This window comes from Oxyura jamaicensis, chromosome 2 (genome assembly GCF_011077185.1).
Source record: "Oxyura jamaicensis isolate SHBP4307 breed ruddy duck chromosome 2, BPBGC_Ojam_1.0, whole genome shotgun sequence".
Classification (NCBI taxonomy): domain Eukaryota; kingdom Metazoa; phylum Chordata; class Aves; order Anseriformes; family Anatidae; genus Oxyura; species Oxyura jamaicensis.
Window position 1 is genome coordinate 134,543,692 of NC_048894.1, and position 143,151 is coordinate 134,686,842.

At 41.2% G+C, this 143,151-nt stretch overlaps 5 protein-coding genes across 10 annotated transcripts; 2 read left to right on the forward strand and 3 right to left on the reverse strand.

Moving 5' to 3' along the window:
- Positions 1 to 8,249: 8,249 nt before the first annotated feature.
- On the reverse strand, positions 8,250 to 70,743 carry RAD54B (RAD54 homolog B). Of its 3 annotated transcripts, none has more exons than XM_035316436.1 (15): positions 70,573 to 70,743; positions 67,625 to 67,778; positions 66,764 to 66,938; positions 31,618 to 31,818; positions 28,724 to 29,011; positions 25,550 to 25,712; positions 24,830 to 25,055; positions 19,409 to 19,616; positions 18,732 to 18,871; positions 17,846 to 18,136; positions 16,292 to 16,467; positions 13,846 to 14,107; positions 12,492 to 12,558; positions 11,980 to 12,180; positions 8,250 to 9,464 (listed from the first exon to the last, which is right to left on the reverse strand). In XM_035316436.1, the coding sequence occupies exons 1-15, from the start codon at positions 70,659 to 70,661 to the stop codon at positions 9,244 to 9,246; spliced, it is 2,862 nt and encodes a 953-aa protein (XP_035172327.1). In that variant the 5' UTR covers positions 70,662 to 70,743; the 3' UTR covers positions 8,250 to 9,243. The 3 variants fall into 3 exon arrangements, with proteins under 3 accessions (XP_035172327.1, XP_035172328.1, XP_035172329.1); XM_035316437.1 differs by lacking the exon at positions 70,573 to 70,743 and adding an exon at positions 69,985 to 70,080; XM_035316438.1 differs by lacking the exons at positions 31,618 to 31,818; positions 66,764 to 66,938; positions 67,625 to 67,778; positions 70,573 to 70,743 and adding an exon at positions 31,232 to 31,369.
- On the reverse strand, positions 47,470 to 53,400 carry FSBP (fibrinogen silencer binding protein). Its single transcript, XM_035316439.1, has 2 exons — positions 52,606 to 53,400; positions 47,470 to 48,304 (listed from the first exon to the last, which is right to left on the reverse strand). The coding sequence occupies exons 1-2, from the start codon at positions 52,974 to 52,976 to the stop codon at positions 47,779 to 47,781; spliced, it is 897 nt and encodes a 298-aa protein (XP_035172330.1). The 5' UTR covers positions 52,977 to 53,400; the 3' UTR covers positions 47,470 to 47,778.
- On the forward strand, positions 70,741 to 81,386 carry LOC118161276 (RING finger protein 151-like). Of its 3 annotated transcripts, none has more exons than XM_035316441.1 (8): positions 70,741 to 70,813; positions 72,383 to 72,484; positions 74,241 to 74,355; positions 75,054 to 75,279; positions 76,125 to 76,264; positions 77,956 to 78,118; positions 79,462 to 79,582; positions 80,569 to 81,386. In XM_035316441.1, the coding sequence occupies exons 4-8, from the start codon at positions 75,074 to 75,076 to the stop codon at positions 80,803 to 80,805; spliced, it is 867 nt and encodes a 288-aa protein (XP_035172332.1). In that variant the 5' UTR covers positions 70,741 to 70,813; positions 72,383 to 72,484; positions 74,241 to 74,355; positions 75,054 to 75,073; the 3' UTR covers positions 80,806 to 81,386. The 3 variants fall into 3 exon arrangements, with proteins under 3 accessions (XP_035172332.1, XP_035172331.1, XP_035172333.1); XM_035316440.1 differs by having other exon boundaries at positions 72,383 to 72,479; XM_035316442.1 differs by lacking the exons at positions 70,741 to 70,813; positions 72,383 to 72,484; positions 74,241 to 74,355 and having other exon boundaries at positions 75,030 to 75,279.
- Positions 81,387 to 88,760: 7,374 nt separating this feature from the next.
- VIRMA (vir like m6A methyltransferase associated) lies at positions 88,761 to 112,349 on the reverse strand. Its single transcript, XM_035316435.1, has 24 exons — positions 112,197 to 112,349; positions 109,839 to 109,954; positions 109,512 to 109,598; positions 109,083 to 109,131; positions 108,262 to 108,430; positions 107,198 to 107,320; positions 106,428 to 106,712; positions 104,556 to 105,708; positions 103,102 to 103,593; positions 102,202 to 102,356; positions 100,704 to 100,786; positions 99,667 to 99,760; positions 98,985 to 99,529; positions 98,156 to 98,391; positions 97,159 to 97,411; positions 95,743 to 95,960; positions 94,054 to 94,186; positions 93,081 to 93,233; positions 92,553 to 92,713; positions 92,202 to 92,298; positions 91,246 to 91,412; positions 90,757 to 91,088; positions 89,727 to 89,870; positions 88,761 to 89,276 (listed from the first exon to the last, which is right to left on the reverse strand). The coding sequence occupies exons 1-24, from the start codon at positions 112,257 to 112,259 to the stop codon at positions 89,119 to 89,121; spliced, it is 5,466 nt and encodes a 1,821-aa protein (XP_035172326.1). The 5' UTR covers positions 112,260 to 112,349; the 3' UTR covers positions 88,761 to 89,118.
- A 4,041-nt stretch (positions 112,350 to 116,390) lies between these two features.
- ESRP1 (epithelial splicing regulatory protein 1) lies at positions 116,391 to 139,315 on the forward strand. 2 transcript variants are annotated; one of them, XM_035319350.1, is made up of 13 exons: positions 116,391 to 116,557; positions 116,785 to 116,913; positions 117,745 to 117,858; positions 120,389 to 120,503; positions 127,843 to 127,941; positions 128,042 to 128,096; positions 129,869 to 129,979; positions 130,068 to 130,200; positions 130,289 to 130,331; positions 131,639 to 131,940; positions 133,439 to 133,657; positions 135,459 to 135,657; positions 137,494 to 139,315. In XM_035319350.1, exons 1-13 carry the CDS (start codon positions 116,426 to 116,428, stop codon positions 137,664 to 137,666), a joined length of 1,824 nt encoding a protein of 607 aa, XP_035175241.1. In that variant the 5' UTR covers positions 116,391 to 116,425; the 3' UTR covers positions 137,667 to 139,315. The 2 variants fall into 2 exon arrangements, with proteins under 2 accessions (XP_035175241.1, XP_035175242.1); XM_035319351.1 differs by having other exon boundaries at positions 135,459 to 135,645.
- The last annotated feature ends 3,836 nt before the right edge of the window (positions 139,316 to 143,151 follow it).

The following is a 143,151-nucleotide window of genomic DNA, read 5'->3' on the forward strand; positions in this document are numbered from 1 at the left end:
GCTGGCCCTGGAAATTAAAAGAACAGAGCAGTTTTATGCAGTCATTTCTGCTTTTCCCTCTTGGCTCATGACCAGGCCTTGGCAGAGGGCGCCAGCATCAGCTGGGTTTGCAGACACAGGTGCTTTGAGACTCAGCAGTGCAGCATCCAGCTTTAGGGTGCCTTGCCTGCATTCAGTGTCCACATCCCTGAGTTAGGTGCACACCTGGGAAGAGCTGGATACCTAAAAGAGGTTCCACAGGTACCTAGAGCACTAGAAGAAAGACATGAGGGCTCTCCCTGCATGGTGGCAAGTCTCTGGCAGCAAAGTGCAGACCTGAGATTACCCCCAGGGACGTTAATGGATCATGTAGGTGTTCAGAGACTTGACACATTTTGCAGATCAGCCTGCAGCTGTGGCATGGTTTTAGGACAGCAGGTTTTCGGGTGCTTACAGCAGCACTCGGACAACACTGAGGTAGCAAGCTCCTGCTGACGGAGTTGCAGTGCCCGCACTCGGCTGTCCTGCCTGTGGGCAGCACGACTGTGCCTTTTACATCAGCTCTAAACATGCTCAGTGTGCCCCCTCTGCCAAAAGGTATGACCACATCGTAACTCACTGACGACAGAGCTCGCTGATTTCAGTACAGAATATGGGCAGCGTGCCTCTTTTCTGTCTGGAAGCAGTTCCACAGGGGGTGTCCACAGCAAAGCCTCCCTGCTGGTCACAGGCGCTGCTGATGCAGGACAGGGCAGTGGTCCTCTGTCACCTCACCCCTAAAGACCCCAAAGGAGCCCTCACGAAGGGGTTCGCAGTGTCCTTACCTGCTGCTGGTGGGCAACCAGCGCTGCACGACCCGCACCGACACTACTGCGGGCAGCTGCTGCCACCCTCAGGTCACCCCTCAGAAAAGCTCTGCCCGCCTCTGGTGGATGCTGTCTGAAACAAATCATGAAAAGCAAGCTCAGCAAAGGCACCGGCCGGTATGATTCTCGCACTTGCTTGGCACGACAGAGTTGCTTGCCAAGGCTGGCTCGAGTTTTTTTTTAACCTCAAGGCTCTGCGTAAGAGCAGGGACGGCTCTGACATGGACGGAGCTGACGCAGGATGGTCACGTCGTGTGCCCAAGTTGTTCCCTTGAGTTGTTTCTGGTCCAGGACTGGGACTGTGGCACAGACCCACAGCCAGGAAGAAGCACATATTGCCTCAGCTCTGCGCTACCCAAATGCTTGCGGGCAGGCGCAGGTGGGCAGGAGGCCAGCCAGCTGCACCAGGCGTGCGGGAACACGGGGCTGCAAGCGAGCTGTGCCTCTCCTGGGAATGTGCCGCTGCAAGGGCTGGAACAGCCAGAGGGAGACGGAACCAGAGCCAAAAAATAAATAAAAGGTGGCCTGAAGTCACCTTTAATTTCCCAATCCCAAAGTCCCAGGTAAGTATCTGGGTTTATCCACCCTCCTCTTCCCATTATTAGCAGTGCATCTGCACCCAGACCCACAGCTGTGGCAAAGCCTGGGGAAGGGCACTGTGTCAAGCAATCCTAGTCGTTCTTAATAATAATCCTAATAGTTCAAGTGTGTTGCTTGCATTTGCACCACCACACGCCATGACTACATCAACACATACCAGCTGAGGGGCATAGGTCTCAACACCCTCGGGAAGCGATAGCAATGGAAAAAATTAAATTAAAAGCATTGGGAGGATTGTTGTTGCTCTGAAGGCTCTGCGGTAGGAGGGTTGAGTTCAGATGAGCAAACTTTGCTTCTGCCCAGTCATTTGTAGCCAGGGGGTGGCTTTTATGGCTGTCCTGGAAGCTTCTTTCCAGAGGTTGCCTGCATGCTGAAGAAGAGAGGAAATCCAAATTGTTTTCCAAACAAATTTTGCTCATAAGAGTTTCAGCTCAGCAGGGTCAGTGATATTTTTGTCCCCAGCTTCTTCTTCCCTCCCAATACTGGTCTGTTGGGTTCTAACACCATCATAGCTGCTAGGGAACAAACACTCCAGCAAGGTGTTTTCTGAGCTTGCATTGAGGTCAAGGTTGAGATTTTAGAACTTACAACACTTTAGCAACTTCTTAAAGAAGACACAATGACTAGACAAAGAGTAGAACCATTGCTAAAAGCCACTTGAGGAAAGCTGGTGTTGCAAATTCAAGTGGCTCCAGGTGTAGACAAGCTTCCACTGCTCTCTGCATGCTGAAGAACACTTGGTTAACACTGGCTTCAGGGAGCTGCCGACACGCTGTCAGTAGAAGATCTCACAACCCTTTCCAGGCTGCTTTCATAGTGCCTGGTATTAAGTTTTCCACCAAAAAAAAGATAATGCCTGTATTCTTTTATCATATCAGGTCTTTAAATCTCATAGTTCCTGATCAGATTCTATTGTTTCACACCCATTACAGATTTTAGATCCCAGTGAACAAAGGAAGATGATAGCCAGTGGCTACTTTCCCTCACAGATCTATACTTTCTTCATACTCCTAACAGAATCCAGGAGATCACCGAATGACAGAATAATTTACATTGGAAGGAACATTTGGAGGCCATCTAGTCCATCCCTCTACCCAAAGCAGGGCCAACTTCAAAGTTAGATCAGGTTGCTCAGGCTTTGTTCGTCAAGGTTGGTTTGGGGGTTTGGTTTTATTTATTTATTTATTTTTGGTGGAACATAAAGACACACAAAAAAATGTCAGAGGCATTCATGAATGGGGAATTTCTCATGTGAGATAAATGGTACCAGATTTCCATATGGGTAGAAAGTGAAAATTCTGTGTGTACCACTTGCAGTACTGCTGCCTGTCAGACTGAAAGGTATCAGAAGACAAGAAAATGTTAAGTAGCAATTTTCTTACCTAACTTTGGCTTAAGAGACTTGCCCAGAGGTATAGACAGGAAGAAATGCCAGCCCAACTGGTCTGCAGTTAACTGCCTCACCCTGTCACCCTTTTTCCTCTTTTTGCAGCTCCTTCCTTTGTTCATCACATACTTACAAGCTGTAGCAATGACCATTTTATGATAATTTTGTTTATTACAAAAATTCAATTTATTCACAGATCACTGTCCTTCCTCTTAGCTGCATGAGTCAAGGAAACGGAATACCTGCTCATGCAAGATGCTTTTGTGCTGCCTATGTAAAAAAGGCAGCTAAAAGTCCACCAGGCAAGTTTAATCCTGAACACCTGCAGCTTCCAAAACGCTATCAGTATTCTTTGAGCGTTTGTACTGCTGTAAAGGTTGCAAACATTTCCATCTGGATCATACTTTCAGATTTGCAGTGATTCACAAATCAATAGCGAAGAGAATTCAATGGCTCTGTAAAAGCTTAGAGACATCAGCTGAGAGGAAAAAAACGTTTTTGCCAGTGTCTTGATGGGCTTTTGCCAGGAGCAGGAGAAGGGCGAGACTTGGGAATCCCCGCATCCAGTACAGAATATGGGGGACAGCATTCTCCCTCCTTTGACCAAATGTGATGCGCTTTTTTCTTTTTAGTAGTGATATCTGGGTAGGACAGAGAACAACCAGCAGCAAGAATTACAAGAAGAATCCAGGACAACTCCAGAATCACAGGCAGAACCTATGAGGAAATGCCGCTTGCTCCAACTGGTAACATTTACCACTTCTGAGTCTGGTATAGAAGGAACCAGGAGATAATTTAGCTGCTCAAAACAAATAAGTCTTTACTATGTATATTCCTAGTGCATTCTTCTTGCAAATATTTATAAGTTGGTGCAGAACCTAAGGGAAACAGTGAAAAAGATGCTAATATGGAAGTCAAGCCATGCCATAGTCCTCCCATCCATTCCCATCGCTCTTTTAATTCCTAATTCAAATTACAAAGGCAAGAAAGCATTTCAGCAGAAGGGCTCCCAATTCCAGAATATGGACAAAACAATCTGTTTTCTCCCATTGAGTTTTAGGAGCGCACTAGTCATTTTTGCAGAAGCTTTCAACCCAACGCAAAAATAAATCAGCAGCAGAAAACTGATGGGAGAAATGTTAGAACAGGAAAAGTGAAAAGTGTCAAAGTAAAAAGTGAATGGGAAAAGTGCTCTGTGGCAGGAAACCCCTACAAGCTTTAGTGTTAGTAAAGATTGCTAAAACCTTTTACATTCATAGGATGTATATTAAATATTTCGTTAGCATGCGCAATCCACAAAGGTTCATGTGCTCAGTGCTTTGGGCATCTAACCCAGATCCCAAATCTGGGAGGTTTATGGGTCAGCCTTGACTCGTGCCCAGAACTCTGTTGATCTGATGAGGTTATGCAGACGCATGCATCTACACTAGTTACCGGACAGGACAAAACCCCCACCAGAGTCATCCCGTTGCAGCTGGAGGGAGGAAAATTCCGGCTGCTGCACTTTCATTGTTTAGCAAACTCCATCCATCAGGGTGAACCTTGAAAAGCCAAGGGTCATGAAGGAGCTTACTCACGCTCTAGAAAACTAAAGCCTGGGCCAAGGCAGTCATAATGAAGAGAGGAAAAAGACCTTCAGCTAATTGACAGAAAATACCAAAACACTAGCTTGCAGGGGCACAGGCTTTTGTCAGAGTGACTGACATCTTGCCTATTTGGAAGGAAATTAATTAAAGGAGAATGAGGAGCATATGTTGTCAAGTGGGTGTAAATCAAACTAAGCAAACAAAGGAGCACAGGGAGAACTCGGGCTGGCATCAAGGCTGCAAGAAAAGAGAACAGGCTGGAGGAAGCAAAGGCTGCAGATGTCTTTAGACACATTTCCTTCGCATCAGCTTAGATTTCAACAAGTTGATGAAAAGCTCGGTGAAAGACAGCAGCAATCAACACATCTAAGCTCAGAAATTTCCAGAGAATACTCCCAAGTTGGTTTCAGCGTTCAGTATTACTTCTCTGGGTCCTGATTCGCAGAATCAGTGGTGCTTGTGCAGATGTGTTGGTGCTTATCCCCTCCTGAGTGGACACTGTAGGTCCTGTGGGTGTCTCTGTCTGCACTTCTAGAAGGGCGATCTTGCTTTGGTGCAAAGTAATAGCACACGAGGCTCTGTTAAAAAACAGATTTCAGTTCAGCTTATCCTTCAGTTATGCTGTAAAGCCAAAAGTGGTTTTCCTCATTGTTCTTTATAGCCTTCCCAGATCTTCCAGCCACAAACACATCATTTGTTTAAGCCACACATAAACAAGCATTTTCATTCAATGGAAAGCACATGAAAGGACTACTTTCCTTCTGTGTGTTTCTTGCCTGCAAGGGCTGGAGTCTCTCTTTGCAAATTCCTGGTGCTAACCCCAAGCAGTTGTCAAAGCTTGTTCCATATTTGGCATTTTAAGAAATTCCTTTGAGTTTATTCCATTACAAAATCATTTGGTCACTATTTGGCACCCTTTTGTAGCAGATGACGAGTCAAAGAACTTCAAGATCTCTAAAAAAGGCAAACCCGTAAGTGGACTTGATGTCAGCCTGCTGTCAGAATGCATCACAGCCCTACTGCAGTCGTGATACAAACTTGTTATACATTTCCTTGGCAAGAAGTGAACAGAGTTGCAATTCAGACTGCTAATGAAAAATGATATAGGGTCACCATCTAAACCACACACACAAAAAAGTGAGCCAAGATGGCTAAAAACTGAATCAACAAAACAGTCATATGAAACCAGTTTTAAAAAATGATGCAGTATAAAGCAATAAATAAAACAACATCCTTCTGCTTTTTGAAATCTGGTCCCAACCAAGAACATGCAGTACACTTGTGCCTTTGGCACTGTGCCCTCTACCAGAAGTAACAGAATTTCTCCGAAATCCCCTCCTCCCAGCTAAGGGCTGGCAACAAACATAATATTGATTGCTGAATCTGAGGGTTGGCTGACAGCACTCCCCCCCGGTGTGATTCAGAGCCCCGCAGAAGCCGTTCTAAGGTTAGCAGACCATTCCCTAAGAACACCTGCCTTCGTGACTTGTCCTGCCAGGGTGAGCCCTGCTGTCTGTGCCCACTGGTGCAAACCAGCTCCCATCGGTGTCCGTGAGAGAACCCTATGGCGTGTCGGCTCAGACAGAACAATAACCTGATAGCCCTCAATACCTCACACCCATAGCAGCACCGGGACTTCTGGCAAGCCCTGTGCTTGCCACTGGCTGCCTCACGCGTACCTCTACACACTATGTATTATTCCTAATTCTACTAAAATACAAAGACTAACTGGCAATCTTTGCTTAGTATTGCTGAAAAAAAATAAGCTGCTCCTCTTGTTTTTTGTGTTGCTATCAAGAAGCCACTGTTTGAGACCTATTCTAGGCAGACCTGCCTTAGTCTTTGGAGTGGATCTATGAGAAACACAAGGTGGATGAACGCTTGCATCCTTCAAAAGCTGGAACAGACAGCCAAGGGCATTAATCAGCTCCTTGTGTTTCAAGCATTGCACTGGAACACAGCCATGGCTTCAACTGCCCTTGCCTCTCCCTCTCTGCAGAACAAGTCTAGGGGACTTGTAGGGGACTAGTTCTGCTTGGTGGGACCATGCCACAAAAACTTAGTGCTATACAGCTGGCATCACTGGCAGTAAATCCAGACACCACATCTGAGACCATCTGCTAGGACCTGCGTATCATCTTTCAGCACCAACCACCTTCCCCATGCTCTAGAAGTTTGTATTTGTTAAGAGAAGGGGCAACATGACCCTGTGGAAACTTGAAATCCTCAATATACCTTACCAGTCAACAATTACATCATGGTAAGCTCATCATGGGGCCTTTTCCTCGTAGACATTTTTCACCTGTGGGTGAAGAAATTCACATGCCCACGTGCTGCACTTTGTATGAAAATACTGATTATGATACAACGGTTATTTGAGTGTTCTTCAGCCATGCCCAGAGGTGTGAGGGGTTAAAGAGGGGCGTCCATCTGGCTGGGTGCATGCTGGAGGAGCCTTGCACTGACCATCACCATGCAGATGCCACTGCCACAGACCTGGCACAGCCTGGGATAGCAGGGCACAGATCATGTTTGTATAGGCTGCTTTGGGCTTCTTAACCTTGAAGCAACATTACTTAGTGCCCACCTGCCAGAAATCCCTCCCAGAGCAGCGATGTGAGCCTGGATCACCTTTACACACAGAGCTGTGCATCCAAGCTTTCGTCACCTCCAGCCTCCTGAGAGCTCCACGGTGCTCCAGCATCAGCTTTTCATTTATTTACTTACAACCTGCCAAAATACAACTCCCCTGCAGGCCAAACAATGAAAGGGCTTCTCTGCCAGACGTGTGTTCTGCCAGCACGCAGCTAGAGTTGTATTGTGTGGAGTGGTGCGTGGTGTGACAGCAAGCAGGACTGTCCGAGGGCAGGGACTCAACACGTGAGGTCAGAAGGCTTGCTGAGATAACCCTGAGGGACTGCCTTCGTCAGAGAAGATGAAACGTGACATGGTGTGGATACTGGAGCAAACTTCCTTCTATTATATACCCAGTTTCCTCAAGCGTTGCCAGCTGATTTGCTCCAAACCAGAGTGCACTCGTGTGTATTCAGTGGAGAGATGACCCAGGTCCACAAACAGCAGTGGAGCCAAACAGGCAACCACTTTTTCAGGGAGATGCACAAAACCACATATGAAACCAGCAAGAGCAGAGAACAGAGATGTTGGCATCCTTCCTACACAGACAGGGGCACAACTTACAAACTTAAGGGCAGCACAGATCTAGTATCATCAGTCTCAGATAACTGTTAATGACAATAATCATTATTGCACAGAATAGCTAAAATCTGTCTTTCTTGAGTTACAAAGCTGCATGCAGATCTTGGCCTTGCTAATTAAAATAAGCTGCGGGAGCCATAAGATATCAGACAGCTTTTGTCTAGCAGACAATGAGCACCAGAACAGCACAGCACCTGGATAAGCATGATCACCACCATGCTCCACCACAGGCAAGGTGAGGAACAGGCTCTTTAACAGGCAGTCTAAAATATTAAAGAACTAAACTCTGTCTACAAACATCATTCTAAGTGTTCCAAGGAAAAAAAATTGTGTGACAAAAAATGTTCATAACTGATGTCTTTCTCCATCATCCCCTCACTTTGTTTTTCATTATTTTCTTGTGACATTCAGCTATCAAACTCAAAAACTCTCTGAAATAAGTGTCTATGATGGAGACAAGTCGGTGCATCTGACTTTCAGTTCCCAAACCGCAGCAAAATGTAAGGAAAATGTTTTTTGATGGGTTAGGATGGACTGTGAAGTCCATGACAATCTAGGGGGAGGGAGAGCACTGTTATAACATGTAGAACAAACCAATCGATTGTTTTCTGAAAGTTGGTTGGGCTTTTTAATGAGCCACTGCTATCATAACAGGTTCCAAATATCAAAAGGTTGTGCAAATGTGGCACAGTGCAGGATTACCACAGTGCCGCCCTATTCTTGCTCGAGGTCTTTCAAATTCTGTAAGTTTGCAGGTTTTCTGAAAATTATCCAGTCTTCTGTTCTTCAGGGCCCTTTGAAGTACTTCACTTAAAAGCTGTAATCTGATTTCTAGCTTTTGTGCCTTCAGAGAAGAAGGAAAATATAGTCATAAGAAAAATATACAGTGAAAATGTGTGCAGTACTCCAGTGTTTGACAAAAGGTGTCCTCAAAGGTAGTTAGCTAGAAATTAGATAAGCCTGTACTCTGCATGCCTGAGAAATGAAGTTTGTTTATTTTTCCAAGTAAAAGCAATAGCTGAATTTCATAACATTTTGACACAAGACATGGCCTCAGACTTTAAGACAGTGGCTATTGCTTCTACTATAATTAAACTGTAAATTCAAGGGAACAAACACCTCCCCTTGTTACAAATACAATTATACAGATACATGACTTTTCGTTGTCAAAACAAAAATCCAGCCAGACTCTTGTAAACAGCACGTGTATGTATATAGCATTGCCTAATCTCACAAAATGTGGCTGATGGGTTGCCAGCTTTACAAGTAATAAATCATTACGATCCAACAAAAACCATATAACAAAGTAGACATACATAAGAATGCATATAAAAATAATCTTACTAATTATGATATCAAAGGAACAGAAGACTTGAAAGCAAAGTTGGATTTAAAAACCTGTATTACAATTATTGCAATTATGATTAACTTAGTAATAACTGTAACTTTTTATAAACCTCAGGAATCGTATAATCACATTTATCCTGAAACCTCATCATAAGCACCCAAAACAGAATTTGGCAAAAAGAACAAAAGGTAACTGTACATTGGTTGTTCTACCATACCTATGAGGAGGAGGATGCAAGTGATAGGGAAAGACACTCAAGGTTTACTGGGTGGGGGAAGTTGGACTCGTGACATTCTGGAAAATGAAAGAAACTTTCTCTTTGATCCTTTCAAGGAAAGGATCAGCTAGAGCCTGATGTTGCCCAGAGAAATGTTTCCAGTGCATCAACTGTGACATAGAGAGTGGTTTCTTTGAATTAGGCTTCCCCTGGTCTTGTCCAAGCTGGCAGCTTCTAGATGCAGAAGGCTTTTCTGAGGAAGGATCTGAAAAAACGATGCAGAAAATTAATCAAAGAAAACTGAGGCAGAATTTCAGTCTGAATCAATAAGCCAGTTGGTAATAATAAATGAGAGAAAATAGAACATCACATAGAAATGTTCTGTGTCAATGAAAACCAAACATATGTATCCACAGTACAAGGGGAAAGGCTCTCTTTCTTGCTTATTGATCAAATTTATCAAAAATGTCATCTGCTAACTCAAAGATGAATCTTCTCACAAATAGAGGGGAAAGGAAATATCTTATCTGGCCGTTTCCTTTCTTTTGTCTTCCTATTTATGTGACATTTGGGTTGCTTTTCTTTAATTCTCAATGTAGAAGTATGTTGCAGCAAAACTCAAGATTATTTCTATTTCCTCCAAAAGGAGTCACTCCAACCAGCTAAAAATAGTTTGACTAGCTGTTTCATTGACTCAGCACACTAGAGGTGGATCTCTAGTGCACTCTGTACATTTTGTGGTGGTTTTACCCAGCTGGGCAGCTGAGCTCCACCACAACTGCTCTTTCATTCCCCCTCCTCAAAGGGAAAGGGAAGAAAATATGATGAGAAGGGACCAAGGGTAGAGATAAGGGCAGGGAGGTTGCTTAACAATTATTATAACAGGGAAAACAGACTCAGAGTACGGAGATTAGCAAAATTTCTTGCCTATTACTAACAAGCTAGAGCAGTGAGAAACTAAAAGTAAGCTATAAACCCCTTACCCCCATTCACCCTCTTCCACCTCCTCCCCGCGAGTGGCACACGGGAACAGGGGATGGTGGCTGCAGTCAGTCCCTAACACTTCATCTCCACACTCTTTCATGGTCCCTCTCTGCCCCTGCTCCCCATGGGGTCCCTCCCACAGATGCCGTCCTTCCCGAACTGAGCCTGCGGGGGCTGCCCACAGGCAGCAGCTTTTCAGGAACTGCTCCCACACAGCTCCATCCCACGGGGTCCATCCCCCAGGAGCAAACTGCTCCAGCACGGGTCCCCCACGGGTGGCAGCTCCCCCCAGACCCCTGCTCCTGCGTGGGCTCCTCTCCACGGGCTGCAGCTCCGGCCCGGGGCCTGCTCTTGCGGGGGCCCTCCATGGGCCGCAGCCTCCTCCAGGCCACATCCACCTGCTCCACTGTGGTTTTGGAGCCGTCTGGAACTGGCTCTGATCTGACATGGGGCAGCTGCTGGACTCTGCTCACAGAGGCCACCCCTGCAGCCCCCCGCTACCAAAACCTCACCACGTAAACCCAATACACATTCACATTATGCCAAGTGGTTCAATACATCTTATATTGTATACTGTATATTACAGTAAGGAAAAGACAATTCCCTGTGAAGCTCAAAGTGAGGAATTCACTATGTTTAAGAACGTCCTTTAGGGTTTCTCTTCATTTACCACCACAAAGGCTCTATTCACTGGGACCAACATACGATTACCCTTGATGGAGACCTGGTTACATTCTCTGCCTTGAGATCTTAGAGACTGATGCTGTGGCTGCATAGACGGAACCAGCGTGTATTCAAAGCATAAGATAAGCAGTGAAGAGTGTTAAGACAATTGCAAAATCCTAAATAAAACTATATGCACCAGTTGTCAGCACAGAAGTAATACAAAATTTCTTTGGATCACTGAACCTGCATCACTGCACACCAGTGGCGAAAAAAAGGGCTAAAATTTAAAACTACAGCTGCCTTTTCTACACAGCTCTAGGAACAGTGCCTAAGTGGAGGCTGGCATAATGTGAACGTCACTTACTCATACAAGAACAGAAGGTCTAATTTTTCAGTCCTTAAGGAAAGATACAAAGACAATGAAATCAACATGTGGAGCAAAAATAAGGAAAAAACTCACATTGTCATGGTTACAGAAGCATTGTGCTTTCACTAACCAAATCCTCCCCGTTTTGGATAGAATGAGTTGAGAAACGAATACAGCTCTAGCCTATTGCACGGAGACTTGAAAACCATCAAGAAAATAATCACATCAGGTCTGTATTACTTAATTCCTTGCTTATGTATGTTGAGAACCTGTGCTTTGGCTATTCCTTTGGCTATTCCTTTGGCTCTTTTTATTGTGATATCTGTTGATACTACATATACATATTTAATACCAAAAGAAAAGCGATGTACGAGGGGAGTAGACTCTCTTTCCTTTAAGAAATTAGAAATTGAAATCATCATTACTGTCCTTGAATATTTAGAAAAAGAAACCACCACATTTGGTGCAATGGCATTTGGTTGTAAGGAATCACTAGTTCAACTGGCCATAGCTAATCCGAGGAATTAAGAGGCATGATATAGGAATTGGTTGTTAGGGTAAGGAATGAATCTTTTCTCCTCTTCATCTCGTCAGGAGCTCCTATGGATCAGAAAAATAAGGCAATATGTGGCAGATCCCATAATGAAATTCATTATTTCAATCCTCTTTTACTGAGCACTGGAATTTCTCCAGTGACAGACTGTATATTCAAAATGGATGTATTTCCTCATCAATGGCCAGAGATAATGGAAAAGAAACTCACTTTGATGGTCTTTGTTTCCCATACAATCGCACTCAAGCAAGTCATGGGTAACACAGTTGGAATCTTCATGAAGTGTGAAGAGATTTTTGAGCTCCTCAACGGAAAAATGGATGTGTTCGGATGTCTTGGAAAGGTCTACAACTGCCCCAGAAAGGTCTTGTTTGCTGATCTGTCTTTGATAAATCTTTTCTTCTATTGAGCCTGGATTGAAAAAACAGTAGATACACTGGGATAATTTTTGACCAGTACTTGCCAAAAAGAAAAGTCAAACCCATTTCTTCACAACAATATTCATAGAAAATGCTGAACCACTATTTTCAACTACTAAAACAAGAGCAAGGAAAATGTAAATAGATGAATCAATGTGATGTCACTATTTTAACTGAATTCAGAACAAATTATGTATATTCTAAAAGAATGAATAATTTCCAAAAACATTCTCTCTCTTTATTCTACTGGCAATATTTCAATAGCTGTCTTAGTCTAGAGTATGTTTGAGCACCATCTCTGACCTGTGGTTAGCAGTCTGTAAATATGTACAGTATGTTTTTGACCATCTCTCCACACTCTGGCCATTGCCTGAAGAAAGGAAAAAGATGAAAAGCATTAACAGCATACGATGCAATAGAATTTCAGCTAAAACTTAGCATCTGCTGATCAAATTACCAGATCTGCTAGTTCATTCAAAAAGATGTTCTCCAAAGAAAGCATTCCTCAATAGCTGTCTTTGGCTATTTTTATAAAATCTTCTGGTATTAACTATAAATTATTTTGAAAATATAATTTTATTTCTTTCTGCTATTTATGCTCCTCTTTGTGTATATTATACCAGGAAAGTGGGGGTTTCATATCCTTCCTGCCAGCAATCCCCTCTTTACATTTTTTTTCTAAGCACTAGCAACAGTTTAATATTTCACGAACACTTGTCATTCTCCCCCATCTCCAATTCTTTTTTTACCATAATACATCTTTATAAATGACTATGCCATTTCTTTTAAGATTGTAGTTTCATGTATAATTCTTAAACAAGCAAACAAAAAAAGGTTTATGGTTACATGTACATATTAGGTACAAGTACTCATAAATGGTTTGCAGTATTTGGCAAGCTGTAGCAATTTTGAGAGATATAACAGTGTTTAAAGCAACAAGACAAGTGACCACATGGGGGTACTAATTCACAGTTGGAACGGGAGCAGGGGCAAGAATTGGAGCTTCTTTCAGGTAGATATTAAGAACTTAGTATTAATCTATAATCCAAAGTCTCTTTCCTATTATAAAAATATTATTTTTTTTAATTGCTATTATTAAGGACTATTTTAAATGACACTGTTATGTGAACTAAATAATCCCTTAGGGCCATGTGCACTGTTACAAGAATAGCATGGTACTAGCTTTGTTTTCTTTCTTTTAACATCATTGCCACATGATTTTCTCATTCTCTTAGCTCTGATCGGGACCTCTCCCTTTTTCTTATGTACAGCAAATCAACAGCAACACTTGCTACACCATCTAATCATAATTTTATTTTCTTTTTAGAAACACGGCAACTTTCCAGTTAAAAAGTGGTCAAAAGACAAAGGGGATACATGACTCACTCATCTAAAGTAACCAGAATCTACTCTTCTCATTTTTTTACTGACAAGGTCCTTCTAATGATGCATATATATATACGTATATATAAATGTATACAGATAGATAAATGTTTCTTCTTTTCTTCTCTGAAAGAATTTTCCTCCAGTATTGTACTTACCCAGATATAATGTGATAGTGAGGTAGCAATAAGACATGTCAAGCCAGACATTTCAAAATCAATCAAGAACTCATTTGATGCCCATCCCAACCTACACATACACAGTTGTATCAGACCTGAATATCTGTAGCTGGATTCCAGTCGATATCATACAGGATCAAATGAGATGCTCCAACCAGATTCAGTCCTACTCCGCCAGCTTTTGAACTGAGCAAGAAGATGAAAGCTGGACTGAATTTACTGTTAAAGCTATCAACTATATGTTGCCTCTGGGAGACAGGAGTATGTCCATCAAGTCTCGTATAAGAGTATCCATAACTTTTGCATGTCTCCTGTAATATGTTCAACGTCTGAGTGTAATTGGATACTAGTACCACTCTGTCAAGCAGAAAAAAAAAAATTATCATCTTAGACCTCGTCAAAGTACAACAACAAATTAATGAAGACAACTAAAAAAATAAAATCACAAGTCAAACAAAAATTAAACATCAACACGAGGTTACTCATATTTCCTAAGAAACTTTTAATATTCTTTGAAGCACATACTAGATTCAGATGCATTACGTCTTATCATCAAGCATTTGAATGTTAAATAATTAATGTTTTCCTTCACAACAGAATTTGGCCCAATTCACAGATTACAGGGATCCAGTATAAACCACACACACACACATATATATAATATAAAATAGCTGCTCTTAAGGCAGCATTTGCAGAAGACGTTGTAGCAACTAATTAAAAATACATATGACTCTACCTATTGAAAAAGCTACCGTGAACTTCTACAGATAGCCTAGAAAAATAATGATAAATAAAATCATGAAGTTCAGTCAGATAAGAAAGCAATGACTCTTGCCTGCACTGGATGACTGAAAAGAAATGGACTGAGGCATGATGAAGATAACAAAAAATATAGTCTGGATTTTTTTAAAAAAAGTAAGTCTCCTGGTTTGTTACACTAATGACTCTTATTATGTCAGTGTTATTTCTCTTACATTTTGAGTAAATAAGTTTCAAAGATCTGAAAATCTTGAATTTCTGTCCTCAAAGGTAGTGAGAATGACACTACTGAGAGGACAAAGAAAGATCTTTTTAATCGAAGCCATACACAATAACCACAGTTAGGGCATTTTCTGATATATCTTGTCTAGAGGTCTAAACTAAATGCACAAAATTCCCTCAAATAACAAATTTTTTGAAATCTTTAGAAAATATTTTTTTACTAACTACAAACAATTTCAGGGAAAACTTTGCAAATTAACATTTAAAAATTGTGTTATACTATTGTTGTTGTTGTTGCTGTTATATAGTTGCCCTTACAATCAAACTATATCCAAGACGTGTTTGTAAAAACTTTGTAAGATAGATTTTTGTCAATCAACCTGAAATTCACACCTTTGTTTTCACTCAAAAGTAGAAATATAAACTTTAAAAGAGGACTGGAATTGAGTCTGTATATTACAAAAAACTATTTAACGCTGATGAGAGCAGATAAACAGAAGAAAAAGAAACATGAATAGCATTGAATTAAAGTAAAACAAGTTTTTGAAGTTGTATAATAATGCCACAAAATGAGCTGTAACTCAGCAACTCCCATAGCACTGACAGGGAAAGGTGTTTTTTCCTCATACCCCTGATTCTTCTGACTTACATGAAAAAAGGCTAGCACATTTAGATATTTAGCTGTCATTGGTGCCATTGGATGCTAGGCATATAAACTCCCATGTCAGGCTCGGATTTCTGATTTGTAAGAAGAGAGCATCAGGAAGAAACAAATTCCGTTGCATCAGTGCCAAGAGATCTGCTGTTACTTCACACTACTGAATTACAGCATGTCCTCTTTAAGCATCAATTAAAAGTTAAAAGCTAAATACTTTTGAAATGGCTGGGCTGTAAGGTATGAGTACATGAAAAAGTTATCACGAGACACGAGGTCACGTTGAGATTTCCATGAATCAGCAATTCCACAGTAACCAACCATGTGCATCCTATTACCCCGTGATAAACAGAGGTTTTCCTACATGTCAGTGACATTTACCATGGGGGAAATACGCAGTTGTTGTGCAAGTTCACCTGTTAAGACTTGTTGCCCTGGACAGAAAAGGCAGCAAGCACTGAGCAGTTTAACATGATTAAAGGGGAAAGAACTCATAATCCAGTCATTAAGAATATTTTAGTGCAATTTCAAATATTTAATACATTAAATAATTGCCTCAAGGAGATACAAAGCATTGGGAAGACTTTGTAGGTAAAGATAATTTGTCATAGCACAGGAGCTGTAGCAAACTCTATCCTAGTTGCTGGAACCCAGTATGAAAAATACAATTATCTTTGCCTGGAAATAATATGAAGAGCAACTTTGAAAATTATGTCAGCTGCAAATTGTAGGTTAGTAATTTAACAAGAAAGAACCAGGAGTAAAATGCATAAATATGCTTGGCACTTCTGCAAACAGTTGCAAAGGTTTTATTTTGAATATTATGTACCTACACATCTGAAAAGTAAAACAATATGCAGAAGCTCACTCTTATTATCTCCCTTTTACCTTTCTTTCACACTTACCTTTCAGAAGAGTTGAGCTCACGGATTGCTGCTAACAACTTCACCAGCACCTGCAATTTTCCTGAATCAGTTTCAGAGAAAGTGTCAGAAGTATAATCTTGTGGAAAGACATCTGTTAGACCTTCGTAGAGACTGGACTCATCATGTTCATCATTCATCGGATCACAGCTTTTTTCCTATTAAAAATAAAAGGATTCAAGTTTCATATACCCACTAAAATATTTTCTGCTTTTTAAAAAACTAGTTTTAAAACTTTGGTATATTTTTCATTACAAAGACAAAAGGAGGCATCAAAAGCTGCCAAAAGTAGTGTATCATGTGAGCATGACAACCTCCCGATACTGGATTGAAAACACAGTTTTAAAATACTGATAGCATTTACTGTGGTTTACACTCTCTAATCCAAGATTTTGCTTACACCTGAGTAGAGAACAAGTGGAAATACTGAAAAGTGAAAAATGCACTCGACTTCTTCTCTACTTCAACAACCAAACAGATAGACAGCCATAACTCAAGCCTGGGAAAAAAATCAATACTCTGATTATTCTTTCTAAATCCCGTAATACCTTATTATGGAACCCACAATCATTGACTTCTGGGGGGAAGATATCGTCATTAGGATTCAGTTATGCAAGGGAAGTGAAGAAAAGCTTACAAGTAATACCAATAAAATAGAAGAAATACAGGTAATATTTTGCTGTAATTTGAAAATCGAGGTTTCACAAGGAGGAAAAAGGCAAACTAATAAAACCTCACAACAGTGATAAATGACTTGCACATACAGTCCTTTTTTCATCCACATAGTTTCTAAAGGGTTACACTTTCACTTACAAAAAATTTCAAATGCTTATAAAATCAATTACAAGCAACAGACTTTACTTGACAGTGTTGTCAGTTATGTCAGGGATGTCTGCTGTGGACATTCCTACAATGTCACAAAGAACCTCTTTTAAGGAACATTTACATTTCCACTCACCTTACTTGGACTTCAACTAGTGTCCAAAGAAGTTACTATTACTAAGCTCTAACTATCACACTATTTACCTATAGGAATGAGAACATTTCTGTAGAAATAATGTGTACAGCGTGACAGGATTCCAGGAGAAGTGAAAATTGAGACATCTAGTACCGAAGACGTGTTGAATCTGCAGTTCCTGGTATCACTGAACTCAAGAATGTACGGGCAGGGAAATTTCAGGGGAACCAGCAGAGTATACAGAATAATCTCTGGCTAAGTGCTCCTTGTAAAATTCACATTTATATCTATATCTACAAATATTCAAAGAAAAAACTAGGAGGGAAAATACATGAAGGCAACAAAGAGCAAGAAAATACCCTAAAGCCACAGGAAGGTGGAGAGATACCTTCCCTGAGTACGTTCACATCTCCTAACGTTTACATCTTTGCAAGCAGATCTCCTAAAGCAAATCAGATGTGAAAAGAGAGCATGGAAATGACCTTACCTAACATGCACATTGACCATAACATATTTTTAGTGACCTTTGTCCACCAAAATGACTAGTTTCAGGCACCCACCCCCATGCAAATAAATACCTTTACAGCTTTAAACAGAAGACATGGATGATTGCAAAGCTTTTTCAAAGCTCCTATACATATTAGGTGAGGACTATTTTCTAGCCTGCCTTGTAAACAGGATCTAATAACTTGAGAACTAAGCAGTTTTCGATACAGTTCAAGTTGCAGTGCTGTTGGTCGGCAGAAGATTATGCTCTCCTTTTTCGGGGGGAGAAATTTGTTTATAACCTCCTGTGTTCTCCTAAGAATAAAGAGTCCAGTGAGGCGTGTGAGTTCTGCTGCTCTTTTTTCCCCTAACTCCTTTTCCTCCTAAAAGAACAAAGCACAAAATTAATGCTCATCTTGCATTCCATCAAAGTAATTTTCTATATGATTTTAAATAGGGAGCTAATGAGCATTTTAAATGGATGATACCACTTTCAGCATGTGAATATAACGAACAGTTCTACAATTACCACTGCATTAGCTTAGTTCTAGGTTTGGTTTCTGAAGGAGAATAATACCTCAAAAGACATCCAAGGCTCAAATTATATTCCAGAATTTCTGTATGCAGTACAGATGAAGTAAAAACATGCAGATATTGCAGTATTGTGGAGAAACTGAGAATTAATAGAGTATAATCATATTAAAATTTACATGGCACTATCATGCATGTGATAATTTACATGCATGATGTTGGAAGAATATATTTTGCCCAATAATGAAAATGCAGCTGAAATGCCATGATCTCAACACACATATTCCACCACCCCCTTTTGAAAAACAATGGAACTTATTCAAATACGAAGCTGAAAATATTTTGCTACCATTAGTAGTCCTGAGCTTCATTTTATTGCATAGAAAGCAAATTTCACATTGCTCTCTATTAATTTCCTTCTGTAACTGCCTTATTTTAATGATATACCTTTGTTGCTGAAGGTTCTCTGGATCTGACAATCGGCTCCTCATATATCTTTCTATATGTGGACAAAGAACCAAGTACTCCTGGATTTACAAACTCTATTAATGCATAAAATTCTTGCAAGTCATTTTGGATTGGAGTACCTGGAAAGAGAGAAAAGTAATTATGCATTTGGTAAGTATTTATTGAAACAGACAGAAGTAAAATTGTTGAATGCAGAATTTAATGTTGAGAGTGCATCACAAGGACAGAAGTTTTGTTTCAACATGAATTACTCAGAGTACTGAATTAATCTAGAACAGTGATTAATAAACTACTGTCTCCCTAACTGAACCGACTGCACATCTAGTTGTTTCGACAAAGGAATTCAAAAAGTCAATTTCTAAATCAGTTCTATTAAATAACTACAAAAGAAAATAAGGAGTGTGTATAATCGGAGTCCTGCTTCCCTTACAGAAGGTCTCAGGCTCCTTGTCTGTCCCTTAAGTTAGACAAATTTTGCATTTATTTAAAAAAAAAAAAAAAAAAAAAAAAAAAAAATTTATTTAATAATTTGTGTGCTTAATACTCATTGCCAAAATTTATATAGTGCTCCTGTCACATTTACAATATCTTTTCCCTTTACCCCAAGCTGGCACTTTTTGCATAGCAAAATATTACAAGTGACTATAAATACTAACCAGTAAGGATTATTCTCCTCTCACAAGACAGACTAGTAAGGGCTGTAGTTGTCTTAATGGAGCTATTTTTCAGACGATGTCCTTCATCGCAGATCAGGAGGTTAAATTCTATTGCCTGAATTTGTTCCAAAGATCGTAGCAGCATCTCATAACTGATTATCATAACTGAATAAAGTGGAGAACTGATGAATTCTTCTACTTTGTGGTCCTACAGGCATAAAGAAAATATATCATACAACTATTTCTTTGGAGATCACTCATCACACATTTTAAACATCTGGTGTCTACAGAAATTTTCCAGCACGACACAAAACATTTACCATCTCCTCCAAGAGCTGGATTATTGATTCCTTCCTAATTTGCAAAGGAAATAAGGGAGCTGATACAGCATTTTTTTTTTACTTTATTTTATCACCTCATTAATAGACAATTTATTATTCTTTTAGACCTTCAGATCCTCTGAGACACATTACCATGAAGGTGAAAAGCCCAGATTCCCTATAACAGCTTCCTGGTCCTGGCATTTAGGTAATGGATGATTAAAACCAAGATAACAAACAGGCATAAGTAGCTGCCTATACATTCACTTTGGGGTCTCAAGCTGCAGTGTCCAATAAGAAGTTACCACGTTCTGCCAACCTAAAATCCCTCCTGTAGTTTTAAATTGAATACGATACTCACTTTGTAAAAAGCCCTTAACACTGATGGGCTGGCCAAATCTAAATGCAGCCTAGGACTCACAGAGTTAAGCCTACAAATAGCCCCAGAAAACATGCCTGTCTATTGGTAAATAAATGCAGCTGATCTCTAAACCCTGCATTAGTGGTCAGGAAGTGTCTTCAACCCCTTTTCCTTCAATGGACATTAAGACTTTTGTTTCTAAACTACAAAATAAAACCACCAGAACAAAGTCTATTTGTTATCAAATGTGACAATGAGGAAACCAACAACAGCTGTCCATGTTAGATCATTCAAGTCTGAACCAGAATCACAGTTGTTCAGTTCTAGACCGTATAGACAGAACTAGCTTGAAAAAGAAACACTGAATTAACAAGCCACTGTAACATGAAAGGGAGCTCCTTCAAAACAAACAAACAAACAAACAAACCTCCTAGAAATAGTTATTGGACTCAATGATCCTTGTGCGTCCCTTCCAACTTGGGATATTCTATGATTCTATGATTCTATGTACTGGAATTTCTTCTTTACAGGACTTTTTGATTCCATGATTCTACGATTATTTATTTACATATTTACAGAACTGTGAATCTACTGGGATTGCTTACCTGTCTTGTAATTACAGATAAAAATGAAAAATTCCTCTGTTGGCACATCCCTTACCTTTCCACTTAGCTCCAGATACTAATTCCTTGCACACTCTTTCCTGTTTCCTAACACTGTTCACTTCCTAAGCAGGCAATGGTGCCAGCTGACAAGCTGAACTATCTCTTTAATTGTGAAGCAAACCAACCTAGAGCCTCAAAAGGCATTTCTATTTCCAAACAAGATCAGTTACCAAAGACAGACAATTAAGTCTGCAGCCAGATGGTGTAATACACTGAAAGAGTAATACCATTTAATTACCACCATCTTTAGAGCTTTCAGGTAGGTGATTCAGGTGAATCCATGGGCCAAATCTGGCAAGTTAATCCCACAAAGTACCTTGTGGTAGGTGAATCCCCACATCTTGCTCACGAAGAGGCCCAGCACATGATGGAGGAAGCAAGGAGCAGTGAAGACTAGGTTAACAAGGGCATGCACCGATTTCACCCAGGTGTCTGAATTGGACCACGGCGTTCCTGTTGCTTCCAAGATTGCAGTTAAGTGCCTGTTTTCTGCCCAGTATTTTTACTGCCACTTTGGAAATAGGAGCAAAAAATTTCCCTTGCCCTCCATTCCCAACACAGGAGCAGAGGAGCCCTGCAGGCAACACCCAGTGCTGCCCCTACCCAGCGTTCAGGCTCCACACTGCAGCCCCGAGGACAGACGCAATGCCCCCTGATCTTTTCTTGAGGTGGTCAAACATCAAAAGATGAGCAGGGTTTGGAAATCATTTTGTTTTCCTGCATTTTCTGAGCAGCTTCCTGCAGCTTCCCTCCCCTGGAGCTTCCCTCATTTGGAGTGCTTGAATCCCTTAAAAAGGAGAGTCCTGACATATTATAACCCCCCTGGAGCCAAATATAATATATTCACCACCGTATATAATAACTTTACAAGTCATTTTCAAACAATTAATTTATCCTCTTAACTAGCTGCAAGATATGTATGTATTACAGCCTCCATTTTCAGTTACCCAGAGTGACTTGACAGGTTTAAGCGAGGTGCCTGGAGCTTCGTATGGAGCAATTGTCAGTCAGTATTAGAGCTCCACAGTGTCCCACACTTACTCTTTGAACAGACCCTGCTTTGCGCTAGTCCAAATCTAACGTAGCCAGTGAAGTGTAAATTAAAAAATGCTGAATCCTGAACCTTGCCTTAATTCATTCTCCAGACTCTTCAACTTAAAACCCAACCCAGCCTCTGTAGAAGTGATACTCTGCAAACAGACCATGGGAGTTATTCTCTGAAACACACCTCAAATGCTGATAATGTGGATTAATGAGACCTAAATGCAATTTTTGTGAGGAAATCTTCATTTTAAAAGCAACGTCCTCTACCTGACATTTGCATTTTAACAGAATTAAACTGTAATCACATTTTAAAAGCAAATAATGTTCTGTTTTTATAAAGATTTTGTTACAGGAGGGTTAGGATCAGTTCTCAGTGCTTCAGTGTGAAAATGAGGAAAACATGCCAAACACATTCTGAAAAGTCTGCTAGTTCTTTGAGTGTATTCCTTGTAGGCAAGAATAGAAAAAAATAAATAAATAAACTTTGAGACAAGCTCTTCCTTTTAAGTTATACTGAAGAAATAACAGTAGGATAATTGCTGTTTTTCTGTAGAAGATAGACAGTAAATTATTTTTAAATACCTCATTATACCCCAGGCAAGTCATATTGCATCTTGCCTTCGCATGACAATCTATTCGTTGCTATTTAGGAACACAATCTCAAAAGCTCATGAGTGTCCTCAATCCAAATGGCTCCAATGAAATGAGTAGGAACATTAAAGTTATTTAAATTAAAAGACAAATAAAAGCTACTGTCAATTTGGGTCATGGTAACTGCCAGCAAAGTCAGATTTTTTTTTCCCAATATTATTTGTAAAAACTGAAAGAAACAATTATTTCTAATTACCTTTGTCAAGCAAAAATATTGCATATTATATTTTGCATTGCATCCACTTCCTTTAGGAACTTCTATATTTCTCAACCCCACAACCTGTATTGCATTACAGTACTTGACAAGTCAGTCTGCTTCATTTCCACATCTTGAAACAAGTTAGTAAGCAAAACAAGTGATGCAAAGAGCGCCTGTTACTGAACCAGACGTGGACTGGCCCCAGTGGAAGACAAGTAAGTTCAGTAATTTCAGGGTGGTGACAGTAATAAGACTGGTATTCAAATAAATAGTTACTTTTACAAAATCTTATACGTTCTATAAAATTTACAAATACTTTTAAAATAGTTTGAAAACTTCCATTTTGTCTGAAATATTTGCTGTTTCATATAGACAGTAAAAATATTACAAGAAACTAAAAGCTGATTATGTAAGAATTAGGTTATCTTTAAAATGAAGTGTTTTTTTTTCCTTCGATGTAATTGTGTGGAACCTACAGATTAAAAAATAACTGTGGAAAATAAATATCTGTATCTTTGATGTAAACATCAAGGTAAACACTACACATTTACCATTTGTGTTTTATATCCTTCTTGTTTAGTACAACCAAAGCTGTCAAGTCAGCTTCTATTCCATTTCATCTGGTGTTTTCCTTGAGAAACAGTCCCAGCTAGCAAACACTATCAGTGCTTGTTTACTTTAAAAAACGGTAAGTTATTTACCTCCTAGTAACTGGAGTTCTCTAAGAGGCATTGTCTGGAACACATTTAACTGCTGGGGTACGCTGCCTCCTGAATGCTTTATTCAGACATGTGAAGTGGCTGTGTCCCCACACTGGTACCTCCCATACTCCTCTAATGTTTTGCAGGCACAGGCCTCCTGTGTCTCCACTTCCTCCCACGGGCACAATTCAAACAGTAAGGACCAAGGAAGAAGTAAGGGTATGGTAAATTGTTGAATGTACGTGTAGAAAACACAGTTCGTGTGTTTGCTCAGTAACTTCCTTTTCTTTCTCTTGTGAATGCCCACTCCAAATGGACATGGGAAGCAGAAGGCTTAGGAAAATAAATAGTGGATGGAAAATTATAAACAACAGAGCTTGAATTTAAAAGCTTTGGAAGTGTTAATAAAGGCATGAGAGAGTCTCCTGTTCACAGCATCACAAATGTCAGTCTGAGGGGGCCAACTCTTTGACTGAGACACTGAGCCATGCTTAAAGGGAAGCATGACAAGAAAGCCTTTCTGAATAACCAGAGCAAGATATGGATCTCCTCCAGAGAAAGCCCTTTCAATGATAATACACCCTCACTCCCTGAACTCCTTTCTCTTTTACTTGTCTTTACCAGGTGCTTTCCTGACTGACGTGGTCAGTAAAGATCACTGAAGCACAGAGCCCACACTAGAACACTGAAGTCTTTGCAGTTAGACATAGAGAGAGATCTGTGGTCCAAAAATGAGGCAAGATCCTAAAGGTGTAACACGGAGATTAAAAGATGAGATACTCCCTCAGCACCTGGGATTCATCTAGTTAATACAGGAACTTGGGACTGTCATTACCAGCAGGAACAGATCCACAATAGGAGGGACAGGGGTCAGCGTCAGCCAGCTTCTTTATTAAGATTTGTACCTGTCTGCTTTCTTCCAGAGAGAAGAGGTATTCACGTTATCTAACACTGAGCCTCTAGACTTCCTGTTAGAAACCTAACTCTTGACAGTGACAGGAAAGGGAATAACCTTCTAAAGTGACCTGAAGCAGACAGCTGAAACGAGGAAAAAGTTTTCAGTGCAGAGCAAGAGGAACTACCAAAGGAACTGAGTACAAGTCAGTCAAGCTAGAAGTGGTGTTATATAAAGCAAGGAAGGTATGCACTTTGATATACAACAGAAAGCTCTTCCTTAAGCCAAAGAGGGACGAGGAAGAGCATGCCACCTTTTACATCCGCAAAGGTGAAGCCTGAGGGAAGATACAACAGACGCAAGCAGGTGAGCTTGAGCTATGACCTGGTTACTGACAGCTAAATGCACATTTGGACAGCTACATGAAGGAGAAATGAAGTGTTCCAAATAAATATTAATAGAGGATTACTAGTTTAGGTCTCTGGTTAAAAATAAAAATTAAAAAAAAAAAAAAAACAAAAAACAACAGAAGTCCTGTATTCTGAGCCAGATATGACCTAATCCCCTTTTGGAAATAAATCTTACCTGATCAACTGTAAAGACTTTGATCCTTTCACTTCCCAACCATTTCTGAAATTCTTTTTTCCAGTTTTTTACCAGACTCCCAGGGGTCACAATTAGTGCTCGCTTTAGTACAGGTTTGCATCCATAAACCCCTTGACGCAGGAGAGTCCAGACAAGTGAAATGCATTGCAAAGTTTTTCCTAAGCCCATTTCATCAGCAAGAATAGCTCCAAATCTGCCACTAACTCTGTAAGATACAATGATAACATTTTAAAATATATATCTGTTATTGTTTACAACTGTTCTAGGGAATTGTTTCTCAAGGTTGTTTTCTGAAGTATAAAGAACCTATTTATACTTATGCTCTGCTGTAGGTTTTCGTTCAGGAAGGACAAGAAGTCCTTAGAGAGAAACTCCCCATTTTCTACATTAATGCACTAGCCTTCCAAAACCAAATAGTTAAATCTTAGTTTAGAATTTAAAATATTATATAATAGGTCATTTCAGCAGAACTGAGAGGCCCTTTGCTGCACTTGTCATATCTGGCAAAGTCACAGCAAGCACAATGCTACATACAGGTGAAAAAAAATGTGCAACCTTTACTAGGAGAAAATTATTGATATTATTAATATTAATTAACTGAACAACTTCTCAAATTTTCCCCTTCCAATTCTTTAATTTCTAACATTGACATGAAAATATTATAGGCATTGAAAACCAAAAGAATAATTATGTTCTTACCTCATTCCCATTACACATTCATATAGAAATACAATTCCTTCTTTCTGATGTGGTCGGAGATTATTTGCAATGTAAGGATCCACAACTACATCCACCACAGGTAAACCAGCCTTATTGAACATCCACTGATGGCTTGCATTTGGTCTTGGCATAACTAGAGAATCTTGAAATACAAAATATATGCAAATGTTGCACTTTTTTTTTAGTCTGTTAGCATAGGGTATTATTTATTTAAATCATCTACAGAAAAAATAGTCCACGATCTGATGGCTGCTAAATACACTATTTAATACATGGACCATTCTCAGTCAGAAAATGCACTTACCAACAAGGCATCTAGATAGCCTTTAAATAAAAATCTCTTTACAGAGGTTTCCAGAATAGCTTGCACTTTTCTCCAATGTAAAAGTGACAAACTGGCAAGTCTGAGGATTGTTTTACGAAGTGAAACTGCCTACCTAATAAATGTTGCATGACAGCTTTGAGTACTTAAATCAGAAGAAGGTCTATAAGGTTTCTAAAAGGAAAGTCTAAGAACACAAACCATGACCCACAGAAAGACTGGACACTACATTTCAAGGGGATATTCTTGTAGATGCTGGGAAAGACTTCTTGAGAAACAGAGGTAAGACAATAATTTGCTAGCAAAGAGAGAAAGAATGAGAGTGAGCTGACAAAGGCTGCCACACTGTGTGAATACAAGAATTTGACAAGTTTGAAGACATGCAGAGGCAAAGAGAGCATGAAGGACTGGGATATGTCCTTTGGCTACATCTGTATAGCGGTTTGGCTTGCCATAATTTGTTTACAAACTCTGATGTCATTATTTTGCTGGACAAAGTCCATACAAGGTTGCTTATATTGATGCTACACAACCTCACTGAAAAGTGGTATTGTCAGAAGACTGAATGAGAAAGCAATTCACAGCTTCTGGTATTTTTATATTGCTAGAATAGATCTATATTGATAATTTATTCATGGAAATAGGTCAGTTGAAGGCTTGTATCACTCACGGATTCTGTTTCCTACTGACAAAGGGCTGAGTTCTGATGGATTACATCAAATTGCATCTGGGTATACATAAAAGGTGGCGGTGACAAAAATACCACTTTTCTAACAAAATATTGCAGTATCAGAGATGGGGAAGAGTGCAGTTTAAATGAGTTTTGGACTAAAAGCTTAGAAATCATATCTGGAAGACAACGGTTTCCATCTTTGTCACTGTGCTGCACACAGCAGCATGCAGTTAAGCACACAGATAAACAACATTCCATTTTGAAAAAGCTGCATTTTAATCAATGATAGTCATAGACCTCAGCATGAAAACCTTTGAATGCTCCAATACCAAGGTCCTAGTCTAGGAAAATATCTCCATTACTTCTGAAAGAAATTATGCAGCACGGCATTAAATAAGTTTTGTGATCCTCCTGAGTTAAACAACACTAACCATAGAATCACAGAATGGCTCAGATTGGAAGGGAAGTTAAAGCCCACCCAGTTCCAGCCCCCTGCCATGGGCAGGGACACCTCCCACCAGACCAGGCTGCCCAAAGCCCCATCCAGCCTGGCCTTGAGCACCTCCAGGGATGGGGCATCCACAGCTTCTCTGGCCAACCCGTGCCAGGGCCTCACCACCCTCTGAGTGAAGAATTTCCTCCTAATGTCTAATCAAAATTGACCCTTTCTTAGTTTAAAGCCATTCCCCCTTGTCCTATCCCTACACCTCCTGACAAAGAGTCCCTCCGCAGCTTTGCTGTAGGTCCTCTTTAGGCACTGGAAGGACTCCATAAGGTCTCCCCGGAGCCTTCTCTTCTCCAGGCTAAACAATCCCAGCTCTGTCTGAGGGAGCACTTGATGCCACTGTCCATGTCACCAACAGAGATGTTAATGAGTGAGAGTCTGACCTACAGATGTGTTGAGGTCTTTCCATATCATGCAATTTGGGGAAGTGTCACAGGATGTGCTCAAATTCACCAGAAGAAAAGTTACTGAAGGCAAAGGACTAGAATAAAAAACTTAGCTTTTTGACAGAGTATTGCTTAAGCAACAAAGAAGTTCATGTGGGCATAGAATATAACAGCTCTTTGCCAGATTTTAGGTTAGAAAGCTAATGCAGAATCATCATGAAAACACGGGAAGCTGCGTTACTACAAACAACATAATCAAGCTGAATTGAGACTAGAAGATGGTGCTAATGAAACTGCTCTTACAAAAGTGCAAATGATATCGTTAATTGCTATATGATGAGGATTTCATTGTTTATGTTTGTTTACATAGCAGTCAAGCAGTAGCTTTGAAAAGCCTTACACTATCAAGATATGAGGTAAGAAGTTGGATGGAGATAAAAGTATAGTAAAAATCTAGAACAACCTTTTTTATTATTATTTTTTTTTTAATAAGGATTGCTCTACTTAATAACATTTATTTAAAATCATTTTTATCTTCCATCTGAAAGACAAAGCCATCAGCAGAATATAGTTCCTAACCAGCAGGCTGTATGACTGGTTTGTTATTGATAGACAGAAGAGCACTTCTTGTTTAGATAAGCAATGCCACTTCCTGCAATATCAAATGTTTACAGGCTCCCTCTTATACAACTGCTTAACCAGTCAGCTTCCATGTCAATTCTCGTGGCTCTTCAGCACAGGGTAGTTCTAGTATTACAAATCAAAACTTTTATCCCCAAATATAACTTGTTGAGTTTTGGTCAGTGAAGTTACACTCACTGGTTGGGAAGAATCAGGCACCATCAGGAACAATCATCTGAATCAGGCTTATCTAATCTATCACTGATCCTTCATAGCAATTACAGTGCTGCCATATTCTGTTAGTGCTTCACTGACCCCAGCAGGAAGCTGGAACTCATCTAGAGCTTCTAGGGCATGTCAGACTGTTTCTCTGATCAACATACACGTTCTTCTTGGCAAACCTCTCAGAAACCACTCTAACCTGTTTCTACAGCCATCTGTAACGACTATGAGAAACTTGAACTGCAGAGCATTTCACTTGTTAGAAACACACGATAAAATCCTAACATGATACTGATAGAAACACGACTACTGTATTTCAGAAATCCTACAGTAATACACAGGGCAACGTGAAGATTTTGGTTACACCCCCAACTTCTTTGAGAGACAGGGGATGCTTAAATAACCTTAAAAATTTGAACCTTACTTGAAGCATTTGGATCATGGCGAGGTTTGCAGCTTTGGGAATTGTTGAGAATATTCTCTTTAGTATTGGGTTGACAGACATTTTTGAACGGTTTACAGAATCGTTTCATAGTAGCTGGAGGTAAAGCAGTTGGGACTGTGTCATGAGTCGCTATTCCAGTCTGAAAACACCTGCCACTGCTGAAGTCATCTGCTGAAATTACACCCATCACTTCAATTTCTTTTCCTCCAATCATCAGTGTTTGACCTTCATCAAGACTGTCTAACTCTTTAGGTTTATATCCAGTACCTAGAAGAATATAAACATTTATGAATTAGGACAACACAGCAAATAATACTTCCTTAACATCAGTACTCATTTGCAGGAAGGAAAAATAAAACTGTCAACAGGAATTGGGTTCTTAAGCATTTGAATTGTTAAATATGTGAACATGTAAAGTCTTTTCCTCCTTAACAGACTTGACATTTCAGTGGTAATGTTCAGAATTAGATACCAGAATACGTGAGCAAACATTCTACCATCCTCATCCATGAGTTCTATTGAATGTCAAGTACTCGTTTAAGGGAAATTTATAAAAATCACAATACCATATCATAAAAAATGGCAGCTTGCCTTAGTTTTAAACCTGTGTAAAACTAATGACCATTCAAGGTCCTTTTCCCTTCTTTTTCTACCCCAGCACGAACATGACTAGCCCCTCTTGCTGTTGATCTAGACAAAATATCCTTCTTCTAAAAGCGTTCTCTAAAGTAGCTTCTCACAATTGGGAATATATGCTCTGATTTTTGCCAGGATTTATACTTTGCTCATATATATTATACATTGCTCATATGTATATTTTATACTCGATACTTTGCTATCAGGAAACCTATCAGGAAGCTGATGCATTTTTCTCTGCCCTCCTAGAGACTCTGCCGGGTGAACATTCCCAGAGCAGCTACCAGTCAGTCTGATTAAAAAGTAAAGATGTAGTTCCACTTCCTTTTAATATAAAGATGTAGGAAAGAGTTGTGGTTCCTTCTTTTAAACAGTATTCTAGTTCTTAAAACTCTCACATAAGAAATGGGAGACTTACCTATAATTTATTATCTTAACTCAGGGAGGTCAAAGACACCACTCTCTTAGAATTAGAAGCAGGACTTTTTTTTTTTTTTTTTTTTTTTTCCCAATTGTTGGATTTGTGCCACTCTAGATAAATGGGCTCAGATTCTAAGTTGGGTCAGAAAAATAAAAAGCATGTTGACCAACAGTTAAAGCACTCCCCTGTAAAAGAGGCAAATCCCCCCAAGGTTCTACACATATTGTGTCCAGCAGATAGTACATACAAAGAATGCTGGGAGCTCTTTGCAAAGCTCAGGTCTCCCATTTCTAGGAATGTGTCCTTCCGAAAAGGTTGGAAGGTGAAGATCTGGATGTGAATTCCTTTAAGAGCAGAAATTTACTGAGCTGTTTCAAAGTCTAAGCAAGTGTTGAAAAATAGTCAAGCCAAAAGGCAAAGGGAGACCTTTTTCTTCCCCTCTAAATGCATGCAAAAATGTATAATACTGCTTGTTTGATTCTTGAAAGAAAAATATCTGCTTTCAGGAAAGAGCTAAAGATGCCAGGACATAAGAGAAGGGATGTGTCTTTCTAGCCGAGGTGCTTGGAGAGGGTAGTTATGACCTATCCTTCACTAATTTATATTTAAAAATTACACTGCTTACATTGGTGCATTTATGATTTTCTTAGAATCCACGAGCATTGGAAACAACTCTAAATGAGCAAGTTAGACCAATGGCATTGGTGTCATTGTGCTCCTCAACACAATCAAACACAGACAAAAAAAAATACCACTGACAATGAGAATACTCAATTCTCTATTGTGTTTTCTGCTAATTCAAGAAGACAGGACTAGAGAAAAAAAGCACAAGAACAACAGGGTGGTGGCTGATGCGTTCCGTGCATTACTCTCTTTCTCTCTGCCTTTTTCAAACCCAAGCAAGTCTGTACACATATTGCTGTGCTATAAATAAATTTGAATTAATTTCTATGTCACAGACTGATCTGCAAATTACAACTGCTTGGTCCTAGAAAGGTTCACAATGTCATGATTGTAACAAAAGAGCTGAGAAGCCACCTCGGCCCCAGTATTAATCAAATTATGTTTTGTAGCAACATTGTCCAATCCTACTTCCTCCTCAAATATTTTTGGCTCAGTTAGCAAAGTTAATTCTTTTATTTTTTTTCACTAAAAAAAATACTGCTCCAAGCTGACTGCAGCCTATAGTTTGCAAGTCTTATTTTTAACTCTGATAACAACCCAAACTGTGTCTTACAGCAGCAGCTGCTGCTAAAACTGCAAGACTAAAAATTGCTACACAGTTGACTTTGGCTTGGCTGGAAACCGTTGCTATTGCTTGTCTTTCTGACAAAGATAATATTTTTAGCTGTTTGGCTGAAAAGTACAGATCCAATCTCAGACATTCCCAGTTACCATACTACTGAATGGAATATCTACAAGAACCTTACCTGTCTAAGTTCCCTGAATTCTCACACCTTCAATGCAGTATATGAGCAACCAAAATCAACTAATTCTTCCTCATTTGGCATCTCAGCTGAGTTATTACTGCCGCTCATTTCCAGATCCTCTCCTTGGACTAGCATTTGGTGTTTTTGTGAATAATGTTATTCAGCCTGATCCAGCCTCCCCCATACATCTGCCTTATACGTAAGAAACATAAAGCCATCTTGCCATCTCCCCCATCATTGCAAAAAAAAGACTACTGTGTTTTCATCCGGTGTTCAACTTTGGTATGGAGAACTGTAAAATACCTAAAGAACCTTGTCTCTGTTATTCAAAGCACATTAATTTTAAGCCAGTTGTTCACTTATGCAAACGTGCACATCTACAGTACCTCTTCCAATGTCTTTGCCTTCCATATCTTTCAATATTACCGACTTTCCTTTTGTAACAAGAACAGCATCGCCTTCCCACTTCTTGTGCTTTTTCTTTGACGCCTTACACCAAACAACACTGAAATATTTTGTAAGGCAGTCAGGTTCTTCCTGCACTGCTTCTTCCTTTGCTGTTCCTGATGTTGGCAAATATGCTGCATCTAAAAGGGAAATAAAATACCAAAGAATATCTCAAGTTCTCTTGATGAAGCGTACAGTCATTTTCATTTCAAACAAATCAAGGACAATCTATGCATTTCATCTTATATAAACAAAGCGGCATATTTCCTCTCCTGGGCTGCTTATGTTAAGTTTGGACTGAGACAGAAAAGCACATAAGGACTCATCCTGAAATAGGAAACATTAAATTGTTTTTGGAAAGTACGTACTTTCAGGAAAAGGGCATTTAGAGAAAAGGGACAAAGTACATTAATCAGAGAACTCCTGACTTAACAGATGAGGAGTGTGTAGAAAGAATAAAAGGAATGGCTGGAGAAAACAGAAGGGAAACAAGCATATGAGAAAATGAGAACTCCTGGTGAGATGGTGCTGGGCAATGTTCTGGAAGCAAGGACGGGAATACAGAACTCCAGGAAGGGAGCAAAGGAGGCCAGTAAAGAGGTCTGAAGCTAAAGTCATTAGTCCTAAATTTGCAAAATAGCTATAGCTGTAATAATGCAAAAGATAACTTCAACTGTTTTCCTCGTGGCCTTTAGAAATAATTATGCAAACATTGAAACAGATCATCTCTTGAGCTTGTAGCCATTCAAATGATGTCACCAGGCTGAGACTGATTTAGATTTGTCAGCAGTTAGCTCATTATAAGTAACACAGATATAAATGCTAATACAAAATGTTTAGGTTAATAAGGTTAAGAAATCATAATAGAACAGACAGCTGTTGATTATAATATCGATTAAGAATAAATGCATGCTTCCCAAAGTTAGCAATCTGACATGAGTCAAGTAATGGCAGATAAGTCCTCAGCATTATCTAAAGGAATATCTGTAGCATTCCTTTTCAGCACATGCACAGCTTCAAAGAGAGAATCAGACTAATTTTCATTAAAATACCCTTGCATGCTGGTTAAAGGCTTAAATCGGTTTGCTCCTTTGATTCCATCTGGGATTCAACACTACACAAATCTGTTACAAAAAAGCGCTTATGCCACAGACAAACCTTTCCAAAATTTCCAAGTGTGCTGGCATTTAAAGGAGAAGCAGCAAGAGTAGAAGGTTGCTTGGTACTGGTGAGGCAACATTATAATAGTATCAGGCAACTTCACAACAAACAAAGCGGCAACTTTATTGCTTGTACATCAAGTCTACATTTTCTTAAAACTGCAAAAGACTAGTAAGTTACATACATACAATGAGTGCAATTTTTCAGACTATCATATATTTTAAATTATTATCTAAGTGAAAAATGATACATTTATTGAGAATAATTTTCTTCCCAAAGCTGTCTGCAAGTTTTAGTGTCTGGATAGGACTTTATGCTAACACAGTGCCTGATGTTGATCTTTTTTCAGGGCACTGGCCGACAACCGTAGTGCCCCCCATCCCCAAGGGGTAACAGAACAGCTACTGAGCACAGGCACACCACACAAGGATCAGCAAACAGACCAGATGACCTCCCTTTGAAATGTAGAGAATTCTACATAGATGAAACCTGGGAAATGAGCCAGAGAGCAAGAATAAATCCTTACAGTTTTGCAAAAAGGTACAAGGGCTCTATTGGATCTTCAGTAATCACAAGTAATAAGATTTGGAGGAGCAAAGGAGAGAGAGAAACCCCCTACGTTGCTAAAAATACAAGACTGATTTGATTCTATTCTGAGTTTTGAAATGCAAAGTGATCTAAAAAAATACATACAAGATTGTTTTATCTTTGCTTTTTCAACTGGTTCTCACATTTTAATCAGCAACTGCTACCTCTTTCTTCATTTTAAGATTTTAAATGAGTTACTGCAAGAATGAGAGATTTTGTTGCAGAACGTTCTCCTTGTCCCCTGAAGGATGCTTGTCCATAAAAAAATGACCACCTCCATTGACCTCCCACATGAGTTTGGTGACCCCTGAGATCTGTTTTATGGTCATTACTCTTTTACCCAGGGAGTCCTGCTTGGTGTTATTTGAATCACCAATAGATTAACTTTCAGGTCAATAACAATTCTTCAAACTCCTCTAATCCCCACTTCAGTTAAAAATAATAAAATAAACAATAATTTAGAAACAATGCTGGAAACTGCAAGCATCATATAACAGTGAATTCTGAAGAGGATTTCTAAAGCAAACTGCCCCCAGTGAGCAGCAAGCTGGCTATCAGTATTCCCCATATAACAGTGTCATGTTCCTATGGGAAAACTAAAAATTAGCAGACTCTGCAATGTTCAGATTTCTTTCCTCAGTTTGTCTTCTGTATTATCATAATTTCTGATTAGAAAAATATCCGTTAGTGATTTGCTTCAATGCTAGAATACATAATAAATAGATAAGAATACAAAATGTATTCTCCCTTTACCTATAACTATCGTAGAGTTTCAGATAAAAGTGTAATTTTTCTTTCTTTAATCATTTTTATATAAAGATAATTAAATGTTTTCAAGTTGATCTTCTACAGAATTCCCTTGAATAAAAATCTAAGCCTGTTCACCAACAACTCTGATCAGGTACTGGTGTTCAACCTTTTTATGATAGGCTCCTCTTGTCGGTTTTGTTTGTACTCAGGATCACACCTCTTCGACATCAAAGATTTATTCCAGTGCTCTAGCAGAATAAACAACCTTTGGCAATACACTGCCAGGATTTTTTTCGTGAATGAAAATGAGACTGGGGTGGTATGCATGGTAGCTAAGTTCAGTATTTGATATACTGGTACGGAGAGCAATGGCTTCTACAGAAAAAACCCTTGCTGCCCTTACACAGAGCTGGTTTTGCCAAGATCCTGAACTGCAGGTGGAGATCCTGGGCTCCGCTGTTAATCAGTTGGGACTGCAAATAATAAGTAACAGGAACTACGTGTGCCCAGAGGAAGAGAAAGATCAGGAAACCATGCCCGCTCATATCTCTCCCAGATGGCCTACTGCCTTGCCTGGGTGCAGTTTCCTTGACCATGAAGAAACTGTGGCAAGTGGCATATCTTTCCTCCCAGAAGGAAGGGCTTGGGAATCTTAAAAACGTGGGCAATGAGGCCTTAAATGCTTCCACAAACAGAAACATACCTGGCTGAGAGAGCAAGGGCTTAAGTTTCAAGATATAAACCATCGCCTGCTTGATGTGAGGAAAGGCTCCAGGAACCTTCCTGGAGGTGATGATTTACAGAAAACGGGACGGGATCCAGGAAAGGGGATGGGGGGAGCGTCCCAATGGCAAACCAGCTTAACCAGTTTCTGCCGAGCGAGGTTCGGAGAAACCACATCGATGAAATATGCTCGGCTACTCCCAACACGGTGAGAAAGCTGTACTAGGGAAGACCACAAAACGTAAAGCGCATGTGCATTTTCAGTAGCCTCTGCAGCGTAACCGTGCACGTTTGTGAGGAGAAGTCAGGCTCCAGCGAGCAGGGCGGCGGGCACCTCGGGCCGAGGTGGGGTTTAATGGATGGCTTAACCCCATCTAACTGCGGGCCGCTGCCAAAACCCGTGAGCTTCCTTCTCCTTCCCGCTCCCCCAGTGCCATTCCTCCGGTGGCTTTAGTGGCTGAGCAGCCGGGGCAAGGCCGATCGATGAATGACATGAGCAACCGAGGGCGATACGAGGAAGGGAAACAAGGAGGCTGTCCCTTTCCTTCCCATGCAGCAGCCGCTGCTGGGTCGGAGGGGGTTGGAAGCCGTGTGTCTGTCAGGTTGCTTAACAGCTCTGTACCTGGACTTCATGTTGTAAGTGGGTGTGGGGTTCCAAATCCCCTCAACAAAAAAAACATTGCCAAAATGCACAAACCGCAGTTTATAGAAAACGACTTTGATTCAAGTTGTGCTCTGTGGTACAAAGGAATAAGAGAGAGAGAGAGAGAAAGGTAGGCTGAGCCAAAAATCTGGACTGAGACAGAGATAAAAAGAGATTTGGACTCCGAGTGAATCACAGCTGAAACTCGGTGGTGCTGTTTTCCTGTAGTCTCTGCAGCCACTTCTGCACACATGTGCCATCTCTCTCCTGCAGAGCCAACGTCGTCCCCGTCTTCCGAGCAGAGGAAACTTTTCATGAAGCTCCCCTTCACAGTCCTCAGAAAATTCCTTAATCAAATCACTTCACGACATTTGGAGAGCTGATGTGTACACAGCAGTTAAGTGTCGTGTTCTGTATGAAATCCCTGTATGTTAAACACTTCCCAGGAACATTTAAAGAAATATGAGACAGAGATATCATCATCATGTGTTTGCAAAGCAATTTCAGTCTAATAATAAATTTAATACTAAGCTAACATGGCAATGTATATTATTGTGCCTTGAAAATGGAAAAATATGTAATAACTCTCCTCACAGCACTTCTGTGGGACTTTTTATGAGGAGTGAAACCATGAAGAGTTGAGCTGACTTGCCCTACAACCATAGGAATCAATGACAGAAGGGACTACATATGAGTTGCTGGATTGCAATCCACTGCTTCGTACCCCTCTTTTAACTACAAAAATGTATAATAAATGTATAATGCACACATCAATACTGCAGCCAAAATGCAACCAGCATTACTAGCAGGGGAGGCCCATAGTCCTATCAGTATTTCAGTTATGGGCATGACCCATAGGGACTTCAAATCCTGACAGAGAGATGCCTAATTTGAACAATTTCATCAGTCTGCACAGGGCATTTTTGTTTAAAGATTAAGTTTTTGTTTTGTTTTGTTTTTATAGCAAAGCAAAGTGGTTTGTTTGTTTTTTCTTTCATTTCATACTAGGTGGATGAGCTTATTGAATGTGCAAGTTAATTAATTTAAAGATTGGTATTTCAAGCAGGATTTTTTTTTAATACATTGTTTTAACACTCAAACTTATTTTTAAACAAAACCACAAATGATCAAATATTGATCATAAACATCTGTTTTATGAGAACAAAAATCATAGATGAATGCAGTTTTAGTCTCAATAAGCTATTAGTCCTTGTAGAAGCTCTAATAACTCAATGCGGTGGAGAAGAATCTAGAAATCTGGGGAGAAGGTAGCGCTTCTTTTTCCTTTTGGCCCGGGTAAAACTTTTTCCATTCCTGAGAGCTAAAAGCTCTTGGAAATAAATGCAGTTTGCACATTCTCTGCAGCTTAATTTCCTGAGGATTACACAGTGGACATGCTCTAACCGAGGCCGAGAATAGCTTTCTCTGTAGTCACAGCTCTCGCTGCTTGGACCGAAGCTGGGTCCCCTCCAAGCATGCCAGCAGGGAATTTTTCTCTTTGTCCCTCTCATTCAGAGACAACATCTCCCCTCCTGATGCCGAACAGGAAAAGATGGCAAAGGGGACACGGAGCAGCTGCATGGAAGAATTCCTTGGGATGAGAAGCCTGAAAAGAGGCTAGATGGGAAAGGCAGGCTGATGTTAATACAGTAAAACAAATGATGACTGGTAAGAGACTACCAGTTGGACATGGAAGCAAAGCACACAGGAAAGGCTAGAAAACAGTAAGGGAATAAAAAGAATACGGAGACAACAGTTTATACTAGAAGGAAGGATGGAGGTGGAGACAGAGGTAGACTGGGACTGGAGTCTCGGGTAAGAGTCAAGCAGCAGAGAGAGAGATGGGGTTTTATGAGCAAGAATGGGAGCAAGAAAAGCTTGCTGCACCTCAACTCTGTCCTTCAAAATTCAAGGTCCAGTAAAAATGTATGGCTTGCTGGAAGCCATCAAGGGAAATCCAGGGAAGACCTGGGAGGAGGAAATGAGAACAGGAGCTGATTAGGCACTGATAGGGAAACTAAAGAGAAAAGCAACAGGGGAGAAAACAGCAAAGGACAATAGGGCATGCAGCATAAAACATGGCACACAGGTGAGTCCAGAACAGAAATGGCTGTACAAAGACATATGGGCACTCAGACCAGTTCACCCCCCCCCCCCCCCAGTAAATAGGGCCCACTCCACTTTCCTCATCCTTCTAGTTTCACTTTTCTCCTAATTCAATTTTTAAGACTACCAAGGTTAAAAATGGCATAAAATTACTATGATTTTTAAGCTCTTCCACTGCACAGACTCAGGTTCAGCAGTTGTTCTCCATGAGGGTAGGGCCAGGGGAGGAGAGCAAGGGGAGGCTTAGGTACAATGTAAGATATGGCAGCAATTAAGCTTTTGAAGTGGATCCATTTGACTATGTAAGACAAATCAATCCTGAGTTTAGGACTGGTGGAGGACCAGAGTCAGGCAAACAATTTGTAATGGACAAGTTGGTGTAGACAAATGAGGAGCTAAAGCTTGGATGACCTTGCTGTTATGCCCCAAGTCCCTTTGGTAATTTCTGCTCTTCAAAATGAAATATTTTCAGTTTTTCAGTTTGTTTGCTGTCAGCAAATGTGCAAAACTCACTGATCAAAACACTGCTTGCCCCTATATTAATGGTCTACACTGAATGCATCAGCCTCCTAGTGCAGTCATTTGGTTTGTTACCTCAAAGGGTAAAGATCAGTTTCAACCTTGTTTGTCTTACACAAATGAAAACATTAAATTATAGGGAATAATTTAGAAATGTTAATTTGCTCTACAAGCCAGAAGAATAATATCTATAAAGTAGTGGTAGCAAGCTACCTTAACCCAACACACTTTGGAAAACCAGCCTATTTTAAGTGAATTAATTTTAAGGTTGTGAAGTTGAGCAAAGTTTGGAAATTGATCTGCTGCACTGGCCATACGCATTAATGGTAAGACTTTACAGAAAACATGCTGCACTGCATTTTCTTGGGACTTTTCTCGCATGTGCACATGGAATTAAACTGCTCTGCAGCTGCAGCAAAAAGAGGCTGCTGTGTACAAGGCCCCTGAGCTGCTCTGATGCAGCTGCTCTGATGGGAGGCCAAGGGTGCAAGGGCAGAAAGTCTACTCTCATGTTTAGAAAAGTGGTGCCTTCAAGAGCTGGATGCTGCTTGCATTTTTCCAAGTGTTCCTTTCTGGTGTAAGGAAAGTCATTTAACCCAAACTTTTCAGCACTAGAGGTTTGTCTGAGTGCCTGATTTGAGAATCAGTCTCATTTGTAATAGTACTGAATGCTTGCAGGTGCAACTGGAAGGTGTAGTCTGAATACATTAACTGTAGAATCACAGAATGGTTTGGGTTGGAAGAGACCTTAAAGCCCACCCAGTTCCAGCCCCCTGCCAGGTCCATGTCCTTCTTGTGCTGGGGGCCCCAGAGCTGAATGCAGGGCTCCAGGTGGGGTCTCACAAGAGCAGAGCAGAGGGGGACAATCACCTCCCTCAACCTGCTGGCCACGCTGCCTGTGATGTAGCCCAGGATATGGTTGGCTTTCTGGGCTGTAAGCACACATTGCTGGCTCATGTTGAGCTTCTCATCAACCAACACCCCAGGTCCTTCTCCTCGGGGCTGCTCTCCATCCACCCATTCCCCGTACAGTATGCTGAAGCACTGAGATAACGCAGTCCTGGTTGATTCAATCTACACCTTCAGTATTAATGGAGCTTACTCTCTCTGTGCCTCAGCTCCCAGTTTCTCTCCTTGAAAGGAGAGATTATACCAACCTGTCACCTCATAAGGATGTTGCGGAATGCAATTATATTTGTGAAGTGCTCAGCTACTACCGTGATGGACATCAGAGAAAAAAAATCAGGAAAGTAATTCAAGACAGTTTGAATACTGAGAAGAAATCAAGGCAGAATTCTGTAGCTGAGCAAAAAGGAGGAAAGGAAATACTGAATAGTTGTTCATTGAGTAGATGCAGTACATTCTGTGAACTGAAACTGGCAAGGAAGCCTACCGAACCAGAACACATGATTGTGCAATTAATGACTATGCCGCAATGCATGAGAGGGCTGGAAACAAGCTGAGTGCGTTTGCAAGATTTTTCAGTACCTGCATTTGTAACCTAATTTTTCTTTTCAAATAGGAGCTTTCTGTATACAATAAAAGAGATGATAGATGCACTTAATTTGAAGAATGAGGAACATTCTCCTCATCACCATTTAATGAAACTTTTAGCTCTTAAGGGTATCAGCTACAGAGGAGGGAGGAAAGCTTTTACTTTTATATCTCCATGGTAGAAAACTATTCTTCTTAAACCTCTCAGCTGTCTAAAAATCCAACTGACTCCAGCTTCCACTTTAAAACTTAATGAACTGAGCTGAAAGCTTCTGTCAAGTCCACAGAAATAGACGTGCAAGTCCTATTATCAAAGGAAAAAGCAGCATCATTGAGGATTCTGAAATGCTGCAGGCATCATATGGTGCAGCAAGCCAGATCAGCGTGATAAAATATTGGAACCATTCAAATGCCATCCGAGTTGACTGTTTACTGCTCCTCTTAGTGTTGCCATCCACGCTGAAAGTTGTTTTGATTCATTTGTCAATTAAAGGCTCTTTTCCTTCAGAAAAATAAATGCAAAAAGTAGTCTCAGAAAGCAACATTTGTACTTGGGCTCTGTAAATATTGAATGTTATTGCAATAAGTGGTAGCCTAAATGGGATAAGTGGAAAAAATCCAAATATTTAATTTACTGAAAAATCCAAATTACTAAGAAGTATGGAAGCAAAGCAGTTATTAGACTGTTAAACAATCACAGGTTAATCAGAGCCATCCCAAAAAGCAGCCAATTTCTGAAGCAGCTCGCAGAGATTTAAATATGCATTCTTTTGTGCTTGAATGTTAATGGAAGCTACACAGCTAAACACATACGTGGGACCTTGAAAATATAGTTTCGCATTTGCTAAACATTTGCTATTGCTTCTACTGATTCTTTTTTAATTAAAAATAAAACTTTGCTATCTACTAAATCTTATTTATAAAATCTGAAGACTTTTAGATTGTAGGAAGCAGCAAGCAGGCAGAAAGGGATGTATGAAGATTATGTATACTTCATATTCACATCTGTTTTAGCACATATCAGAAACTAAAACATTTTAATGTACTGGTTTTGCTTCTTAATTTTTAATTATCTTTAGTTTCTCTGGATTATAATAGAGAGTATTTAAAATAATCAATAGAACTTATGTCCACACAATGTATTTATTTTATTTTAAATTATTTAAACAGGACTGTTTAAAATTTATGCCATTACCCTGGAAAGAGGCACACAAAGGATGAGTCATATTTTTGAGAGTTTTCATGTGTTATGCAGCAATGATTACTTACAGGGTGGCTGACGAAATCTTTGGAAAGGGAAGGAGTAATCTTTCCAAATCAAGTTACATAACATCAATTTACATAAATGTAATCCATTCAATAGGCCAGGCAGAAAAGTAATATTTATGGCCAAGGCATAAAAACCTAGGGCTTTACTTGTAATTCTCACAAGAAAAGCAAAACTAACATGGAAGATGAGAGAGGAGGGAAGAGGAGAAATTTACCCTTGTGCAGTTACGGGGTGCTTACTGTGCTGCCTTCGCTGCTATTTGACAGAAGAAAATTGAACATGGTTTAAACTGCATAGAAATTCCAATGCAAATTAATAACGTTATTCCGTGCAAGGAGCCATAAAGTCAGGATACCTTTGGCAGAGTCTACTTTGTGTCAAGCCTGCCTGGTTTTGCTCCTGAAATGAGTACTTAGGAAACTCTGAAAGCCACGGAGATGTGGCAGCTTTCCTCAACACAGACCAGGTCCTCTTGTTGTTCCCAAGGGACTGCTTTGACCCTCGATGTCACCTGCAAGGTGTCCAACCAGCTTCTGCAGCACGCATGACTTCTTATGCTCTTCTTATCCAACTAGCATTAGTAGATCTCACTGGGTATGTATATGTGTATAGGTACCTGTGCACACTCATCAGGAAAGGATGAGATATGAAAGGAACAAATTTCACCTATCAGAAATAATTATAACAAACAACAACGGCTAAATTCCCTAAGCAAGCTTAAATTCAGCCCTCTTCTGTGTGCACAACGCTCAGCACTCTGAATCACCTAAATACAGACTATATTTTCCAGGTTATTGCTGGTCTTGAACTTCCCACAGAAGAGCTGAGCCACTAGCTGCTCAGCTGCGTAGTTCAATAGCTTTGAAACTGTCCTGAAAGAAGGGCAACTGCTCAAGATCCTTGCTATCACATCATCCTCTCTGGATCTAAACCAAGTGGCTTCCTCACTGAGGCCACCAGGCCTGCCAGTGGCAAACCCAGAGACAAATTTTCTTGCTTTCATTTAAGGAGTGCTCAGTGAAGAAATCACTGGCTCTCAGCAACTCAAGATGCCCACTTTGGACAGATTCTCCTAAAATTCAGTTATTAGGGATGATAACAGAAGTATAACAAACTTACTGCAAACAAACTGCTCATTCTGTGCTTGCCAATGAGTTACCAAGTAGCCAAATGTGAGACAGCTTTTGTAGCAATGACCAAAGGCCATCTCGATGCCAAGCGTCAAGGACTTTTTCAAAAGCCCAGGGAAAGTAGAACAGTACAAAGGAAAGATCATCAAAATTCAATACATACACAACAATACAAGGTATTCTCCCCTCAATCTGGTTCGCACAAAAAAAAAGGCAAGCTGCTTTGAAAAAGCATAAACACAAGAAAGTAACGGCATAAATGCTTTGGCCAAACTGATAGTTGATGCTCCCAGTCTCACGTGGAAATCCATCTTGATACACAACCTGAGCTTATTTACAATGCAAAACAATGCAAACATCACCTGGAAGGAACTTGCAGAGTTTGCAAGTCAAAAAAATATGTATTGTTTTGGCTTACACGTGCAACCCAAAGTCAATGCCATAAGATGATACGCTGTATTTTAATTCTAATATCCAACTTTATTCTGATGTCCATATGGATGTATGGATTCGGGATATATGGCATGCCCAACTTTCATTTTGCATTTCTGACACAGAGCGTCCATAAATGTTCCTTAGCTTCCACACAGAATTGTATTAACAGTAGCAACAACTGGGCTAAGTAAAATTTACCTGCAAACTGCTGCGGAGTTATGATAAATTACTTTCCTTCACATGATACCTTCGGTGATTAATAATAGGTACAGCTTGAGATTACTGCCACAGATCTTATCTATATATAACACGGAGGAAACATAATGTTGCAGTAACTAACTAGAAAAAGTACAAAATCCCTTCTGCCCCATCCCCAAAGCTAGATAAAGGTTTTGTCCTCTTGTTCCGCTCTTAAATTAGGTCTGAAGTATAACTGGCAATTTATAAACCCACTTATTTCAAGAGCACAAAGTTCTGAACTTTATAAGCAGACGTGTTTTGAGACAGCAGTACCAATCCGGACGAGGATCATACAAAGACATGCAAAGTGAGCAAAAGGCAGCTCGCAGAGTACTGTAAACAACATGACTGAAACTGAACCAAACTAGGCCTTGGCATCAACGGCATACGGAGGGGCATCAGGATCCAGATAAATTGTGTTTTTTTTTGGCTGCATTTACGTTAAATTATGTTTGTTATGGTGATTATGCTAACTACAGATGAATATCAGCAAGAAATGGTCAGGAAATAATGAATTAGTTGTTTTAATTCTGCTCACATACTTAAAATATAAAAAATGAAGCATGGTTTTCAAGTCTGCGTTTCTCCTAAAGAGCAAACCGAGATTATAAATAATATGGAACAACTGCTGATTAAGTATGCAAAGAGAATCGTACAATATTTCTCTCGTGTGAGTAATCCAGCCTGACAACGTGCTGTGCTCACTCAAATATTTGGATACATCAACAAATCACTGTGCAATCACTAGGATAAAATGGTATGCAATCCCACGGCACTCGGAAAACACAAGGACACCGGAGAATGTCAGTGCCTGCAGACTGCTGAGTTTCCCAATGGGCTCCCCGTCCCTTATCCATCCCTGCTTATGCACAGATCACAACCGAGGTTTTCAACTACTTTAGTAAACTGTAGGTTTCAGAAGCAAGACTTTTATCTTAAAACTTTTTAAAACAGCGTAATTTAAAGTCTGAATGTCCTGGGCTAAACGTATGGAAAGTTCTCTTAGGTTTAACCTTTCTATAATGCAATTCGGAGCAAAAATAATTTTCAAGAAAAAGGGGGAAAAATAAAAACGAATTATTTTTCCAATCTCTCTCTCTACCCTTGGGCAGTACAATGAACTTCATCAACACAAGATTCAATCGCCTTGTGAAAATGTTTTATATTTGAACTGTGGAAAGACAGCTGCTCCAGCAAACCCGAGCACCAGAATTCACCACTTGTTCCACCCCCTTAGAAGCAATTCCTTTATGATAATAAGCACAGTTACGGCTTTGCCTGTTGGCAATCCATGCGATGCAAAGTGTGTAGGCTCTAGTTTATGCATTTTTATTCCCTGGGGAAAAAAGTCCCAAGCAAGAAAATACGTGAAAACCTAAAGGAAAGAAAGAAATTGAAAGTAGTGAGGTGAAGGATGCTAGGAAAGAGTATGACGAGCAGGATCAGTAATATGTCCTGGTCTTGGAGCAGGTCTCTCTTCCGCCATTTTTGCCTGATAAGAATTCTGACAGAAGGCAAGCACAGCCAACAGGATGATGACAGAGGAGTTGAGAGCTTATGGGGAGAAAAAGGAAAAGATAATTAGGGAGCAGCTGAGAAAAGTGTAGACCAAGAATTAGACAGTTACTCACATAGATGAAGTTATGCGAGATGTTACCACAATGATCACAAAGTTATCAAAGTTATAGTTTTTTTACTCTAAGCCTAAAATGAAAATAATACATTAGAAATTGGGAATTAAATTACTGCTCGAGCCTGTTTATTTCAGTTATCTTAGTAGGAGGACGTGAGCATATGGTAGAAATTTGCCCTTGCCTAAAATTACTCTGCTTGTACACAGTACACGGTAAACATGCAGACAGGGAATGGCAGTGCCAGGTACAGTGAAGAGAACAGGAGGATTAGAATGGGGGTGAAGGAGTGAAGGGCTTCCTGCCGTTGCTTTCACACAAGCTAATGAAATATAAATTGCTGGAACAGTAAAAATTCACAGTACCTGAAGGTCCCAAAAGGACTAGCCACAGCTGTGCGTGCATGGACCCACATTAGGAATACATGAAAAAAAAACCAAGAGCAGGCACCGAGAAGTGAGAAGTCTGATGCAGACAGATAACCTGACACTGAAAAGCAGATGTGGGGTGAGAAAGATCCGCCAGCATGGACAGGCGTAACATAGTCAGCACATGCTGCACTGATGGCACTGAAAGAAGAAACACCTCCGTAGGGAAGGATAAATGTCATGTCGCAAGTAAAGAAACAAGCAAGCTATGCAGGGATTCAAGAGGTTCCCCTCCTCGCCACCAAAAAAAAAACAAACACAAAAACCCACACCAGAGAACAAAGGAAACCAGAAGAGAGATCCCCAAACAAGAGATGCTGCCTGCAATAAGAATGAAAAGCCTTCCACTAACAAATGAGATGGTGCCAGAACAACCAAACGTTCTGATTACAGGGAGACATTTCTGAGCACACCCATGTAGTGCATTATTTCTTACTCACCTGCATCCTTCCCTCTCCAATATCAGGACTGTAACGGGCAGTTTGCTCTAGCCAGAGTCTGAGTTTTGTATCTGCTTTGCATTTCAGCTCAGAAAGGACTACAAGCTTTTGAAGACTGGAAATTCCTCTGGTTCTAGTCCTCGAAATAAAAACGCCGTGCCAACAGAGACCCTGGAGGTCACCTCCTGATGTAGCTCAAGGAGAACAGAGAATTCAACAGAAAATATTCTGAAGTCTCTGCAGAGCCTTTTAGTGGCCAAAATAAGGCTAGCAATAACTTAAAACCACTGCAAGACAAGCCTGTTGGGAATTATTTTCTGGACTAGTAAAAATCCTTTTGCGTAGTATCTAAGGACAGAAACAACAAATTGGAATTCCTTGAAACTGGAAAACAGAATTCTGATTTTCAGCTGAAAGGATAAAATCGGGTATTTCCAAATTATGAGTGCAGGGAATTTCGTGTTGTTACCCAGCTTCTGAGAATCCACCTTTCACACAACAAAGTAGAACAAATAAAATCTGTATTTATTTATTAAAGCCAAGACTTTGACTCTTGTAAACTCAGGGAAGAGTGTATCTCATTGAAGTGTTCCTGGCTATATAAAAAGAGATCAGTGTCCTTGAACTGCAAAAAAGAGGAAGAAAGGCAAGGTCTGAACAGAAACCAAGGCCACTCATTGAGACATCATCATCATCAGCGCACGCAAAAGAACAAGTGCTTGAAAAGCTCTCTTCTCTACAATACCACTGGAAGAAGAAGTGTAGGGGGCGATTCCATATTGCTGACATCTACTTTCATTGACTGTATTTTCCTCAGATTGTAAACCAAAGATTTATTTCCTCCACCCTCCCCACCTGTAACCTGTTAAAGGTGTCCTGGGCACTGACAGTCGAGATGATTTCTCTCTCATCACTGTCATAAAATTTTAACTACAGTGCTTTAGGCTCGACTGGTCCCTCAGCTAAACTTACATACTTCCAGCCTTCAGTTTTTAATAAGCATTTATCCCCGTGGTTACAAAAGTAACCTGATTCACTCAGAAGACTGGCAAGAAGTAGTAAGGCTTACCTCATTTAAAGAGTCTGCTGATGCAGACCAGTGCCCCATTCACACATGCTGAGGTTCTGTGGGGATAGAGAAAGAAGGAAATTTGGAGAAAAATAGTGACAGAAGCGACAGTAACAAGCAAACACAGGAAAAAAAATATATATCCTTCCTATTGCTTTTGTTCTTCCTGTTATTGGGGCCCTCTGAGATAGGAGACCAGGGTGGAATTACACCTCCTTTGTTCTCTCTTTTTTCTTGATTCTGTGCTTCCTTTCCTTTTCCTGTGCTAGAAGTTAGAGAAAGAATGAAGTATTGTTACATGGAATAAGGAGCCAGAGCTCTAAAGCAGGTGTGGATCTATTCATAGCAAGCAGAAGACCAAGAATCATGGAGAAATTGTCTGGGACTTACACTTTCCAGTTGTTGTGGGTTGTTTTTGTTTGTTTTTTTGTTTTCCATTTATTAGCGCTGATCGTAACTGCAGAGGAAAGTGCTGCTACTAGGACAGACAGAAGAATCAATTTCTTTTTCATTTTGGGCTTTTTATTTGAAACTAATCAAAAGACCAGAACAACAGCAGTTATAAAAGGTACGCAGAAAAACAAAGAATCTTCTGTTGACTTCAAGTCACATTACTTACACACAGCAACTATTTCATTTTGGTAGCTTATAGTCATATTGAGATCAATCAAAGGCACCTGCAACTGTCTTGGTTGCACATGCACAGTAGTAATTATGCATGCAAATGAGCAAATTAGACATTTCTGTGGTTGATCACCAGTATAATTACTCTAACTGAATATACGATCATGGTAACTGTACACACAAATTACGCACACATGCAGTTGTAACGATGAAGTATTGCATTCGTTGTCTCTATTTTGATAATTTCCTATGGAAACGCTCATCCACTGAAAACAATAAAAAGTGTTAACTCTTTAAAAGATGGACACTTCTGTCTACTGAACATTAAAAAAATATAACAATCCGGTAATTTTGTTTTCCAGGCTGATATACCAGCAAAATTTCGCCACTGTCATAAGATTTACCAACTTGAAAAGAAGAGCATATGTAAACATCGCCTCTTACTCCTCCTTTTTATGCGTATTTACGAACCTGTAACTTCATTAAGATTATGAAGGATAGGTAATTATTTGAAAAATAATGCATATGATCAAATTTTTAAAAAGAATTGGGCTAAATTGCTGTTAGGTCATCACGTTTCTATTAGAGAGAAGTGGAAATATTTAAGAAGTTGGGATTTTTATCATCCAACCACTTAAATCTACAGGATTTGATTATACTTCAGAAGAGGTGGTACACTCATGCCCATACAAGGCATTTTTATTAAGGTACATATACAACAACATGGAAAATATGCTCTCATCTTTGAAGACCACATTTTGATCCATCCATATTAACATAAGGAACAACTTTGCTAGGGTAAAAGTATTTATTATTATTTCAAGGGATATGACAGAAGTAATAAACTATTTAGATACTGCTGTATTCTGGCAGATCACGGCGTAATCGTATTGCCTTCAGCTTCTCTACTTTGATTTTTGTTCGCAACAGTTCTTCCTCCAGCTGCTGCTTTCTTTTCAAACCATCCCTTTTTTCTTGGACATAAAGCCCAATCTTTCTTTGATTTTCTAATATTATCTGATGCTCTTCTTTCAGCATTTGCAGCATCTGTGGGTCAGACCCACACATTGGTCTAAAGCGTTCTCCAACCTCAAGCCTAAAAAACTCATCTCTTCTTGGTACAGGAGAGGGAGACATCATAACTCTCATGTCAACTGAGGACACCGATGTTGAAGGAGACCTTTCCATAATATGCACCAGCTGGTGTTCTTCCTCTTGTTCTAGGTTCTCACTTTGCTGTGAGTCTATCATCAAAGAAGGAGGAGGTTTGACATCCTCTTCCGGCTGCAACTCCATCATGACCGTCGCGGGATGGTGATCCAACATTGCCTGTGGTGAACTGGTACCAGCAATTGTTTCTTTATCGATACTAGCGCTAGAACACACAAAATCAGATGTAAATCACCCATTAAAAGCTATTTTAAAAAGACACACATGTAAGTAACCAAAGCTTCTTTTGAAATACTACTCTTTGCTAGCTACGCCTGGAACTCTGCTTCATTCCATGAACACCATGTGCATCCCTCCTTCTTTCCAACACATGCATACCGCCTTGTCTTACCCAGATGCTGCTGCTGCTACAAAGGAAGTATAGCTAGAGAACAATCCTGGTTGGCCCTTCCCCTGCAACAGGATAAGCAGGCAATAGGGATAAATGAGAATGAAAACAAAGAAGTAGGAGCTGATGCAAGTGACAGAGGAAATGGTTTGTATAACCTAGAAAGTGATTTTAAAAGGGCATAAACTCAGATTGAGTGGACTATGGCAGAAACGTTTCCATCTCCCAAACTCACTTGTCTCCTCCTGCCCCAGTGTGTTCCCTGTTTCTGACTCACGCACCTAAATGTTTGTTTTGTGTGCCTTTTTCCATGTAAAACAATTGCTGAATAAAATTACACAATGTGCCTGGGGAGAAGAAACCACAGCCCAGATGATGACCCTGCCCGTAGATTAGGGAATCAAGCTAATCCTTGCTCCTTCCCTACGCATCAATGATCTCACTATTTTTCTGAAGCTTCCAGAGAAGACATGGAAACGTTGCCACTAAGAACAGCTCTGCGCTGCATTTTTCCCCCTTTTCTGAAGTACAACACCCACCTGACTCATCTGCCTTTGTGCGAAGCCCTGAGTCAGCAGCACCTCCAGTCACGATCTGACATTACCCTGGCTTTGATGCTAATAACGGCCCCAGCTGTGCCTGCCGACTTCCCCACCACTTGTTTGAAACCCCAGAGCTCTGCACATCACTCCTTTACTCAGGCAATACATTTTTTTAAAAGCCAGATCAGCTTCTTGAACTATTTTACAGTATGGATCTACAAAGACTACCTCCAGCACGACTTGGGAGGCAGTTCAGTTAATATGGGAACGGGAATGTATTAACCTGGCACTGGCAGCAAAGACAGTGCACCATCATGGCCGTGACTCCTTAAAGCAGAGGCTCTAGCTAGTGGTTGCAGATATGAGACAGTCCCCATCCCGTGAATAACTGAGCTGCTGCTAGCAGCTAAAGGCAGCGAGTGGATCCAGGATGAACAGAACATCCACAGATGCTCCCCAGCCCTGGAGGAGCTGAGTTGCTGTCTATTAAAGAGTTAGGGCGTGTGTCTGTGTTTGCACTTTCTTTTTAAAAACTCCTTTTGAGCTCTACAAGCCACAATTTGAGGAACACTATGTGATTATTAAAACACTGCCTGTGAGCAGCAGACGTGGGTTCACATTCCCAGAAGTACAGGAGAAATTTAATTTGTACACCCTACTGTTTATGGAAGTGCACAAACTCCATAGGGAGACACCAAAAGATAGCATTATCTCCTCTGCATCTCCCATGGTCTGCAAAACTCCTGGTTCCATAGAAATAAGCAGCCATGGGTGCAATTTCCAAAGGACCCTGAACTAGCCCACCCTCTACTACGATGCAAGTGCAATTTCTAGAATAAAAGCATGGAAACTTCTAAATACTCAATTATAAGAACAAGCAACAGGGTCAGAGAAATGTATTTCACATAAATTAGTTCTGCCAATCATCCACACTATTTTAAAAAAAGCTTTCAGAAAGAAAAAGTCCATCTGAAGCAGGTTTTTGGAAACAGAACTTTCTTTTATCCCCAAGAAAACATTGGGATAATCTTAATTCTGTCCACTGTCACCTGAGCTGCCTATAAAGTGTCAATTATGTCACCTTACTCCCTTCTCCTCATGCCACAAAGCTTCACGTTCTTCCAGGGACCTCTTTCACACATCCCTTTCCCTCCTTTTCCTTGAGCATCAGGAGTTTTCCCGCATACAAATGTCCTCTGTGCCTCCCCAGGGCTGGCTGTAGTGCTGGGTTTCCCCCTCTCCACCACCTCAGCCTCTAGCACAGCTCGCCTCAGTCGGGTTTGCTGGCTCCTGGCCAGCGTCTCGCCTGCGAATCGTGGAAACAACTAGCAGGAGAAGCAGGTCATTGTGACAAAAGGGAACAGAGAGGGAGAGCAGAAAGAGAAAGTGAGAGAGGTTAGAGAGGGGGAAAAAAAAAAAAAAGATTGGTACGATTTAGGCTAACAGCCTCCAAACAGTGCCAATTTAATCTCTTGCTGTGTATTTCACACGAAACTTGACAATTAGCAAACCTTCAGGTAGCTCAGACGAGGATTTTTCCCCCCCCTTTTGGAGTCAGCCTCCTAAGAGGAAAACAATTAGACAGGGAAGAGAGAAAGAAGGAATTGGGAAACAAAAGGAACGCCTGTATGGTGGTTACTAATGTTGTTTCTGACAACTTGACTGAAAGAAAGACAAACAACAGTTACCACAACTGGGGGATGGTATTTATAACCCTGGAGGCACCCATGATTCACTAGGTTTTGTTTAATCACCGTAAGCTATAAATTGCTTAAAGGTGCAATTAAGAATTTGGATTCATTATAAGTTGTATTTCCTTCCCAAAAAGCTAAGCCATATCCTAGTGAGTTAAAACCCAGCACAGGGTTTTCAAAATCAGGGGAAAATGCAACTCAGAGTTAAAATTAGAACTATCAAATAATGATGTAATTAGGCAGGAAAAAAAAATATTTAAATGATAATCCTTCCCTTCGACACACAGTGCATTGGCTGTTCCTAGAACAACCATTTTGGGTAAGCAGCAATCAAGCCAACGTTCCCAGAGCCATAAAAGCCTGCAAAAAATGCCTAAATTATAGGAGACAAACTATGGAGATCATTAGCTCTTAATCATTCATGAAAAGCGTCACCGCTTTTTATAAGCTGATCTGCAAACCAAAGTTCTCACACTGTTTTTTTTTTTTTCCTTCCTCCTTACAAAAGTTGGTAGCCAAGACACTGCAACCTTTATTAGCGCAATTAAAAGCCTCGTTTTGTTCCAGGGAATTCTTTGGAACTGTTCCTCCAGGGGCATTCACCAGGAGCAGCAGCAGCACAGCCCAGTTGCTTCAGACTTCTTTACGCTGAGGACCCACAACAGCATATTTTTAGAGCATCTGGCATGTTGGGATTTAGACAATTGTTACCATTCAGTTCAACCAGTGGCACCACGAATCAAATTCGCCCTGTGCGCGCATGCCAGCTTTTCTTAGAGCCTTTAGCTGTTGCACCAACTAGCAGAGTGTCTGATTAAAATATGGAAAGTTCACTTCCCATTAATCTGTTTGTGAAAAAGAGGGGAAAAAATCAGAGCTTTCTCAAGATTTCTGAGAGTTATTTGGCTTTTTTTCCCCTCCTCCCTACCTTGCTTTTGGTATCTGGAGGAACCAAAACCTGACCCAGGCATTTTTTGATCCCTCAAGGACCAATACAGAACCAGCAGAGTGTTGCAAGTCAGATATGAGGGGCATTAGCCAGCTGTGTGAGAAAGCCTACATGCTGCCTGCCTGTATTATGTCTGGCTCAAATCTAGACAGTGTGTCTCACTTTACTGAGCAGCACAGAAAAAAAAAAAACTACAAAAAAAAAGAAAACTTCTATAGCTGTACCTCTCAGTTTCTCTCTGTGTGCGTTTCAACTACCTACCGTACGATGCAGAACTGCTTGGAGTTTAGACTGCAATTAGCTTTGCTCCACTTTCAGAAAATCACCGTCAATGCAATAAAAGCAATAAAAGTGTTTAAAGAAACCACTTGCACTCACAAAGACACCGTGGTGCAGGCAGACAATTTTTAAAGGGTTGGGATCAGTTAAAACGTAGTATGCAAACAGCAGAGTAAATGAGAGAAAAAAGCTCTGTGAACAGGGTTCCTTAGCTCCGTGAAGTAACTTTATTAAAAATCTTACATAAACTGCTAATAGTTCCATATGTTGCAAAATGACTGCAGTATTACCTTAAATGGAGGAGAATAGCCATCACTTTGCCAATGTTTGAATAATCTGCCTATTAAAAGGTAGGGGAGGGGTAGAGGTTGGAGCTACTATTTCTCTTTGATTCTCCCTTAACCCTCACTTTCCAGAGTATGACAAAGACTGAAACAGGCTTTGAAAGAGCTGAAAAATAAATGCAGTGCTAAGTCACCATCAAGCTTCCCATAAAACAAAAGCAATATTATTTAGTCATCGTTCCCAATTTGGGGATTTTTCTCTTAAAAACGTTTTCTTTAGGACACTGAACACGAGAAACGCGTCACAGAGCAGATAGGAGGCGCCATAATTTTCATTCAGTAACAAAATGAAAAAAAAGAATTCTCTCACCTTTGTACACCGCTCCTGTCTCTTAAACACACATTGGAAATCTGTGGAATCATCTCCACAACTTTCTTGGTTGGCTCGGAAATGCTGCTTTTACAATCGGAGTGCGTCTCCTTTTGCTGCAATAGCTCCTGTTTGGCATATTCTTTGAGCCTCTTGTACAGCGTGCGCAGGCCCTGTGCGGTACGAGGAGGGCGATCTACTCCGATGGCATTGTAGTTATCAGCTATGATATCCCAGCATTTGTTTTTTTCCACTATGACCGAATGCTTATTGGTGTGTTCTTCGAGAATTTTAACGTACGGCTTCACGAGTTTTAGCAAATCGAGCTTTTCAGATAAGGTGAAATTAGAAGATCTGGCCTTCCCGACCATTGTTAGCTCTGAATTAAGGAAGCCGTTCCTGAAGCCACCATGCAGTCCCTAGCTCTGCTCAGCTCTTTTTCACAAACAGAAAAAGATCAGGCTTAACTAGGCTAGTCTCATTTAGGCCCACGCCTACAAGGGAGGGTTTATTAAAATTCCTTCAGCTTAAGCTGACGCAGGTTCAGGAAATCTGCTTAAGCCAAGCCTGACCTACATAAGGCTTCAGACTGAAGAAGACGAGAAGAAACAAGCAAAATACACTTTTGTATGAAGAGACCAGACATACGCAGGATTTAAAGACATAAAGGTTTAAAGATTAGCACGTTACCCAGCTAAAAATTACCTAATTTAGCCGGAGTAACAAGCTCTGACACATATCCCTAGCTCTCTTGCACATATCGCAAACTGAAACCGCACTCGGGATTTCGCACGCAACGGGCAGCCGAGAAAAAAAAAAAAAGGGAAAAAAAGCAACAATTGTTTTTGGGGGGCGATTTATTGACTGTTACACCGAGCGGGAGGCGAGGCAGAAAGCTCCAGCCAGATAAGCGCGGCGTGTGTAGGGAGCTCCCTCAGAGAGCCCCCGGTCGGCCGCCGCGCTCTCTCCGGCGGCATTTGCATAATGCTAGTCCTGCTGTCAATCAGCTATTGCATATCCTCCAGCTGGTTAGGTTACACTCGGCCTTCCAGCAAAGCTAAGCTTCTCCTGCATTTCGCAGCCTGCTCCTGCTACCTACACAGAGGCTTCTTAAAGAGGCAGCCGCTATTCGCGGCCCGGCGTTTGACGGCGGAGAAAGCGACAAAAAGAAATCCCGGTGATAAAAAAAAAAAAAACACAACACCCAAACGCGGCGGCGTGAGAGCTGAATCGGCTTTTTCTCGTGGCTGCAGCCTGCAGCTGTGCCCTGCTGGAACATGCCTGCCTCTTGGGGCGTGTGGCATCGCCGTGCAGCCCGTGGTGGCTGCGAAATGGCCTGACCTGCCTCTCGGGATGCCTGCAAGAAAGGTTACGGCTCAGTCCCAAATTACTGGGTCTGCCATGGTGAGTGGAAGCTGGGGTTTTCCTGACATCCACCAGGAAACATGCTACTTGTGTGGTAATACTTCCAGGCATTCCGACCGGGTGAAAACCTGACTTTTAGGAGCAAGATGTGCATGTTACGTGGGTGCATCTCCACTGTTTGCTCCCAAATACATCACCTTGAGCCAAGCCTTAACACAAAAACGCAGGCGAGGTTTGAGATTTCTCCGGTCTAAACTCGATTAACAAAGCGGAGGAACCTGCAGATGAAAGGGAAGGTGCTCATAAATACAAAAAGCAACAACTAAGTTTGAAAAATCGCGTACGTCACTGCAAGAGGCCAGAGGGTGGAAACAAACACAATTTGAGATGGTGGCAACAGCTTCTCAGGCTTAACATGTTCAGCCTTGAAAAGAAGGGAGCCTAGACGGGGGGGGGGTGAAGGCAAGAGAAATCTAATTATAGCTTGAAATATCTATCTGCAGGCAATAAAGATCTAGGTATAAACTTGCTTGCTCTAAGGGGAAAAATCCCCAAGCAGACGCAAGCCACAATCAAAACAAAAAGCCTGAAACTAAACGAAAGGAGACTTTCACTGCTAAAAATCAGCCAGCGTTTACAATAACAAGCGTGTTTGGAACAACTTCCTGAGGCTTGGCTTGCTCACGCCACCTAACAAAATTGTGACCAGTCCACTTTGCTGGAATTGCTTTCAAGCCAAGATTAAATAAAGCATTTTATAGTCTGAAGCCCATTTCGGGAGACTTTGAGAAACAAAATACTTCTGTGGTTAGAAGCACCGCGTGAAAACCATTACTTTTAAACACCTAATCCTTCCCTATTTCCCCACACTTTGCTCTTAATATTACTAAAGAGCAGAGTACTAGTGGTTAAAAAAAAAAAAAAAAAAAAAGATTATGCCTCATGTATTTTAGGCTTCTGGGAGTACAGGAATTGAGGAGCCACAGAAAAGCCTTCCTTGTGCCCTCAGATGTTTAAGGAGCTGTGCAGGCCCCAATCTCTTGACTTTTAGTGACAAAACTGAGGGCAAGGCTGCGTGAGTAAAGGCTCCTCTGCACAAACACTGAGCAGATGAACATCACCAGGCAGAGGAGCCCCAATAACCCCAAGGAAAGAAGAGGTGCCCTCAACATGGCTGCTCCATGTCTGCCACAGAAACGCAAGCGGCACCATGGACCAGGAGTGGGACCGTGACAGGAGAGTCGATGGGGGAGGCCCCACAGATCACCCTGCAGCCCACCGGGGTATGGCACTCATTATGAGATGCCAGCAAGAGTATTTTGGGATTGCACAAGGCTTAGGGGTATTTCAAGGAGGGAACAAGGGCAAGAAAAGGAGCGGATGAAAGTGGTTTGGGAAGGAAGAGGCAGAGGAAAATGGGGTGTGAGGAGCCCAGATGCATGTCCAGCCATTCCCTGGCCCTGATCACTGCAGTTTGTCCCACCTTCTTATTAAACTTAATTACTTTCCTAGGTAGGAGCCTTTACTCTGATCACAGGTCAGAGGGACCCGTGTGCCTGGGGTGCCGGCAAGCAGCGGCCGAACCCACGCGTATCGCCTGGGCCTGTACGGCAGGGCACGGTCGCTGCCAAGCAGCAAGGCAGCAGGGCCTGCAGATAAGGGGCTGCCAGCCAAGACATGGAGCCTCCATGAGCCTGGGCCACATTGTGGAGTGACCAGAGGGTCTGTGAAATGGCTGCAGGAGGGGCCAGCACTTCTGGGGGCTGGCTACTCGTTAGGCCAGAAATCCAGACCAGTGCAGGGTTGTGTCCATGTGGGTGAGGCAACTGGGACAGACCAGGGGATTAGGGACCAGCCACTGAGGAGAGTAACTCCCCGAGGAGCTGCAGCAGCCCCCTCTGTGCCGGGCTGCAACAAATCTTAATAAACCTACCTGGACTCGTGGTACTTCACCACCTTCCCGCTTAACAGAGACCCGGTTTCCACACTAATGCAATTACAGCAAAACACCGCTACAATGATTTCTTTTGAGCAAGCGCCTGAAGGAATCAGTCTGAATTACATATTGTTCTGCAGGAGTGTAAAATAACCCTTGTAAAAAATGAAGCTGGCTGCCAAACAAGATTTTTTTTTTTTCATTTCTTTTTTTGTTGTTGTTGTTGTTTTTAAATAGTTCTGCTCATCAGCCTAAGGTCATGTCAGTACTCGGATGAGAAATCACAGAAGGTGAGAAGGCTACGTATTAACATCATATGAAGACTTCTTTGAGCTACAAAACATGTAGCTCCAAGACAGTTAAAAAAAAAAAACAAACTGTTCTCCCCCAGCCCTGTTGTGCCCCTGCCCTGTGCTGATATTAGCACTCACAAAACGTTTTTTTCTCCATTTGCTTGATTCTTTCTTTTCCAGAAGCCAGATGCTTCCCAATTTAATTGTTAGCATCTAAAACCCCAGTTTTCATACAGATGAAATCTTCATATTTGGAAATTCATGAAAAATGGGAGCTGTGAGAGTAGATCAAAATATTTACAGAATGGAAAACCACAATTACTCAGGGACTGAGCAACAGCCCCTTGCTAAGGATGCAGAACTTAAATAGTTGGGAAATGAGACTCAAAACTACTGGTAATAGGTAAGTTCGGGGCTTTGCAGTTGAAAATTCTAGAATAAATACAAAACAAACAAACAAAAAACAAGAGAGCTATGAAAAGATGAATGAATCACAGGTAGAAGACAGGCAGGGATTAAAGTTGCCAAGCTACCATGAGATGAATTGTTGAAAATGTTCGACAGGCCCAAATTTTAGAAGCCAAGTGACACATTTGGATTATGGCCAATCATTGCACCAAGTGGCCCATGTAAATTTTGATATATATGAAAGAACACCCTATAAAGGCTGGTTTCTTAAACTGGGGAGAGAAGAGGGAGAAGAAGGATCCTTTATCAAACACACTGAGGAAGAATATCCCCATGACAAGCCTTTATTTTTGAAGAAAAAAAAAAAAGGGGGTGGAGGACCTCTACAGGGTACACACACACAGATAATTAAGGAGTGTCATGAAAGATGAAGTTTGGAGCAGACTTATTAATGAAGTGAATTACACAGGTCCAGGCTGGGACCTTTCAATGCAAATAATATTAAGTCAATAAAGGGCTGCTGAACTCTGTGAGGGTGCTCTGCCCACAGAGGGGTAGCTTCAGAGTAAGTCTAAAAGAGATCTATTTTTCTTTTATTGAATGTGTAAGCAAACCAGCTCTGGGTAGACCTGGGTTTGGCATTTGCAGTCAGTAGAAGCCTGAGAATCTTAGGAACAAGAGAACGACTGCAAGATCTGATCCAAAATCTGAAGTGAAACCCTGATACCCCTGTGCTTATTAGAATCCGTAAGAGGATTGAGCAGCTACAGCTACGTTACACATCTCTGAATATATTGGGGTATACTGGCAGCAAAAACATTTGGCAAGCACTGAGGCAGTTGCTCACTCGTGCAAATGGATTTGGCAGCTGCAGAAGATGACTTGGGAGGGTCTATAGGTAGCAAGGGCTGCAAAAGTTCCATTAGGTCATCACACAGCCTTCTTCACTGACACACCAGCAAGATGGTGCCAAGTCATTTGATCCGTCTTGAGAGCCGGCTGCGGCAAAGGGTGGGTGAGAAAGTTTTCAGCTCCAAAGGTCTCCCGTAGTGACAGCTGTTTCATGGGTAATCTCCCAAATTAAGGGTTGCAGGCATTATGCATTATGAAGAGGACTGAGGATGGCTAAGAATTGAGAGCCAAAAGTTACACAAAAGCTTCACCTGGAAGCTTAGATAGATTCTCTCCAGACTTTGAGAATTATTTTTAGAACACTTGATTTTTGTTTCAAATAGCTTTATCATTTTGTTCAGTGTTTTTCTTGTTTCACCATCAACTTTACACTTTCTTCTTCCTACCCTTACCATACCTGAACCCCTCAGACCACTCTTTTCCCTTCTCCTGGCCCAAATATTTCTAAACATTTCTAAACCTCTGCCCAGCATTTGGGGTGGGTGGGGGCAGGAAAGGGAAGAACAAAGAGAAGCTTTAACTCTTTCTTCTGCATCTATTTCTGTCATCACCATCTATCAGGTATTAACGCCTAACATGTAACTAACAGTTCTTGCAGCTTCTGGGCACTTGTATCTCAGGACAAGCCCAGAAACCCCAGAAGTTAACACTGTAATTAGTACCTTTGCACTGCTCTCCTGAAAGTAGCCTGAATTACGCACTCCAGAGCTCTCATGTCATCTAAAATTCCAGGCATAAAAGCTAATTATTCATCCATCCCCTCTGCTGATGCTAAGTGTTGTCTCAACATCTAGCCCACTGAAATGGGAAACATTCAAATTAGATAATTACACTGGCCTTCTCCATGCCAAATTTTAAAGGATATATCTTCATCTCGATCTGACATTCCAGCCCACACATTCAGATCTGTAATCATCCTTCAAACAAGTTTGGCTTAAAGCTACAGGGCTCCAAATTATCCTACTAAGTGCCTATAGCACCATAAATAAGCTCTTCGCTTTGTAAGTAAGAAAAGGGAACAGCATCGTTCTTTACAAATTCAGAAGTGCCTCCGGTTCCTAATACACTCTTGCACCTTCTCTGATCCTGTTTTTCAATAAGCTTTTTGACGACTGACCAGAAGCAGCCAAGAAATACGGGAAGATTTCAAAGTATGGTTTTCTCAGGATATTTATATTCTTAAATTCCCATTAGCGAGATAGCCTCTCGGAGAAAAGAAAGAATGTAAGAAAAGCCAAGTTTCTGCAATTCTCCCATCTTTTGGAGATTATTCTTTAATAGTAACCTCAGAATACTTCCCTACCCACTACTCCGTGCATTTGACATTGGAGCAGCTTTCTCCATTCTTCTGATGTGCTCAGAGCAGCTATTTTGAGGACCCTGAGATAACAAACTGTCTTACCACTATCCTGTTGGTTTTAGGAAAGTCATATTGTGACAAAGCTTCTGTTCGGGGGGAAGCCGAAGGCCCAGAGCCAGAAGCTGGGGCTGAACTCTAGTTATGCTGGCATAGCAACAAAGGGGATCCAAACAATGAGCAGAGCTACAGAAAGATTTGGCGACTATCTTTGAAGGGATCCAGGCCAAGTCTGTAACAGTGCTCATTATAGCTCAAAAACCCCTTCCACTTCACTTGAATAAGGCATTTCTTGTCCTTTACCTGGTGCTTACATTCTCTCCCATCTTCCCTTAAATCCAGCTTTGTATCTGTTGGAGATGGGAAGGTGCTGGGGAGGGGGAAGCAAAACCACATCCCACCCCCACGCCTCCAAGACAGGGCTTTTTGAAGGGTGGAAGTGGAAAAGAGCCAAGAAATTTAGAACAGCAGGGAATTTACTCTTCTGTCCATCTTCACTCCTTACACACACACACACACAGCCTGATAATAAATTTTGATAATGAAGGAAAAATTAAGAAGAAATTATATGGACAGTTTCCCTCAGAATGAATGAAGAAACTGAAAGTATCTTTACTGCTAAACCTAAATTGTTAAAAATAGTCTCTAGACAAAGTATCTCCTAAGTTCCTTATTTCAAAATTACAGTGTTAGGTGATTTCATATTCTACATACTGTAGACTATATATCATATATTTGCATGCAATTGCCAAGGAGCTAACTAAATAATGATAAATATATTGGCTTAATCAGCTCATTTTCCAGGCCCACTCCCACCCTGGAAAAGGGAGTTTCCTTTCTATCTGCAGTTTCAACACTAGGTCTCTGTGCCTGCACTAAAAAGAGCATTTAAGTCTTTTTTTTCTTCTTTACAAATTCTAATTTTTCAATAATTTATAATAAAAACAAAGGAATAAAGCATAGAAGATTATTATATTTATGTGCACCATAGCTCTCTTAATAGTGAGTATGACACTACTCAAAAGTACAGAAACGAGCAGTTTGTGTTGTTTCATTGTAAAGAAGCAAATACCATTCAGTTTAATAGGCAAGTTTCTACGGAAAAGCTTCCACATTAATCCTTCCAACTTTTTGGGAAGTGTTGGGTATCTTCCATCTAAAACAGCTCTGATGTGTGTTTCATTTTCTGACCAGGTAATACCCTTCTGATTTCTAGTTTCCTTCCTCTCTCCTTCATTATCTCCATGAGTTCAAATGCACATATCAGAGCACATCTAACTAGGACGCATGAAAAGTATATTTCGCTGCCATTTCACTGCCCTTTTCTCAAACGTGTGAATATCCTGGTTATGTCATCTATCATTACCTAAAGCCTCATTATTCACATGACAGCTATACACGATCATATCGAATTATAGGTTGTGTTGGGCTAGCCGTGGAAATACCGCCTGAGAAAGGCTGGGTTTGTTTTCCAGCAGCCCATTATAGTGCATCGCAGGTGGCTACCCAGCCCAGGACGGCAGCTTTGCACTTGTTGAATGTTATACGATACGTTGCCTTTGGTGGTGGAGCTGGAATAGTTTCCTTTCACCCGCCTCATACTTGCTTGTTTATTCCTATTCCTGGTGCATCTTACTGCTCAAACTGGTGGATAGTCCAAATTCAAGATAAATAACACTCGTTAGAGACGTGAACCTCTTCAGCAGGCCAGTGTATCACAGAAGCACACTTACACTGTTTTCCTTGCTTTCAGTCTGTGGCAATGACTCTGGGTTAAGGGATTACTGCTACAATTCACTAATGGTTTCTCTGCTCCAGACCTTAAAACTGCAGAAGCAGGGAAGTCATGGCTGCTGCATTTGGTGCTTCTGAGCACAGAAATAGAAACCCGTAAGGACAGGGTTCTGTTCTGGCCACTACCGTAAAGCAGGTGAGGAATCTATAGGAAGAGTAAGGAAAAAATAAAGAAATAAATAAATTGAAAAGTCATGAGAACAAGCAATGGCAGACAAAGGTGAAGAATATCTTAATTTTTTTTTTTTTGAACACTAAGATTACAGTAGTAAAGTTACTTTGCTAAAATGCTTTTTCCTGCTTCATTACCATACCATTTCCATGCATAGCTAAAAACAATGCATGACCTCGGCAAGGGGGAAATCTGAGCATATGCAATCAGCCAGGGAAATACCAGAGAAAGTCAGATGCCACAGCAAAGTAAAGGACATCACCTCACATCCCAAGGAAGAGCACCAAGCGAAAGGAATCTTCCTGAGGAGGTGTCAGAGTCCCACAGCTGCAGGCCAGAGAACAATGTAAGCCGTGTAGGAAGGACTACAGGACAGAAGTCTCAGTGAGGAGTCTGCCTGCACCACGTTGACTGCTGGCCAGTGGGGTGCTAGGCCAACAGGTGACAATCTGCAACTATACCTACCGGGGCTGATGGATAAATGAATGCTTCTGGTTCGTTTATCAAATGAACATTACAAAACTGTTTCTGAACAGTGTCAGATCAGAGACACAAACAGTTTGTTTCCAATACATATACTTTAACATCAGTCTAATTTTCTTAACCAATTCCCATCTCCTGAGATGAATTCAAACAGGTACAGGTGACACCAATACAGAATAAAAACGATCTTGAATTTAGCACCAGCTTGTCTGTTCACTATTACTGGCTACTTTGTCCATCACACTGCAGTGAGAAGCAGTTTACTTTAAATCAGAATGAGCTAGCAGTGATATCATGTTGATAAAAGATAACATTTACACACTTTAATTCTAACTTACAAGTAATGCAACAATAAATTACTTGAGCTCAGGCACCAAGTAACAGCTGTACTAAGGCACACTTAGTTGTCATTAAGAGCTACACACGGTTATGCCGTATCTTTTACCCAAAGAGTTAACTGCTTTACCAACTCTTTATGAAAACACGTGAGGGGCCCACTGAACTGCAGCTCCACCACTAACATAGGCAGATGGTAAAAGTACTCAGCGGGAGTATCTTTTCCATTTCAATTTGTAAAGTGCAATAATGGAATGGAATGAAATAATAGAAATTATAATTAATACTTGCAAAGATACTTAAGTATTCTAGCAACAGTACGTTTCCTTATAAGATGTCAGGTCTGAATGTCTTTGGTTGTGTTATCTAGAAACTGAAAATAGGCAGCTAGACTGAAATTGCCCAGTAAGAAAAAATCCCCCTAATAGCATTTTTTTAATCCTCTGATTAACAGTGATAGGCAATTGATGGGTGCTGTCATGATTTACTGAAAAGCAAGTTTTCTCACATAGCATTCATATTAATTAAGAGGGTTTTGTATTCGCATCAAGTGAGAAGAAACCAGGCTAACCTGTAACAACGCTCGAGAAGGAGCCAAACAATCCCATTAGGAAAATAAAAATGACTTAACTGAGGAAAGAGTTTAAACTTTATAGGCCAACAAACTCAGTAAACATTAGCATCCCAGTGAAAATATGGAAAATATATTCACAACGACATGCAAATAATAAATACAGTTAACATCGTAGGCATGAAAAACATTCTGTCATCATAGGGCGAACACTTTAATCCTGTTCTGAAATACAGTTACAATCTGTCTGCACTGCTAGTTCAAAGGTAATCTCTGAGTATGACTTCTGACAAAGTTTCTCTTAGAAGAAGCATTAGCAGATGTTAATGATGGATGAAAGACAAGGTGTTCCTCAACCAAAAACTAAACAGAAGGGGAGATGGAACAAAGTGACAGACTCTGTGTGCAGCTTTTCTGTTCACCTAAAATGGGTTCAAATAATGTCTGTGCCCAACTATGTCCATATGAGCCCAATGCTATGTCTAAGTACACAGGTGAAAGAGCTATTTGTCTCCATGCGTGATCTAGAAAACCCAGAGGAGAAACATGTCAGTGTTCTCCTAGGTTGAAAATACCAACAGAAAGTAAACTGTAAACTCCGATACTAAGCATAAATTACATTTATTACATATGTAATATATTTACATATAAAACGTTAAGTTGAAGAAGGTAGTGCAGGTGAGAACCTCGGTTCTGGTCAATCCCACTTACTAGCACCATATCTGATTCATCATCTTGCAGAGCATAAATCCAAAAATGTAATCCAGACAGAGAACTAAGACACCGAGGAGATATTAACTGTAACTCAGAGATTTGCCTGTCAGCAGATTCTTCAAGCAAACTATTTGTATTTGGTTTGTACTTGGTTATAGGACCTCAGAATGCAATGAGGACAAGTAGAAGCCAAGGAGTTTTAAGAGCTGTGGTAAGAGTTCACACACATAATTTTCAATTTCTGTTAAATATTTCTGGAATGGGAAAGTAACTTTCACTTCTAAAGACATACAGACTTACCCAGTAGAGGCGTATGAGAAAAATAAATTACCTCCCCATACCACACCTGTTGGCAGTGTCAATGAATATTATGTTCTGAATGCGAAAAAAAGGTACCAAAATGATTGCCACACCTTTTTCCTCTTGAAACAAACTAACAAAGAAATCCACGCTGATTTGTAAAGCAGTAATACAGTTTATTTTCCTACAAAGATACGTATTTATGAAGAAGCATCATTTTCCAGTATTCAGCACTCACCATGATCACAATCAGTAACCTGCTTGTTGAACACCATAAACTTGCATCTGAAATAGCTTTGAGCCCAAATGCTGATAGCAATGCCACAGCTTTCTTAAAATTACATCACTAGGTTTCACTCTACAACAGTTGCTACAATCTTACTGAAAGCTCTTTAGAGGTTTTTAGCTCATCTTACAGAATTTCAGGGTCCTTTTCATTTTACTTTTATTACTGAAATTTTAGGGAAAAAAAAGTGTATTTTGAGAAGAAGGCTAGAAAAGCAAGTATTTTTTTAAGCTAGATATGCTGTAATTTTTAGATTGATGGTATCTAATCAAATACTTACTTGACTACTTCTGGAAACGGACACCGTGTGTCAGAGAGCAAGTTTTATTGAAAGAATGCGCAGCATTCTCAGGGCTGGGTTTCAGAAAGATAAGCTCAATGAACAGTGCAGTTGTCCGATTGTCCACAGGTGTTTCATAAGAATTTCAATGGAAGCTGGGGTATTTATTTACACATTCCACTGCTGCACTGGCAACCCAAACACAGCAGCTTTCAGCTTGATATGAAGTTAACAAACAGCCTATCATCCGCATTAAGTGATATTGAGACAATGAAGCAAAATAATGCATGCACACAGACTTTAAAGCTTGAAGTTGTCTTAACACCCCTTTAAAAGAGAAGGTTTTTTTGGTTTAAGAGACCGACAGACAGATATAATTCCATTAGGACAATAATAAATAAAGAAATAAATAGTGACTCTGCTTTTCACAACTGGTTTCCAGTACTTTTGAATTTTATACCAGAAACAGCTTTGACAAACCAGGATGATTCACACTACAAAGCAGGTTCTGGTTCACCCGGTCTATGTAGCCGCTACGACAGCTGTCATGAACGGCAGTAAAAGTAACATAAAGGGCAGAAGCTGTCTTAGAGAATCTAAGTTATTAAGAAATTGCTTAGGATTCGATGAAGCCTCCACACAGGATTGTTTTCACAGTACAGTGCGTGTATCACCAGTGAGCCTGATGACCATAACTAGGACTGACTTTTAAAATTCTTATTTTATACCACATTTTATCAGAGCTTTACAAAGAGTTGCAGGATTAGCCCCGTTCTACAGACACAGGAAGGCTTTGGCACAAATGATTTGGTCAGTCACTCAGCTAGGAGTGCAACATCAACAGAAACAGGTCACCCGTCATACAACTTTTTTTTCCTAAAGTCATCAGAGAGAACCCACACCAGCTGCACCTGGAACACATGACACCAGAAAATATTTAGTATCTTTTCCATTTCACAACATTTTTTGTTGGGAAGGCTGCCTATTTTCCCTGCAGGCCACAGGAAGATTAGTTTGGAAGTAAATCCACTAGTTATCTTTCAAATGCACTGTCAGATAGCACCAGCAGACACAAATTTTCACAGATGTATTGACAGCAGGACCACTCAAATAACTTGTCCCATACACACTGAAAGGTCTCTGCAAGTATGGGCATCACAGGAAGAACTGGGAGTTACAGAATGCTGCAGATAAACACAAAACCCATAAAACCAGGCATAAAAGATGGCTGAACTTTCCCACATTATCCCTGCCAAAGAGAGCACCTGATGGAATTGGTTCTCCTACCACAGGGGACCAATCAACCCCAATGTCTGACAGACAACGAGAAATGTCAACAGGAAAGGCTCTCAAGAGCACCTGATGGAATGAAGGGGGTTGTTGCCTACCTGGGTATGGAACTTAGAAGATGCTGGAAAGAGCATTGGGGATTGCACAAGACTTATAATGAGATTTTTAGAGGAAAAAACAAAGATGGGCAAAAGGGAAGGGTGAAGATGGTTCAGGGAGGAACAAGCCGGAAGGTGGAGCTGGACCACGCACAGGTCAGAGGGCCCCAGGCACCCGAAGTGCCAGCAACTGGAGAGTCCGTGCATACTGCCTGGTTGTGGAGGTCAGTGGGAGATCACCAGCAAACATCGAGCTGGTCTAACTGGCAAGTAGGAAAAGAGGTTTGGGAGCCAGGTTTTGGAGCAGCCATGAATCTGGGCCAGATACTGTAGAGACCAGAGGGTCTGCAAGTTGCTTACTGGAGTCACTGGGAAGTCCAAACGAGTTACTGGAGAGATCGGCACGTCTGGGGCGTTGGCTACTGGTAAGTCTGGCCCAGCTCTAACAGCGAGACATCTTGGTATGCATGCATCTCTTGTGCATAAAGCCTCTGGCAGACCAGGGGAGCCAAGAGTCAGGCTACTAAGTAGACCAAGCATCTAAAGGCTAATTCCCGGGGGGGTCCATACTGTGGTTACCTGTGGGAGTGCAGGAAAACCAGCATCTGAGAACCAGCAAGGAGTTTGGGGCCTACGTGGTTTGTGTGCCCAGGTAGGCTGGGTGCATCAGAGCAGTTACAGCAGGGAGGGAGGGAATGTGGAGAACTATTCTAATTATCAGTGTAATTAATTGTTACGAGAGAACAGTGAATTATCTGTAAGTGAGATGTTAAGATGCTTGAGCTGGCTCCAGGAAGACTGATTTTTATGCTGCAATGTGAGCAACCCAGTTAAAGTACCCGCATCCATACAAGGTGGGATGTCCCTGCACTGCATCTGTGGTCAGGGCACACGAAGAACAGAAAATGAAGACACTCAACCCCACGGAGTCCTTCAGGTCCATCAAAGTGCACTTGCTACCTTGTAGGTGCTTCACTATCTTTGCAGTGCTTCCTGCTTAGCTTTTCTGAGTAATTCATTACTTGGCTAAAAAAATAATGAATAGCACACACGAGTGAGCAGAGCCAGTCCTGCTCTGGTTACACAGGGTTAACAACCCATGCTTGAGCCTCAATACCCACCAGATACACAAAGAAAACTGCTCAGACCTTGCATTGAAGAAAGTCTCAGATAAATGTGAATTCCCTCAGTATGGTTAGCATCCTCTGCATGAGGCCAACAACGTATCCAAATTACAACACTTCTCTATTACTTAGGGTATCCCAACTCTCTCTGTGATGTTACCCTGGGTAACAGCAAGTTGGTTATAAGTACTCTTCTGGAAGACGCACACCTGAAAAGCAGCACTACCAACTGCCTCTGAAAATGTCAACTTTTTTAGTTTGTTTTCCATTTAAGAGAATCATTTAATGTTTGCTCCTGTCACACTCTACCAAGTAGAACGCCAAATAACAGTCCCATTGCACAACATGTTAGTATTTCATAAAAGTTTAGGAAGTACCGTAACACTTATAAGCTTTTAAATTCTCTCACATTACACAGCAGTAAGAAAGAGCATCTTACCGGCTTTGGGCGTACTTAGCATTTTCATTTCCAGCCTGCTGCACTTATTACTGCTGTTACACGCTGTTGTTGTCTTCACTTTTCCAGTTGGCTCCACAGACGGTGTAAAATTTACATTTTGATTCTTGCAGTATGTTTTAGAAAGCCCTGAAGCGCTTCCCTGTTGCTCATTTATCTGCAAAAGAGAAACAAGTTCAGGATAGCATTTTCTTCAACCAGTTGAAGAGAAATGTAAAAAAAAAGAGCAACAAGAATTCTAACAGATGTGTGATTCTCATTGTCAAATTATCTACATAAATATAGACATCCCTACACAAATATACGCATCCCAATGTTCGGGCCTGTAAGTGCAGGAACACAATACCAAACGCCACTTGTGCAAGTAGTTTATGGCTTGATTTAACAGAAGTCTTCTACAGATAAAATAAATAAAACCTGTGGTGTTCTTTTTGGTCAACACCAAAAAGAACAATTCCTTCTGGTTTCAGAAGGAATTTTCTTTTAGCAAAACTGCAACCCAGTGTATTGGCACTTCATTAATAAGTATCTTGTTTTCTGAGCAGCTTTTGTCACAGCATTCCAAACATTTGAATTCAACAAAGTCCAGGCCAACGTGCCTCATCTGCACTCAGAACTGTATTTGGGCTCAATACTAATTACCTTTATTTATTCTAAAGACATTTTTCTACACACATCTCAGAGTGAGAGAAACCTACCCAAAATGCAAGATCAAATCTTGTAAGAGCAAAGGTATCAAAGTCTATTTGAAACAGACTGATTGCCTAAGCTGGAATTGTCTGTGGTGAGCTCAGTGCTACCTTTTAGTAACAACAAAATTTTTAGGGCATTGTTCAGTTTTACCTCCTTTAATGTCATGGCTTGGTCCACCTCCTTAGTTTCAGTCTTGGGACAAAGTGCATTACTTTTTCCTGGTGGTATAAACCTCGGCTTTTTGGCTACATTTCCTAGCACTTGACTTGGAGCTGCCGATCGCCTCATATTTGGTTGTACTGCTCTGGAAAAAATGAAGCAGATAAGACAACTGTAGTCAGAATACACTTTATATAACAAAAATATATCCATAGGGTACAATAAACACACTTTAAAAAACAACAATAAGCAAACAAACAAACTTGCATAGCATAAAAGATTTTCAAATAACAATTTTAATTCATAAACATAAGACAACATATGAAAAATAAATATAATTGCAATGTTTAAGTAATAAGAAAGAAAACTACAGAAATTTCTGCAGTTGAACATCTCCTTTTTCATTTGAAAAGCCAGAAATGCAGTTCTCAAGAGCAAGAAACACTCTGGAGATGAGCGATATAGGGCTTCTTATCAGACTGCCGTATCATCTTTCTTATCATTGACTGAGGTAACAGAACAAACTATTCTAAAAACTTAGAACACAAATTTGAAAAAAGAAAACAGTAAACAATGAACAAGGAAAGGTGAAGTTACATATTTCTGGAAGTAGCATTTTGCATCAGTCAGTCAACTATATAGAACCATAGAATGGTTTGGATTGAAAAGAACTTTAATTTAATTGAAAATTAAACTGCTCTGCAGCTGCAGCAAAAAGAAGCTGTTATGTACAGGGCCCCTGAGCTGCTCTGATGCAAAAGGCAAAAGATGGGTAGCAAAGAGGCCAAGAGTGCAAGGCCAGAAAGTCTACTCTCGTGTTTAGAAAAGTAGTGCCTTCAAGAACTGGATGTTGCTTGCATTTTTTCTAGCGTTCCTTTGTGGTGTAAGGAAAGTCATTTAACCCAAACTTTTCAGCACTAGAGGTTTGTCCAAGTGCCTGATTTGAGAATCAGTCTCATTTGTAGTAATAATGGCAACTCAGAGGTGCTACTGGAAGGTGCAGTCTGAACACATTAACTGTAGAGTGACAGAATGGTTTGGGTTGGAGGGGACTTTAAAGCCCACCCAGTTCCAACCCCCTGCCATGGGCAGGGACACCTCCCACCAGACCAGGTTGCCCAAAGCCCCATCCAGCCTGGCCTCGAGCACCTACAGGGATGGGGCATCCACAGCTTCTCTGGGCAGCCTGTGCCAGGGCCTCGCCACTCTCACAGTAAAGAACTTCTTCCTAATGTATAATCTAAATCTACAATTAGATTTAGATATTGGTCATTCCAATATCTATGAAAAGTTTAGAATTCAGTAAAGAACATTCTCAAAATTACAGCTGAGATTATCACTGAACTACATGCACTTGAACAGTGTAAAGAATGTACTACGTGTTTTCCACTGAAATAGACCATTATTCCCCCAACCAACCTCAGAACAAAACCAAGCATGCACTAAAATTAATATAGCAAAGTATACCTGCAACCATTTGAAAAAAAAAACCAACAATCTTAATACTTAAAACAAGAAAAAAAAAAATCCAGTAAAGTAACCCAGCAGCTCAAATGACAAAGATAAGCATGGCGCAGCAATTTATGAACATACTTTTACCAACTGCAGATATAATCACCTCTACCATCCTGAAGGTATTATTTGCATCCTGTTCCAAGAAGCACTGTGTATTACTGTCCTTTTTTTTTTCTTTTACACTATTCTGCACTCCAGTGGCCTACCATGGCACAACAGCCTGCCTGTCCCAGGTTTGCACAGAACTAGCAAGGGAGCACTACTAAAACACTTTGCAGACATGCAGACACTATGTACCTGCTGACAGTACTGCTGTCTCCGTTACACCTGAATGATTTGAACATGTGTGATGCTGTTTCTAGATTTAAACCTTGATGGCAAAGTGGCCTCCTATAGCCACTATTAATTCTGCTGTGGCTGTGCTGTTAAAAATACGAGGGAAGAAGAGGCCTCTGTCAATAGCTGTGGCAGTTCACACAAATTAGGCCTTCTGAACAGCACCGTTAGCACGTGTGCTTCAGCTACCGGGATATGGGAGTCGCTCTGTCACGGTAACAGGAGGATGATCAAGAAATGGGCCTTCTCCACCCAGCCCTGCAGGTGACGGTGAGACTTGGTCTTTTAGATAGGATGGAAACAGGCGTAGCTAGGTCAAGGAATAGCTCCCCATTCCAACTAATTCAACCAACAACCAAATGTGCCCTTTGTAAGGACAGCCAACAACTGGAGTCATCCCATTCCTTCAAAACGTTGGGTTTGGCTCTGGGGAAACTGCTGGAGGCAATGATAAAAGCACTGCTTTTACTAGCGACCCAGCGAGACCAGAATAAGCGTACCATGAAACCACAGCCTACAACGCCTCCTGTTTGCACAACAATGCACCTGTTTTTGCAAGCAATGTACTCGGTGGTGTTTTCCTCCTTACGCATCTCTTAACATCTGCATTAAAACGAAACACATATGCAGAAAGTACTTCAAAACTGTACACAGTCCGCTCAATGCCATGCAGCACCCCAGTCCAGGCTGGGAGCCATTTTAGCACCAACCTAAGGGGCTGCTCCCTCCAAAGCTGGAGGTTCCTGGCACACCTGAGCAGGCTGAATGCCTTCTGGACGCGGTTAGGAAGATGTAACACGGGACTAAGTTTTACTTAGTTACTAGCGAGCTGTCCCCTTGGGTAACAGGATTACTTGGAGGTGACTCGAAATGAGTAGTAACTGCAAGGCTTTGGGTACAAAAAGCACCACGATTGCTGCTAGCTACCCACACTGCGTGGGTATTTAGCATTTAGCGTAACTAAAACAACTACTCAGGAAAGCTGCCTCCCGCAGGAGGCACGCAGGAGACCCACACCGAGCCCCGTGAGGGCTGGAGCCGCCCGAACAGCCCCGCTCCCTGCTCCCCGCCCGCCGCCCCTGCCGTACCTCAGGCCCGGCCGCTCAATTCGCCCGCCGCCGTCCCCCGCCGGCCGCGCTGCGCATGCGCCGGACATCTTGCCTCGGCGAGCGCGCATGGCTCGGGGGCAGGGAGCCGCCCTGCGCCACACACAAGATGGCGGCCGGGCCGCGCTGGGGCGGGGAGGGCGACGCGCTGCTGTCAAGCGGAGCTGCCGCAAAAGGGCCGTGTTTGCGGCGGGCGGGGCCGTGAGGCGAGCGTCGGCGGCAGGTGGGTGCTCGCTGTGTGCCCTAAATTCTCTGTAATAGGCGTTAGGGAGGCTTTTATGGCAGAAATCAGCCCCCCTCCGCCCCGCGAAGTGGCGATGGTGGCCCCTCAGGTCCCTCTGCCGTGCCCTGGTTCCCCTCACGGCTCTGCTGAGCCGCCTGCGGGCAGAGCAGCGGGTGCTGCTGTGGGGAGGGCCGAGGGAGGGGAGCTGGGGGCACATCGGGGGGCAGCTCGGCTTAGGCTGCTGTGGGAAGCGTGTTGAGGGGAAAACTTGTAGGACTTGTGGCAATTCGCCCTTAAAACCAGGTAGTGCCCCACTGTACGTCAGGTGGCTGTAGAAATAGCGTGTGCTGGCACGGCTGAAGGGATAAGTCTGCTGCTTTGGGCATTAGTGGTGTCTTCAACTGGCTTACGGTGACCATGGCACTGCCATAAGGCACCCTAAAATGTCACTTGTGTGTTGCAGTGTGTCTTTGGGAAAATAGGAGCTGAAGCAGTAGCACGTTAACGTCACCCCAGCGCTGGGCCCTGCACGAGTTGTTTGTCCTTCCATCCAGGACTCTTGTAGATGTGTCTTGGTGATGCACGTCTTTAGTGCCATCGTGATTCTAACAGCCCTTGTTTTGTCACATAAACATTTTTTTTAAATGCAGAAACTACCAATAGAATTAAAAAATGCAGGTCACTAATACATCACGGTCCTGCTTTTACAATGGAATGGCTTTGATGAGTGCTAGGTATTTGGCAAGCTGTTCCATTACATTGCTGGGACATGCCTGCCACCTGTATTTTCCCTCCTTTTATACCCACAAAAAAAAATCCCCAAAGGCAGAGCAGACCATAGCTCAGGGCTGCCTTCCAGTGTGTGTCTGCCTGGCAAACGTGGGCTGGCAGCTACTGAAAAGGGATTTAATATCTGCTGATTGTGGCTGAGATGGAGTTAATTGTCTTCAAGGTAGCCGGTATGGTGCTGCGTGTTGGATTTGTGACGAAAACAGCGTTGACAACATACTGATGTTTTAGCTGGTGCTGAGCAGTGCTGATACACAGTCAAAATCTCTTAATTTCCATGCTGCCCTGCCAGCAATGAGGCTGGGGGTGCGGCAGCAGCTGGGAGGGGACACAGCCCGGCCAGCTGGCCCAAACAGACCAAAGGGATATCCCGTGCCATATGAGGTTGTGCTCAGCAATAAAGCCAGGGGGAAGTTTGCCAGGGCTGCTGTTGCTCAGGGGCTGGCTGGGGATCAGTTTGCTGGTGATGAGCAGTTCCGTTTTATATTGCTTGTTTTCCTTGGGTTTGTTTCTTTTTGTTTGTTTGTTTCCTTATTGTTTTATTTTTTACTTGTTAAATTGTCTCTATCTAAACCCACAGATTTTCTCACTTATACCTTCTGATTCTCTCCCCCATCCTGCTGTGGGGTGAGCGAGCAGCTGCGTGGTGCTTATTTGTCTACTGGGGTTAAGCCACAGCACTGGGGGAGATTGTTGCATGTCATGGGGAAGAAAAAAATAATAATTTAAAGAATGGAAAAGCAAATAGCATGTGATAGCTTGTGGTTTCTTGCCTTCTAGGTTTGGCATCTGCAAATTCCAGATTTCCTCAGGGGCAGCACTGCTGATAATGGCCAGGTGATGGGCAGAGTTCTGGACCGGAGAAGCCAGAGGCGAAGTAAGGTTTGGAACCGTTAATGGAGTGCAGGAAGGCAGTGACACCTGGTGTAGTTTCAAAGTCAAGAAAGGAGAAATTACAGGGAGGGAGCAGAAGTTGAAAATGATGTAGTTCTGTGGTAAAAGCAGCGAGCCAAGTGATCAGTACTGCTAGAGTGTATGGTATCTAGCTGATGCTCTCGCTCCACTTATTTCTTGACTAAGTACATCTCTTGAAGGGAAAGCTGTCTGTGGTCTCTGGCTAAAAATGTGCCCTGACCCGTGGTACAAGCAGCAAGGATTGTTGTGCTGTGTAGGGATGTTGCTGCTCCAGCATCAGTCCTTAAAACATCCTGACCTTCTCATCAGAAACCCCATTGATTGCATTGTTTACCTCAGAGTTCTCATCCAGTCTCCATCTGAACTCTGGGCGTGCTCTCAGCTCTTTTCAGCTGAGGCTTTTTGTATATATAAATGTGTGTGGGTGTGCATATATATGGATTTATGTATATATATTTATATGTACACACATTTGTCGCACTCATTTTTCTGTCAAGCACAAAGGAAGTTTTGGTATCCCGCTCAATAAAAACGCTCTTTCCTGCATTCTGATACCCTTGAAACTTGCTGAAATAAGCTAAACAGTGCCTCGAAGATTTAGAGTTCGGGGATCAACGGGGTGCGTGCAAGCTGTAGCTGACAGCATCTGCAATTCCAATGGAAAAGAAACCCTGGCACAGCAGATGTAGAGAGTTCTGATGATACGTCTTATGTCTCTGTGAAAGCTTTCTAAAAGCTGAATCCTCTGGGATCCGCCAGGCCAAATCAAAATTTTAGGCTTGCACTTCAAATGATAGAATGTCGTGGTCCCTTTAACCCTCCTCCAGCACAAACGTGCTGTATGGTTCAGTGCTTTCATCAGGACTGGGGGCTGGTACTTGACTTCACATTCTGATACTCACAGCTTTGTTCTCCAGTTCTTAAACTTCCCCCTGTGTTCCCTGCTGCTCTTGCAGTGACAGCTCTGTGCAAACATACTGCATGTTTTGTTTACCCTCAGCTAGCAAAGTCCTGAATTTCCTGTCTTTGCAGAAGACCTACATAAACACACAACGCACAAGGAAACAGCAGTATGAAAAGAATTATCCTCTTTATAATACAGTATTTGCTTGAGCAGGCTCTTCTAAAACACAAAATGCCCGTGCTGTCACCACAGGAATAGCATATCCAAGATACCTGTGCGTTTAGGTGGGCTGTATTGTTGATGGCAACATCATCCCAGAGCTAAAAGCAGACTGTGAAATCTGCCAGGGACCTTGTCGGGAGTCTGGAGTGTGCTACATGGTGCTGTGGCTGTGCTGTAAGCATGGCACTAGGAACAAAACACAGCATTGAAACCGTAGCAGATGACTTGTTTTGTTTGGGTAGTGTACATGCTTGCATGCTCTCGTTGCAGATTTTATTAACAATCTTAACAGTTACCCTGTTAACACAAGCTCTCATGTTCAGTGGAGATATGCTTTGTTACTCTGATATATAAGATCTTCCAAATTCCTTTTTTTTTTTTTTTTTTTTTTTGAGAGACGGATGATTTTTTTCCCCTAGTCTAGTCAGATCTCTTGTGTTGAATTACAGGTTTTACAATGCCATACTTTTAAAAGCTTTGTTTTAAAGTTTTCATGCTGTTAGGGCAGCTCCCCATTCAATAGCTGGTTGGTTAGGCATAGGACTCACCAACTTAGGAAACACAACTGAGCCTTTTTCTTTCTAATTTTTCTTACAGACATAATAAAGAAGTGAAGAGAAACTGAAGGAAGGAAGTACTGCATGTGTTAAAGATCAGAAAACTTTCTGAAGTATTTGGGCAAACAAGTGTATGAGTAGTAAAATCTAAAAAGGTAAGACATTTTCCTTTTTGTTTGTTTCTTTTATTTAGAAAATCTCATAACTAATTAACCTGTAAACCCTGAGTGGGTTTACAGAAGTGATTTTGTATGTTAAGGAGGAAGGCAAAATCTAAAACACTTCCTTTTAAGCGAACTCTGAGTTTTGCCAAATTGTAATAGGCTTTTCCTGATAGGATTTTGATGAAGGTAGATTGCCTCTTACTTTTTCTTCACAAAACTTGAAATCAATTTAAAAGGTACTTGGTTTTATTAAATAGATCTTGTAGGAGAAGAAGATAGCTCCTCGTGATTTCAGGGCTATCATGAGGATAAGTTTTGGCTTTCTTTTTTATCATAAGTTTGGGCTTTTTTTTTTCCTCCCAAATATTAAGTAATTCTCTGGGCATGTGGAGATTTCTTGCTCTTCCATCTGGAATGGAAGTCTACAATGAGTAGAGGATCTTAGGTTGTTTTTTTTGTTCCATCCAGTATGAAAGCAACACATAAAGTTGCATGTAGTTCATAAATACAAAGTCTGCTGGCAGATGCTACCCCAGCTATTGGCTGTAAGTGCTTGTGTTTTCACCAGTAAAGTTCTATATTCAGCTAAAGTTTTCTGTATTTCTAGATTTTGCTTCCAGGCCTTTTGTGGATCTAGCCATAGACAAAGAGGACGAAGGCTGCTTTATTTCTCTTCGTTGTTTTAATAGGTTAAAAGTGTGTGGAAAGCATGGGTTATGATATTGAGCGCTTTGTTGGCTATGTTAACGAAGGGCTCTTATGCTCCATCTGCCGTGATGTGTTAGAAGATCCGCTACAGGCTCCTTGTGAACACGCTTTCTGTACTGCTTGTATACACGGGTGGCTCGTTCATCACAGTAACTGCCCTGAAGACAGACAAGTGATTGATGTGTCTGTGCTACGACCTCTGTACAGGTATGCAATGATCTCACTGTAGGTTGAAATTGTAAGGATTTAGGAGTTTTCATCTCCTGTCATTTACTGTCACGCATTTTCTGTCTATGGCAGAAACTGATGACTTGCATGCAAGCATTAGCATTTTGTATTCATTATAACTACCTTTGGAGGAATGAAAGTTTCAAAATGGAAAGAACACTTTTGTTCTCCACCTTTTTATATCGTGAGCGCTGATTATAGATGTTTGGTGTTTAACACTTGTAGTTCCTAATCTTGCTCAGATTAACAGTTACATTTAAAATCTTCAACTGCAGGCATTAAATTAACTCCATTAGTACTCCCATGATTTTTGTCACAGTTTACTGTATTGAAAGTTGAAATACAATGTGGACAGCTCCATTTATACATTGTTCAATTTACACATTGAACAAAAAACACTACATTGTTCAGTTTTGAGTTCAATTTATACATTGTTTAGTCTGTACTCACCGTGGCCAGTCTGCTTTGGCATGTTTATAAACACAAGCTAAAACTTAAATGATGAATGATTAGCCCAAGTGTTTGGTGGTATCTGCTGAACTAATGAAAAGGCACAGTTGAATGCTTTATTTCTGAATTATTATTTTTTATTTGCACATTTGATTGTGGAGACTGAGTTTTCCATTAACATTCCATTGTTTATTTTAAACCTGTTCTTTTCCAATATTGTCACTTGAATGCTTCAAAATAAATAAATATGCAAACTGGTTATTCACAAATTTTTCTAATCAAAATTTGAATCTTAGTTTCTCTTCCTAAAATGGAAAGTTCAGTTTTTTCAATAATGATCGCAGATTTAAGAACAACTATTCCTTTGTACATAGATATATGAAAAATGACTTAAATCGTCTTCAGCTACATTGCAAAAACAGAGAGTATGGCTGTGAAATGGTTTGTTCTCTAGAGTCTATCGACCGGCACGAACGGGAGTGTGAATACAGTCAGATACCGTGCTCCAATGCTGGTGAGTAACATGCAAAATCAAATCCTCTATATTCAGAAAATGTGTATTTGTCATCTTTCTGTCAACAGGATGGCAACAATGGCCACTTATTTCTAAACAGATGTTCAAAACCGTAGCATGACCTACTCTTTGCAGCAGTATTTTTAAAGAAAATTTATTATCCATTGATGGCCATCATGATCATTAGCAACAAATTCTTATCCAAGAACAAACCAAAAGGGATGAGAATGAGATTTAGATGTCTTAAACTCTCAAAATTGAAGAGACAAACTCATACATTCACAGAAAACAAAACAAATGCAATACTATAATAATACTGAGTTTGAAATCCATCGATATAATAGCACCTACAGAAGTCAGATGTGTATAGGTCACAGTGTATTAAGCTAGTTGTCTGGTGCATGTGCAGCCACTCACTGTCTCCTGGATTTAACAAAACTATCTTGGAAATGAGAATTTTTAACTAAATTTTTATTAGAATTGATATGTTTGTGTTAAGGTCTTTAAAACCAACCTGTGCTTCCTGAGGAAGAATCATAGTATGAAAAAGAAATGTACCATTAAATTTTCCCAGCTTACTCTAGTCACAATGTTGCATGCTCTTAGAAAAACTTAATTTCTAATTAGGGATGTTACGGGCGTAGTTAAGTCTGCCACTGTAATTAATTACGAGAGGATTAAGTTGCTAGTGTTGCTCCTTTGGAAGTTATAACTTCGCTCAGCAGTGACTATTGCAGATGCTTCAGATTAAAGACACAGTAACAAAGAGTTACAACATCTTGTCACTGCTATGTGGCATTCAAGGTGTGAGCTCAAGAGTGCATGAGACTATATTTTGAGTACCTCAATTGCAAATCATTACAGTTATTAATACAGCTCTTCTAGAGGGCTCTCTTGCACTTTTCTGGTATGGTTTGTTGGCAAGTTTCAGTTCTGTATATATTTTTATCCCTAAATGAAATGAAAGGAGCTATAACATGCACTATAGCACACCTGCCCCAGAGATTCAAAGCTAAGACCACAGGTTTCAAAATTTAGTGTTAAATGTAGCAAAAACTTAGTGTTTATTTCTCCTTCTCCACACTTTTAATCGCTACCAGTTTGCAAAGTTTGTATCATGCCATTTCTGTGAAAATGTTTCTAGTTTTGCAACATATATTAAATGTTCAAAAATAATTGCTCGGGCTTTATGTGGCCTAGTATGTTATTCATAGGACCAACGGATGGCTAGGAAAACAGTCTCAACCACTGTTTTACTACCTGTCCTAGGACCCTTTTTTGAAAATTTGATACTTAAAAAAAAAAAAAAAAAAAGCATTCTTCTTCAATTCCAAACATTACAAGCTGCTAGTGTCTTAGCTTGCCATCAGTGTTGTCACTGCTGAAGCTGATGTAATACCAGACCAGTGGCAGAAAACTTTACAAAAAAAAAAAAGAAAAACACTTCTTATTCAGTACTTTCAATTAATTGATAAATGTTTTAATAAGCGTTGTTGAGAGTCTGTATTAATTCTACTATGTGTGTTTTTACTATTGAACCTAGTATTCTAAAGAACTTGCTTTTCTTCTGAACAGATTCACAGTTGCTTATCTTGGGTTCCTGCAGCTTACTTACTTGAGTGGTTATGTTATTAATTTTTAAAATGCTTGTGTTGTAAGTGGTTGACTTCATCTTCTTGTTCCCTGTTCAGGCTGTACAGTTCAGGTTGAGCGACGTAACCTTGATGTTCACCTGGCAGTGTGTGAATATCGGAGCCGTGAATGCCCCAACGGCTGTGGTTACACCATTCTCAGCGCAGAAGACACGCAGCATAACTGTGTAGCAGAGCTAAGAACCGAGCTAGAACTACTGCGGTACAAATCTTCTGTTTCTTTGGTGTTTGTGTTAGTCTGGGCCTAAAATCACTGCGTAAAGCGCTTCAAATACTAGCACTGGATTCTGGTATGTGTTAAATAGTCTGTTCATGAGTTGATACTGGTGGGCCAGGGTTATTATTATTTGTCCATACAGACTTTAAATTCTTACTGTTTTGATTTTCTTTTGCTGTTATTTTTTGTCCAAGCTACTACAAATCTCAAAATACCATTGATCGCAGTTGAACACAACAGCGAGCTGACTATATAAAATGACAAAAACCTACCAAGAACTGGACTGAAGTTAGAAACTTTATTTTTCCATTGGCCTGATACAGACCCAAGGTCACATTATTTAATAATTTTGTTTATAAATTTACAAATCTTCCTGAATATAAAAATTTTTGATTATGAGGTTTAATCTACCAGTCCTCACCAACCGAAATAGAGTCTCATTTTCAATTTTGATAAAAATGACGGCATAACATTTGGTAAATGTGCATCTTCTTACCAGCATTTTCTTATTTCCTCTCATATACTATAAGATATACATGCTTTTTTATATGTGTGTGTATGTTTCTGTAGCTTTTCCCTTCCACGGTGTTCCGACTGGGCTGTTCTCTTGGTTTTGTATGTTTGTTTTCCACGTTCTTTCCTGTTTTTTGTCTTTCCACTGTGTCTTGTGTTCTCAAATGTTGTTGTGAAATCTGGCTCAAATCTCTTTTAAATGCCTTGAGGCCCGAGGAATTGAGATATCCTGTTACTGAACTAAACAAGGTTACTGTAGTAACAGCTAGTTTTGGGCTGTGAGTTTGTGTGAGTGATTAGGTTATACTAGTTTATTGCTGTCATTTAGTGTCTTCCGTACAAGTTGACATGTTTAGCAATCCAGTAATATTCACACATTATCCTGACTACGTGTGCTTAGTAACACTAAGCAAGCATATGCTATAGTAAAAGGCAGTAAATCATTTAAAGTCATAAAGACATGATCATAGAATTATTTCAGAAATACGATGCATTTTTTCCCTGTGTAGGCTGTCCAAGGTCACCGCGGTGCCCTCTCAGCAGAATACACTGTTTTTTTTTTATGCTAGTCTTTTCTTCACCAGCACATTCCATCAGGAAAAAGGAATAACACTAAACACTGCGTGATAAGCGGCAAGAATGTGTCACTGGAAAAAATTTATAGATAATACTATCGTGCCTCCAGAGAGGCATCCTCTAGAGCATGATGGGAATCAGATCCGGCTATCTGGCTGCAAGAAGCCTTTGGGGAATTTGAATTTTATTTTTTATTTTTCTGTGTTAACAAGACTTAAAAAGGAGAAATACTTTTTTAGGTCAGAAATGATCTGCAGAGTGGAGGAGGCAAAGCATGAGATGGAGTCAAGGTTAGATTCACAGAGAAGGCATATGGTCCAGAAGGAGAGTATTCTGCAGAATGAAATTGAAGAACTAAAGGTAAATATGACTCCCTCCCTCCTTCCCCCCACTCTTTTCCCCCCAACAGTCTAGGGTTTTGCTCTTCCAGTAGCAGTCTTTTCTTTTGTAAATGCAGAGTCTCAGATAGATGCAAGTCAAATCAAGGATGGGAAGAGCAAAACAGCTGTTAGCATAATGCTTTGCCTGGGCTAATCAGCTCTGTTGAGAGGCAGACTGAATGTTGCTTTCATGCAGTTTATCTACTTCAAATTCGTTTGGAGCTGGCCCGGATACCTTTGTACAAGGACTGCATTGTTCTTTGTGCACAGAAAACGTCAGCAAATCAGTCTGAAACCTATTTTCAGTGTCTAAACACAGAACATACATCAAAAATCAAACGTAATTAAATATCCAGCCCCTTTTTTAGTGCTGTTCAAAGTGACTTAATCCAGCGCTGTGCTGACCCAGAGCCCTACTGCAGGCAGTGGTATTTATACTATCAGCTGTAGTCAAAAGGTTGGAAAGTTGCACTGTAAATTAAATCAAATAACAAGCAAAGCAATGGTATTTTCCTACACATCCAGTTGTTATTATATCATCAGATAACAATTACATTAAAGCAATGGAGATACTTCCAATTATATGCTTTTCTTTTTTAATGGAGTTGAGTTTTACATCCTTGAAGAGTATATCTGAATGAAACCAGTGCCTTACTTTGGTAGGGGTCTTCAAATAGAAAATTGAAACAGCAACTGGCTAAGTCTACTCCCTGTTCAAAATGGGAAACTTTTTGCACTTATAGGAAAACTGGTTTGGAATTTTTGAAAAAAGACCATCTCATAAGGCCAATGCTGGGTTGTGCCTTAAATTGCTTGTATTTCTTCTGCTATCAAAACCAGCAGATTGCATCAGTGTTGCTTTTTCTTTATAATCCATTGCCCTTACACACGTGACCAATTCAGCCTCTTAATGCCATCAGTGGAAGAGAGTTTGTTTATTGCAGTAAGCTGGTACCTGCGTTTCAGAGTCAGATGTCCCGAATGATGTCAGATGTACGCTCCCTGATGGCTGCAGAGAGACAGCATCGTCAGGAGCTGGAGCAAGCAGAGCTGGAAAAACGGGAATTAATGGAGCTGCTGAGGGGGCTGCAGAAGGACTGTCGGTTAAGTACCACAGAGGGAAGCAGAAAGGCAGCAAACTTCCGCCCACTGACACGGCTGGAGAGTGCAAAACGGAAACCCAGGGAAGTTACAGTTATCTAAACAGAAGTAAGCTCAAAAAGCATTTTTTTTCTAATTTCTGTGATCATCTGACAAATTTTTTTACTCTCCATGAATGATTGGTAAATTTCATATAATTTCTGATTTGCTTGCTTTCTTCTTAAACCTGGATTACCACTTTCTGCCCTCTTGGGCCATAAAAACAAATGGGAGAGTTTTCTCTTACAGAACACTGGGTAATTTTCAAAGACACTTGTAGCTCATCTTTTTGTAAAGAGAGGGGAGAAGACTTGATTTCTGTCTCATCAGTGTGTCATTTACAGAACTCTTCATATCATGAAAACTGGAATCTTTTAAAGTCAAGGATGCTAAAAGTTTGTTTTTCTTTCCTGATCCATTAGAGTCTGTTTCAGTCCAGTTTATGCTTATACTTGAAACAGGGAAAAAAATTGTGATTATCTGTAATGACATTTGGGATGTACTTAATTTGGGGAAAGCCAGTAATAGAAACTAATAGATTTTGTTTGTATCATCTGTAGGAGGTAAATGTCAAAGTGAAAGGAAAGCACTTTAAATTCTAGATCTACTGCTATGTAACAGCTTCAAGTGAGCTTGACTTACTTTAGGGCTTCTCTTAACTTCCTGGGCAGACACACGGTTATGAGGTATGTACCAGAGCCCAAGGTCACAGTGTTGCCTAAAACCTGTTACATAGATCTGTGTGCAATTCGGGGTTTGTGGGAGAGGATCTTGCATTTTGTTTAGTAACTTGAGCTTTTCTATGTGAAAGTATTAGCTTTCTACAGGGTCCTTGAAGCCTAAATTCAGTCCATTCAGTACCCAATATTTTTAAAAAAACATATAAATACTTTTGAGTGTGGTGGGTTTAACCTGCTGGGCAGCTGAACTCCACCACAACCACTCTCTCACTCCCCCTCCTCAAAGGAAGAGGGGGAGAAGAAAGTATGAATGAAAGAAAAAGGCTCGCATGTTGAGATAAGGATAATTTAATTAAGGGGAAGGACGGGGGGGGGGGGGGGGGGGGGGAGAAGCGAGGGCCACGTGGGAGCAAAGAGGGGGGAAAAAACACCACAATTATTCCCTACTTCCCATCAATGAGCAATGTTCAGCCACATGCTGGGAAGCAGGGGCTCTGTATGTGGTTGTTTGGGACGTCTTCCTAACGAGAGCCCCACCTCCTGCTTCTTCCCCTTTCCCAGCTTTTTTTTCTGAGTGTGACATCATGTGGCAGGGGATGTCCCTTCCCACCTCTTGCCCTCCTGGTTTGGGGGTGTTGGAGCCTCAGTGCTGTGCCAGCACCTCCCAGCAATAGGCAAAGCAGCAGTGGGGTATCGGGGCTGTTCTCACTGCACGTGCAGAGCCGTGAGTAGCTCTGGTTTTCTTTGGGCATGTCTAAGGCTATTTGAGCATTAATGTCCACAGCAGAGGAATATTTGCACAGTGGCTTGGACTTCGAATATCTTACTATTTGAGTCTGCAGCCATGTCAGAGCTAGGATTTTATAACAGACTGACAAATCCTGAACTGAGGGGGTATATCCCTGTAAGGACTGGAGTATGCCTGAGAAATCTGTACAGCTCAAAGACGTTCCTCTAAACTTCTCACAAAGCCTGTTTGCATTGTTTTCAGAGCTCTAACTAAGCCATATTCTGTCCTCTGGTGCAGCTCTTCAGTGGAATAGCTAGGGGAGAACCTGGCCTCCTGTTTACTGATTGTGCTAAATCAGTTTTGACCTTTCAGGAAAGATGTGTGCGGGTGCAAGTCTTAATAAACCAATTCTCGAGCTTAGAAAGCAAATATGATACTGTGCATGCTTTGCTGTCACTCAGAGCAATGCTTTTATGGCTAACACCATAACCAAAGAGAGAGACAGCAGCCTTCTTTAGCACATACACTACATTAGAAAAACTTGTGGCCAGCGTTCTCTTAATTTCAGGCATTAATAAATCCTTATAACCTGTCCTGCAGTAACACTGAAACAAATGCACACATGTTCAGTTGTTGTATGCTGAAAATCTAACACAAATAACTCTCCTGTAAAACCTCTTTGTTTTTCTCAAAGAAAACATTCACAGGAAGAGCTACGACCAAATATTTATTTGGTTTTCACTTTACACTGTGTATAGTCTAGATTAAACTACACTCACTGACAGCGTTTAGGTCATTCTAGCAGCCTCTTCCAATTCACAACATAACACATCTCAGCAAGCATATGTAACTGCGTGGGACAGTGGAAAGTCGCTATGATTTGGGAGTAATCCCCTTCATTCCCACCAAGCATTCAGTGGTCATTTCACACACATCGGTGTGCACACTAAAGCTGTAGGTAGAAACTTAGAAAGCTTTGATCATGTCGTGTTTTCTGTGAATTTTGTGACCATTTCAGCTTTCACACTGATTTTTGAAGCTTCTTAGCAACACCAGATTTCATGCTAGTAGAATCAGGATGTTTTCAGGATGTTTTTCTGTGTTCTGTAACTGTGTGGTTCTGTGATGTGATTTTAATCTACCTTGCTTAATGTGAAAGAAGAAAATTCCTTCAAAATCCTACGGAACTCAGATGAGCTGGAGCATCCGTCCTGAACTGGAGGGCAGTAATGATCACCGGATCCTTTCCATTCTGATCAGAAAAAAGCAAGTAATTAGCTGTGCTTTTTCTGTAACAGGATCTCTGCTTTTAAGAATTTCACTCACTGATTTTATGACTGAATTCTTTCTAGTGTAGGAAGTAGGGTTTATTTAACATTTGGTCTGCTGTCTGTCCCCTAAGCAATGTGCATGGAGGGAGGAGCTCTGTGAGAAAGCACACCCTAGGTGGTGCCACCTCTGGAGAGTCTCAACTTCCAGTGTTGAAGCGTGGCAGTGCCCTGGGCCCACTTGCTGCTGGAAGGACAGGCCAGCTGTCTTCTTTAGCTGAAAACAAGCTCACACCCATCTCTTAAACGGGGATACACTGGCTGATGGCATCCATTCCTTCCACTTACTTTAAGCATGAGCCCAGTGCTCAGTGACAATTGCTCTGCAATTCAGGTTTTCCCCTACTACTGAACCACTCACAGGGCAGCGTATGCTTAAACATGGTCATCATTTCACCTGTTTCTTAAAATTAACCAGACTGAAATGAAATAGCCCATTAAAATAATACTTTACCTAGTTTTAGCTTTTCCAATTCCATGTATTACACAGCTCTTAATAACAGGTGGCAGAGGCATTTCTTTATTCCTTTCAATTTTTATAAGAAGGATGAACAGGCTAAGGGTCCAAATACTGTAGTAGACTTGGGGTAGGTGAAGGCACTCACTTGAAGTGCTACTTCCCAGTCATCATCAGTTTAGGATTACACGAAAGCCTGCTAAATGTGCATTTCCTAATTTCATTCCGTGCATCCCAGCACTGAATTACTGGCAACAATTATGCTAAACCTTCTTATGCTCTAATGGATTCTGTTTCCTCACAGTTGGACCCTAGTTCCTAAGCTACAGAGAGTGGTTAATCTTGCAGATGGAGCAGGTACTCCCGTGGACCAGGAGCCATGCAAACAGTTGCATTTAGCAGCTAGAGCAGGGAACAATGGACTGCAGAATACCCTTCTACCTGTGCCAGCTGCCTTACCAATACAAACTGCGGGCTTGGGGCATCACAGCATTGGAATTAAAAGGGGAATACATCTTAGTACTCAGTTGTGGACAAAATGTAATAGCACCAAACCTGCAGCATCCTCAAAAACGCTCAGAGCCAGTTGTTAAGTAAAGTACTGGAGATTACGAGGCATTGCAATGAGTTGAGCAAATCCTTATCCTACGTTAAACTGAGTGAAAAATACTAAGGATGTATTTAAAGAAATTAACAGCTTAGAGGAGTAAGTTTGTATTTGAAAGAAAACCAACATTTATGTATTTATTCTGCGGAGGCCAGTTAAAAATACCTTTCAAGTTAGTTCCCTTAAATTGGCTTACCAACTTGAGAGGTCAAATTCAGAATACTGCTCTCTCTGCTTCCTCTAGTATTAAAGCTACGTTCCCTGGTTCCTGCAAACATTTGTCAGAAGCCTCAGCCAGTGTGGACCTGTGCTGCTCAGATTATTTGGAAAGGGAAGGATGAGTTGGAAGTGCTTTCAGTAGGGTTAGCTGAGATTTGACAGCAGACTTAGAACTCAGACCCCTGCATCTGAGTCAGTTGCAAGACAGAATTTCACCATCCTTGCTCCTTAAGATGACAATTTTTAGTTAGTATTAGATTAACAGTCCTGTGTGAGGTTAATTTAGCAGCGCCGAAGGGGTGAGGTTGGCAGGACTAACAAGTTGACCTCAGGAGGCCAGCTGGTCCAACGCCCCTGCCCAAGCAGGGCCCCCAAGAGCAGGTTGCCCAGCACCACGTCCAAGTGGCAAATACGTACACCAGAGTTTTTGTCAGGGCAGGAGGGAATGGAATCACATATTCAAGCAAAAAGCCTCATACAGTGACCTATTTTGACTGGAAAAAAGGTGTTTTTATCTCAAATGTTCTTAAGTGTTTTAAAGACAGTTAATGCATTAATAAACCCTAGTTCCTAAGATACACAGGGCGGTTAGTCTTGCAAATCACATTTTCCAGACGCTGCCCTCTGGGATGTTTCTGGCATGGTGCTTTTCTACAGCTGTTTCACTTAAAAGTGCTGGATGGTATTTAAAAGGAGCAGTACCGGCCTTTCCTTTCTCACGTACTGCTGAGCGGATGAAGTACGGTAGGTCAGGGAGATTTTACCACATTGATAGATGCCTTTACAGAGACCTACAATTCTATGCAACTTTGTCTTAACAAATCACCATTGACTCGTCTTCCAGCATTATGGTTCACTGCCAGCCTAGCTACGTTTTCTACCTTTATATATACATGGATAAAACAGTGCTTAACAGACCTTAATCTGTACAAGAAACAGCATTTGTATCACTTTGAAGTACACTTTGTATAAAAGTTGAACTAATAAAGGATTATACGGTAATTAATGCGATTTGGGTCATTTCTTTCTGTTACAGAAGTTTGAGTAGCCCGGTTGCTTGGCTGAAATAGTCAGCTTCAGGCCTGCTCACTGCAGCGTGCAGGAAGTCCCAAATAAACTACGCTATAGGGTCAGGGCACTAAAGCAGTTGAGGCTGTATTACCAGTTGCACGTCATTTTGCCAAACAGAACAAATGCACAGCACCGAACAAAGCAAGCATTAGATCAAGCAGTACCCCTTCTCATGGGTTTTCTCCTGCCTGACCTCAGAGTTCTTGACTAGGATATGCAGCCGTTCTTGAAGGAGGGAAGATCTAGCAAAAATTAAAAACTAGACTACAAGAATACAATGGTTCAGTCCTGCACAGACAGCATGAAAATAAACGGACACAAAGGGAAAAAAAAAAAATCAATTCACCATTCATCAATTAAAGGGAGCTCATCCTTAATGCCAGTTCATCATACACTCTGTAAGAACATATATGGACAACAAGAATAGGAAAACAGCATGGTACTCTAGAATTTTCACTTCCAAAGGTGTAATCTAGAGATACGTTAATGGTCAGGATACAGGGCACTCCAGAGCATGAATTAATTGCCTACAGTACTCTGCCTTACCCATCTCAAGATTATTCTTTTACCTGATGGGCGGTAATCGGGGGAGGCTGAAAGCTTGCACGTCACAACTGCAGGCAGTAGCATATATCTCTGCAGATAACTTGCTTTGTATTTGGCCTTCAGAGGGTAGAGAATAGAACGTGCAGAAATACTGCATAGCTGCTAGAAAATTTTGGAAATAAAGCATACAGAACTTGTCTCACCATTAGCCCATACAAATGCAGAGTTTCTGTGCTCGACTATGACATTAACTGAGCCAAGGCAATTTCAGCCAGAACAGCTTTTATTGAACATCTTCTTTCCTTACCACACGCTCTCCAGCGCAAGATCTGCGTACTCAGCCCCAGGACAGTAGGAGGAAGAATTATATCGCGTGGTGGAGGGGTTCTACAGCACTTGCTCTTCCCAAGGGTTTGATGTAGGATGTATATGCAGCATTTTGTCACTGGCATTAGCTCCCAGCGTTCTAGCACTCCATTTAGGAAACAGCACTTGAACACTTCATTTGGGGCAGGGTATAAAAAGCAAAATTTAATGCTTAGAATGTTATTTAATTGTGGAAGGATCCCAGTTTTAAGAGTCAAACCAAAGAACTCAGTTTTAAACAGCATTATTTCAAGCTGAATTTATCCAGGAAAGGAACCGCTTTGCGGTGAAGGGCTACAGAACTAAATGCATTAAGACATACACTTCTTTTTCCAGTTGGACTAAATTTACAGATTGCATACATCTTAAACAACTTAAGCAACCCTTTATTTCCTCCTAGTTTGAAAATGATTAGTGTGACATGCCATATATTTTAAACTTTCAAGAACAAATACCACATATTTACATATTTATTCCATGCCTGACACTTTTCATTTCAAATTCCCTGACAGAAAACAAATGATTCATATCCCTGCTAGATTCAAACACAGTAAAGTTTCCAAAAAAATTAAAGAACCTTAAACACATGGTCTAAAGGAGCAAGTCAGCTTGAAAAATATTTATGCAGTGCTCCTTAAAAAAATAGCATTAATACCTGTAATGTCTGAGAGCTCCACCCATTTTAGTCATTACAATTGCATTATTAGTAAAATTACATCTGTGTTATTTTTACCACTTAGAAATTTGATTTTTGTTCATGTCATTTTAAACAGCGTTAAAATACATACCTTGGTGAACTGATACCATTCCCTTTCACTGCACCCAGCCAATCAACAGACGCTTACCCCGTTCACTGGTTATCTCAATTGACTTTGTGCAGAGCTCTCAGACTGGGGGACGTTAAGCCCCTGAGTCTCCTCAGGGACAGGATGCACAGAATGGTTCAAACAGAACACATCCTTATTTAGCCAACCAGCATGAAGCTAAAAAAAATCCAATTTGAAGTATGACCATGTTTTAGAAGCACTTAAAAGAGGTTGTTGAAGTTTATGATTCTAAGCAGACTAGCTGCCCAAAAGTAAGTTAAGATTACTTAAGGACACTAAAACCAGGCTTTATTTAAGCAGAAGATGACCCCTTTATAGCACTTTCATAGTCATGAAACCAAAACATAAGTGAAAAATCAAGCTCAGCTGACAGTGGAGCTTGTAAAAAATCAAAATAAAAGTGGTGTATGGCCATCAGTAAGAACTACCACTCCTCACCTCATCCCAAAATGCAGTAAAAGGTGACTGAGAACTGGTTACTTGTAAGAAATCCCACGGAGCTCAAAGGAACACAAAAGTTTAAAAAGCTTACTCCAGTCGCTGAGTATAACATGAATATAAATTTAGAGGTGGATCTACGGGTAACATCTCTTCATGAATTTCTACTTCTCAGAAGTTTTTCTCTTCGTGATGTATCTCAGTTTAAGAATTACAGAAACCAAAATCCAAACCATCCATTCAAAGGGAAAGTTTAGCTTTACTGCTTCACTACATGGTTGGTCGGTTTTCCATGTCTGTGCCCTCTCCTCAACTACTTCAGTCAGCAGACGGGCAGGCAACCATCATTAACTCCAGACTCTCGATATTTAACCTCAAAGCATCCATAATCTGTTTTCCAACAAAATGACACATGCTCCTAATGCACGAGCTGGAGTTGTAAATACCAGAATATTCTCTTATTCTCACTGAAGTCAATGACAGATTTTCTACAAATTTTAACAGGAGCAAGATCTTACCCAAGTGTCTAATCACGTTACCAAAAGCATACAACAAAACCGAAATAAATTACAATTATGTTTGCGTTCTTTCACAGATTAATTCATTTCAGTCAATCTTCTATCACCTGCTACTTCAACTGCTCTCAGATGTACCTCAACCATTAACAACTGAGACTGGCTAAAAAGAGGGCTAGTGGCTCTAAACCTGAGAGAAAAAAAACTAGAATTGCCTTACATATATATTTTTTAAATTTTCTTGCAGTAATAAGTCACACACAAAACACCTGTACCTTTCTTTTGGCACAATGAATTTTTTAAAAGTCCTTCAAGTCAACTCAACGAGGTTCTTTACTGAATGTTGTCTACTGTCCACAAAAAAAATAAAACATTCTTTCAAAAGGAACAAAAAATATACAATTGTACACAAAAAGTCTTGAATTTTATTGAAATTTCAAGTCTTGTATCAAACAAAAACTTTTCTTCAGACAAAAATATTCTCTTGGTGTCCTCCAGATCCCACCAACTCTGAATTGGTCCTTTAGTGCCTCGGTTTTCTTTGTCATCTCACAGAAGTCCCCGCGGTTGGGCTGTTCCGTTAGGTCTCATTTTACCGCGTGAAGGAACGTACATGACGACCTCTTCCACTGCCTCCACTAACAAACTTTCCTCTTGAGCCACCACTGCTACTACTATTAGCACTTGTCCAAGATGGTCCAATTCCTCCCCGGCCTCTGGAAGCACGATCGCGAGGACTCGGTCGGTAGCCTTAAAGCAAAGAAAAGTATACTCAGTTGGAAAAAAAAAAAGCCTAGGCGTAGCAGGTGCTGTGAAAGCATAAGAAACAAAATCAAGACGAGACACGAACTGGGTCTGTTTTCTCCTTTCAATTTTCACCTTTCTTTTAGGCAAGCATTTTTGTTTTGATTGGCTCTATAACTACTGCGTAGTTACGAAGACAACTGAACTGCAAAAATCTGATTGCAAAATTAAGATTCTGCGCTCAAGCGTTCAATTCAGCAAGTCTTATGGATTGATTACAGGACAGTTCCTAGGAAAGTACGGATTGGACAGTCTCAGTGACAACTGTTCATATATGCTTAAAGCATTTGCTGAATTTCAAGGTGTCTGCAGCATCCTTGCACGGTTTCATTTGTAAAGCAAAAATGAAATTCAAGGAATTTTCTAAAGTTCGATGCCCATATGAATACCATGTACCTGCTGAACTTAATGGTCTCAGTGGTGGCAGTGGACCCCTGTTAAAATTGCTTTGACCACCTCTACTGTCATTGTAGGTTCCTCTGGGCGTGCTCTGGGCGCTCCAACTTGAGCCTCGAGCGCCTTCACGACGACTGTAATTTCCTAGATATGGGGAGAGAAAAAACGCACACTCTTGAACAAATCTCTCATTTTCTTCATTTTAATCTTTCATGATACTCAGGGTGGGTAAACCACATTTACATCACTCAGACAGATAAAACTACTCTGCATCAACATACCCTCAGTATATTATCTCAGTGTCACTTTCCCCAGTACTGTGCACAGTACAATATCCACTTTTCAGACACAAACTAAAGCCTAAAAAAGATCTGCATTATCTAGTGTACTAAGACAGACCCCAATACTTTAGGTCATTAATAATCCCACACTTTACCTTAAAGTACACATAGCACTGCAAAGTAAAGTAAATCCTGGTATTTGTAACTTCTCTAAATTAAAATAATTTGTTTCCACTGTGCAGACCTGTCTTAATTGCCAGATGGAAAGGAAAGGAATGCAACCTCACAGTACATGAAAGAAACTTCACATTCTGTAACTAGAATCTCCAGGTTCAATCAAACTGTGCCTTCCTCTTGTCCAAATTTTCCATCCTTTTATTCAAGCCCCATTTAAATCCAGAGAGGTATTTTGAGGTTTGATTTCAGGAACTACCCCATCAAAAATGTGAGAGAGGGCTTTGTATTTTTCTGACTGCATCTCTGAAACACTCCAACAGTTGCTGTACACAGGACCATGACAGAGAGAAAACAGCTGACTTTTTGTAAGAGAAAAGGGGAGAGAAGAGTTTAGTTCAATTCCACAGCACACGAGAACACCTTTTTAGTGCCAAACAACTTATTTCCTTCCCAGATACACTGGTCAAAAACATCACATGCCACGGATGATGAATCGCTGGAAGATTGGGCTAGCATTACTGAAGCATTTTAAGCATTCACTTACTACAACTCTAATAAAAGAGCAAACGTACCTTTGGAAGCAGGCGGGGTAAAGAACCTGTTCTGACTGTGGAAAGCTCCTCGTCCTCCACGATTCCCTGAGAACCCACCGCGTGAAGAAATCTTCTGGGACACTTTTGGTGGCCTTTTGGCTGGTGGTATCCCATCTGGAGTGACGACTTCTTTGCTCTCCGCAGCAACAAAATCATCCACGTGCATGGAGGGCGGTCTGCTGGTGTTCTGTTTCCTCTGACGGAAGATATCATGTGGTCGAATTCCTTGTCCAAATCCTCCCCTGCCTCTTCCTCTCGGTGGCGGCACAACATGAGCTCTCTTTGCAGGCTCTATGTATTCAGATTTTCCACTGTCGTGACAAACAATGGTTTATTTAGCTAACAGAAAAAAACGTTCTTACTGAAAGTCAAATATTCTTCATATTGGAGATGCCATTTAAAAGGTATTCAACATTTTGAGAATATGCAAAAGAGCGCTAAACACACTAGTCATTAAGCTCATCTTACCTTGAAGTTATGAAGGTCTCATGCTTGTGCTTGCCAAGTTTGAAACCTTTTGTGGTTTTTGTCCGACCAGGGGATGATGGTTCCGACAAAAATGACCTCTCCAATTCCGCTTGCAAGTCAAAGTCACTGCAGCCCTTCTCTGACAGCTCAATTAAGTCAACTTTCACCTGCAGCAATAGAGGGTTGTTTTATCACAACAATCATCACTAGCACCTCTGAAGAAAACATGCTGCACCAGGATGGAGATTCAGCAAGGGTCCCAAACCTACTCTGGAGTTTTTCTGCTAGAACATTCTCTCCCTTTTAATGCAGTACTGCGGCTCAAAAAATAATATTATATATATACATATATGTAAATATATTTATTTAAGTTTGGGGGTTGCTTAAAAAAATAGAAGTGTCTTTGCAAGTAAATACTAAGTAGTAAAACTAAAAAAGAAGGAAGGCAATGAGGTCAACACAAAGCAACTATTTCCCACATAAGAAGCTAAGGCACTAACAACAGCTTAGCTTAAAAAAAAAAATGTATTTGAAAACTTTGTGCATGAAGTTCCTTCCATTTACTACTGTCTTTTTTTCCACTTTTGTCACATCAGAGCAAAGATTTTGAAACAGTATGTATAGCTATCAGGGTGTTTGAATATTGCTCCAAGGACAGAAGATAAACAAGGAAAAGAGAAGATAAATAAAGTTCCTTGTCTACACTGAACACAAGTTACTGAAAAGACCCAGCAGCCACACAAAAGCAGGTTAGGACTGATACGACTGCTCCTCTGAAGGAGACGACTCCCTCCTACATCAGGACACTGTAGAAGGTGCCAATTCTTTGTCCACTTCCATGTGAACTTGGAGGCATTTGATGACAACCTTTAACAAAGGGTGAATCTCTGATGCTACTAGCTCAGGTTAACCCTCATTTTTAAACCAACCTAAATAATGTTAATGCAGCCCCTTACCATATCCAGATCAGTGTCTATTTCTTCAGCCTGAAAGGGTGAGAACCACATGGGCTTCAGCTGGTCGTCCATCACGTCTGCCAACACGTAGGTAGTCCTGCAATAAGGACAGATGTGTAATGCCTATTGGATTATGAACTACCACCAAATGCAAGCCTGTGCAGCACCACAGAACCTAGGAGAAATACTGCTGCCTCATCCTTGACAGTTTTATGAAATTAAATATAGTGGGACTAGTCGGGAGTGGCAACAGCACTTCTGTGAGATCCTGTTTGTAATATATGATGCATAAATTACTGCATGCTATTAAATAAACTACAGGCAGTATGCCCACACATTTGTCCATTTTACCTGTTGTTAAACAAGTTCTGAAGAGAGTCTGGCGCAGAAAGAATAGGCTCCACATCTTGGTCACTCAGGGGACAAGAATCACCCGCCGATTCCAACATTTGCCTGACACCAACTATGTTGTCCAGCAAGGATTCAAGGCCATCGTCTTCCTTAGAACGATCCTAAGTCAGCACATCAAGACAGAATTTGTTCCCCTCCTTAAAAAATATTTGTTATTTATTTAAAAAATACTACACAAAACAGGATTCCTTGTCCTTTATTACATTAACAATCTTCCCAGCAGTAGCCAGTGCTCTCTCATGTGCATTCGCTGCCTTTTATCACACTGTTGTCTATGCTTTTACGGTATGGAAATACTCCCAGCACAAGGGGATCCCAACCCTACCTGAAGCTTCTTAAAATGACAGCAACAGCTATTACCAACTCTGCAAGGTATGCTACAGAAACGTGCATCCTTCTCATCAAGAAGTGATGGTCTATATTGTTCTGAAATTAGTCAGACACCAGATTGCAACATGATCTTTTTACCATGACATGTTTCTCCAGATCAAGCAGTAGGTTTTCTGGAGTTTCCTCTTTGCTCTGCAGTAGATGTTTTAACTCCGCAGTGGTCAGACCCAGCGTTCTGCCTGGGTGAGATCCATCTACTTCCATAAGGCTTCCGTCATCTCCACAGCATCCCTGGAAAACATGTGGGGTGGGAAATAAGTATGGTTAAATATTTATTATATTTCTGGATGACAAACCCCTTAGAACCCCAACATAAATTAGAGAAATTGAAGAAAGTAAGAGTAATTTCTTCTGATTTTTCTGCATATAATGCAAAATATGTTTAATTACGTACAATTCCATAGGCTAGTTCAAATGCTGCATCAAGATGAATCCAATCCTTTCCCATATAAATTGAGGTTTGTAGCAGAGAACTAACAATTATTTTAAACTTCTTTCTATACTACTTGTTAGTAGTTTTTGTATACTACTGCATTATATTTGTCATACTTTCTATGACACATATTAATACAGCTACTCCCTAACACATCCCCATCAAATCAGAACCTGGATACAACAGCACACTTTTCACCTGGGAAAGTCAGTACAACCAATTTACAGTTTCACCAATTACAAAAATATATTTTCTGCACAGAGCTGGCACTTGGAATGCTTGCTAGGGGCTTTTTTTTTTTTTTGTTAATTGCCAGTGTGACTTCTTGAAATATTTCATCCATATCTTGAAAATAAATAACTGCACTTTTCTCCTCAAGAATCAACATGCCATTTTTTCCTACTGAAAGAAAGCTCTTATTTATTAAACATATGTTCTGCCCAGCTTTCACAGATTTCATTACAAAATAAAGATGGCACTAACACTACTGACAGAAAAGCCATACACAGCAATCTAAATAGTCATCTGCTTTCTGAGATCATAGTTCCCAAACGCATCTCACCCTGCAATTTCAGAGAAATGCAGCTGAATTTGAGTATTCAATACATATTCACTCACCAGCGTATCCGAGTTTAGAAGCTGTCGCATGAAATCCAAGAAAGAAGAGGCCAGTTCCCCTGTGTCTTTGCTGAAACTGGTGATTACTCGCTTTAATACAGTGTACAGAGCACTGCTGTGTTTTCTTAGAGAGCTGTTTTATCATAAATAGATAAAAAACACTTTTTTAGTGCACACATTGTGACCACCCCCGTGTAACTTACAAGAAAACAACATCTATTGCAAAATAAATTTGGTACATTTGATCATTATTAAGTTGGGGGTTGATTGCAAAGCAGGTGCTTTGTTGCTTTCTCTCTATCCCACTGTTGTTCTCACCAGGGCTGTGTGCAGGTATTTCAGCCTGCACGAACACAGCTACACACACCACAGCAGTATCTTGAAAACCTGCCTGAAACTGCACTTCCATCTTGTGGGCGAAAAGGCATAGGAGTACAGAAGCTTTGGCTTGCACAAGTGCCTTGTGTATAAAGCAGGACTGTGCTTGCAGTTTCACTGCACCCCATGATGCCTAACTGCAGGAGCAAAACCAGAAACAATCGAAAAACAGCAAGGCCATGCACTGAAGCTGACAGCATCTTTAGCCTTCTTATTTTTCATTTACAGGCTGTGTAGCTTGTTGAAGTCTGAGCAGCACAGTTCTGTAACATCCCTTAGAAGAGTGTTTTGAGCAGCCTTTTATTGGCAAGGCTCCAGGTGCTACCTTTCTCTTTTCAGGAACCCTTCTTGCCTCTTTGCACCTCACTTTTGGTGGGCAGAAATGGGTCCAAATACAGGACAGGGAAAAGTGTCAAAACAACATAGTACTGTCCCCTGTATGTATACATTCTGTTCAAAAGGGAGAAGACTTTAATAGAAGCCAAAAAAAAATCCCTGTTTCAAAAGCCCCAATTGCCTCGTGGTCAAGACGTTCCAGAGAAGGGCAAATTGAATTCCCTTAAAATAGAGGAAAAGATATACAGCTCTTCACTGTTTCAGATGATAGCTGTACCTATGGCTTTACTGAAAAGGAAAGGACGCCAGCACTGTATCTCATTCTAATCCTCCAGCCTTGGGGTGGGGGAAAATGGAAGGCACAAAGCTTTTTTCAATACTTTGCTTCTGAAAAAAAGTGCTCCTGTGTGCTTGTGTTCCAACTACAGAAATGATTCATAGGTGATTCATAATCTCAAGTGAAAGAAAAAAAAAATAAAAACACCTGAAAAAACAGCTGAGTAAAACACTGAAGCCTCAGAAGAGAAATTAAAGTTCGGGTTCCTTGTCTTCAGCATTTCCTGCTAGATATGGTGATCTCCTACTCAATGTGCTACATGCAACAGATTCCACTAAGATATATTTATACGTTTTGTAGGGAAAGTGAAACAAGCTTCAGCACTTTCTTTACAGTGACTAAAGAGTGAACTCAGTGTTTAGAAACTGTTTTATACTGGAAATATGATCACTTGGCTATTAAAAATAAGTGTTCTTCCCAATGCTATTTTTCTGCATTTTTAAACAGTAAAGTCTTAGATTCTCACCAAATGCTGTCATCCTAGCACACTACTATTTTTTATTCTCATATTATATCTGGGACTCTTAAGACAGAGAAGCAAGACATTTAAAAAACTTCTAAATCTTTCTAGACATCTGATTTCACATTGCAGACGTTTTAAATAACTACGTTGTCAGAGACATCTTAAGATACCGTACCTCTTTAAGTGATAGAAGCCATAGTCGTGCTCCGTAAGGAACATCATTGTTCGGATACAGGTCAGCAGACAACTGTAACTGCTCTCAGAATTGGTTAATGTTTCCATTAAGCTGTCACAAATTAACGGCATCAGATCCTTGTTTGGTAAGGAATTGGAAAGCTGCTCTAATTCAGACACAGAGCCTTCTGATGAACTTGGCAAAATGAGGGCAATATCCTACAAAAAGCAATTATTACACACATAGTAAAATACACATAGCTGCGTTTGACATACCAGCAGTAAGCATAAACCATACATTATGTCAGCAACACTAGGTTCTTTCACTACCCCTTGATCAGCTTATTCAAGCATCTGACAGTTATTACTGACAGTAAAACACTAATCCAGTGTATCCTTTTTCATTTGGTTCTGTCAAGGGTTACAAACCATTACTGATTTTTAAAAACATAAAAGCTTCAAAGGGTGAGAAGTGGTGGCACAGACAACTAAATGCCACAGAGTAACTGAATAGCATCTTAGCTTTGCATTCAGTTTCTTGCCTACAGAGTCAAACTGTCCCTTCATCTCAAAACATTCATCCAAATTCAGAGGTTTTAAGCAATACCTAAGAAGTTTAAGATCTACTATCCCCTTCATATTTTATGGGGCATAAACCAAGATCGACTTTCACAATGAACTTGCATAGGCAAAGAGCTATTGTTTATAAGCAAACAGCTAACTGATCTTTACTGACCAACAGTGCTCAAACATCATTTGTATAAATGGACTAAACCAAAAAAATATATGCAAGTAGTAAGACAATTACTGAAATGTAAATATATGCATAAAACTAATGAGAAAACACCTGGGCTTGTCCATGAATCAGTTTTCAGGTAATTTTTCTCACTCTGTTCTAGCAGACCGTGTTTTGTTGTAGTTCTCCTGTGTGATTTGTTTTAACTCTGGTAGCAGCCTATCATCCATACCTTCAGATTTGCAATATGTTTAAGAGGTTTCAGTTAGCCGAGACACAGATACTTATTCAGTTGAGTAAAAGGTGAATAGCACAAGTTTTGCCAGTGGCCCACGTTCTAGAATTTCCCCATGCGGAGAAATAACATCCCTCATCTGAGAGGACAGTCAGTCTGCGTGCCATTCAGCTCTTGGTCTCTAGTGACCTACCAGGATAGCACACACCACGCAGAAGAGATTTCATAAATTAAAAGATTTACGTTCAAGAACAGAAAGACTGGCAGCAAGTCCATCAAAGCAGCCAACCATACACAACTGTTTACTTTTTGTAGTTTAAAAATGTTGATGGATTTTTCCCCTTTAGGTGCCTGGTTTTGTTTGTTTTTTTTTCCTAAGAATAACCTACTTTAACGTTTCCCCCCGGAAGTGTCACCACACATTATGCATTAGATGTATAAAATACCTGATCGCAGAGGGACTGCAGAAGAGAGGTTACATATTCGGCACTCTGTTGATGAGTGACGTTGTCTCCAGCTGACCGCATTAGAGCCAGGAGCTCCTGGAAAACTTCTGCATACTTTTCATCACCTTTAGTAGTTCCATTGATCAGATGCAAGATAGCCAATTTACAAGCTTTGTTTGAAGCCAGGGCATCCAATAAAGCAAGCAATCGAGTGGTTTGTCCAGTGTATTGTTTCTCTTTATCTTCTGTGTTGCTGAAAGGATATCAATGCACGTTGAATACATAGGAAAAGCTGCTCTACTGTGATCTAAAAAACTATAAAAATAATCATTACAGGAGTCATAATTCCACATTTTAAACACCTGATGCATGTAAATTTACACTTTCATGTACTTTCTAAAAGCTGTTTAACTTTCACTAAACATCTTTCTGTTGCATCATAAATTAGCTACGCATTTAACACACTATAGTGCATCTAATTATATGTAGATAAATATGCTTTTACACGGTTATATCATTATATGTGAATAAATAGGATTTTAAATAAACAATACTCATTGCTTCAATGGCCTCTGACGTGGTAGTCTTCAACTTCCTCCAGCTTACAAGTATCTACATGTTTTCCTGTTCCTATTTTATTGGGATTTTATGGCAAATCCCAATAAAATAAGTTTTACCTCTACTGATAGTAAGTCTACTTTTATTATTTCAAACAAGGTGTGTAGAAGTTCACTGAGTAGATAAGGCTTTGCAGGTACAACCTGAGAAAAGCCTTCCTAAAATACTTTCCATGCACATAACGTGGAATACCTGTTGGACATGGTTGGCAACATAAAGCAGTATCAGAACATGGTATATAGAGCTGGACTGAGAATTCATTCTGTTCGTAACAAGTAGTATTTCTGAAAGTGTTTTTCTCTTGCTAACTCTACTGCACAGAACCTGGGCGAATTTAGTAGTCCATTAAAGAAATCTTTGCAATAGAAAGCCAAAATACCTTTGTAGGTCTTCTACAATCAGGTCCAATACAGTCCTCATGATAAGAAGAGCAGTAGGTGAAGCCAAGTCACACAGCTGAACACAAATACGTCTCAACATATGCTGAATAGGCTGGCAAGATGAACCAGAGAACGATCTAACTATCTCTTGTATCAGCTTGGCTTGAACGTGAAGATGCATGCTCCACAGCTTCCTGGTGTTAAGTGCCACTGAAATATCATGGGGCTCAATTACCTGCAGGAACAGAAGAACAGGGGGTTTTTCCCTCTCAACTTTTACCATAAAAAGTGAATTCTACCACAAGTTATAAGCAAATACTAAGCACTAATATTGTCCTCATCAAAAACATGCAATGCCATTTTCATTAATATCACTAAATGACAGGGCACGGTTCCACCAATCGGGTATTCCTAACTCCTTTGGGAGCATGGGTTGTCACATGTCTTCTGCACTTGAAGATCACAAATTCAAGATCCATGCCTTAATAAACAGAGTTTGGCATTCAGGCCTAAATTCAGAGTTTCCTAGACAACTATTTAAGTAATACAACGTAAATCTAGATAATCTGACAAGAGACAGAAGAACAATATATGACTTAACTTTAAAAAAAAAAAAAATCCTCCAAATAAGAATATTTGTGGGTTTTTCCCCCCCCCATGACAAACATATCTCCAAAGAATCTATGTGAATATAAATGCTGTTAAAAAAAAAACTTTAATCCACCCTTTCACGTATCTGTTCTTTCTACAGCTAAGAAAATGGTGAAAAATGGTCTAAAGGTTATGCATAATAAAAATTCTTAAGAAGTAAATAAATCTAAATTATACCTGAGTTGTCTGCATGGGCAGCGGAAGAGGCAACAGTTCTGAAAGCAGTATGAGTCCAGAGAAAAAACCCTCAGGGATTCTCAAAATTGAGGAGAGGACTTCCTTTAGCATTAGAGACCAAGTATTGTTTGCCAAAGTTTCTTCTGAAATGGTAAGTTTTTCATTAACGCCCTGCGTAAAAGTCAGTAAGATGTCAACAATGTCATTCTGAATCTTCTGTTCGTCGCTATCTAAGCGGCCCGAGAGAGGAATAGAACACAGGAGCATGTGTAAAGAAACAAGCGCCGACGGAACGCGCATGTCCTTAAACTCAAAAGATCCGCCCCGCAGGAGTTCTGTTAGCATTGTTTTAAGGAGTGTCAGCGTACAGCGGGCCATGGAAATAGTTGTAACTCTGTGAAGCGTGGTGCCCATATTGACATGGAGTCGCCAAGGCTGAATGAGGATGCTGTTCAGCTTCTGCAGGACCCGAATGAAGGTGTCCATTCCCTCGGAAGAAAAGAGCTGAATAACCGCAAGATTCCATTTAAGGTCTTTCTGTTGACCTGTACAGAAAAACAAGAGACATCTCTGTATGTCTAATACCTCCTGGGAAATCACCGTTACACTTGGGACATTTTTAAGTAAGAAACTCAGACAATTAAGATTTCTATGTTGAATGGTACAAATACATTTACCATACCTTCTACCATAGGTGGTGGACATGCAACATGACACAGAACACGAAGGGCTGTAGGAAGGCCAACTCCATCCGGGGTCATCAAACTGTCAATATTCTTAAAGACAAAATTTTAAAAAAATGAACATGTATTACAAGAAAGGACTTTATGACGAATGTATTAGCGTAATATTCTGACTAGAATGAAAGAATAGCTAGCAGATTGTTAAACAAACTAAGATGCTTAATTACACAGACAAGGAAATTTAACATAATTTCCAGAAGACATATCTTAATGCAATTCCTTCTCCACTTTTTCGAAAAACAGGTCCACTCAAACTAATTCTGATAATCTGCAGCTATACAAGGAGCTCTAAAGAGACTACAGGATCAATGTATCAACAAGTCCACCAGAACAAGCCTTGGAAAATTAGTTACAGACAAAATATAATTAGTGTTTAAAAATTATAAATATATACCTACAAACACACACACACACACTTGTGCCTCTATCATTCACTGACTAATATCAGCCTCTATTGAAGGGAATGGAAGTATTTCAGTGGTATCTACTGAAGCAAAGACGCATCCTCTGGGAGCTATCTTCAGGAGAAAGCAGTTGGAAGCCCCTTTCAGATGTTCTGTTGAAAAAGTATCTTGTATTCGGCCTTGCTAAGTAAATGAAGCAGAAAATGAAGATCTGCTACCTGCTCAATACAGGTGGAAGAGCAACTTGTCTCTGCCCACAGAATTACTCCCCAAGATCTGGCAGCTGAGAACTCAAGCTCCTAGGTTGATCCTTCTTCAGGCTAATAATCTCTTGGCCCTAGGTTCCCAGGGGGTTCCCCCCATGTTTTGTACTCAGTTACCTGCAGTTTTGTTTCAATATATATAATTGAGAGCAAGAACTGGCTTAGATTGTAAGCTTTAATAAAAACATCTATTTTAGATAATATTTTTAAATATGTTACTACTTACGTAATATAAAATATCAAAACTACAAAAAAGCACAAGCTTATAGGGCACAACTAAAAGATAGCATCTATGTGTATTTCACTGACCTGTTTGATATATTCAATGAGATTTGGAATACAATTTATTTCAAATCTAAGATTTTTCAAAGGTTCAAGCCACTTGCTGAGCTCTGCAGGGGAAAAAAAAAGATTACCTATAGTTAATCAAATAACTTGTCAGGACATTTATGAACATAAAACCTTAGGCACTTAATTTACACAAAGGGTACTAAGTCCAAGCATGAAATCCATGAGGCAAACACTGTAGCTGTAGCCAGCTAAAAATCATCGACAAAAGTAGGACTTCAGAACAGTCATTATAGTTCATGTACATGGACAAAATTTTGCTCAAGTCAACTTGAACACTCAATTTTCAGCTTATTATTTGTGTTACCTATAATTAAATGTATTTTCTAAAAGGCAGTAAGGGTCCCACTGTCAGATAAACAAAAAGCCATTAAGAACAAGGACACATTCCCCTTCGGTTATACGTAATAGGTTATTACAAACTGAAAATGAACCTCCTGTTAAATGCCCAAAGGCAGCCAATATCTGCACCAGTAAGACCTATCCTCTCTGGAAGACTTTAGACATCAACAGATTCTCTTAGTCCAGAATAATCTGAACGTTCCAAGCTTTGGGAGAAGAGATTTCACATTTCAAAACCCATTATTTCTGAAAATAGGTAGAATAATCAGAAGGTTCAAAGGTTGAATGGCTATGAATTGACTACTATTCTCAGATTGATTTCATGATTTGTTTTAATAAACTAGTTCCCCTTCTCATGAAATAGTCTGATCAGATGAGATGAAAATAAATAAAAGAATGGCAGAAGGGGAAATTAAACTACATTTCTGAAGAATTCTGATTTCTGTTGGAGCGTTTAAGTTTTGAGAGAAATTGCTGGTACATGAACACACACCAGTTAAGCAGTGCAGAGTACAACCCTGCAGCTTCAGGTGCCAGAATGGTCACCAGCAGGCTCTTTGATCTGCTCCATTCCAAATAATCTGGGTCTGATATGCAAGTCAACACAAACAAAGGAATATCCCAAGGCACAATTTGGAAGTCAAAAGATTTACTAACAGAGACCTGATCATTCCATGCCAGTTGGCCCAGCTGCCAGAAAACAGTCCCAGGAATATTTATTAGTATATACAAACTGTATAAGCCTACATCACCAAGGAAAACAAAAGTAAGAGTGTGCTCGCTAACTAGTTAGCCCATTTTTACTGGAATTTGCTCTGCTAAGTTATTTTCAACACAGAAATAATTTCAAACTTCCTGTAATTATCCAAAATTCACGGTAGTTATTATTACTTGAAAAAATAATTTAACTATCCAGAATTTCCTATTTAACTCTCATTAACAGGGGGGAAAAAAATTACACATCATCTCTGTGACTCAACTAATCAGATGCAGCTGGAAAAGGAATTTCATTATATACATTATCCAAACCAGATGATTGTGAAGTACCAATTACCCACATATAAAAGGTTTCTTCCATACATTCAAACAATTCAGTTGATAATGACACATGCTGTACCTTGCAATTTGGTGTTATTTTCGTCTGCCTTACAAAGCTTCAGCAAAGGCGCTGAGTGCTGTTCCAGCATTTGGACGTCGCTAGAGGACTGAACCACCAGCAAGACAAGGATGCAGGCATAATTGTAAGCAACTGACTTCTTAGACTTTGAGTCTCTGAAACAACGATAAGAACTTTTAGATCTCAGCTAATGCAACTGGGTATTTGTTACATTTTCTTTCTCTGACCCCTAAAAATCTACCTACAGAACTTTTATCTTCAGAAAGGCTTTCCCCATATAATCATTAAAAAAAAAATCTGTGCTTTTTGAAAAGAGAAAAAATGATAAAGTAAATGTAAATGAAAGTTATCATCCACAAAAGAAACCTGAGAGTACTGACTAGAGTGAACTAGCCAACAAATCTTTCTCCCATAACTTTGATTTCATTTTTAAAATCTTGCTTTAAAAGCCCTGCTACTTGAAGTAGTAGGGCTGCCTGTCCAGAAAAAACAACAGCTGTTCTTAACATGTACAAGAATTCTGTAAACTGAGAGATTCCCACCCCTGGAAAGCGTGCAGCATCAAGTTTCCCCAGCCAAATCTTTTGCTCGTTTCAAGGTGAAATTTTATGCTTCAATGAAAAATGCCTACCAACTGATTTTTTTTTTTTTTCATATAAATGAACGTCTGACTTATATCAGAACACTTCTGTGGATGACCACCACAAATTCTGGGCATTCAGTAGTTAGTTGATCACAACCAACAGGCCTGATTTTCAATAACGTTGTCCTACTTAAGATATTTTCAAGAAGATCATGGTCTAAAAGAACACGAGTTTTTAGATACACTATTTTTGATTTTTTTTAAAAAAGGTAGATACTTTTAAATGTAAAAACCTAAAGGATGCAAATATAAATTACCCTAAAGCTTCTTTGGAATAGTACTCCATTAAAGTAATAAGACTTTGGAGGTTTTTCTCCAGACTGAAGACATGAGCCACAGCAGATCTTCCCACGGGGTTAAAGGTGATCAGGTAAAGGTTGTGAAGCGTTCCCAACAGGTCTGAATGGTCGGTTTCCTCGCTGGCTGTGCACCGCTGAAAGTGGCAAAACAATTCCGAGATGCACTGTAATGTCTGTGTCGAATGCAGGAGCCACAGGGCAAAAGTATCCTCGTTTGCACCATCTGACTGGAGACCTTCCTCTTGATCCGGATCGGAAAATTGACAAAGTGCTCTTATCAACAAGTTCGTCGCTTCGTACTCGGAAATAAAGAAGAGGAGACCCTTCTGGGACTGCGCCAGGAAACGCAAGAGGTCTCGTATAGCTTGGAGCACACCTGGATGTACGCCTGTCACTGGAATAGACAGTAGCAAAGTAATGCATTCCAAGAAGTGGTGACTGTGAAGATATCTGGAAAAAGTACAAGGATATCATCAGTAATATTACAATCATCTGCCAGCACAGTACAATAATAGAATACAAAAATAATTCAATGTTTACTGCTCTGCAGACAACGGGAAATGACTAATTACGAAGCAGTACAAAATTTTAAGCATACAACACATAGTTGCTGGAATATTTAGAGGAAATAAATCCCTAAATATAAAGCACTGATTACCAAAACCAAGCATCTGCCCCACAAAAACCACACCTTATCTTTTATTAAATTTTCTGCATTTGAACCATCATTAATAGAGCATTTAAAACATTTAATGCAGTAAGAAACCAATCATTACCGCACAGGTAGGAGGTGATTTGAAGACAGCTTATAGATGCTTCCATTTAGCTGTGACCCCACACTGCTACTGTCAAAGAAAACTGTTAGCATTTAGAGAAATACTTTCTAGCCTGAAACTTGCTAACAGAGAAATAACCCAGGGAACCCTATAAATGGCTGAATGCAGACAGGCCTCAACTTGTCTGCCCACGTTCTCCAACACTGAGCTTGCTGACAGAGCAGCACATTGGCTTGTGTTTTGCCAGCTCAGCACACAGACAGAGGTAATTCCAGACTCCTTTTATCCTTATGCATAGCCACGTTCCTAGACGCCTTCCATCCATAACAATTTTCAAATACTCACTTGTGCAGCACCCAGCACAACCATCCAGGTCTACAAATGCATCTGAGGAGCTAGCACACAACCAACAGCAGCAAGAGGTTAACTTTTTGTTACGCACATGGTAGGCATGACCGAAAGCTAACAATATAGCAGGTATATTAACTATCAAACTCTCTCAAAACAATCCAGAAGTTTCCAATAAATACAAAGTAAAACATCTAGAAAAGAGTCAGTCAACAATGCCACCCCTAAAAATATCTATACCAAGCTGTAGGAAATACATTCTGAGAAGTGAACTTGCAAGAACCATACCTAAAGAGGACTGGGTAAGGATCATCCCTTTCTGGAGGGCCTGTAATGCGTGCCATCGTTGGGAAAGATTTCACGGGTGGCTGAATCATTGTATGAGGAGCAGTTTCCATCAAATGGAAGATTTCTTCAAGAAGGCTAACAAGTTTTTCCACCTCTCCTTCGCTTATATTAGAAGATTCCAAGAGGTGATCCATGTCCATAGGAGCCTCCACATCATTCTCATATTCTTGGTTGGTTCTGTCAAGCCCTGCCAAGTCCTGGTCCTGTTCTGTCTCCGTGTGATTAGGAAGAGGGGGAGTGCTCTCAGCTAGCTGATCAACCACCTTTTTAATATCCGACAGAATCTCATAGAAGTGACATTTCTGGAGAATTGCAGAGCCAGCAGTAACTACTCTCACAGTCTGATCTAACAAAATGAGTTCAAGGAGTTTCTGATAACCACTTTTTTCATGTACGTCTACGCCACCTCTTAGAAACATTTCCATTCCTTCAGTCGTACTGATAACACTATCCAAAGCTTTAAAAGCATTAAGTTTAAGGGAGGAGGATACATGGTCTGCAAACAACAGTTCAAACAATACATTAATAACTCCTGCCTGCAAGAGTGCCATTATTCCTTGAGTCCCACATTCTCCTAATGATGATACCAGTTTTGTCCCAGCTTTGAGTTGCCGGACATTCAAAGCAATGGGCTGCTTGAGCGCTACCTGAAGGTTTAAAGCTTGCAGTGTCCAGTCTACCAGCTGAGTAATATAGTCCTGCTTTGTGTCTTTAACCTGCAGATAGCTCAATCCTTTTACTATTAGACTCGGAATTTCTTCTAACGCAGTCACCCACTTTGCACCCCTTTCCTCTTGATACAATTCCAGCAGTTCAGTTAATTTAACGGAGGCTTCCACTGCCCCTGAATTTTCTTTTTCTGGGTCTTGGTCCTTTAATTTAGCAACTTCATTCTCAAATACAGTCTTGTAAGGGCAGCTGAAGTACAAAAGAGGTCCAAGCTCCCTTTCAAAAGGTTCATATGTCACAGGAGGCACAGATGCCAGATCCTCTGGAGTGTACTCAATATCAAAGCTTGGATACTTAAATGTTTCACGTTCCAGATCAGCGATTCCATCTTCATCACTTGAAATCTGCTCATATCCATCATCTCCTAAAAAGGAAAGGATTCAGTTATGAAATAAAATTAATTATTGATAACTCAATTCATAAATGCTGAGAGGCTGCCCAAAATAATAAAAAAACTATTTAATACAAATATGACTCGTTAGAAAATAATCATACACTACCATACAAAAACCTTTCTCTCCCCAGCTGTAAGTGAAAGCCCCAACCCACAGAATATTTTTTGTGACAGGGGAGACACTTAGAAAAACAAAAACAATGAAATATAAATCAAAACATTACTATAAAAATATTGTCCAATTTTCTTATGATTGTACCAATCATAAAACACGTAGCTTGAGATTTTGCACAGGCACCAGCAGGAACTTTGAACACCAAGACGACAACTACTGACATTATTACATAAATGATTATTTGTTAGCTAAGAAATAATTTGCTTCACAGCTTTATTATTTCTTTAAACAGATCAGATAACAAGATCCAATGTGCATTCTTACCTATAAAATCCGTGTTTTTCTGTTTTTTATAGAAAGCAACAGGAAGATTTACTATAAGGGAATAAATATTCTTCAGCAAAATATTGTTCTCCTCGAGAGATGTCAGAAGTATAAGTAAGGGACACAATGGTCCAGTGAACATTGCAGAATGAGACCCAGGTCTCTACTCTCCTTGTCGTTGTCATAGTACCACCATCAAAATTTTAAGAAGTAAATGATTTTTTCCTCAGCTTTTTGTAACTTCACTTACCTTCACCTTCCTCCTCCTCTTCGCCATCTTCTTCATCTTCGTCTTCATCTTCTTCTTCCTCTTCCTCATCAGGAATGCTCTCTACTGTATGGCCATCGTCTTCTTCCTCATCCTCCTCCTCCTCCACATCCACATCTTCTTCATCATCTCCTTCTTCTGGTTGATCTTCTTCCACTTCTCCCTCATCAGAATACTGGCTTTCTTGATGAATGGATGTTCTATCAGGAGAAATGGGCTCAAAGTAATCCTCCCGGTGGTCCACATCATCTTCTTTTTCCCCAACCACTAAAAAACAATACACAGAGTTTAAGAAATTAGAGTACTTCTGTGAAACGGAATGCTCAGTAACATTTTAGAATTTTGCATGACACATAGTAGAGGTGCAAAATAACATCTTAAAGAAAACCTTCAAGTGTTTTGGCAGAACACTGGCAACAATCACTTGGTTCAGTGAAACTATAAAGAATTATGTAGAGCTCTCAGTGCTTTAGAGATTCCAGAGGACTCAGCAGAAGCTGCAGTGATCTGGGGAAGGACAACAAATAACAGAGGCAACAAAAAATGTTTACTAATTACTGATATTCTTAAACTTACTAACTTTTAAATTGATACAATTTAATGTATCCAACAGATCTTCTTTCAGATCCCTTCCCTAAAATAGAATCTGTCCAGCAAAGTAACAGCAGACAGGAAACAACACGGTGTGCAGAAAAACACAATTCTGACTCCACTGAGCAGTGGCACAGCAGATAAAAACAGTCTGGTTCTACCTGACACTGGCATAGGTTCATCCTCATCATCATCAGGAGGAGGAGGGCCTGGAGGTGTCCTTGGTCCCCTAGGTTGTGGTCGTGGAGGACTGCCGTTGAACTGGTCTTCTTTCTCTCCATCAGCTATGTTTATTATGAAAATAAAAAACTTGCATTTAATAGAATTGCAGGAACAGAAATAGTACATTTTAGGTTTTTAGTTCTACTTTGGATAAAGGACCACCTTTTCCCAGCTGTTATTTAATCTGTACTTTACCTCTGCAGTACACGAGGCTATTTTCTGAAATCACTTTTGATGTAAACAAGAACTACATCAGTAAGCAAGGTTATTAACACTACAGATGGTTTTTTAACATAATAATGATTAAAATTAACATAGTTAATTGTCATATTTTGACTCTAACACTATCTAGCAAGACTATTCCACTACCAATAACAACAGAAGTTAAAAAAAGGGGGGGGGCAGGGAGGGGAGATTATACTTTAATCTACTTCTCTCCTGTAAAATAAAAACTATTCAAGTTTTGCAGCACAATACCTGTACCTTGAAAAATTTTAAATCTAAACCCAAAAGTCAGGTAGAAATCTGTTCATGAATTCCATTCATGGCTTTTCTAATACCAAAATTTTGTGTTTGCAAAGCAAACACTTTTCTGTAGTATGCTGTTACATACAAGCCACAAAATGAAAGCTAATTATGGCTGCAAGTTTCTCTTTTTAAGACTTGAATGCTTTTCTAATCTTATTTTTTGTATTATAATTTTGTATTATATGATTTTATAATCATATAAAATGAGTTCACACAGGTTACTGAATTTTGACGATCCAAATAATTTGCAATAGAACAATTAATCCACTCCCAATAAAGCACTAGAAAAGAATCTACTCAAAATCATTCAGCGTAAATCTAAAAGAAAATATAAAAATATGCTCAAAAACAAAGCTAGAAAAATAAGGCCAATGAAATCTCAAGTGTTAAAGAGCTGTCTTTTCAAATGCCATAATGTAATTTTTTTTTTTTATTATTTTATTTTTTAAGAAATACATCTTCTCACAAGGCTTACCATGTTTTGGGTTTCTTTTCAAACCAGGCTGTTGCTGTGGAGGAGGCGGCGGAGGTGGAGGCGGAGGAGGTGATTCTCTGTCATGACTGATTACTCTGTCAACCGAGCCATATATTGCCAAAGTCAGACAGTTGTACCATCCTCTTAGAACCAATCCATCTGTGTTGACCTGTTCGTTTTTGTTTTTTTTTTTTAAATGAAAGAAAAGGCACTTAAAAACCACACAAGAAAACCTCAAAATATTTTTTATATCATTGTATCAGTATCTGCGTAAAGGCAAGAATGGAGAACTGAATATTGAAGTATCTTTCTAACCTGCATTTTGAAAACTAAGGAAACTTCAATATCCATCATTACAACCAATAATCTTTCTCTACAGAGTATTCAATTACTTGCAATAAGCTGCCTAACTAATACAGCCTCAGTGCTCGTATTATACACACAGTTAATGAAAAAAATGTTACCATGGGTCACAAACATACTGATCTGAATGAAATAAACCTAAACAGAACTGAAGAGGATGTGCTTCGTTGTGGCCTGCAGCCGTAACATTCTGATTTACCTGTGCTCATAAGTAATGGATACTTCTGCTGGCAATCTCAATTAGAATTGTAAAGCAATCAAGTCTTCTACAACTCATGTAATTTATATAGTGTCTATAATGCAGACTCTAACGTAGCATATATCTGAACTACAAGCAGATTTCAGAATAAGAACTTCAACGATAAATGTTTTACTCAGTTCCAACACACCACACATTACCGTGCTTATACACAAATGACAGACACGTAGAAAAGGAAGTTTAAATCACATTGCATTACCTTTGCATTGGGTCTGAAAATAATTGAAGTATTTTCGTCATATTCAAGGCTGTTGAGTAAAATACACAAAATTATTTTCCATTAATATAAAGCATGTTTACAGAAAACTGTAATGATAAAATACTGAACAAATACACGCTCCTAAAAACAAGAGTGCAGAACCACTTATTTTAACGTACGTTTCCTCAATACATTCGGGCTCTGTAAGCCTAAAACTAACAGAGTTGTCTCATCTTTGAAGCATAAACCTCTGTCCTCCCAGACAAACTGGAGCAAAAGGGCAAGGAGAACACAAACTAGCAAAAGGCAGACCAAATGAGAAAAGCACAAGAGATACAAATTTTCTATTGTGCATGTTCTGCACTCAAAACTTCTCAAGAAGGAAAAAAAGGTAGCTAATGAAGTCAAGAAAATTGTGAAAGTACTTACCTCCCCAGCCTATCAAAAACCGGGGCACTTGGCTTGCTGACATTGTTGAAAAACAAGTCCAGTTGAAAAGTATGTGGGGATGTCTCTCTGGAAACAGAACAAAGGCAAAAATTAAACCCATCAAGCTCCTTATCAGAGTAAGTAGGCCTAACAAGGAAAAAGCTTTAAATTTTACTGTTTAAATGGTTCCCCAAAGTAACTACAAGAGCAGCAGGCACACAAATGCATTTCACCTTTTTAGACAGGAAGTTCTATGGAAATATACAAGCAGAAGGAAAACGAATAGGAAGGTGTTCCTGAATCAGACACCCAGAATCTTTCACTTACCCATAAGCCCTACTGTCAGGCAAACTTGTGTGAGCTCTCACTCCTGGAGGAATGACACGTACTTCATTGATGTAAACCACGCATGGAAAACGAACGACATCTATATTGGTACTTTGCTACAAAACAAAAGAAAGAAAACCTATGAAATATAAAATGGAAGCAACGTAACGTACTCGTATATTCTTTATTAACCAAACTAAGGTTGCAATCACAATAATTATAAAATTCAATTCTGTAAAACGTTACACATTGCTTAGCAGAAAAGATTTTTAAATGATCTTCTGGTACCTTTTAAGCTATTTGACACTTTTTATAGACAACATTACAGGCTTATTTACATAATTAGTTATTTATGAGAATCTTTTAAACAGGAACAGTTTTTCTTCAACAGAAGGTAAAAGAAAAACTGAAACAAATTATTAAAAGAAAGACCAAGTACACAGTTCCCTTTTAAATAAACCGTATCAAGTTTATTATGTGAAAAAATAAACTGTGCATTCTAATTTTAAAGATATGGGAATGTTAAATTTCCAACCTAATATCAGTAATAATTGTGATACTATAAATCTGTTTTGCTAGACCTGTATAAAAAAACATGACATTTATATACCAGTTCTGCAATATCTGAAAACCTTGTGCAACTGAGACTTCTATTTACAACACAGAAACAGTAAATGTAAAGACATCTTATGCTTCAACACTCCTAAAAGCCTGAGCAAACTAGGAAGTAATCATAAGGTCACTGTGACCTCCTGACCACCAAACAATTAATGCTGAAAGCCTCCTCTCACTAAATTAATTTTATTAGGTATACAAAGCGTGTGTCCAACCTTAAACATAAAGACCTTCTCAAACAGAAGCTCAGAATCACGCTTCTCAGCTTCCAGCCAGCCAATTGGATTAGCAAAGACTGCACTAACAACACAATAACAACAAAAACCTGTCTACCAACATAAATAAAAAATCAAATTTTAAAAAGTTATCTTCAGTAAAAGGTTACATAACCTTCATCATGATTACAAAGCAAAAGAAACTCCACAGTTATCAGCACAAAGCAAGAAGGTACTAAGATTTTTAGAAAGCTAATAACTGAAGAAATAGTCACAAGTAAAGTTTTAAGAGGAACACTTAAGTGTGTGCTCTATGACACATACTGCTATAATTTGAGGAAAAAAAATCTATGCTTGCATCTTTTACTGCACAAATACAGCATCTCCTCACAGGTGCTCCAGGGGCTGAGGTGTCCGTCCATGCAGCAACCTCATCACTTCACAACTGGATCCAATTTTCTTTTTCTCCAGATAATACATATATATACACATACTTATGTATACATATATAAAATGGTATGGTGGAACTGCCCAACAGACATTAAACTACACAGCTAAGCCAAATAAGTAATTTTATTAGAAAGCTAAGCAGTACTTCTCAAGAAGTGCAAGTTCCAACGCCAGACTTACAATCCATTTAGCTGGAGACTTACTATAACAGGAAGGTGGCTTTTCTGCAATACGTGAACTGCTTTGTTTTTAAATAAAAACTCAGTGTGGTTCTGGTTATGAAAAAGTCATTGGCAAGAAGGAAAGTGCCAGAACATGAAGTAAAGAATTAAAAAAGTGTTCGGTAAGAGCGTGCACTGTGCTGGAGAAGATGAAGAATGCTAGTGTGTCCTACCCACCGCTGTCTTAAATTGCAGAAGTAGACATACATTCGGGGATCCATGAATGGGGCACTAGAAAGGACTCCAGAATAACTTCTGGTTTGTTTTTAACCACAGCATCAGCTCCGAACGCTTTGCTTTCACCCCTTGTACCTGTCCCTGCACGCAGCTTCCTTCAGGTTACGCTATGACTTATATCGCCCACCTTCAAAGCCCTCACCCTCCCTTCTGAAGAGGGCAAAGGACCAGGCCTCGGGCAAACCCGTTTAACACGGCATCATCAAGGATGCTCAGGCTCCCTGTAGCAAACTATTTACTCACTTTGAACGTTAGTTACTGAGCCTCACTCGAAGTTAAGCATTTATTTGTAAAAACTCCCATTGCTGAAGCCAGGTCGAAACGCTCGTTTTGTTCACAACGCATAAAGCTCAGAGGTCCCCAGACACTCCATAAATCCCCGGGGAAGCAGCAGCAGCTCCTCCCAGCAGCTCCTCCCGGCTCCTTCTTTCTCCCCCGCAGCCCCACCACACGGAGCCCCTCGGACCCCATCCCCTTCCCTTCTCCTCCCCGTCCCCCAGCCCCGATCTGCCGGCCAGGAGGAGGCTGAGGAGCCCCCCGCTCGGCGGGGCCCTGCCCCGGGGCCGCTCCTTCCCCCTTTCCCTCTCTGACAGGCGGGCGGCCGGGCCCCGCCGCCTTACCTCGGCGCTCTGGTGCTTGAACGTGTCGAGGAAGAGGAGCTCGGTGGCGGTGTCCACCGCCATCTTAGCTGCGGCGGGCGGGAAGCGCTTCCGGCGGCCGTGCGAGCGCTTCCCAGGGCAGGGGCCGGCGGGGCCGGTACGGCTGCCGGGGCCGTCACGGCCATTACACGGCAGTTGCAGCCCCGCAGGGCTGTGGGGAAAGAGTTGGGGGTCTGAAGATTATCCCCGGCTCCACGGCAGCTGAAGCCCTCTGTGTGTCCCCTCAGAAGTCCCCACCGTTCCCAGAGCTGCCCTCAGCGAGCTGTGCGGGGCTGCATGAGCTTGGCGTTTATCTCCGTAACAGCAAAGATCCGTGGTCTTTTAGAGGGAGTCTAGGAAATGCAGCCTCTCTAAACTGCCACCATGCTTCCCTCCGTGGTGCTAATTATGCCTCATTAGCTCTGCCTTGTGTTTGGAACAGCTTCGTAATGAAATAAGCCTTCTTGTGTGCACACCAGGAACTGATGAGAGGCTTTATTTTAGTAACTAAGCTGGCTGCTCTCTCGGCACCCCACAGTTTCACTTGGCACTGGAAGTTGCAGGCCTCTAGGTCCGACCTCGTACAAAAACATTGCATCAGTTCAAGCAAGGGTGTGGTTCCGTGTCTCCATTCTCCACGCTGAAACTAGTTGAGGAAGGTTGGTCCCCACGCCACGTACTGGGAGCTGGGTCACGGCACGCAGCCCCACAACCAGTTCCATTGGTCCTGCTGAAGACGGGGTTTGGGGCACTGCTGAATCCATTGAAGTCATGCTACTGCCTCCCCATACTGTTTCAACAGATGTGCTTAAAATACTGCAAATCCTTCTGAATCCATCACAGAATTTGAGAATCAAGGGCTCTCATATACAATACTGGCAGAAGGTTGGCCAGCTTTCAATCTCGCCCTGAGCTGGGACCCTCCCTTGCCCTGATGGACAAACAGATATAAACTCCTGAAGTGAAACACAACATTTTTATAGGTGTATAAAAACAAAAACCTGAATTTATATATATTTTGCTGAAGTAATGCAATGCCTCACAGATGCTCATGACGCTTGCCGTGGCTTATTTTGGTGATGTTTATAGGCCCTGTTTAGACTTTTACACATGAACGTGTTTTGTAGGTGTACTCCAAGTGTGGTGCTGTGGTCCACAGTCGGGTGGCTTCTCCAGGATAGCCTGGGACAGTATCACAACTGGGACAGCTAGTGCCAGTAGTTGAGTGAGTGGCGGGGGCATTCCAAGCCTGCATTGTTATCTGCAGTGACTCCCTGCCGCCTGTAACAGCTGCACCTCCGCATGAGAGAATGTGACTGTAATACCGTGCTTTGTGGTATCACATTTCACATCACATTCAGGTGGCTGTGAGTACACTGTCCTTGGCTTTGGGACTTGGCAGAGCTTACAAGCTGGCATTTCTTTGCTGCAAGGTAAAGCAGCAGTGCTTGGATATTACAGCCAGTTGTGCGATTTCAGGGAGCAATGTAGGTATCCACAGACACTGTATTTATTAACTGATGAAAGTGAAGAAAATTATTTGATTAGCAGCAGCAATTAGCTTAGATTAGAAAAATAGTTGGTGGTGACCACTAACATGTTCCAACAAAATGGTACAGCTCTGCTGATTGTCCCATCACAGTTTTAAAAAGTTGATGTTTTGCAAGAAAACCTAAGTGTGATAATAGGAAGCCATGGTGAGAGATCCATCATGGGCCACAGGTCCCCCTGGGGAAGGATACCAGAGTTGCAGGTGGTATTATGAAGACCCTCCTGTTGAGTAATAGAGCAGGGTGGGAGGTGCAGAACTCACAGGGTTGTAGGAAAGCCTTGGAGAAAGTGGGATGTGCAGATTAACGAAAGAAACTAGGAAGAAGGGGATTGATGGGTGAGAGGGGAAGAAGCTTCGGGAACACAAGTAATAAAAAAGTGGGTAGATAGGTAGGTTTCTTGCTGCGGTCAGGGAGGCGGAGTTAAACCCAGCTTCTCAGCAGGAAGGAAGATGTGAGTAGTTTCAGAAATGCCTTGAAACAGAAAGTGGTACAAAGCAACGTGTGGGGAGAAACAGAACTAATGCAGAAAGGGGAAAACAGGGAGATTAGCAAAGGGGCTGAAAGTGAGACAGATGGTGGGAAGGCAGACAACAGAAGGAGAGGAGAGAAATACAGCAGCAAGGTGCTGGGTGGAACCTTAGGAGGTCGTCATGCCCCAAAGCATCCTAGTACATTCCCGTAGGTAATAACACCGATGTGATCTGGAGGATGACACTTCATGCACAGACTATGCTTAACCAGGCCTGGGGATAACGCACCGCCAGGAAGAAGCAGCTGGAATACCAGGAGCCTGGGCAGCAAAACATGGGAACCCGACCGACTGGTGCATGCTGTCAGACCGGATACTGAAGGCATAAAAGAGGCAGGGTGGAATGGGAACCGTGGCTGGGAAACAGGCATTTTAGGGAATGTGTTACCCAAGAAAAAGAAAAAGAAAGGTCAATGCCACTACAGGAGCAATTAGTGGTAAGTGGCTTCAAAAATTAACAAATAAATAAAATACTGATTAATCAAGAACCCAGAGACATAATGGGAATTAAAAATACTTTTAGGGTAAAGCTTAACCTATAAAAAGGTTACTGTATGCAGTGGTAGCCTGCTGAAACAGTAAGGTGAGGAGTCTGAGCTTTCTAGATGGAAAGCTGGAAGACAAATCCACAAATAAAATGGGGGTCCCCAACCCTCCTGCAGCTGGGGCACCATCACCTCATGTCCCTGATGTCAGATTAGCACAGCACATTTCTGCCACCTCTTTTATACACATAGGAATTCATTTCAGTGATTGCCACTACCCAAATCTTACACCAAAAAGGTAAAAAGTGACTCCAGCCAGCTTTCCACCACACAGAGGTTGTTTAGGGAAGCCTATAAACCATGGAGCAGGGCCCTGGTGACTGTCTTTGCAGGAAGCACGCTCCACAGCCCAGTGAAGTGCATCAGGATCAGGCCACCCGACTGCGCTTGAACATCTGGGGGCTACCAGGATCCCAAACCCCAGAGTGTTTCTGAAACGTGGCCTGAGCCCTGCTGCCAAACCAACAAACATGCACAGGGTAGGAGGAGATGGTGCGGGCTGCGGACCTGCACCTCAGCAGGAGCAGCAACGAAGAGAAGTATGAAGTGAGCTATCATGTTGGCAAATATTTTGGGAAGGGCCATCACAGCGAAGCCAGAGACACACAGCTAGGGTGTTAAAGAAGTAGGGATTTCACTGGGTGTTAAAGAAGTAGATGTACTGTAGGGTTTCACTGGGGAAAGTTAGTGTTACTTGTTTACCCTACATTCAGGGACCATGTCATAATGGAACATCACTTTCTGATCAACTCGTGTTTAAAACATAAATTTCACAGTGAAATAAAAAATAAGAAGGAAGAAAGAAAAGAGGAGGTTGTCACAAGGAACAAAACCACCCCTGCCCATGTGTGCTGGAGGGAAGGCTGTGTGAGGGAGCATGACAAACCTGCTCGGGGTTCCCCTGGGGAGCTACTCCTGGCCGTATGTGGTGCCAGAGGGGAGTCGCTGACCGGGAATGGGGTCGTGGGGTTGTGGGGTCGTGCGGCAGGGGGTCCCTCCAGGGGCGAGCAGCCCCTCCACCGCGCCGACAGCGAGGCGCAGCCCGGCGGGCAGCACTCCGACGGCGGCACGAGCAGGACGAGCACCTCACGGCGAACCCGGGGCTGCCGTTTCGGGAGCGGGGGGTGCTCCTCAGGGCCCCCCCGGGGAGAAGCGAGGCCCTGGGCGCCGCGCAGCCCCGCCCGCCATGGGCGCTGCCCGCCCGGCCGCCACGTCCCGGGGCGGGCGGCGCCAGGTGAGCGCTCCCCGTACCTGCGCCACGTGGGGGGCGGGCAGGTAGCGCCGCGGCCCCAAACTTGCAAAAGCCCGCAGCCATTTGCCAGCTTCCCAGGGGTGCAGCCGGCGTGGGAGCGGCAGCCTCCCGCCCCCGGGGAGAAAGCAACAAAAAATTATATATCTAATAAGGATAATAGAGGGGGGAGGGAAGGAAAGGGGTTGCCCGCGCGCCTCCCCCGCGCCAGGGCTGCAGGTGGGGGATCTGCCGCTTGGGTCCTTGTTTGGAAGCGACCTGAAGAGGGAAAGTTTCTGGCCTCTTCTCCTCCCCCTTTCTCTCTTTTTCCCCCTTTCCACTTGCCTGGCGGCACCATGACGGCGTCTCCCGACTACCTGGTGATCCTCTTTGTGACCACGGCGGGCACCAACGGGGCCAGGCTGGGCTCGGATGAGCGGGAGCTGCTCCAGCTCCTGTGGAAAGTGGTCGACCTGAGGACTAAGGAGGTATTTTCCCCCGAGGGAGGAGGAGGAGGAGGAGGAGGAGGAGGGAGCATCCCGAGCTGCTTCTGCTGCTCCCCTTGCCCCTGCTGGGCTGTGGGTGCCCCAGGAGCTGGGCTGGCTGTGGGTGCCCCAGGCTGGAGCAGGTCGTGGTGGAGGGCAGGGCTGTGGGGCTGCAGGTGGGGGAGCTCAAGGCCGGGTGCTGACTCGCCCCTCCTCTGCTTTCCCTGGAGCTGGGGCACCCGCACGACGTGCTGGTCAGGCCCGACCACCCGGAGCTGACTGCCGAGTGCCAGGAGGTCACCAAGGTGGACGTGGAGAGCCTGGCACTGGCTCCGCCGCTGGAGCAGGCGTTGAGACAGGTGACACCCCATAACCAGCAGCTGGGGGCCGCAGTCCCTTGGCGGGAGGTGGAAGACACCTTAGCATCCATTTACCCTCCCTCCCTACCCACTAGTGGGGTAGAAGAGCCTGGCATGGGGCACCACAGTCACATGTGGGTCAGGCAGCCTGGTCCGTGTTGGCCTTTGTGGGATTTTTCTCTCTTGCCTTGTGCTCTTTCACCTCGGGAGGTGGGGTTAAACCCTGAGAGGAAGATGAAGGTTAGGCATTGCCCTGCTCTCATCTCCTGCCTGGCTGGGCTCTGAGTTGCAGCTGTGGCCGGGTCCTCCTCAGTGTAGGAGGAAGAAGCCATGCAGAGGTGTCCCTCAAAAAAGCTGGGTTTATAGTGACTTATCTGTCCTGGAAAGAAGGAGACAGTATCGAAGCTTCTAAATAAACAGGGAGGTGTGTGTGGCTCTCATTGAGGGCAGGGCTGAAAGTCTTTCTCCTTTCCCACATGCCCTGTCTGTGAGGTTTTTCTGCCCAGGTGCTCCCCCAGCTCTCTGCAAACAGCTTTACGTCTCCTTGCAGAGCTCTTGCAAGTGAAAAAAGAATTACTTTTGTGGTGTGGGCTGTATGTGTGGCCACATCGTGGTAGAAGGGGAAAAGGGGCAATTTCCCTATGAAGTTAATTACCATGAGAGTAATCATGTGCTTAGCTAGTAAGAAACAAATATACAAAGGACTTGCTCAAAAAGAAATTCCAGCCCTATGGTCCTGCTGACCAGGATTAATACTGCAAGTTGATGACACTTCCTTCTGCAGCAACTCTGATCTCTCACATGCACGTCTTTTGTTGTTCCTGCTTTCAGTTTAATCAGTCCGTGAGCAATGAGCTGAACATTGGTGTAGGTACTTCCTTCTGTTTCTGTACTGATGGGCAGTTGCACATTAGACAGGTTCTGCATCCTGAAGCTTCCAAAAAGGTATGTAGCAGTTGACTGAAGTTCGACTCTTGGTGTGCTCTGTATATTTTTCTCGTGAAACTGATCAACTTCTCCTTAAAATGCATAGTATGAGGAGACCTCCCCACATCTGTAATTCAATCACTGCTTGTCAGTCAATGGACTTGTCAGACTACGAGCCTGTCCATGTGGATGGCATAGGCAATGTCTAATGCCTGTGCTGCCCTGAGAGAGGCTTTTAGAAGTGAAATCAGAAGAATAATTGTGAATTAAGTGTTTGAGAAAGTAGCAATGCACTGAGCGATTACTCCAAATCAGACACTCGTACCGCTGTGCGAGCTACAATGGGTTTAAAAATGGAAATTTGGAAGTGTTGCCAAATAGTTTATGATTAAGGTGGCTGACTGCCTCTTGAAATTTTGCATTCACCTTTAGCAGCTTTCAGCCTCTGTGCATTCAGTTGACTCTGCAAGGGCGGTGCTTGTATTAGCAAGGAGCTGAGCAGTAGTATGAGGCAGGCTGAGAGCGATGACTAGTCCCATAGTCTAGAGTTTTCTATAACTTCAGAGTTGCCAAATTGCTAACAGTGTTACGAGCTCCTGCCTAATTTTCGTTAGTGATAGGGTTGCAGCAATATGCTGAGTCTTCAGGCCTGAATTAACTGCCTCAATATTAATAAAATCTTGTTTTGTGGCTTGCTGTGAACATGCATTGCTCAGTAGCAGATCTGTTCTGGTATCCCCACCGGCTACTGATCTCTGCACCTATCATTTTGCTGCTTGGCCTTTGAAGGAGCAATGCTGCAAGTCTGTGCTGTTACAAAACTGATATTGGATGTTTGTTTGTTAATACTCGTTGGTGCCATAAGTATTTACACCTTTAAAGCTTGAGCAGAGAAGCCATGTGCATGATTCATAACGAACAGACCTGTGTATGTGTAACTTTGTGTTAGGGTATAACGTGGCTGGGAGAAAAGAGGCTTTTAACAAACTTTGTCACTTAAAATGGGTATTTGTTTTTATACAGTTGTGTTTTTTTTCTGTGCAGCTAAATGATGTAGGTAAAAGAAGGGAGTACCCCTATGCTTATTTAAGTTAATTTGGTGCAGGTGATGGGGATCCTTTTTTTTTTCTCTATATATCTTCAGTCTTAGTGACAGGAATCAAATTGTCATCAAAATCTTCTGATGCTGTTTGGTTACAAATTATTCATTTGAAACTTGCTCAGTGCTGCCTATAGATCAAGTAAATCAGATACTTATGAGACCTGTAGTAGTTTTCTGGTAAATACTGAGTGCTGAGGTTGGTGGCATGTGTTTTGTGGAAATCCAGGTATATTCAAAAGCCTTGTGATTTCTGCCTATGTGCTTATTTTAAGATGCACAGTCTTAATCAACCTAGTAGCTTGTGGTATTCAGACAGTAACTTGGCATCAACTGTTTCAAGTGAAACTCAGTGAAGTACAGAACTCAGTCTCTCATGGAAGCAGGAAAATAGCCGTGCTAAAACTAGAGCAGGAAATCTTGGCAAGCACACCTGCATTTTCATAAGTTTGTCTTTAAAGGGTGTCGTTTGCCTAATGCACCTGTCTATATGCTAAGATAAGCCCTGCTGTTTTCAAAGCAGAACTTGTTACAGAGCCTAAACTTCTTTCTTCTGGCTTTTTAAGCATACAGCCCCATATGCTGTCATTCTGTTCCAATGCCAAGATGCTAACTAGTCGTTCTAGACAGAAAGTAAGGGCTTTCTGTGACTTAGAGGCACTGCAGACCGCAGGCAGCCAAGTAGAACACAAGCACTGAGGCTGTGAGGAAGTCTGGAGGAGAACCGGGGGGGTTGTGTTAGTTGAAATAACTTCCCTGCTTCTTCTCTTCCTCATCCTGAAACAAATGAACAGAATAAAATGTGATAAATGTCATTGTGGGGCAAAAAGGGTTTTATTGGCACTTTCAATGGGCTTACTCCTGGCTTCATGCGCTGCAATTAAAGCAGTTACCAAGCATAGACTGATAACCTCTACACCGTATCAAACCTTCATCTGCTCCATTTATTTTTTTTAAGGGAATGAATATTTGAAGTGTGACTGTTCTCTGAAAACTCAGCGTTGTCTGCAAACCAAGACATCTTCTGCTAGTCTTGCAAAATTTGCTTGGCTCTATAAACTGAACCGAGTGCCCTCTGGCTTTTCACAGTAAAAGCTGGAACCAGAAATTGATGATAAATGTTGCAATAGCACGTGTTTGCTCTCCTACGTATATATTGGATTTGAGGCACTGGCAATAACAGCAAACTCTTCTCTGGCAGTGAAAAAGCACATTTTTCTTTCTTAAATCACAGAGAGGAAGCTGCTTAAGCAAAAAAAAAAAGTGATAAACATACTTTGAGGAGCTACATGAGCTTCTCTGCAGCAAAAATGTTTTGGTTTGGTATTTTGTTGTCTTTTTATTTTTCTCCCCTACCCATTATAACAAAATAGTTGGAAAGTTTAGTATGTAAAGACAAAGTAGAAGATGCTTGCCCCAGCTGACAGTAGTTGCCTTGTCCTTTTACAGAATATCTTGCTGCCTGAATGCTTCTACTCCTTTTTTGACTTGCGGAAAGAGTTCAAGAAGTGTTGCCCTGGCTCACCTGATATTAGCAAGCTTGATGTTGCGGCCATGACAGAATGTATCCTTTTGACAGTGACGGTGCCTGCCACAGTTACGGCTTTGGCTGAATTTTAGGACAAAGATGTGTGAGTAATGCTTGCAACACGTGTTTAGAGGTGGTATAACTTTAATGAGCGACGCGGCGCTGTACAGAGCTTTCTCACAAAGATAAAAACGTATGATGGTGCGTGATGCCACGGGGGAAAATCCTGTTTCTTCTTGATTTGTGTGTTTTCTTTACTACCTTTATAGCTGTTCTTTAAGCTTCACAGCTAAATGTAACTGACGTATTTATTCAAATCGTTGATGTGAATCCTGGTTTTAAAGCTGTGAGCTTGCTCGCTGCATCGGTTAGTTAAATTTTTTGGTGTTTTTTTTAGATAAATGCTGGGAGACCTCTTCATCTGAATTGTTAGGAGGGGGAGTGGTTACTCTTGATGTGAACATGTAATTACTCTTTAATTCAGGAGCGAACCAAAGGCAGGGATGCTGCTGGTGCATGTGGCATCCAGCTTCAGAGCCGTGGAAGTTGTGCATGCTACACCTAGCAACACAAGGCTGTGCTGACAGTGAGATGCACTCTGCATCGTGTTTCTGTTCTCAGTCTAAAACTACATTTGGAGTGATCTGAAGTAATCTGTAACCTAGCCCTGCCTCAGCTCAGCTTTGTTTGTGTGCTGTGTACAATTCCCAGAGCTGAAGCTGGTGCTGTAAGTGAGCTGGCTCTGCCCTTCTCCTTGCTGGCAGCCCCCCTCCTGCTGCAGGCTCCAGTCCTCATCTCAGACTTGCTCTCAGAAATGGAAAACTCTCGACATCCCTGGTGACCTATTGAAATAATGACAACAAAAGCTAGCTGGCAAGAAGAGATAAAGGGTCTTGAGAATTTTAAGTTGCTATTAATAACTTTGGCTAGCTTATTGCATCTGTGGAGTGATTGCCATTAAGAACTGGCGTTTTTCAGACTCAAAACTGTGCGACGTCTGAGTTACATTAGCCTTTCTCTGTAGGACCAGCATCACCAGGGTTTTGTACCTGTAGTGAGAGGGGCATAAGATATCTATGTAAGTGTGTTCTGTTAGTTTGTGGCTTTATTTCTTTGTGCGTGTTTAATTGTAAGGTTGAATGCTGGAGGCTGTCTCCTCTGCTTTGCCATCTGCAAATTAAGATGCATGTCGCCTAGCAAAGGGGCAGAATCACTTTTTTCCCCCCACTCTGAAGCCAAGTGGAATATTTAAGTGGAAGAGCGTGGACTTCTATTTTGCTTTTTCTACATAAGTGTTTGCATGGTCTAGAAACCAGATGATGGAGGCTTCTTAAATTATTGTTAAAAGCTTAATACGTTTCTTGGGGATGCTCTGACAGAAAACATGAGCTGGAGTAGTTAAAGGCAATGAGCTACTTCAGCTGTTTCAGAGAGATGCCTTTACTTTATCCCTCTGTGAGTGTCTGGCGTATGTCCTGCTGCTGTGGAAACACTTGTGTGACCATAGACACCTGTAGGGTCACTAGTCAGTTAAGGTACGATGACTGATTGTGCACATGCTGGGAGAGGGGAGCAGACCTCACTGCCAGCACCATCTGGGTGGTGGTGGCCAACTGCAGGTAGTTTTTCCTCCAAGGCCCTAAAGCTTTGGATGGTCTGAGTGGTCTCAGCTTGAGTCTGAATTCCAGATCCGATATGTTTCTCTTCAGGTGTGCACCTAAGTCTAAATAAGTTTATTCTGTTTTTATCTTTGTGGTGTGTCTTGTTTTGTAAGTGATGATGCATTATTTGTAAACTTGCTCTTGTTTATGCAACGTGGCTGGAATTAACTGTCTCTACCCCACGCTGGGAGTCCTTGCAGGGGCTTAGGAAAAGAAGGGTGTAGAGCCAAAAAAGTAAAGTACTTGTTTTCCTCTTATTGCACAATATGATAATTTTCTTTCCCCTCACCTTGCTGAAATGTACCAATTTACACACCTCCTGACACCGAGGAGATTAACTTAATTGCACTTGGAGAGTCTGTACATGCGTGTAATGCTTGCGATAAAAGTTTTGGTTGAAGCAGGTGATTAAGTCTGAGGATTAGTCCAAACAACTTTGTGCCTAGTGGTTTTTTCCCCTCAAGTGAGACAGCTACCTTCTTTCTAAGACAGTTAGGTAGCAAAGAGAAGGCTGATAGAAAAGTATCACATCCCGAGGTGGGGATGGAGAAAGGGAGATGGATGGATGAACAAAATAAAAGCTGATGGACTAGGTGGAAAGGAAGCTGTGGGTTAGTGCCAGAACCTGACCAATCTCTTGTTACTCTCGCAGGAAACAAGTGCGGCTCTTCCACCCCATGGTTAAAGGGGCTGCACGATGAGATTTGTTTGTAGCCTGCAGACTGCGCTGGGGCAGGTTTGTTAGCATTTGGTTTAGGGGTTGAGCACAGAGCAGAGATGTAGGAGAACTGCATTCACAAATTGGTGGGAGCAGAAGAATGACTTTGGGCAAGTCCCTTCATGTGCTTGTATCTCTGACCCAGGCAGAAGATGGTTGTGATCAATGGGAGGAAACGTGTGAAGAGAAAGAGTTATGGGAAAGCTGGCCATTGGTATGCAGTCACTTAAATCGTTAGTAGGCTTTCAAATGCTTTTATTTTGGTTGGTAGCATTTGATTAAACAACAAATTACAGGCTAGTGGGGAATGTGCTCTCTGGTTCCCAGCAATCAGAGGGAATAATTTCCTGCTGCAGTCATTCAGGAGGCATATTCCAGGGTGTCAAACACTGGGTAGTTGGTGCTTGGCTGAATACTTGGTGCTTGCCTTCTTTGCATGATCTTGAAAAGGAACACAGAGGCATTAAACTGAATAACTGGCTGACTTAGTTTTCCTTTAAAAAGAATTTTGGGGACTTAATCCTTCAGCAAACTACTTGAAATTGCGTATAGCAATGAAACCATTCTCAATCTAAGAGTTCAGGTGAAAACTTTACATTGTGCCACCTGCCCCCAAAGAAAGTATGAATACTTTGTCCAAACAGCCACAGGTTTCTTTTAATGCAAGGTGAGGCAGTCTTTAAAATGTCATCGAATTTGGTGGGCTGAGGAAGAATTGACATGTTTAACTGCTGTCTCTGCTACTACCTCCTAACTTAAGGTCTCCAACAGGTTTTTGGTGCGGGAGACAATCCTGTGGCAGACAGTCTTGCTGCTCTTACACAATAATGACTAAAGCGGGACAATTATGAGAAATTTTGAGTAACAAAAAACTTGGGAGAAATGATCGTGTTCTGGCAAAGGAAAGAACTTGGTTCTGTTGAAATCTCTCTAAGCGTGTGTAAGGATACAAAAGAATCAGGGCTGTTCTTGCACCTTCTGTACCTCCCATACCTGCTGCACTTCTTGATTTGCAAAGCTTGCTGAGCCAGTTTTCACTGCTGTGAGTGCCTCCAGGGTGGAGTGAACAAAGCTTGCATGACTGTTCCTAACTCAGTCTGCAGAAGACTCATCCTTTGCCTCAAGATTGGGCGTGCAGAAGTCATTAAATGGCAAATAACTATTGCTTCCTCCAGTGTAGGGTTTGCTCCACTTGCTTCTGAACTGGGATTGTGAGGATAGCTCCTTACTAGCAGTACCAGCTGGGTGTTGTCAGTAGAAACACAGCAGGGCTTCAGAACAGTCTGCTTAATGCTCTGGATAAGATCTGGGTGCTATAATACTGAAACTTGTTTTTTGACCTGGATGTTTGTGAAAACCACTGTGTAGAGCACAGCTAAAACCAGCAGTACTTAGCCCTGGCTATGAAAAGCCCTTTAATGGGTATCACCTGAGAATCTTGTGCATTGCTATTTGTATATCCTGTGGTAGCACCGAGTAACCAGGTAATATCAGATTACTTTAATCAAAATAGTATTTAAAAAGATTTAAGTCTCCTCAAGAAAATGATTGCAATCAGAATAAAGGGGGAAAAGCATCGGTGCAGAACATAACTGTAACATCTTCATGTCATCTCTGCTAAGTGAGCGTTAGTTTTTCTTTTGCCATGGCTAAGAAAGGAGTTGAGACCCTGGAAGAGACAGCCTGGGGGAAGGCTTGGAGGACACTTGTAGCTGGTGAAGCCGCAGCAGAGTCAGGGAAAATGGTTTAAAATGTCTCCCACGCTGTGAGACAAGCCTGACATAAGATGTGCCACCCCTCCGTGTGCTGGGTGTTACAGAGAGGTGGTACCACAGCTGCAAGGCAAGATTAGGAAAATCTTTGTTCCCTTATCCTGTCTTGTTTTTCTGAGTACATCGTTTTGCCCTTTGCTTCCCTTGGAATGTGTGTACCTGTTATTGTCTATCGTAGCTTTAGACAGCCAAGTCCATTTTTCTAATGCTTTAAATGTGAACTTAGATTTATCCACTGAATTCAAGTGTTTTGTTTTGTTTGCTTGTTTTTGCTAATTGCCTAGGATGGACAAGCTTTAAATATCAGCGTATGCACGTGTGGTCTCGTATACCTTCATAGAACAAGTGCTAGTTCTTTTTTAAAGGCTATTCCACTAACAGCTTTTTTTAAGCATCCTTTATTTCCAGTGCCTCAGATCAGAGGCCCATCTGCCTGTGGGCAGACATGTTTATTAAAATGCGGGTTTTCGCTTAGTTGATGCTGTTAAAAACGTGCTCCTTCACGTGCAGAAAACAATCAATTTTATTCTCCAATCTTGCCTAAAAGCCTTGCTTGTAGCTAATCAGAGGCAGAGGTGTGAGCAATTTCTCTCTCCTCTCACTCCTACTAATGTTGATGAATTTCTCCCTCCCCTCCCACTGTGTTTACGTTAATCTGGAAGGTTTTTTTGCACAACTGTCTCCCTGCTTCTGAACACCCGGCAGCAATTTCTGTAGGCACTGGGGCATTTTTAGGAATCTCCTGTTCAATGTTTTCAGTTAGAAGTTTTCTGAGGAAAACATAAACAGGGAGGGGACATCTGTTGTTTTTTTCCTTGTGTGACAGCCTCACTTCAGTGTCCTCCCCTTCCACACTGCTGCATTCCCATCTGCAGCTGATTGCTGGTAGGGATCTTTGGCTCTGCAAATGGGAAGTATTGAAGTGTCTCCTCATTGTGACAGCGTGGTCTAACAGCCAAGCTATTGCATGTATGCACACGTACACGTCTCTTGTCCCAGTGGCTGTTGAAACTACTGCCTGATTTCTCTTCCTCTCTGACGTTGGAAAAATGCCACAATGCACAATTTCTAGAATAATAATTTTTTTAAAAAAGGTCAGACAAGACCTGATTTCTAATTCCTGCATTTTCAGCAACTTCTCCTTCCCCAGATGGGTGGCAGAGGCTCTGCACAAGCACAGCGCGGGGCTGCCAGGTGCTGCAGGGGGACGGTGTCAGGCAAAGGAGGAGAAACACTCCTCTGTTTTGATGTGTGAGGTGCCCAGAAACATCTGCATGCTGCTGATTAGATGCTGTGAGAGGGATGAAGGCAGTCTGTTTGTGGGTTATTTTCCTCTTCAACACTCCCCACAAGCACCAGCTTTCCCCAGGCAGTTGTGGGGGGAGACAAGCTTGGGTGCATGGCTTAGGAAGAGAGAGTGCAATGAAAATGTTCCTTGTTGCCATAATTACTGGCGATAGTCTCTTACACCATGTTGTGGGGTTGTTTCATGTGGCTTGTTTAGGATTTTCAGCTTGGTTTTAAGAAAGCCATTTAGTGTTTTTACTAGTTTACTCCGAAGATGCTGGGAAGGGAAGGTGATGGCAACGGCTAGCAGACAGTATTCAGTGGAGCAGCTGCAGGACAGATCACTAATTTACTTGTGTTTGTTGTCTTTTTAAATACAGGTCACTTCTTACAAGAACATCTCAAGCTGATTAAGATTTTTTTCTCTTACCTTCCATACTCAGTGCACACTAAAATTTTGAGATTTTGGTGGTTTTCAGTGCTGCATCTTTCCTTTCCCTGCTGCGGAAGAAGAGTTTGATTTAATTGTTCTGAGCATTAACTGATGGCTTGTCCTGAGATGGTGCACTGAATTTGGTGTGCATTGTGTCTTTCTAACAGAAGCTGTTCCTCTGCTGTGTGTCCCTCATGTAGGCATCTGCCAATTCAAAATGGGTTCAACTCTAGATGGGAAAAACCTTTTCTTTGAGGAGCGCTGTCGTCTAGGTGCTCAAAAGTTGTTCTTCAATCCAAAATGCAGCACTTTCTGAGCATCTGCAATGCATCTGGTTTATTTTTGTGGAAATGTGGGTGAATAACTGGTGCGTTTGTCTGTTTTGAATGCCTTGCATTGCTGTATAGCCATGCCGAGATAGGTCTCGTTGTTTAGGAAACATGTACATTTTTTTGCTCTGATATCTTGTTGCACAGCGATAGGGCACAAAAACAAAATTAGTCCTACTTCAAACTACATTGTAGCTGACTTCTTGTTTTGTTTGGTTCTTAAACATTCTCTCTTCAAAGAAGGAGATGTGGATGGAAAAGACCATTGGAAAAGCTAATACAAATTGGCTTTGTAAATGGAGCAGAGTTGAAAGTAATCTTCCTGTTCTGTAGTTTGGTGCTACAGGGAGGGGCAAACACAAGAGAAAAGGGGGGAGGGAGATACCTTAGTGAACTTTTAAAAAGTTATGAAAAAATAATACTTGTAACCGTCTCCCTCAAACACAGATTTGTATCTGATCAGTGTACAGACTGAGACAACATTTTCTGCTCTCTGTTGACAGGAAAGCTTTTCCATGCTATCATCTTCCAACACCCTTCAGATCAGAAAATATGTGGGCTGTGGGACTCTGCTTTGTCTGTTGGATTTTCACAGTGATGAACTCTAAACCTGATTTTCCTAATGCTGCACGAGAGCACAAAGCTCAGGCTGTAACTTCTAACAGGCAAGACTTAGACCAAGTGCTGCTTGTGAATTTTAGCAAAGTGGTAAGATAGCTACTCTACTTTGGGATTTACCTGTTCAGAAAACGTGTGGCATGTCCTCTTATTTTTAGAGTTTGTAGTTGATGGTTTGCTTCTCCTTCCCCAGATCTTCCTCTAGAGATTAAAGATCTTAATTAAAGAGGACAGGACTCCAGTCTCTTCTTCATGCAGGATTGTATCTGTCTTATGCTCATGCATTTTGTATGTCTGAATTAAATATGTATGTCCTTATTATGGGGTCTCATGTCCCCAGACACTTTCTGGAGTGACCTCACACTCCCGCAGGTGGCAGTAGTTAGAGGCTAAGGCAGCAGCTAACCCGGAGCAGCTGATGCATCTCGGCAGGAAAATGGATTAAGTCTTCCCCTGAGAAGCGACTTACCATTAAGGATAACATGAAAGCTTGTTGCTCTAGTAGGAGACCAATTAGAAATCTATCCAGTGATGATTGACTTAACTCCAGCATAAAGATTTAAATCTTGACAAGAGCAGTTCAGCGCTTCCCTATGGAGCCTCTCAAGTTGAAGATATGGGGAATATTATTTTAACACTAATATCTGAACCATACAGTAAGTGACTGTGATGAACTAGTCTTCTGTGTTGCTTGTTTGGTTTTTGTCTGTCTTGTATGCTGAGGAAAAAGGAAATAACTTGTACTGTGTTTCATAGATCACAAGTTTTCAGATCCAGAAAGAGTGAACTACAAATTTGAAAGTGGGCCTTGGTATGTATCATCTCACTCTTCTTTTTTTTTTTTTCTAAAGGCACTGCTTAGATAAGCTGTACTTCTCTGTACTCCTAATCTGCAAATAGATGTTGCCATTATTTTTATTTATCTTGCCACTGCTGTGGAAGTAAATTAGATGTTTTAAGTGGGAAAGGGGGAAGAAAACTGCATCAGATGCAGGACTGAAGCCTAGCAAGGAACTGTAGCCTGCTAGGTGCTGTTAGTTCTGGGTTCTCCTAATAAGTGTACATAATGGGTGTTGAGTGGGCTCTTCTCTGAACAACAAACTTCTGCATTTTTGCAAAAGTAACCCTTTTAGTAGTAACTCAAGCTTTTCCTGCAATTTGCTTCACAGTTGGTGAATATACATCATGACGATTTTTCTCTTGCATAGGGAAGATGCATTTCCATAAAGATACAGTGCCAAACAAAAGACTGCTACCAGTAAATTGCTTGAGCTATGATGGTCTTCTTCCCAAACATGTTTTAAACATAAAGCTTCATCTATGCTTGATGACTTTTTAAAATGTAATCTTGCTTTTCCATGTATGAATACAGATTTTTCCTTGCTTTACTTAGTCCCTTCTTGCACAAGTAATTACTTCCCTCTTCCAGATTAATGAACTCTCATAATGGTAGCGATATTGGCAAAAGATGATTCTGAACAAAAAGTGGCAAGAAGAAAAATGCAACAGTATTGGCAGAAAGTATCCAGTGAGATTAGTTCAGGCAGCTATTTGTTTTAGCATTGTTCTAAGATTTTTCCCATTTCAATAATGAAACGTTGTGTTGAGGTAAAAGATTCCCATCTTATTTGTGATAATAAGTGGAAGCTGATGGGTTTTGTTTCAACTGTTTCAGTAGAGGTATGTCATCAGAAAAGATAACACTGTCTTATTTGTACAAACTCATGCACCAATAGCTTATTTTATTAAGGCAAAGTATTAAAGTACGGGATTGGGAGGAGCAGTTCTGGACAGATTTCTACAGGAAAGGCCACCTGAGAACTGAAAACACAACCAAAACCATGACCCTCCTACAGCACAGCCCTTGTATGAGGGGAGGCAGCTGTTTAATCAATCCCATGGTTTCTGTGCAACAACCTGGCCTTCCTACAGCCATAAAAGCAGCCGTGGGTAGCTGTTGTCAGTGTTTTTGTTCTACATGGCATTTTTAACATGCAAGAGAACAAAAGGGACTGTGGTAATGACCAATTAAATCTGGCTCTTTGTGGCTGAGCTATTCCCATGCTAAGCAGTTGACGTAGCCTGTGGCTATATTAGTCTCCAGTAGCGCAGTAATGGCCTCAACATGAAACATTCAGGCTAAACTCCTTGGGTGAAGTAAAATCTGAAACAAATCTCGTCTTAGCTTGTGAGTAGCCCTTGCATGCTGTCACAGTACAAACACTAACTTGGCTCTAACAGCTCTGCCTCAATTTCTACTTATCCGAGATGAGAAGAGCCAAGTGTTTCATTGCAGTGCACTAACCCTGTTCACACAACAGGGAAGCACAAAACATTGGTATGTCAGGAGGGGAGAGTGAAGTGGGAACGTGCTTAAGAAGGGGAGAGCTCAAGGGGCATGTGTGGTAGGGAGCTGGGAAAGGGGCAGCTCAGCAGAGCTTGCCGTGTGCTGTGATTTTGGTCACAGGTCTCAGGAAGCCCTAACAGTGCCTTCCCTCTTGCCCAGCAGAGGGGGAGCATGGGCAGAACCTTGTCACAGAAGTGTGAGTGATGAGCATTTGTTTCCTCTTTTGGTGCCTGCAGCAGCAAGATGGAACTTGTGGATGACAATGCTGTCATTCGAGCAAGAGGACTACCTTGGCAGTCGTCTGACCAGGACATAGCGAGGTTCTTCAAAGGTTTAAACATTGCCAAGTTAGTAGCAAAGAACTTATCTCTGCCTCTGTAGTGCTTCATCTGCTCCAGTCACGGAGTTTTTATCTCTCTGACTTAAATCTTTCAGGGGAGGTGCTGCACTCTGCCTCAATGCTCAGGGTCGGAGGAATGGGGAGGCTCTCGTGAGGTTTGTAAGTGAAGAGCACAGAGATCTAGCGCTGCAGAGACACAAGCATCACATGGGAAATCGATACATCGAGGTGTGTGACACTGGCTTTGAGGTCCTCCTCTCAACAGGGGTGCAAATTGCATGTCAATCACGTGTTCTCTTTTCTTCCCTTTCATTAGGTATACAAGGCAACAGGTGAAGACTTCCTTAAAATTGCAGGAGGTAACTTTTAGGGGATGAGAAGGGAGGGTTTGTTCCGTCCTTATCTGCAACTAACTTGGGGTTCTAAACGGCTCTTCTTGGATGTGGTCTTTCATTTTTCTTTCCATGATCAAGTAGGTAACTGCTGGGTGATAATTAGATACTCTGCTGACAGTCCAAGCTGTTCCATGACTTCTGTCCACCTTTGTTTCTCCCACACCCTTACCATTTTCAAGCAGCCTATTAAATAAGGATTTGATCAGACAAGGTGATCTCACCTTATGAATTTTGTTCAGAAGGTAATCTTCCTGAATGAGGGGACCTAAATGTTACTGATTGGAAAAATTGCTCAGGTGTTGTTTTTCTGCAAAACAATGCTATTGCTGTTGCTGTGGAGACTTGCGCATAAAAGCAAACAGATATCACAGCGTAAATAACAAGGGATTTATGGAACTGATTTTTCTTCAAATGAAACCTTCGATTCTGACTAAAGGGGAAATTTAGATGAAATACTTCATTTTAAGGGGACTATTCCCAAACCTTGAATTGAAAGACTGCAAAACTTGTTCTACTAATCTCCCCACAGACTACCACCTTCCCTTTATGACTGTAAGCATACAGAATTTGAGTTAAGATCCAATAAGCTGTTATGCACCTACACTACTGGCTTAAAATCCTTCTTGGTTCCTAACATAAATTTGTTCTGGGGGATGTAGATGACTAACAGAATGTCTAAAGTTATGGTTTTGGAGTGTGAGAGACTATTACGTTGTTGAATAGATGGCTAACTGATAGGTTTGGTAATAGTTGCACCATTCAAAGTAAAAACACTGCTTGTTAATGATGGAAAAATTGTATGTCTGACACTACCAGACTTGTTTTGTATATCAGCTTGGCAAAATAAGCTAGCTGTAAGTGAAAGGGCTGTGCTAAGGTGCAAAACTGGTTAGCAGGTAGATCTGGATAGGGTAGTGTAGGCTTGTAACTATGAGCATAATGGTCTTCAAAAGATGCTGGAAGTCGAATTGTTAGACTTTGACAGTTTCCTCAGGATAGGATGAAATTCCTGAGCTGTCTTCAACATGTGCTTCTAGCCATCTGGCTTTCTTTCCAAGCATAATGGTCTGGGAACTTGATTGCTATATATTGTGGCTTCAAAGCATGCTAAAAGTGTAACTTAAAAAGGTGAGGTGTGAAGCAGGACTCACACAGAAGGGATTCTGCTCAGAAATGGTCTTGGGGGGGAGGAGGAGTTAGCTATGCCAGACTTGCTCAGGGTTTTGTGTGGCTGCCTAAATTTGAGTGCTTCTGTACTTCCTTTGCTAAAGGCACTTCCAACGAGGTTGCACAGTTCTTATCGAAAGAAAACCAAGTGATTGTCAGGATGCGAGGCCTTCCTTTCAATGTGACAACAGAAGAAGTGCTGACGTTCTTTGGCCAGCACTGCCCTGTAACAGGAGGGAAGGAGGGAGTCCTATTCGTCACATACCCTGACAGCCGGCCCACGGGGGATGCCTTTGTGTTGTTTGCTTGCGAGGAGTATGCACAGAATGCGCTGAAAAAGCATAAGGACTTGCTGGGAAAAAGGTACATTGAACTCTTCAGGAGCACTGCAGCAGAAGTTCAGCAGGTGGGTGGAAACCTTGCAAACGCGTCCTTCTTGTAGTCCAGGCTCCTGCATTGGCATTAAGTAGTGTCAGCAAGTACTGCGTGGCCATGACTGGAAGTTCTTCCCCTTTTCTCACTCTTGACAACTTGCTGGAAAGAGTAGTGTCCAAACTTCTTGTAAGGTTTTGCTCCCTCTGCATGTAAGATCTTATGGATGTTCTTAATCACATGCACATGCAAAATATACATACATGTGTGTATAAATGAATCCTTGATGTTTTTTTGTCTTCTGATATTCTTGCAAACAGTAGTTCATAGATAATACCAGTATATGTAGTGGAAAGCAGTAGACCCACATAAAATTTCTGTGAATTCCACTGATGGCTTAGCTCTATTCAAGAGGAGTGCTGGCAACAAATCTGATCTAAAAGGCATTCTTAGTCACTGGCACAGAAAACAGAGCCTCTAGTTGGCTTCTTCAGCCAACTATCAGGAGAGCCTTACAAAGTGCCTCTAATGATAGTTGTTGGACATCTTCTGACAGCGCTGGCTACCTAGCAGAGGGTGGCAAAACTTAGCAGACCTGGGCTTGAGAAGTAGCCACTCTTGCATGAGCATGGCTTGATGGAGTGTTGATTGCAGGTACGTTGTCAAGGGAATGAATTAGGACTGAGAGGACTGTGTACCTATGTCTCCAAAGACCTGTAGAGCTTGGGCTGATGACACTAACTTCTACACATGATACTAAAAGGTCCTGTCCATAAGGCAAGTTATGGCCTACAATAGCCATTTCGTTGTAACCAAGCAACAGCACGGCTCTTTCCTTCAAATATGCAGAGATTTTGGTGCCTTATTTGGAGGGTGATAGTAAGTGAGAAAACATATCTGCAACTTGCTACCCTTGTATTTTCATCAAGTGATCCCGTAACTTCTTTGTTTAGCAAAAACATCTGACACCTGTGTAATTGAATATTGATATTGTTCAGAGATGGTTAAAGGAAAGTGGTTAAATAGCTGGTAAACTCTTGACTGGGTGGGGTTTTTACTGTTCAGACTACTAAAATCTCAGAGCATGACTCCCTTATTTTTAATACTATGACTCAGTGACACCACGTGTTACCTGATGTACTATTGCACGTCAAGGCAGTTTGGTAGTGAAGTATGTTTCTAGTTCATAGACTCACCTAATACTTAGAGGAGATATTTTCTTCAGTAGAAATGGCCCCATGACTAAATAGACAGTAGGATATTTTCATGATAAAATGCTGTAGAAATAAAGGTTTCATGTTCTAGATCTGAGAGTTACATTATGGTTCAAGTGGCTCCAACTTATTTTGGAGAGTTTAAAGACTTTCTGCAAAGCGTCTGAATTCTAAGCATTGCTGCTGTGGCTTAAGCCCAGAAACTAGCTCACTTTTTTTTTCTTAAATGCTGCCCAGACTGAAAATGACGTAACACCAATCCTATGAATTGAAGAATAAGTAAGGAAGCTTTCTGTAACCTCTTTCTGTTTTGCACAGGTGCTGAACAGGTACTCGTCCACGCCTCTCATTCCTCTCCCAACGCCTCCTATTCTTCCAGTATTACCTCAGCAATTTGTGCCTCCCACTAACGTCAGAGACTGCATACGTTTGCGTGGCCTTCCCTATGCTGCCACTATTGAGGATATCCTGGAGTTTTTGGGGGAGTTTTCTACAGATATTCGGACCCATGGCGTCCACATGGTACTGAATCACCAGGTTGGTAGGCGCCACATTGCTGGGCACCGTGCTACCTGCATGTGTGTGTTACAGGCTCCTCCAAATGATATCATCACCAGTAGGGAAGCACCTTTGGGACTGACACTAATGACATGAATTGGCCTCCAGCACTCCTCTAAAAATGTACTGATAATAGATGGACTTACTTGAACCATGCTGTAACAGCTGCTGCATCTGCTGTAGAGTGGTTCCTGTCACTGAGACCCACGTGCCTAAAGCTAAGCCACAATCTCTAGAGGTGCTCCTTTAGCACCAGCTGTGATCCTGCACTGCTTGAACTGAAGAGTCCTGCTCAACAGCTTTAGTAATTCCTCTTATGTGAGGCATATCTTCAAAACAAAGTTGTGGTCAACGTTAACTCTCAAAGAAGCATTTTGCCCCTGCTTTGCTGAACAATATGCCTCAGGTGTATTTGAGGCTGTATGACTGCAGCCATTTTGAGATGGAAGGATTTCTTATGGCACAAGTCTAAAACTACAGCTGAAGTTTCAAGTCTCCTCAACTGTGGTGCTACTTTCCTTGAATGGCTATGGCTAAGCATGTGGATTAGTGGCTCACTGACACATGTAGATGGTTTCATCTTTGCCATTGTTTCCTGGAGGTAGTTTCTACCAAAACCTTTTAGACAAAGGCCCATGTTGTGATCTCCTTGTTTATCTGCATAGTTTTGTAACTTTAAAGGGAGGAAAGGGCAGCTCCTCATCCTCTGTGGAGATTGAGTGGCTGTGCTGATTACTGTGGTATAAAAATGTTCTTTTCTAAAACTGTTTTGAGTGATGCTAAGACTATGTTGCAGCTGCAAACTAGTTCCTTTTCCTGCAGTAAAGCTTCTCTGTTTGAGGAGCATGGGAAGAGAGAAGGGACTAGAGTTTCTGCAGCACCTGTCTTAAGATTTTTGTGTTTGTGAGGACTTGACCAAGCCACATCTGAGCCAGAGCTGAAAAATGATGAGGAATGTGCAGTTCTGGAAGAGACAAATAAAAAGATACAGGTGTTAAAGCACAAGTAATGGTTTACGCTAGCATCAGCCCTTGTCAGCAGTAATGAAAGAACCTGGAGGAAGAGTGTGTGTGTGTAGTCCTGAGAGTCCTGCCCAAAGCTGTCACCTTTCTTTTAGGTACTGCTTTGCACAACTATTTGATTTTTATCTTTTTGAATATTCTCACTACCCCCACCATTCCTGTTTCCAACCCTCTAATGATAAACAAGTGTGTAAAGGATGGTGCTATGGTTTTCTTCCCTCAGAAACTAGAAGAACTGGCCCAGAACTTAAGTTAGAGCTGACTTCAGATCTCTACCTCCAGTTTTGGCTACTTCAAGCCAACAGCTTTGTGTGGCTGAAGTGACTCTTCCTAATTGTGTATCCCACCCACTTACAGCTATATACAAGGATCTAATTTTTCTTCCCTGCAAGCTCACACCAAGCCTATCTACATGATTAGCCTTCGGCTAGTGACATTTTAAAATATTCTAGCCCATATTGACATCAACAAAATAAAAAATAAAAAGGCTTTTGACTGTATGTCTTTTCTCAGTTAAGTTAGCACAAGTTGGAAGGATGCCCATAAGATGCAGCAGGCAGACTAGGATTTCACAGCAATAGTGGGGAAACTTCAGGGAGAGTTTAAACATGCTGATAGTTGCAAGAGTCTGTAGGGATGACTGGCTGCACTCTACTTTAGAGATAAATATTTTTATGGCTGTTTTTAACAGCACAGATCATTATTATGCTGCTACTTCATGGGAGCTCCAGAAACACTTCTGTTTGTCTTGTTTGTAGGGACGTCCGTCGGGAGATGCTTTTATTCAGATGAAATCTGCAGACCGAGCTTTTCTGGCTGCGCAGAAGTGTCACAAGAAGACTATGAAGGACAGATATGTTGAAGTCTTTCAATGTTCTGCTGAGGAGATGAACTTTGTATTAATGGGGGGCACTTTAAATCGAAATGGCTTGTCCCCACCACCATGTAAGTTACCATGTAAGTTTTGCATGGGTCTTGCCAATACTCTACGCTGTGTGCGGGTAGGTGTTGGAGCTGCTTTCTTGACTCTGATTCTGGTTCTTGGAAAGGAGTCTCAGATGGGGGTGGTAAAATAAGGCCTTTTCATAATAAATCAGCAGCTTGAAGTCATTATTTTTCCCTTTGGTTGTGAATTATGATGACTGAAAGACTACTTTCAAATTCCTCTTGCTTTTCCAGTGGCAAATGTCCCCTCCCATTCTTGAAACTGAACTTGGCCATGGTGAGCCATGACTCTGAAAAGTAATTTGACTGCCTAAGGCTTAAAGAGCAGTTTCCCACTTAAACTGATTTGTATGTACACTTTTCATCATGCTGAACGTGTCAAATAAGTCTTTCCACTTTCACTCTCCAAACTTAATTCATGAAACCATTGGAAATGCTCTCCTTTGAAACTTAACCTCAAGTGTCCTACCTGTTGAACCACTACTGGCTGAACTCTTCCTTTTTGTTGTTTGTACAAACCTGAATTGTCTCTGTGGGAGTAAAACACACATCCCTGTGGCCTCAGAACTGCAGAAACTGTATTTCATGTACAGTTCTGCTCCTCAGAGCTGTTAGGATGAGCATGGACTTCTAGACAAATGTTTGGGGAATATGCTTTAAGAGCTTAAGGGCTAACTTAGTAAACATGCTTGCTGTATAAATCTGAGCCTATGGGAAAAATAATACTTTGCTTCCAAGATAATAAATGGTAAGGCAGTAGAGTAGGAGCTTTCTCTCTCTCTGCACATGTATTATTGTTTATGGTGGCGTTTCTAAGAAACATTCTCTAAACCCTACTCAGAGCTCCCAATCTGACAGTGAATTTCTTGGGTGTGGTTCCTCCTGAGCTGTGAATAGACCTTCAGCTAATCTTTAGGAGTTACGCTTTCCAGTTGACTAGCATTTCTTGCAATGCAAGATTCATCTAAGTGGGGATCTGCAGTATGTGGTCCTACGTGTGACATATCCCAGACAGGAGCTCCTGAGAGCTCCTAGGACAAGTTCTTGAGTAGAAGCCCCAAAGTTTGGGATTTCTTAGGTGGCAGTGTTCCTATCTGTAAATATAAATGCAAATGATGTATTCCTCAGATAAGCCCTTTCTGCTCTGTCACTGCCCCATCCCACAATGCAGTGAGATGCTCACTGTTGCTTTAAAGTAAGCTTCTGTGTCACCTATTCAGGGCTATCTAAAACTTTCATATGTTCACTGTTATGGTACTAGAGAAGGAAAGGAAAGGAGGCGGTAGAACTATGTTTCAGCAAGAGGTGAGGCCTTATGAGGCCCTCACAGCTAAGTTCAGTGTGTTGTTAGCATTCAGTTTAAAAACAAACAAATATGAGAAGCTACAAAGTCGTGGTTGTGCCCACTCTGCTTTTGGTCAATTGGACACAGCAGTTTGGGGGATAGGGAGTATCAAGACAGACAGGTATCCTCTGCCCTGCAGAAAGTTAGGCAGGTATCAGGCACTGAGGTTTCCTTTATTGGAGAAGTATCTTAATGCATGAGCCTAGAAAAGAAATAATATTGTCCTAATCAGAAAGAGGCCCTGTTCCCAGAGCCATCAGTGGCTTCTGATTTTCGTGTTAATGACCTTTTGCTTTTGACTAGGGGGTAGAGGGATATACTTTAGTCTTGCACCCAGGTCCATAGCAGTGCCCCAGCTTTATTTTCTGTGATGAGCAAGCAAATTAGAAACTTGTGAGAGCTCCTGAAGAACTGTTCAGCTAATGGAGTTCATATATATATATACACACACACACATGCTGGGATTTCGAAGGTCTTAATCTATTTTCCATTTGTCCCTTTAGGCCTTTCACCCCCTTCCTACTCCTTTCCGGCTCCTGCTGCAGTTGTGCCGACAGAAGCTGCTCTGTACCAGCCATCCATGCTTCTGAACCCACGAACACTCCAGCCCTCCACGGCATACTACCCTGCTGGGGCTCAGCTCTTCATGAACTACACAGCGTACTACCCCAGGTAAAGCAGAAGAGAAAACCAAGCAGGAACAAAGAAGTCCTCTTGCAGCAAATGCACAAAGCTCACAAAAGAACGTTTGTCTGTCATGCTAAAGGCTTGTGCTACAAAGAACAGCTTGTTCAGTATCTTGTTCAGGGAAACAATTTCAGGATATCTAGGGATTTCCCAAGTTTTAGACTATTTCAGGTAGTGATGATTACTTTTTTTTAAACAAGTTGCACGGTTACAGTGGGAATTTCATGGTTTTGTTTTTCTCTCACATGCCTCTTCAACTCATTAGTTTGCATTGTTGTGCCCTTGGTAGGAATTGATTATGAACACTCCTACCTGGGTCCACAAAGAAACCCTTGGCCCCCTTTCAGAAGGGGTGGATTGGGGTCTTGCCCTTACAACGGTTCCTGAAATCCTGCCTCTTTGTTTTTGTAATAAAGTAACATTTGACCTTTATGGTGAAAATTCTGTTGTTTACTTATTTATGAAAATATCGCATTGAAACATGTGTATTGAATGCATATGTGAAATATGTGCCTTGAAGCATACGTTCTCCCTGACCTCATGAACACCTCTTGTGAAAGGCTTTTGGCTCTTCTGCACATACTACCTGTCTTCTGCAGAACAAAGACTCTTGGTACCTCTCGTTCTCTGCAGTAACGAGGCCCTGGAAAGAGCCGTGTTCCCTACAAGCCATAAACTGCCTCTCAACTATCAGGGAACCTGAGAAAAGAACCCCAAGTTTTCAATCAGGTTCAGGCAAGAGCTTTTTATCTCTGGAGAAGCGTCCAAATAGCTACTTATGAAGTTGTTGAGCAGTATGGACACTGTAGTACCTGTAAGATAACCAAAGTTTTCTAACTACTCCAACTAAATCAGTATGTCTGTGAGCTGCCTGTTTTTTTCATTAAAATGTGTTTTTCACTCAAAGTTAATTTCTATAATGCTTTCATGTGTCTTATGGTTATGACATGTTACCAAACTCAGCCTCTTTAATGTAAGATCAAAAAAATAAAATTCCAGAACTTGCACTGGCAATATAAAGTTTCTCAATAATAGCTCTTACATCATGAGAATGCAGTACCATTAATAGTTTGGTGTGACTTTGGCATTTTGGGTGTCTTAATCTGCAGTGGCGAGTCCATAATTATTTAAGCAGCAAGCCCAACAGAGACCTCACCGAATGGGATCCCACACAAGTCCCATCAATGTCTGCTTGAGCTGTGGACATTATGGTGGTTACAGACTGATCAGTTCCAGGCCAAAATATCCTTTTAGTATGCCTATCTAACTGACAGCAATTGTTCCCTAAGAATAGTACAGAATCATGTAGCAATTCTTATAGCAATTACAAGTACCTGTTGCTTTTTTTAATGGTAACATTTCTGGAGTAAAATTGGCTTCTTTCCATTTTGACATCTGTTTGCTATTTGGATATTGCTTTTCTGTCCAAAGTAAATGTTTGATCTACAGACAATTTGTATGTGACTCCAATAGACGTAGTGATCCCTTGTAGCTGATATTTTGTTAGAGAAATTAGTTTTATCTTATCATACAAGTTCCTATGCTTTGTAAAGGATGCAATGAGCAATTGGATCCCTTTCACATAAAAATCAGAACTTTTAAGTGGAGGTTTCTGGTTCTGAAACCTAATTCAAAAAATGTTAAATGTGCAGTAGGAAAGAGCGGGGTACCCTCTGTACTCAATGGTGCATTTAAATGCACATACATGGAAAAGCAAAACTGATCTGGTGGCTAAAGATCAGACAATGGCTCATAAATCTATCTAGTGAATATTTATGGCAATAAGGAGAGTTTCTCTGACCTGCTGCCAAAATGGTCTACAGCCCAAGTTTTGCAAGGTCAGGTTGCTTTAGAATAGCCAATTCCCTTTTTTTTTTACCCAGTAATTAACCTAGGTGGCAGGGTTGGGGGAAGGATTGTTTTGCTTTTCTTGTGTCTACCAGAAACCCTTTCTTTACATAACTTTTCTTAAAACTCTTCTAGCATTGGTGATGAAATATGAGGACATAATAGCATAGAAGACATCCGTTTGTTTAAGATAGCTTTAGTGAACTACCAGCGAAAAGGAGGGAGAGCAAGTTATTCAAGATCTGTCAGTCTTTGATATCTCTGTTCAGCTTGTAATTATTATCTGGCAACGTGTTCTGACAGCAAATCAGTGGTCTCTATCTCTGCCTAGTCCCAGGCTTTTGAGAAAAAGAACAATAGGATTCATGGGAGGGATGGCTTTCTTTCCTTACCTAATCCTGGGTAAATAGGTGCACTGGTTGTCATGTGCATGTATGTTGAAAGCAATGAATAGCCGCAATACTTGGCAACTGCTAACAGGTACTATGGAAACTTTAGCGTACACAAACTTGAGAGTTACTGCTATAGGGTTTAGACCTTTAAAATAAACTTAATTTAGTGTATTTACTCTGTTCTAATGCCATTTTGATCAGTTCTAAGTAATGCCTTTTAAAACCTCAAGTTTCTGACAAAATGCTAAATTGTAGGAACACGTTTAAACATTTTTAATCAATATTTTGGAGAGTGAAATGGAAGGAGGAGGCTTGTGTTCAGTGAGTAGTGTGCTGGTGGGACTTGTTGCCAAAAAATGACATGGAAGCTGAAAACTGATGTGGGTTCAAACAGACTGAACAAACTCAAGAGCAGGAAATTCATTGTCAGCTAGTGAATACGCAGAAACCACATCTGGCTCAGGAAGTCCTTGAACCCAAAATAACTGGAAGAGTGTTTTTACGCTTGGTGTCCTACGGTAAACAATTGTGTTATTGAACTAAGTTGGGAAGGAAAACTTTTTTGTTAGCATCTTCAGAGAACTGTTTGTCTTGAGAGATGAGTTCTGCTTGTGAACATGGGTCTTTTCCAAAGAGTGTGGTTGTATTCCACTATGCTGGTCTAATGGCTAAATTTGGGTTAAGAAGTTATTTCCCTGTTATCAGTCTTATGTACAGCACTGTTCATTGCAGTAATTCGAGTTTGTCTGTCTATGTGGTAGATAAAAACATGATTCTGGCACTTCCTGCATGAGGAAATCCAGGGTAATGTGTTACCACCTGTAAGCTTCCACCTCCTCCTGCTATGGATTGCTTTTTATCTGTACACTAATCAACTTGTGAAAGTATTTCTCTATGTGCATATTGTGTATACACATCAATATTACATGTATGCATACATAAACGTGTGTATATTACAGACCAAGGCTGGGGGGACCTCATAATTCATAATGGATCCTCGCTTTTTCCCCCGTAACAACCACCACGGAGAACAAGCGAGGTATTTTTGTAACCTTGGCCATTGCTTAGGTTCACGTTACAGCACAACTACCAACTAGTTTAAACTAGCAAAACTAGGAAGTTGGAACAAGTGGGGCAGATCAGGAGTACTATCAGCCAGAGCTGCTGCCAGTAGCTTTGTTTGCATCTCTCTGGCTAACCAGGATCACTTGACAGAACTGGGTTAGATAACAACCGTATGTATATTTGGCTTTGGAGAGCTGTCACAGATGGAGAGCAGTAGTAGCCAGAAACAAAACATCGGCTTAATTGTGCTGATAGTAATACTCCAGACCATGGCTCTTATACTGCAGTACTTTTACTTTTTTTTTTTTTAATAAGCATGACAGGTTGGATTGCATCTGTAGGGAATGGGCTAACTGAGGATAAAACCTGCTGGTCAGTTGCCGAAATGGAGCTCACATGTTTGGATCATGTGGCAGACTCTGGGACTCTTCATTACCTATCCTTGCTCATGGCAAGTCTGTCTCCACTATGGATTTGGATTTGTCAAAATATCCCGCAGAAGCTGAGCTTTCCAGTTAGTGGCACAATCTTAGCACTGGAATGATTGCTTCTGGGGACACCTTGATGATACACTTCTGAAAGCAGAGGTAGCTTGTCAAGCATTGGATCAGCAGGGATGCCTTTAACTACTTTGGAGAGAGATCGCATTAGCAGGGAAGATAAATTGTTGCAACCTTCATAGGTTGTCATTATCCCTTCCCTTATAGGTTTTAGTTAGTCAAATTGTCTTAATGTCTGAAAAATAGCAGAATGGTAATACCTTGATATGAAGTTAAGTTACCTGTTGATCAAGGTAGTAATGTTATTTTAAGAACTAACTTAAAAAAACCTACCTTGTTTCACACACACACATACAAAAACAAACAAACAAAAAAACCTGCTGCTGACAGTGTCCAAGATCTACTTATCCCACCAAACCAACCACCACCATGGATGTCAGTGGAGGGTCTCAAAAATCCAAGTTCCTTTCGTTCACTTAGTGTGCTGAATGAGTTGATCTTCAGCCCGGTGATGCTAAGAACTGCTGACTCTTCCTCTGCTATCTAGTAACTCGTGGATTAGTTTGGGCGGTTAGTTGATATTACAGTGTCTGTGCGAGCTGGGCACAGAGATCATTTTAAGGATAGTTCTTGCTTTTGCGTATTTACAGCACAGTTGAGCCGTATGAGAGCATCCTTCAGTCGTGCCTCGAGACGTGCGTGTCACACATGCAGATGTGTTTTCTTAAACTTTACTTGCGATGACAAAGGGATCTCTGGCAATTCAGGGTGCAAAGAAATGTTAGTAGATGCTTCTGTTTACTCAGCAGCAGCCGCCTTATACCAGGGAGTAAAGTCCCAGTACTGCTCAGGGTGAACTAATGCAATTTTCGGTGGCAGCCAACACTTCTGGTGTTCCTTTTGCTTGCCCTTGTCGTGCAACTGCCGCCTTGTACGGATGAGATGCTGCACACAGCAGGCAGGCTGGTTAAGTCTGCATTGAGTGGGCAGCAGGTTGGCTGCTTAAATGTGGGGATGGCATCTGTATGTAAGGAGCTTTTGGTGCTTCCAGAGGTTGAGGTGGGTTGATCTTGGAGTAAGGCTCCTTAAAGCTGAAAACTCTGTTCTCAGCAGGCCTCTTTAAACCAGGTGATGTTTGTACATGACTAAATGACAGTCATGGGGATCTCAGTGTTTCCGTTTGATGAACGGATGACCTTATGATTTATCACTCTTACCTTTGCTATTTGTTGAGTTACGTGGGCTTTCTTTAAATATGGATAAACATTCCAGTCTCAGAAAATTATTCTGGTTATGTAAATACTTTTGCTAATAGCACACCTTGTTAGTTTTTGAGAACAAAGTACCAGGTTAAAACTTTCAACTCTGGTAATTACACCGCAAAATTTACTAGTTTTGCCTCTCTCAAACTTTGTGTGAACCACTTCTAAAAAGGCTTTATACTGAAGTTTCATTTCCTCCTGCATTTGGGCTGCTTTCCAGCAATGAACATTATGGGCATTAAGCCGCAAGTCCGTGTATACGTGCGCGTTATACCCATAGTCTGTGCCAGCCCAGGGAGTAGCTGAAAATCCCTGTTGGTCTCTGAAAAATGTTTCCTGTTTATAGGGCACTGGGGTGATCACCTTGAGGTTTTCTGACAGCTGCTTGGTGTGTAGTTTACACTTCA

What these genes read in the sequence shown, in the direction of transcription:
- FSBP (XM_035316439.1), bottom strand. Translation starts at nt 52,976, where the DNA reads ATGGTCGGGAAGGCCAGATCTTCTAATTTCACCTTATCTGAAAAGCTC. An exon ending in GACAGGAGCGGTGTACAAAG is followed by an intron (nt 48,305 to 52,605) that starts GTGAGAGAATTC and finishes TGTGTGTTCTAG; the next exon opens with CGCTAGTATCGATAAAGAAA.
- RAD54B (XM_035316436.1), bottom strand. Translation starts at nt 70,661, where the DNA reads ATGCGCGCTCGCCGAGGCAAGATGTCCGGCGCATGCGCAGCGCGGCCG. An exon ending in AAGTCTTTACAGTTGATCAG is followed by an intron (nt 19,617 to 24,829) that starts GTAAGATTTATT and finishes TTATGCCTGTAG; the next exon opens with GACCACAAAGTAGAAGAATT. An exon ending in GAGGAGAATAATCCTTACTG is followed by an intron (nt 18,872 to 19,408) that starts GTTAGTATTTAT and finishes CTCTCTTTCCAG; the next exon opens with GTACTCCAATCCAAAATGAC.
- LOC118161276 (XM_035316441.1), top strand. Translation starts at nt 75,074, where the DNA reads ATGGGTTATGATATTGAGCGCTTTGTTGGCTATGTTAACGAAGGGCTC. An exon ending in GATACCGTGCTCCAATGCTG is followed by an intron (nt 76,265 to 77,955) that starts GTGAGTAACATG and finishes TTCCCTGTTCAG; the next exon opens with GCTGTACAGTTCAGGTTGAG. An exon ending in ATGAAATTGAAGAACTAAAG is followed by an intron (nt 79,583 to 80,568) that starts GTAAATATGACT and finishes CCTGCGTTTCAG; the next exon opens with AGTCAGATGTCCCGAATGAT.
- VIRMA (XM_035316435.1), bottom strand. Translation starts at nt 112,259, where the DNA reads ATGGCGGTGGACACCGCCACCGAGCTCCTCTTCCTCGACACGTTCAAG. An exon ending in CCTGACAGTAGGGCTTATGG is followed by an intron (nt 109,599 to 109,838) that starts GTAAGTGAAAGA and finishes TTCTGTTTCCAG; the next exon opens with AGAGACATCCCCACATACTT. An exon ending in AGAGGAGGAGGAAGGTGAAG is followed by an intron (nt 105,709 to 106,427) that starts GTAAGTGAAGTT and finishes TTTCCTTTTTAG; the next exon opens with GAGATGATGGATATGAGCAG.
- ESRP1 (XM_035319350.1), top strand. Translation starts at nt 116,426, where the DNA reads ATGACGGCGTCTCCCGACTACCTGGTGATCCTCTTTGTGACCACGGCG. An exon ending in CTGCAGCAGAAGTTCAGCAG is followed by an intron (nt 131,941 to 133,438) that starts GTGGGTGGAAAC and finishes TGTTTTGCACAG; the next exon opens with GTGCTGAACAGGTACTCGTC. An exon ending in ACATGGTACTGAATCACCAG is followed by an intron (nt 133,658 to 135,458) that starts GTTGGTAGGCGC and finishes TCTTGTTTGTAG; the next exon opens with GGACGTCCGTCGGGAGATGC.